Source organism: Equus quagga, chromosome 2, assembly GCF_021613505.1.
Source record: "Equus quagga isolate Etosha38 chromosome 2, UCLA_HA_Equagga_1.0, whole genome shotgun sequence".
Lineage (NCBI taxonomy): Eukaryota > Metazoa > Chordata > Mammalia > Perissodactyla > Equidae > Equus > Equus quagga.
Genome location: NC_060268.1, coordinates 43033554 through 43177732, shown reverse-complemented (window position 1 = coordinate 43177732; position 144179 = coordinate 43033554).

The following is a 144179-nucleotide window of genomic DNA, read 5'->3' as shown; positions in this document are numbered from 1 at the left end:
GACATAATTTTTTCTTTAAGATTTTGTAAGTATTATTCTGTTGTTTTCTGGCACCAAATGTTATTGTGAAACAATAAGGAATCAGCCTAATGTTCCCCCATGGAGATTATCTGCTGATTCTATCTCAATTTCCTGGGAACTCTTTCTTTAAACCTGAATTCAGTAAATTCATCACAATATCATTGCGTTAATGTATTCTGAATCATTTGCTTTCTGTTCCTTTTAAACTTACTATTCAGTTTTTCATTTATTTTAGTCATAATGTGGGAATTTATTTCTTCTTTTATCATTCTGTTTTGTTCAAGAATATTAATAATACATACTCTGGACATCCTTTGTCTTCCATCTTTAACTATCATATTCTTTGTAAGGATCATGTATCATTGCTCCGTTTTACTTTAGATTTTGATAATTTTCCTCAAGGATATCTTTCACGTCATAGACTTTGTTTTCAGCGGTACCTGTACTATGTTTTGCTGATTTGAATGTGTTTAGTGAACACTGTCATGTGCTGCCCTGATGTCCACCCACTGACTTCAAGAATAAAGCACTCATTTCTCCATCTTTTAGGAATTGTTGTCAGCTGAAGAGAGATGCCCAATCTCTTTGGAAGCATTCAGTAACTAGAAATGTCAGGTTATAAAAGGTTGGTCCTCTGTGCCAATTTGGGACAACTCTATAGGGCTATTCCAACTCCAGAACCACCGTGACATCAGTTCATACCTTTATTGTGACTGCATAAAAGCCCGACTTCTCACTCTACCCAATACTGCTTCCTTCACTTCCCAGTTGGTGTTGATCCCGAAAGCACTCCACAACAAAATCCAGTCTTCTATGTCTTATGTCCTGGGGACATATCTAGCCTTGAATTTTATTCTGTGGAAATGGATAGAAATCACCTGGCTGAAAGTTGAGGTGGCCGTCTCTGAAAGTCACAGGTCTTTTGTTTAAGTTTTTGTTCTCTGATATGTTAAATAACGTCAGCAGACAATACTGATTGTTATTTCTCTCACCATTTACTGTTTCATCCGTAGAAAATTTTATGACTTAGGAGATTGATTCTTTGGAAATAAATATGACTGAGATGTGTATTTCTTTCTTTATGATTGTCTCCTCTGTTGATTTCCCCCTAGAATTATGTACACTAGAGATTGTTAACTATTGGTTTTCCTATACCACCCTCCACCTAATTTTTCCAGGAAAAAGATTAAAAGTTAGGTGCCCAGAAGTCCCATGAATACCTTTTAGGGAAATGTACATGCTATTTGAACTATGTGTTGTGTTTTAGGATCTACCTTGATTTAAAACAAGTGGAATAATATTTGATAGGGATTTTTAAAAGATTTTGGTTTGAGATTTTAGCCATTTTTAGTCTCACTGTAGCCAGAATTTTCATCTCACTTTTTTCCTAATCATTTCTTTTACTTAGGGAGAGGAATTAAATAAACATGGCTTTACTTCATCATATATTATTGAAAGTTATTGTTTTTCTGTGTTTTTTGCTATTGTCTATCATACGACATTTCTCAGAAAACATAAAGACTTTTATCTCAGAAGATATTGGGAGACTTTTCTTTCTCTAATTAATCACATTTTAATACATCTTAAAATTAATTTTTATTGAAATATTTAAAATCTTCATATTTCTCCCACCATCAAATCATAAGCTACACTTAGGAGTGTGCTTTTTCTTTCAAAATTACTAATTTCCAATACTTGTAATAGATAAGAACATACCAAAATACTTTTATATTTTGGAGTCAATAATAGCAATATTTACTGAAAAATAACCTGAGGTCTCACAGATGCCAAGTTTTGAGGAACTGGATAAAAATGTAAGCATTTGTTGAAATTATTTTTGCTAAATATAATTTATATTCTGAGTTGTGTGCTTATGGATGTCTTGATGGTTCTTTAGTTACGAAATAGTCTAAGCTTCCATCAGATGCTTCATGGGAACTGGGCTTCTCATTCATTGCCTGCTTCACACCATTCTTTGATCCTGACACATTAGAGGAATTCTCTGGAAACAGCTGGTTCCTTACTGTGGCATAAGGTAGCCATTGGGAGTTTTATTTCACATCTAGTTCCCATGAGAAATGCTCCGTTGGTTTCAACTTTAGGAAATCTTTGTATATTTAATGGGCGCAGTCATGAACCCCTTCAAGTTCTCTTCAGGAAATAATTATATGCTCAAAGGAGTAGCTAAAGCCAGCTTTGCATCTCATTGCTTACATTTGGAAATCCGGAGAGACCCTAATCTACTGGAGTGAGGGGTGCTCTGCTGAGACCATGATTTCATCTTTTTTTCTTCGTCTCTGGTCGCTGGGGCTGATTGTCTATATTATCTCATGCAAACTAGTGTGAATACAGGCAACATCCTGCTATGCATTTAATTATTTATTCACCCATTCATTTGCTTCCTGAGCAAGCATTTATTGAGTGTCTGCTTTCTATAAAAGACTTGGCTGGTCCCTCAATAATATTAGGCTCCAAGGATCTAATATTGCAGGAATCAAATATCCAAACATTAGAATGCAAAGAGATACATGTTATAGGAAAATAATGGACACCATAGTTTTATTTTTGCTATCATCCACCTTCTGCAAATGCTTTGTCAATAAAAAAAAACCACAAATATATTTTCAAGGAAATAATTACTTCCTCAAGGCTGGTGTTAGATGGAGAACACATTCCAGTAATGAAAATCATCTCAGTTGTTAGAGGAATAAAGTCATTGACCAGCATCTTAGTGGCAATTCCCAGGTAAGTTTGCTAGCTCTGCAGGAAAATATTTGCCTTTAGCATTGATAGAACAAAGAAAAGTGCAGCTTTAGCAAATTACCTAACCATTGTCTCATAGCCTCCTGAATAGAAGTTACAAGGGCAAAATCATCAGTATATAGGTAGCCTTGAATGATTAACATCAGCACTTTTCTTTTTCCTATTAAAATGTCAAAGACTCAAATGTGAAACTAAGAGTTAATGCAGAAAAATTATCAAAAATAGCAATACTCATTTAGCACTTTATAAAGTTTCTTTTGTATTTTCATTCACTTAATCATTTATTCATTCAATGAGTACAGATGAGTTGGACATATTATTTATTTTATTAGATACACTAAACAGTAATAGAAACTGAGGCTCAGGGCTTAAAATCTAATCATCCTTAGTCATGCAGCTAATAGGTGACGAGGCTATTATTTAAATTGGGTCGGTCTAATCCAAAGCCTATGATCAAAATCTATACATTGTTCAACCTTGGAATGGAGCTCTAAATTACATAGCTACAGATAGGATTCTGAGATTCCTTGTTATTTTATAGGTCTTGGTTTGAAAACCTGGATCCAGATTCACAAGCTCACATGCATACAGGGCCAGTGGTGAAATAAGTGTGTCAGGAAGGACTGATAGAATACCAAGCCCCCTCGAAGTATCTTTGGGTTCAAGATACCTTTCACTTTCCCTTCACCTCTACTGTAGGAAAAACAACAAGGGAAGTATAACATTAAAGAGTTCCCCATCAGGGAGACAATAGAGAGGAGTGGACTGCCAAAATGGTTATGTGCGTGTGCTGGCACGGACCAACAGCCATCATCCCTCCAGCACACTGGGGTCATGACAAAATGAGGGGCTGGAGTTGCCAGATCATCTGATTTTTCCCAAGGAGCTAGACAGAAATAGGAGTTGCGATGTGAAATCTTCTGATTTCAGAGGCAGCACAGCACAGGGCAGACTTTAGAGGCCAAACCCTGCATTTGAATCCCGGCTCTGCCGCTTACTAGTCTGTGACTCTGCTGCTGTTACGCAACTGCTCTGTGCCTCAGTGTTCTCAGCTGAAAATGGAGTTCAAAATAGTGCTGTCTTGAAGGCTATGAAGACTACACCATGCTGTTATGTTGGGAAGTATCATTGTTGCAGTACTCCCTACCTCATAGAATTTTGTAAGGACTAAATGAGTTAACTTCATGTAAGGCCCTACATAATAAGCACTTAATAAATGTCAGCTATGGTGCTGGTCCCCAAGACCAAGTGCTTAAGTTGGTGCGCTCCACCTCGGGGACCCAGGGTTTCGCTGGTTCCGATTCTGGGCATGGACATGGCACTGCTCATCAAGCCATGCGGCATCCCACATGCCACAACTAGATGGACTCACAACTAAAAATATACAACTGTGTACTGGGTGGCTTTGGGGAGAAAAAGGAAAAATAAAATCTTAAAAAAAAAGTCAGCTAACATCAATTTACTATTTAATTATTATCAACAATTTATTATTATTTTTTTTAATGGAAGATTAGCCCTGAGCTAACGTCGTGCCCATCTTCCTCTATTTTATATATGGGACGCCTGCTACAGCATGGCTTGATAAGCAGTGAATAGGTCTGCACCCGGGATCCAAACCAGTGAACCCCGGGCCGCCAAAGCCGAATGTGTGAACTGAACCACTGAGCCACTGGGCTGACCCCTCAATTAATTATTTTTTAAGTTATAAACACTGTGTAGGCCAAAGAGAAATATTCACCAACTTTCAACCTTTGATTAACTTTTATAAAAATACTTTATTTCTGCCACTGCCTATGTAATTTATATAAGTATCCACTAGGCAGTTGGTAGTGTCTAGATTAAGCTCTTATGTTAAACAAAAAAAAAACTAGCCTCTCATAGGTATACCTATATTTAGTACATATAATATTCCCCCCCTTTGAATATATTTCACTATAAAAGTAGAGTTCTTAATTTAGACAACAAAACATAGCTATTACTTCAGTAGCAGTGGTCTTTATTGGACTATGAAGTTGGATAAAGATGGCAATGGATTAAGAGAATTTCATTAATGTGAGAAGTGAGAAACTCTTGGCACAATGTATATATAGTAGGTGTGTAGGTATTTGGGAAAGTGGTGGGTATGTGTGTAACTCATACTAGCTTCTTGGCTCAGCCACCTTTGGGTTTCTATCTAAGTTCCATGAAAATTAGAGTGCTTGTAAGCAAAAAGGGCTAAAAACTCTCTAAAACATCGATCTGAAGCTCAAGCATTCAGAGTTGCACTCTGATGTCATATGAACCAAAGGAGAGAGAAGCAGTCTTCTCCATTCTGCAAAAGAACACCATGGAGGTTTATCATCTCGGTGGTGTGAATGACTTGGCTGTGCATGGAGATTACAGCATCTGGTGGACGAGGAGGTACTTAGCGATGACTGACAAGAGATGATAGGAACTTGGCAAACATATCGGCACCCAGATGGTGCCAAGCAACTCAGCATCTGCATAACACAAGAAGATCTATTTCTGAGGGTACCTCTGGATTTCTCCCAGAAGCGGTAGAGTGGACTTAGTCATGGGAATGGAAGCCCTTTGCAGGGCAAGCAGGGGCAAGATTAAAACCATTGCTATCAATACAATTTTTGTCTCTACTTATAGGCTTTTTAGACCTGAGGAAACTTGGGATACCCTTGTAACATATTTTATATTTACATATAAATTTTATTTTAAAATAAATATATATTTTAAGTGATAGAAAATCAGGGCCTGTTTAAAAGACAAATTCCTACGTGCAACTAGATACCTCTTTTGCAATCAGTTACAATTTGATTGTTTCCTACATTTTTAACTCTTTCTTTAATTTATGGTACTTTATCTATCTTAAGCTCTAGACTGGTATTGCATGATTTAATGTTTGATTGACTGTTTCTAAGTAAGTTTCTTACATGGTATCTATGTGAAATTATTGCCTTTCATTCTCAAAGCCAACAGAATCAGTTCAGTAAAATTTTTTTCATTTTTTCTAAAATAGAGCTCCACATGTTCATTTCTCAAGTTGTGTACAACTGTTGTCCAGTGTAATTTCCCTTCACTGCACATTTTTAATCATGGGACTTTTATTGTTTACAGTTAACCACTTCTGTACTTGTACCACCTTTCTGTAGTGTGCACTGTATCAGTGCTACCTTTCTGTAGTGTGAAGCCAGAGCCGGTTAGTTTGAAATTACTGATAATTGTCTGTCATACGCATTGGCCACCACCTGCCTCTGCTCCCTTTAGCAATTGTGTGATCTCTCTGGCAGCATTTCTCGAAGTGTGGTGCTCAGACCACCTGCATCACAACCACTTGGGTTGCTTGTTAAAAATGCAACTTCCCGAACCTATCACAGACTTCATAAATCAAGTTCTCTTTGGCTTTGCCGGCTAAAGTTTGTGAACCACTGCTATTGGCTTCACTTTGAAGCTTCTGCTTATGCTTTTTGAAAAGAGATTTCTCCCATTTTGAAAATATACAATTTAAATCAGCCAATACATTTTCACTCCGAAGAATACAATGCTGAATTTAAAAATCTTACAGTCCAGCAGAAAAAGACAAGAGGCTCATGATGGTAATACAAAGGCAAAAGGTAGATTAAGAAAAATGCAAAAACAATAATATTCATAAAGCACAATAAGCGTTCAGCAGAGAGACAGAAAGATCAGCACACATTTGGGAAGAACAACCAAGGATGTGTGAAGGAGGCAGCCTTGACATGGGGCTTGAGATGACTTGTATATTTAGAGGTGGGCATGAGGAGAGTCCATCAAGAGAGCAGCAGAGCAAAGGCACAGAGGGGAAAGAGGAGAATGATAATGCCAATTCATAATTCAGCTCAACTGAGTCATAAAATACACCCATGGGATTTGTGGGTGACAAGGCTGAAGATGTAGGTTGGAATGGTACTGTGGAGAGTCTTGAAGACCATACCAAATACTTGGTATTTATTTGGTACCTTCTGAATGTTTGCAACATTTTAGGTGGGCTATAGTTTAAGGTAGGAAGGCACACATTCCTGCATTGTAAAATTACATTTCTGATTTAATTGGCCATATTTGCAAAGTCAAATCAGAAGTGAGGTGGCCACACAGAGGAGAAAGTTACAGCAAATCTCAGTGCAATTTCTTGGTCTCTGGAGAACTTAATGGGGAACACACAGCATGTGGGCGATACTCTCTTTACAATATAAGGTCTTGCAAGTTCTGACAAGTTCAATTCTTACTATGTCACAGTTGTTTTCTACTTTGGCATTGCAGCATGATTCATAAAGGACTTTCACAATCTATGGGTTTCTGTTCAATAGGATGTTTGAGAAATAGCAGATTTTCTTTTGGACTTAAGCTGGTGTCAGCAAGACCACATTTTTATTCTGGGTATATGAGAGGGTTGCTTCATCGGGAGAAAGCACAGCTGGAGGACAGGATATCTAATGAATATCTTTGCCTACCACCTTCCAACATGCTGGAAAACCAATTTCTTTATAGTGCACTGCTGCATAACACACTTAATGTCTTCTTATCTGGGATTTCTGATCCTAACTTTAGTGAAAAATCTATAATAGAGCCATTTCCCTATAAGGTGTTATCTTATGAGATATCTGGAACCTGTAGGACCTAGAGGGAGCAGGTTAGGAGAAACAGAGAAGCCAGCCAGGTCAGTTTTCCCTGGAAGACACTGCCACACTCCAGAGAGGCTGGGTGAAGACTTCCTAATGTATTTTAATAGCTGAAGAAACAAACATTGGCCAGCAGAGAGGGAAGTATCCAAGGAAACCTCAAAAAGCCGACCATCACTCAGGAGTGTAGTCAGCCTTTAGGGGATAGTCACAGAATCCTACAGGGGATGCTGGGACGTGAAAATCACAAAGAGCTCGAATAAAGGTGTCAACATAAGAGCCAGAGGTTGAGTTCAGAGCAAGGAAGAATTGTTTTTAAGCTTAGCTGGAATTTTCACATATTGAATTTCCAGTATAGGTTCTTGACTTGTGCTCTCATAATTCAGAGGTAATATGGGCCTGAGTTAGTGTGGAAAATAGAAAATATTTAATAAAAATGAGTCCATTGGACTCATCTTCTAACTGGGACAGGAGCAGGAGAAGTGGAACTCAATGCACAGATTGATTTGGAATTTTCTTTAGGGAAGTGGGAGACTGGGAGAGGGTTTTGGACTAGAGATATATACTTGTAACAAAAACCTCTAAACTGTAAAATACACTGAAACCTGTCATTTTCTGTTTTTAAAAAGTGAAAAGATATTATTTTTATAGCACTGCAAGTAAAAATACCATATTACCTCCCCCTAAAAATAAACACATCTGCAGCATGTTTATTCTATGGATAGTCCATAACATAGGACATTTATGCTTTTTTCTAAAACTAAAGTCACAGAGGATATTCCCTCTTACTGGAATACAGTACTTGAAGGCAGTGTGGAGTGTTCTGGAATGCACATCATATTAACGGTTGAAGATGCCGCTTTGGCCTGTACTCCTAGTCACAGTAAATGAATTTGATATGTTTCTCACAGCTACATCTCTTTTCATGATTTCCTCATAGAGTGAGGGAATGATGTGTAAACTTCCTTTGACAGCTTATCCCTCATAGGTCTCCTCACACGCTGATGTATTTGACAGAATCAACTATCTTACTTAAGTCCGCATACACAATCCACCCATCACCACACTCCGCCTGTCACTGCTCCCACTGCTGTCTGAGGGAGGTTACTACAGGCTGTTCCCTGGCTTCCTGCCTTGGCGTGGATAACTTAATACTTCCCTGCAAAGTGTGTGTGAATGTGCCAGGTGACAGGGGTTAGATGGAGACAGGCCTTTTCAATCTACATGGACAATTCCTCAAGACACTCTCGAAGCTGAGACAGGAAGCTATTTCCCTGTAGGAACTACCGAACATGAATTTCCCTCCTTCAGCTTCTCTGAGTCCTCAGCAAGAATGTGTGCAGATCTGTGGTGAAAGACAATGACTTCTGCACATCACATGTTTTGTCAAGATTGAAGGCAAGAAGAGACAGATGTGGGTTCCAGTTTGACCTTGTACATTCAGTTGTCCTCACGGGCTCCAGTTTTCCCCACTGTCCCTCCAGTTTTCTTCCTGACTGCCAATCCTGCTGACCTACAGTGACTTTAGCTCACCATATGGATGCATAAACGACAACCTTCCCCACACATCTTCACCAGTCTCTGTAAGAGTGTAGGGTCTAATCCCTGTAGTAAATTTATTATTATTTATCACTCTGATTCTGGTTCTCTGAACAAAGCCTGATACCAAGGCTATTTATCAAGGAAAGGATATGATAAGATTCACACATTAGTGCCATACCTGTAGTATGGAAAATGGATTAGACATAGAATAATTATTAGAATATTCTGAATAGCAAAAATCTTGACTTCTCAAATGAAATCTTATTAGAAACCTCAGATAGATGGGTACATACTTGCTTGAGATAGGGATGAGGAACTTAAGACTTGATTGTTCTGCCTCCCTTCTCCCTTCCCTCAGCAATCCAGGAAGTACCCAAAGTTCTAAGAACATAGTTTAACAATGCCCACATTAGGAATGCCCCCATAGTCATTTGGTGAGAAATGAAGTGGTCCATTATTACAGTGTTGGAGGTGAGCATGAAGTATATCGGAGAGTCAAGAGGTTTTTAGGAATTAAATTTAGCACTGCTTTGTATGAGTGGTATGGAAAAGGTAGAAATTTAGTATTCTTCCAGGCCAGTGTCACTTCTTGAGAAGGTACCACTAAAGGACGTGTTAATTTCAGACCATTGAAGAATTCTTGGCTTATTCAAGCCACAATGTGCAATAGGGCTGGAGTTCAAGAGAGATGTCTTCTATAGAGACATGGTTTTAAGTTATTGCAAAGGTGGGTCAGTTATAGATTAGGAAGAATAGATTGAGAAGAGCTAAGGCACAAATATAGACTCTGAGATATAGCAACATTAATGTCGTCATAAAGGCAAGAAGCCCTTGAGTTGCTATAAACATAGGAGAACCAGGAAAAAAGAATCCACGGGCTCTAAAGAAGGGGAACATTTCCAGGAAAGGCTGATCAACAGCATGAAATGCAAGCTTGCCAAGGTCGTAAAATATCCTTTAGATTTAACAGTTGTAGAGTCATTGAGTAATGTATGAGGAGTAAGAGGGTGGTAGGAGTTGCCTCAAGGAATGAATGAGAGAAAAGGTCATGGAGGCAATGAGTAGGTTGTGAAGGAAAAGAGTAAGAGACGAGCTATAGAAAGGGATGTGGAGTCAAGGATGCGATTTCTTTTTTTTGAAGGCAGCAACCTGAAGGGAAAGAGTAATTCAAGAGTAAATTATTGCATATTAATCTCTGAGTCATTCATTGTTTTCATTGAATTTCTACCTCATTGCCTTCATCTACAGCTATCTTTTCTCCAAGATCTCTCCTGTCCTCTTAAATAGCAGAGAACTCCCTGTTCTTTATAGCTACAAAGTATTGTATTCAAACTTCTAAAAGAAGCAAGTATTAAATATCTTTTCTTCCCCTTTAGCTCACATGTTGGCGTAGCCCTTAAGTTATATCACTTACTAGAAGTACACCCAGGCTCCCGAGTGTTCATAGCTGCTGAAGGTTCTGTACTTAACCATCTAAGTTCAGGATTGTGGTCCCCCTCTCTAACCCCTGCTTCTGGTTTTGACATTTTTCTTTATTGTATTGTATGAAGATACACAGTTTTAAAGCAAACAACCATAGAGAGAACATTACTATTTTTTTTCCTCCAGTTTTATAGAGGGTAAGTTCTTGATGCCACATTTAAAATGATCCTTAACATTTATGTACTCCACACCAGGCATTCTACTTTTGCATTTGTCTCATTTAATTCTCACAATAACTCCTTATGAGGGGTATTATGATGTCATTTTTATAGAAGGTGATTGAGGCTCAAAGAGAGGTTAAAAAAGTTCAAATATACAAAATTAATTAATATCAGAATAAGCGTTAAAATTCGCTGCATAAAATAATGTAAGCATAGTACCTGGCATATAGTAAGCACTGAGGATAATGTTTTGTTGTTAGTACCATTTCTAATAGTTTTTACAATCTATATCCTGTATTCTTCCATTATTGACACAATTTTATCCCATTCTCACACAATTGATTCAAAAAGATAACAAAGAATCACTTACATGATGTCAAGACGTAATAAATGTTGTTAGCTAATAATCTGAAATTAACACAATTGAGTGTCAGAAAGAACGCCTGGAATAGGATAACAAAAATGAAATTGAGACATAGTGATAGATGCCCTTCCCACCGCTAACTACTGAAATTGAGTTAGAAGTTACTTTCCAATAGATTCAATATGAAATCTATAACTTCTCACCTTTGGTTGATGCATGGTGATGAATTTTGAGATAAGTTATTTAAGAAAACACTGAGGAAGACATAGACTTTTGGAATTTCTCTGATAATCATTTCCTGAACGTGAGGGGTCTGAATTCAATTGCTTTTTAAATCCTTTGTCCACAAGATTTCTTTTAGGTATTTTGTTTGCATTTGAAGAAATAACTACAAGAACAGAATAAATGAAAAGAGGCAAAAGAAAAAAGGGAAAAAATATATTAAAATGTTATATTGTATATTGCAAATGGACGAAAAATGGGCTAGAAAGAGACTCTAGATTTTAAAGATATTTTGACTGTTACATGGAGGAAACAATGTTGATAAATTCTGATAGGATATCTAATGCTGTTAAAGGCCATTACTGAAAAAGAAGAAGAATAAAAAGGCTAATCGTTCTAAGATTTCACAATCAGGTAATAAAAAGCACAAAGCGCTATGATTGGAACCCAGGTTTGTTTGACTCTGAGGATGACTCTGCACCAATACACTGCCCTGAAATTTCAGTCCTTGAATAATCAATTCTCAGAGACTGCAATCACCTTCTGGCTCCCTATTAATTATCATCTTAGCAGCCGCAGACAGGAACAGTATACCGTTATGGTTTTCACAGCATGCATGATTACCTCAATGCTTTCTAACCCAAACTGTTCTTTAGTCTGCAGTAGATTCCTTCCTTCCAGCTGTAGCTGAGTGTTTTTAGAAATCCCCATGAGAATTGTTGGCCCCTGCCTTTGTGCCTGTCAGTAATTGAGCTATCTACTCCAGCCACAAGCTGTTGGATAGCATGGGTAATACAATGGCATAGTCCTGCTGCAAAGCCTGGTCGTAGTGAGAGCAGAAAGGTCAATGCCCTCTGGTTGGTTGCCATGCACTGAGGAGCATGGCTTACCCTGGGCTCACCCCATGATTTTCTCATCAGTCTTGTATCATTTTTATAAGAAGGTGGTACCTCGCCACAAGCCACCTGGCCCATAAGTTGCTTTTAGGCTTCCAGTGTCTATACACAAAGAACAACTGTTCTCTGTATCTGCAATCAGTGTTCCATGCCACAAAATTGCACTGGGCACGTGGCTGATTCTATTAAAGGTCTGCACTTTATTTTATAGCTTTTCCCTGACCTGGACTGGGATTGGTTTCATGTCACTCATAATTAATCATTCATTTCCGTGGTTTCTATCAAAATCATTTCTGTCTGTCCCCTTTGGAACAGAGAACATTTGTTACACATTTTTGAACTTTTACTTTGTTTAATCATTGAAGCATAGCTACAGGAGTGAGAACTTTCTGTGAAGTATCATCTGAGATTATTTCACAACGTATGAACCTCCGAGCATCCTGTTTGCCTGTTAGTTCTAGCTGTCTTTGATAACGCTCTTTTCAGTCACAGTTGACATGTACTGATCATTGGACTAGCAATCAGGGCTGCCTGTGTCTTATTATCATTGTAGCTCCAGCACCCAGCATGTATCTGTGTATTTACATATAGTAGGTGCTGAAGAATGAATCATTGAATGAATGAATGGACAAGTTCATTGATCAAGTATCCCTGCTTTTATGATGCCTTTCCAACTAGTGCCCAATTTCTGATCTTTTCATTTTAGTATGCAAGCTCCTTCCTTCATTTATTCAACACAAAATTTATTTTCTATTTACTATGCAACAGTCACTCCCCTCAAATGCATCTGTGAGATGTGTGTGTGTGTGAAAGACAGAGAGAGATTGACAATAAGTGTGAGCAAGGGGTGAGATGTAAACAGAGATGTAAGCAGGCAATCACAGGCCAGTGCGTAAATTAAGTGCAGGTGCAGTGCAGCACAGGCAGGATATCCAGCCCAAACCCAGACCTGCGGGTGACTTCCTGAAAGAGAGGATTCCTTTACTAGGCTTTTTTAAAAAGTGAGCTACCCAGGACAAGGCATGTGGAGAGAAGGAAGGATTTACTGGCAGAGCTAACAGCACCTGGGGTGTGAGCACAGCATGCAAGTAGCGAGGTCTGGCTGCTGGCGAGAGGTACTGAGTGAGGCCTGGAGCATTGCCAACTCATAACAGCTCTGATAGCACCATATTCCAAGCCCCGTATCATTTCCTTGCTTACAATAGTCTCCTGCATGGTCTCCCTGATTCTACTATCTAAATTTCTTTACACAATAGCTGCCTGGGAGAGCTTTTTAAAATGCAAATCATGTCAGCCCTTTGCTCAAGACTCTAAGTAGCTGACCAACTCATTGGGAATGAAATAGAAAGTCCTTAAAGTGGTCTACCCAACTGCAGATGCTCTGGGTCCTGGCTCGCCCTCTCTTCCTGCTTCCTGCCAGTCTTCCCATGCTCACTCCTTTCCAGCCACACATGGGATTCCTAGTCTCCCTTGAGGACACCAAACACTCTCCCAACTCAACATTTTTGTACTTGTTGTTCTCTCTTAGAACTTTCTTTTTCCCAAATATTCCCAAGACCATGTTTCATGCTCAGGTGTCACGCAGAGGTCTTATCTGTCTGATCACCCCCTCCTAAAATTGTGCCCTCCCTTTATTCTTTTACTTGCCTTTCCTTTTATCCTTTTTTTTTTTTTTTAAGTGAGGAAGATTGTCCCTGAGCTAACATCTGTGCCAATATTCCTCTATTTTGTATGTGGGATGCCACCACAGCATGGCTTGATGAGCGGTGTGTAGGTCCACACCCAGGATCTGAACTTGCAAAACCTCAGCCATGGAAGCACAGCACATGAACTTAACCACCATACCACAGGGCTGGACCCCTGCCTTTGCTTTTATTTGAAAACCTAACAGCATATCACGACCTGACACTGCACTTAGTACATATTTGTTTACTCTCTGCTCCTGTCCCACTAGAATGTATGCTGTGTGAGGATGGGAAAGTTGCCTGCTTTGCTCACCATCTTAACCCTGGTTCCTAGAACAGTGTTTGACATGTAGTAGACATTCAACACAAATTTGTTGGATTAATAAACACATGAATGAATGAGAGTTTATTTTTTTAAAGAACCTCTCCTCCTACATGATTATTATACACACTAAAGAAATGGAGTTTTATCTTGAAGGTAATGAGGAGTGATTGAAGAATTCTAAGCAGGGGAGTGACATGACCAGGCTAGTATTTTTAGAAAGATCATTCTATCATCCAAGAGGAGGATAGATAGAAGGCTTTTGCAGTAATCCAGGCAAGAAATTATGAAAATTGAAGAGAAAATGTGAAAGTAATGAAAGAGAGGAGGAGACAGTTTAAAAAAATAGTCAGTTGATGAAATCAAAAGATCACTCTTAAATCACATGGAGCATTGGTGAAAGAGTAGAAAATGTAGGGTGACAGGTTTGCCCAAGACCCTCCCAGTTTTAATACTGAAACTGCAGCCTGAGAAAACCCTGAGTCTTGAGCGAAACAGACTGACTGTTTACCCTAAAAAAGTCAAAGATGCTTATAGAACATAATCCTTTCCTACATCTGCATCTAAATGGTGGCGATGGATTCCCACATGAATTATTGTATTCTCTTAAAAGTCACATTCTTCACCTTCACCTCCGCTTCCACTCCTTTCCCCACCCTGCTAGTCTTATCTCATCTCCCTCTTCTGAAGAACCACAGTGTCTGTTCTTGATCGCTCCCAGAACAAGTGACCTAAGCTGCTTTGTATAATATACACATTGACCACGTTACACATTTACCTTTCAGATCAAAGCTTATGCAGGGTAACAACAATGCTATGTTCATCCTGTTATCCTTGCCAAGTCGTACAGTACAGTTATGAATCCATGTCTATTGAGGGAATTGATGCAGGCGCATGTGTACGTATGAGTTTAGGGAAAAAGATGGTGAAAACTGGCAGTGCTGATCTCTGCTTGGAAAAGGAAACTGGTTGGAGCACGTACTAGTGGCTACCTGGAAACATTAATTAAGAGCTTGGTTCTCAGCACAGCCAGGGCCTGCACATCTGTCCACACGAAGATTTGCTTTGTGTGCCATCTTGGGCCCATGTCCTCTAAGTTTCCAGAGTTCAGCGGAGGGGGAAGAATATTGTGATATGGGTGTCAGAGTTTTCAGATGGATAAGGATACATATTTTAAGCCTGTGCAAATACAGAGCAAAACGTACCACGTGGAACATAGAGTCTTGACCATCGTCATGTTGGCCAACAATATGAGCCAGAATTTGTAAAAATAAAGTCCCTAGAGAATTGCTTTTTACATGATATTACATTCTTTGCAAATGTCACATTAACGCTGAATATTTTCTCATGATTTTTGACATTCTAGTGAAGGGAAATGTGTGTACTTATCAATCTCATATTTCTTCAAACCCTAGTTGTTCTGTTTAGGATCTGGTATTATTCCTTTGTAGTTAGATACGAGCCTATATATTCATGCCTATATATAATGGATGGAAATCAATTGAAAACTTGTGTTTGGTTTAAAAACCAAAGGCCAGGGTGGCAGGAGACACTTGTTATGACTTCAATAGTCCTCTTGTTGTCCAAGCACCTTGCATAGAGTAGGAATCCCACAGGATTTAGATCCAATCCCTCAAAACTCACAGGTAAAGGGTAGAGACAGCATCTTCTTCTTGACTATTTTTTGCCATGAGGACTACTCATTTCCTCTTTTAGTTAAGGTACTTTGACCTCAGGTGACCAGATGTAGCTTCCTTAAGCACAGCCAAGAGAGCCCCCTGCTTCAAGCAAAGCCAATCTCCTCTTCTTCGATACCAGATTCTCCTACAACCAGCCCTAATCTTTCATGCTTTTCTCTTCTGAAATGAAAAACGAATTACTTATTTTTCTCAATATTCATCTTTCATTATAGTAAATCTCTGACCAGAGGATTTGAAATCCTGGTGTCCCTGGAGCTCTCTATTGAGGAAAAATCCCAAGAGTACAAATTCCCAAGAATAAAATTTCTCGGAAAAAATTCCCAGAGTTAGAATGAGTTGCCTTGGCATAGCAGTATGTTGGACTTGTGCATTAGTAAACTAAATTCCAGGCATTAGAATGTCACATGATCAGGACTCTAATATACATGGGATTATCCTTCAGGGCTATATTATTCCCAATTTATATTCTAAAAATCATCTAAATATTCAAAGAAGCATCTTTAAGATTAAACCGTGAAGACCAGTGACAACTCCTGATCCAAAAGTGTTCTCTTCTTGGACATAGAAAATATTATTTTCTTTTTATGTTTCTCAAAGTTTCTTATACTTTAAGATATTCAATTCACTAGAAGCATAATGACAAATGGATGCCATATGAATCCATATGTGATAATGTATTTTAATGATATATAGGTTAAAAAAGATAAATTGAAGAATGAGAAGTCCACTGCTGGACCAGAGTCCTATGATATTAAACACTCACTCTTCATACTCATGCCAAAGCTAGTGTCTATAATCCTGATTTATAATCATATTTACCTAACACATTTCTTTTCTAAGCTGTCTTGCTTAGAAGGAGATGAATGTACATACTGTTCTTTGAGGCCAAGGATTCGATGATTAAATCACATAATATTTTAGTGCAATACTTTCTAGAAAGATAATGTCATGGCCTCAGCAAGAGGCTCTACATGGCCAGGCAGTCTAACCTGAAGCATGCATTACACTGAGGAAGGTAATGGAAGGCCTATCACTTTTAACTAGAGCATGCACAGTCTCCACTTAAAAGCTGGGCATTGCTCTAGCTGTTTTGAGGGGCTCAAATATGAAGTAGTGGCACAGGTATTTCTGCTGTATTCCCGGAAGATCTTCCACAATGATGACAATTGCTTGCCTATGCAGGGAACTTTACAATCCACAAAGTTCTTTTAAAGTCATTATATCCTTTTCACTTTACTGTAGGGCTAGTTAAATATCTCTATTCTCATTTTGTAAATGAGAAGCTGTATCCATGAGTGATAATCTTGACTAAATACAGTAAATATTCAATTATTTAGCATGAGTATGGAATATGTTACACTATGTTCTGTTTAGTAATTATATAACAGGCCAGGCATTGCTTACCAGTTTTCAAAATATATTGACATGTATAGGAAAAGCGTAATGATCATAATTTAAACCTCACCGGTAAAAATGGGAGGCTAAATGTATAAAATTACAGGAAAAAATAGTGTGTTAGGTATGTACAGTCCACAGGACGCTGTGCTAGACACAATGTTGCCACAGAGGGTTCTAAAGAGGTCTAGGTTGTGAAAAAACAATTATAAATTCTTCACTTTTAATTGTAATTTGATGAAATTGACATTTCTCTACAAATCTCAACAAGAAATTTTCCTGAAATAGTAGAATAATGCTTAAGGAAACTGATGACTTCTTGAAATCATCTAAGTCGCAAACAGTTTGGAAGGTTCAACTGGAAATGCCTTTTTCCCATGGAAAGCCTTGGCTTTTCACACAGGGCAGTTGGGTTGAGCAAGAGTTTAAGAGGAAGTACCGACTTGCCAAGGCCATATAGAGAAAAGCTTGGCAAAATGGATGATCTTCAAAACAAAATGTCCATGATTCTATGCCGAGTTCTCAGATAATATTGTACCTTGAATGTCCCCAGTCTAATCTCCTACAAACACAGACAAATCTCTGTCATGGTAATGTCTCAAATTTCTAAGTCAGTCAACACACTTATTGAATGTCACCATGTGCAGCATTCAGTAACATAACTGTTGTCATGGTGTCTCAAAGGAAATTGACTGTCACTTTTATTTGCCACATGTTCAATTTTTTTTCTTGGAAGAGAAACATAGTTCTGTATAAAAAATCTACTTACATAGCTCTAAGCTATGTAATATACTCAATTCTAATTTTCAGTTTTCTCAGTGAAATGATCATGAGTCAATCTTAGGTATTAAAGGTAAATATTAATTACATAGTAGCAGCATTTTTGATTTTGGCCTACAGGATCTGGAAAAAAAATCAAGAGAAATCCATATACCATGTACTGAAAATGTCAATCCATTGTTTTGAAATATTTACAATCTTTCTCCAAGAAAATGATTAGAATGGAAATACCTGAGGCACTGTAAGACATTTTAGAATTGGAAGGAAAGACAGGAGACTAAAAACAATGCTGTCTTGAAGGTAATGTGAGGATGTAGAGTAACTTTTCTGCAATTACCTAATTACATTTTACAACTTTTTTTTCCAGATTAATCCAAGGCTCCTTTGTTGTTCCAAGCATGAAGGTCAGTTGTAGGATTTGCCAAGGGAAACTCCTATGTAAGATTGTTCCAGAAACACAAAAGGATTGCTTGAAGAACCTGGGTGTGGTAAAGTGAAACAAACCATTTAAAAATAGGCTTTCACATTGGTTTCCTCTTACTAAATGTTTCCCCCATCATAACTATCGAGATCACTGCTTCTCTTTACTTGAAGCGAGGGTGTTATTTTCAGAGGATGCAATAAAAGATTATAATTTTCTTTCTGTGTGTGTTTTTGCTGATTCACTAACAGCTTTTATGAAGACTGCATGTTCCAAAGACTCCCCTTCTCCCTTGTACACTTGGCAATATTTTTGTCATGCAAAAATAGACCTCAATATCATCTCCTCTATGAAGATCTTCTGGAAACTTCTCCAATGTTCCATCAAGTTACTGGTCCCACCAGGGTCCCATAACATTCCATATCCATCACTACCAATGCTAACTCACTATACTGTGCATACAAGACCCTCTCCTCTCATGGACTTGGAGGCCCCAGAGGGCAAGGACTACTAGAGCAGTTACCTGAGATGATATGTTGGCTAGACAAACAAAAGCAAAAACATCATCCAATTCATTAGTTCATTGCATATATGTTCTTATCTCTCCCTTCAGTTGGGCTTTCTCTCCAAATGTCCTGCTTCCTATGATGCATATGGTTTATCACATGCATCGAGAGATTAGGAACATCGAGCAGGTGACAAACATCAACAACGAGCTGGGGATTTATTGTAATCAACCAATATTCTCAGCCTTGTAATTGCTCAGAGCTTTTTGCTCCATAATTATATGGTTGCCTCAGTGTAGCCATTCAATGATGTTATAATTAGAGGGTAATTAACTAAAGCATTTGCTGAGATGCTGCAGCGCATGAAACGTGTCTGCAGGTTGATAACATGAGGTTTGATAAAGTACTTAGTCAACAATTTTCTAAAAACACTTGAGCAGATCCTTTTCAAACCTCAGCGACTGTAAACCCCTTTCCAGCTTACAGACTCTTCACCTTATTCCACAAGCTGTTTTGTGTGCCCTCCCAAGCCTGGAATGGAGCCACATGAGCCCTGCCTTACTATCTCCCCTCCCCTACCTCCATTTCCACACGTGTCCTTTCCCATCTCCACAACACCTCAATCTTCATAGCAATTGCGGGTTCACAAAGGGGCTCCACATTTCTGACTTTAGTTAATGTGTAACATGGATTCTGCAGAGCACTAGCTCCAAATTAGACATGGAGAAAACCTCAGAGGGCTTAAGCCACTTGCCTTAGTTTAAACGCATTAGTGTAGACAGCTGTTGATAAAACAGACCTGTCTCAAAACTGAGTGTCTTCAGACTCTTTATCAAGTGCTCTTTACAATGTACTTTGTGTGAAATGGGGCGTATCAGAAGCAGAAGAGGAGGCAAAGCAGAGTCGATTTGGGAGAGAAAGAAAGAAAAAAAGGAAGAATAAAAAATAAAAGCGAGAGTTAATGTTGAAGGAAAATGTTAGGGAGTGCTGTTGATACTTAACAAAATACCCCCAAACACTCAGCCATACGGAAACACATGCTGGACGCTGTGCCATCCTCCACGACAACAGCTTCCCCCTCTGTAAGAAGACAATACTAGCAGTACCTAAGTCACAAGGCTGCTTGGAAGATTAACTGAAATAATGCATGCTTAGCACTTAGGACAGTGCTAGATACGCAGTAACCACCACTGTTGGGAGCTTTTGGGATGTGACAGGGATGTAGAGAGCTAGAGACAGAGATGAGAGAGAGAGAGAGATGAAACAATCTAAGGGGTATGAGAGGAGAAATTGCCCTTCCAGTTGTGCTGCCCAGGGGAAGTATGAGTGGACTCCTTGGTTCAGTGACTCAGGGTTTGGGGCTGGGGCCCAAATTCTCCACTGTGGAGGTGGTTGCTCCTGCTTGCCTAGCCTGAAGCCATTGAATATTGGAATCCAAGGCCTAAGCCCTCTTATTCAGATTCAATCCTTATTAAACAGGCTCCTGTTTATAATTTGATTTCCCTCAGAGCCAGGGAGATGCTGCTCTCCAAATGCCAGCACCTGTGTCTCCGTCCAGAAGGCTTCTACTTCACCACTGTAAATTTAAAAACTTTCATTCTGGGTTGTGCATTATTTATAGCAGTAGCTGGCTCTGTAGCTCTCCCTTTGTTGGCTTCCTTTTCCTCCCTGTCTCACTTCCACATTCCCCTACTGGTGTTCCTTATACTCTCTAAGTAAACTAATTTCCCTGGCATCCTTGTCTTGGGGTCTGCCCCCAGGGGAATCCAAACTATGACAATCACCATGCTACTCCCTGCCTCTCCACCTGTCATCTTGGCCTTCGTCTCTTAGACTGCTCTGCCTGGTGGGAGGCATGGCCACCAGCGAGATTGATGTCATGTACGTATAGGTCATGATGCGCGGGAAGAAGAGAGCCATCCATTCAGCACTAATTCTGAGAAGTCCTGGGAGTAACTCTTGTCTGTTGTGAAGTAAGTATTAAGGGAGGTGGAGGGTTTTGCTTTTCCTGGCCTGAGTGACAAGCCCAGACAGGAGGGACAGGCCACTGTGACTAGTAGCCCTGTCAGAAACTTAGAATGAATGAGGAGCAATCCCCAAAAGGAAGGAAAAGAGAGAATCACTGTTACCGAGAGAAAAGATGAAGTGTGTTAAGCAGCCAAAATAATCTATGTCTAGTATAGATGGATAAAAAATAGCACCACTCACCAAGTATAAATCAGCAGTAATGATATTTTGTCACTTCTCCGGAGAACAAGAGGGCACTGTCAAGACAGTATGTCCAGTCCCACTGTACCTCTTGCTAGATGCGTCCCCAAACCCTGGCTCCCAGTCACACTTCTCCTGGGCTCTGTCCTAGGGCATCAGAGTGAAGCATAGCCAAGCAGTCAGTTTTCATCTCTGCCTAATCGCTAGGTGCTTCTGGTGAAAGATCACTGGACTGCGAGTCAGTAAAACTGGTTATCAGCCCCTGCGCATCCTGAAGCTTGACTTCACCTCTTTTGGCCTCGACTTCCTGTTTGTGAATGTGTTTGAACTGGACCTCTAAGACCTAGCCTTAATATGCTATAATTAGTGGGAACTTTGTAATGTCTGTATCCCAGCATCAAAATTACCCCAGTGAGGACCAGATAAGGGAAATTCTTCTTTGTGTTGTCATCTTATTAAGACTGAATAATGTTCAACAATATCAGTTAAGAAGGGTTGGCCATTCCTCATGCTTGAATACAGAATAAACCCTCAATAATAGCTTTATTTTATAATTGGTTTCTCTGTTGCCTGTCTTCCCAACTCTGTCTTCCCTACTACAGTCAGAGTGAGCTTTGTAAAAAATAAAATAAAATAAAAATATATATTTACACACAAGCATAAAAGCAAAGAAATCGTCATACCATTTTCCTACTGAAACCCACTCCCCCTATTCGGTTCCATGATAGAAAATAACCTTATTAGCTTGTCATTAAAAATAATAATAACAAACATATAAACCCTTCACAAACTGACCCCAAGCTTCCTCTCTAGACTCCCACACAACCTTCATCTAGCTTCCCCTAATGTTAACATCTTACGTAATCATGATACATTTATCACAGCTAGCAAATTAATATTTGTACAATACTATTATTAACTGAACTACAGGCTTTATTCAGATTTTGCCAGTTTTTCCACTCATGGCCTTTTGTGTCCCAGGATCCAATCCAAGGTACACATTGCCTTCAGTCGTGTCTCTTTAGTATCCTCCATTCTGACAGTTTCATGATCTTTCGTTGTCTTTCATGACCTTGAAACTTTGAAGAGTTCTAGAAAGGTATTTTATTTACTTTTTCTTTTCTCTTTTGTCTTACAGTAACTGGGCAAAACAGGGTTTTCCAAACTTTTTAAAATCACCTCCTTTCTTCCCATCTCCTTCAGGGAGCTTATGTCACACATTTGTACAATAGACACATTTAAACAGTCTGTAACCTATCCTGGGTTTTCCCAACATCTTAGGGGAATTTTTTTTAGTTTGCGTACAGTAAAAGTCACTCTTAGTGACGTGCAGTTCTATGCATTTTGAGAATTATATACAGTCATGTGTCCGCTCCCACAGTACCATATGAAACTGTTCCATCATCCTAAAAATTCCCTGTGAATCCTTTGGTACTCACACCTCCCCCGTCTGCAACCCTGGCAACAACTGATCTGTTTGCCATATAGTTTTGTCTTTTCCAGAATTTCATACAAATAGAATGATACAATATCTGGGCGTTTACATCTGCTTCTTTCACTAAGCAAAATGCACTTAAGATTCATTCATTTTGTTGCCTGAATCAGTAGTTGGTTCTTTCTTATTGTAAGTACTAATTCATTAGATGTACCACAGTTTGTTTGTCCAATTACCTGTCGAAGGACATTTGAGTTGTTTTCAGTGTTTGGCAATTATGAATAAAAGTGCTAGAAACATTGGTGTACAAGTTTTTGTACGAAATGAGTTTTCAATTCATGTGGGTAAATTCCCTGGACTAGGAATGCTCGATCATATGGGAAGTGTATGTTTAACTTTACAAGAAACTGGCAAAATATTTTCCAAAGTGGTTGTGATATTTTGCATTCCAAACAGCAGTGAATGGGAGTTCCTGTTGCTCTATATCCTCACTACCACTTAAAATGATCAGTTTATTTATTTTAATAATTTTAATAGGTATATAGAAGGATATAATTTTGTTTATAATTTGCAATTCTCTAATAAGGATCAGTGCATATTTTCATATGTTCAGTTTTCAATTGCATATCTTCTTTGGTGACGAGCCAATTCAGATTTACCGGTTGTTATTGGGTTGTTTTCCATGGTTGAGTTTTAAGTATTCTTTATTTTCTAGATATACATCCTTTAGCAGATGAGTGATTTACAAATATTTTTTCCATGTCTGTGTCTTGTCTTTTTGTTGTCTTAAAAATGTCTTTCATGGATCAAGACTTTGCTAAAGTCTAATTTATTACTATGTTCTTTTATGAATTATGCTGTTGAAGTCATATCTCAAAACCTCTAGTCAAACTCAAGGTTATATAGATTTTCTCTTGTTTTCTTCTAAAGATTTTTTGGTGTTTCATTTTACCCTTAGGGCTATTATCTATATTGACTTAACATTGGTATAAGATATGAGACATATGTCAAAGTTTGTTGTTTTGTAAATAGTGTCCAATTTTTTCCACATCATTAAATGGAAAGATTTTTATGTTTCCATTAAATTGTCTTTGTACTTTTGTAAAAATTCACTTCACTATATTTATTTAAATCTATTTTTGAGGTCTCTATTCTATTCAATTAATCTGTGTCTATATTTTCAGCATTACTCTGCTTAATTACTGTAGATATAGCAAGTCCTGAAATTGGATAGCATGTGACCTCTAACTTTGTCCTTCTTTTTTCATAATTATTTTGGATAGACTAGTTACTTTGCCATTCTCTAAAACTTTTTAAACTGTATTGCAAATATTTATAGTAAATATCTATATATAATAAATATAATAATATCTATAATTTTAGTCATGTTACTAATTAGCATCTTTTTATTTCAGTTTGACAAACTCTGTTTAGCATTTCTTGTAAGGCAGATCTAGAAGTGATGAACTCTCAGCTTTTGTTCATCTGGGAAAGTCCTCATCTCTCTTTCATTTTTAAAGGAAAGCTTTTCCAGGTACCATATTCTTGATTGGAAGGTTTTTCCAACAGTTTGTACACATCATCCCACTTTCTCCTAGCCTACAATGTTTCTTCTGAGAAATCTTCTGATAGCCTTATACAGGTTTCCTTTTATGACAGATGGTTTTTTTTTTCTCTTGCTGTGTTCAAAATTCTCTCTTTGTCTTTGATTTTTGAGAATTTGATTATAATGTATCTCAATGAACTCTTCTTTCGGTTGAACCTGTTTGGGGACTTTTGGGCTTCATGTACCTGGATATCTATCTCCCTCCTGTTGCTTGTGGTGTTCATCTTATTCCCTTGGTTAAGATCATGTCTGCTAGGTTTCTCCTCTATAAAGTCACTACTTTTCCTTTTCTGTGTTCTGTTTTTTGGTATTGAGCCACTATGTCCAAAACATACTCAAGGGGAGAGGAATTAAGCATTACTTCCTGTAGTGGGAAATATCCACATATATCATTTAGAATTCTTACGTAGTAGAGATCTTTACATTTCCCTATTTATTTATTTATTATTTATTCAATTATTTACTTGTGTATGGACTCAGAGATATGCATTTTATTCTTTCGGATATAACCCAAAAGTAGTGAGGTTTACTTTGTTGCTAACATTATTCCGTGTTTAGCCATTGAAACATCTTACAGGTTGATCCTCACATATTTGGTTTTGAAACTGTTTCTTTGTCTTTTTAAAAAACATTTTATTTTAGAATACTTTTATTTTGATAGAATCATTGTGAAGATAGTACAGATAGTTCTCATATACCCAACAACCAGTTATTGCTGTTGTTAAGGTTACATTATTACAATGCATTTTTCACAATTAATGAATTAATTATTAACTAAATGAAATAATTATTTCATTTCATTATTTCAGATTAAATGAATTGTAAACTGAGTGAAATAATTATTAACTAAAGTCCTAACTTTATTCAGATAAAATTTTTCCCTAACATATTTTTTCTGTCCTTGAATTTCATCCTGGAAGCCATTTAGTACTCATGTTTCTTTGAAGTCGTCTTCCTTGTGAAAGTTTTTCAGATGTTTCTTGTTCTTTATGACCTTGACAGTTTTAAGGTTACAGGTCAAAAATATTGCAGAATGTCCCTTAATTGGGATTTGTCTGATGTTTTTCTTATGATTGGACTGAGACTATAATTTTTGGTAGGAAGACAGCAGAGATAAAGTTCCATTTGCATCACATCATATCCAAAGTAAAATTATCAAAACTCCTTATCACTTTTGACATTAACCTTAATCACCTGGCTTGAGGTAGTGTTTGTCAGTTTTCTCCACTGTAAAGTTATTCTTTTCCATTTCCATATTGTATATACTTGGGGAAGAAAGTCTTCATGTACAACCCATACTGAAGGAATAGTTATACTCCACTTCCTTGAGGGCAGAATATCTGCATGAATTATCTGGAATTCTTCCATAAGGGAGATTTGTGTAATAATTTCCACTTATTTATTTAGTCAATCATTTATTTACATTAGTAAGGACTCATTGATATTTATTTTATCTTTTCACTTATAATCCAATACTACTTTATTTATTATGTTCCTCAAATTATTCCAGCTTTGGTCATTGTAAAGTATTTCAGTTGGCTCCTGAATCCATTGTCATGCCTTAAGCATTGCGGGGCTTTTTTTTTAATTTTGTACACTTTCTTACTTTCTGTCACTATAATTTGCTCCAAGCTCACCTTGTATTTCGTACCTAGTATACAAATGAAGTAGTTTCAGAATTGCTCACCCATAGCCCTGTGAGAAACACATTTACCAGAGGTGTACAGTGGTTATATCTTTAATCACGTAGATTCCAGTCAAAATACCATCTTCTAAACTTACTTAAATGAGCTCTGTTTTTCTTATCTCCTTCAGAGTGATCTATGTTTTACATTTGTAATACAGTTAGATTCATTTGTCAAAATCTTCTTGCAATATGTATTGGTATTGGTTTGAATTTTAATTGTAAAATTTTTAATTGTACTTTGTTAGCATAAGAAATACAGTTGATATTTGTATACTGATTTAAGATCTTTCAACCTTGAAAAATTCACTTATAAATTCTTGTGGTGTTTTTGTCAAGTCCGTCATATTTTCTGCGCACATCATGTCATGCACGTAAAGACTGTTTCACTTCTTCATTTACAATCGAAATGCTTTTATTCATTTTTCTACATTATTGCCTTGGCTAGAACCTCCAGTACGGTGTTGAGTAGAAATGGCTAGGTTGAATATTTGGCTCTTCTGCCTGATTTTAGGGGAAAAGCATTCAGTCTTTCATGATTAGGTATAATGTTAACTTTAGATTTTTCACAGATGCTTTTTATTGGGTTGAGAATTTCTTCTTGGCAGAGATTTTAAAATCAAGAATGGAATGGATTGAACCTGTCAAATGGTTTTCTACATCTATTGATATTATGTTTTTCTTTTTTAATCTTTTAAAATGGAAAATTATATTGACATTTTCAAATGTTAATCCACATTTGCGCTCCCCAAAAAGCACCATTTGATCATAATGTATTATTCTTTTTATAATTTATTGGACTCAATCTGTTAAATTTTATTTCAAATCTTTGCATGTAGGTTCATGAGGGATACAGACTTGTAGTTTTCTTTTCTTGTAATGTCTGTCTGGTTTTGATATAGGGTAATGGTAGAGTCAGGAATGAGTTACAAAGTAATCTGTCTTCCTCAATTTCCTCAAGTGTTTGCTTAGAGTTGGTATTATTTCTTTCTGAAGTGTTTGGTAGAATTCACCAGTGAAATTGTTTGTGTCTAGAGTTTTCTTTGTTGGAATATTTTTAACTAAAAATTCAATTATATATGCATGAAAGAAAACAAAAATATAAATAAATATATATTTGTTTACTTATACTAATGCATATTATTTATATATAATTTATAAGTTTAATATTAAATTTAAAATATTTATAAATTATATATAAATTCAAGTATATATACACACACATGTTTGATTTGTCTATTGTTTCATGAGTGAATTTTTTGGTACCTTGGCTCTTTCAAATACCATCTCATCTAAATTGTCAAATTTAATGGTATAAGCTTGGATGTATATTTTTTTATTTTTATTTTAATATCTGAAAAATCTTTAGTGATGTCACCTCTCCCTTTCTGTATATTGGTAACTGAAGTCTTCTTTCTTTCCTGAATGGTCTGTTTAGTGGTTTATCAATTTTACAGATCTCAAAGAATGAACTTTTGTTTTCACTGATTTTTTGAAATTGTTTTCTATTTTGTTTATTTGTGCCCTGGTGTTTATTATTTTCTTTATGACTCTGGTTTTAATAGATGTCCTGTTTTCATTTTCTTCATACAGAGTCTCTCATTATTAATTTGAGAACTTTCATCTTTTGTAATGTAGGCATTTAGTGCTATAAATTTACCCTTAAGTATGGCGTTAGTGACATTTCACAAATTCCAGTATGTCTTGTCTTCACTTTCATTCAGTTCAGAATACTTTGGAGTTTTCCTTTTGATTTTTTTTGACTTATGTTATTTAGAAGTTATTTCATTTCCAAATATTTTGGGATTTTCCACATATCTTTTGGTTACTGATTTCTAATTTTAATTTTATTGTGGTTAGAGAATCATGCTTTATATTAATTTAATCTTTCAAAAATATTTAATCTTGTCTTACCCTCCAGAATTAGTCTACTCAGGTAAATGTGCCATGCTATCCATAAAATAAATGTGTATTCTGCTGTGGTTGGGTATAATGTCCTGTACATGTTAAATAGGTCCAGTGGTTAATCAGACTACAGTCATGCATTGCTTAATGATGGGGATATGTTCTGAGAAACATATTGTCAGGTGATTCCATCCTTGTGTGGACATCACAGAGTGTAATTCACAACCCGAGATGATATAGACCTAGGCTATATGGTACTAACAGGAACACCATCATATACATGGTCCACTGTTGACTGAAACATTGTTATGCAGTGCATGACTGTATTTCAATCTTCTGTATCCCTATACAATTTCTAATTGTGTTATTAATTATTGATACAGGGTATGGAACTTTACGACTGTGATTCTGCATTTGTCTGTTTTTCTTTGCAGTTCTGTTACTTTTTGTTTCATGTATTTTGAAGCTTTGATAGTAGTTTTATGGAGGTTTAGGATTGCTATGCTCTTTGTGATGAATTGGCCCCTTTATTAATATGAAATGCCCTTCTTTATCCCTGGGAATATTTGTTTATTTGAAATCTATTTTGATATTAATAGGGTGACCTGAGCTTTACTTTTCTTTGTGTTCACATGGTATATTTTTCTATTCTTTTATTTTAAACCTATTAGTGTGTTTATAGTGGAAGTGTATTTTCTGAAAGCAACATATAATGAGGTCTTACTCTTTAATCCATCTAAGAATCTCTGCTTTTTATTGTGTTATTTAGAACATTTATGTTTAATGTGATTATTGTATGATTGCTTTTAAATCTATCATTTTCTTATTTTATCTTTATTTGTACCATACCCTCTTTGCTTCCCTTTTTCTATTTTTTTCTGCATTCTGTTCTGTCAGTTGAATATGTTTTATAATTACATTTTATCTGTTTTGTTGGTTTATTAACTCTAACTCTTTGATTTGTTATTTTAAGTTGATTTGGAGTTTATAGTATGCCTACTTAGCTTATTTTTTGGGGGGTGTACATCACTATATTTTGATTTCTGCATAGATTACATCATGTTCAGCACCCAAAGACTAATTACAATCCATCACCACACAAGTGTCCAATCACCCCTTTCACCCACCTTCCTCCCCCCTCCCACTCTATAACCACCAATCCAATCTCTGTCTCTATGTGTTTGTTTGTTATTGTTTTTATCTTCTATTTACGTGTGAGATCATACTGTATTTGACTTTCTTCCTCTGACTTCTTTCAATTAGCATAATACTCTCAAGGTCCATCTATGTTGCTGCAAATGGCAAGGTTTCATCTTCTTTATGGCTGAGTAGCATTCCATTGTATTTATATACCACATCATCTTTATCCATTCGTCCCTTGATATGGGCACCTAGACTGCTTCCAAGTCTTGGCTACTGTGAATAAGGCTGCAAGGAACATAAGGGTGCATATATACTTAAACATTTGTATTTTCATGTTCTTTGGATAAGTACCCAACAGTGGAATAGCTGGATCCTATGGTAGTTCTATTCTTAAATTTTAGAGAAATCTCCATAGCCTTTTTCATAGCGGCTACACAGTTTGCACTCCCACCAGCAGTGTATGAGAATTCCCTTTTCTCCATATCCACTCCAACACTTGTTATTTCTGGTTTTGTTAATTATAGCCATTCTGAAGGGCATGAGGGATATCTCATTGTAGTTTTGATTTGCATTTCCTTGATAATCAGTGATGTTGAACATCTTTTCATGTGCCTGTTGGCCATCTGTTTATCTTCTTTGGAGAAATGTCTGTTCAGATCTTTTGCCCGCCTTTTGAGTTGTGAGTTTTTTTGTCATTGAGATGTATGAGTTCTTTACATATTTTGGATATTTACCCTTTACCTGATACACGGTTTCCAAATGTCTTCTCCCAGTTGTTAAATTGTCTTTTTGTTTTGTTGATGATTTCCTTTGCTGTGCAGAATCTTTTTAGTTGGATCTACCCCATTTGTTCATTTTTTCTATTATTTCACTTGCCCGGTCAGACAAACTACTTGAAAATATGCTGCTAAGACTGATGTCAAGGAACACACTGTCTATGTTTTCTTTTAGAAGTTTAATATTTCAGGCTTACATTCAAATCTTTAATCCATTTTGAGTTAATTTTTGTGTACGGTGTAAGATAGTGCTCTACTTTCATTCTTTTGCCATGTGTCTGTCCAGTTTTCCCAACACCATTTATTGAAGAGACTTTCCTTTCTCCATTGTGTGTTCTTGGTTTCCTTGTCAAAAATCAGCTGTCTGTAGATGTGTGGGTTTATTTCTGGGCTCTCAATTCTGTTCCATTGATCTGTGTCTGTTTTTGTGCCAGTGCCATACTGTTTTGGTTACTATAGCTTTGTAGCACATTTCGAAATCAGGAAGCGTGATGCCTCCAGCTTTGTTTTTTTTCCCTCAGGATTCCTTTGGCTATTCAGGGTCTTTTGTTTTTTCCACATAAATTTTAGGATTCTTTGTTCTATTTCTGTGAAAAACGTCATTGGAACTTTGGTAGGGATTGCATTGAATCTTTAGATTGCTTTAGGAAGTATGGATATTTTTACTATGTCAATTCTTCCAGTGCAAGAGCATGGAATATCTTTCCATTTCTTTGTGTCTTCTGCAATTTCTTTCAACAGTGTTTTATAGTTTTCACTGTACAGGTCTTTCACCTCTTTGGTTAAGTTTATTTCTAGATATTTTATTCTTTTTGTTGCAATTGTAAATGGGATTCTATTCTTAATTTCTCTTTCTTCTACTTAATTGTTAGTATATAGAAATGTAACTCATTTTCGTATGTTGATTTTGTATCCTGCAAATTTTTACTGTATTCATTTATTATTTCTAAAAGTTTTTTTGTTGATGCTTTAGGGTTTTCTATGTATAAAATCATAATATCTGCAAGTAGTGACAATTTCGCTTCTTTCTTTACAATTTGGATTCCTTTTATTTCTTTTTCTCCCCTGATTGCTCTGGCTGGGACTTCCAATACTATGTCAAATAAGAATGGTGCCCATCTGTGTCTGGTTCCTGTTCTTAGAGGGATATCTTTCAGTTTTTCTCCATTGAGAACGATATTACCTGTGGATTTGTCATATATGGCCTTTATTATGTTGAGGTGCTTTCCTTATATACCCTATTCAGAGATTTTATCATAAATGGATGCTGTATCTTGTCAAATGCTTTCTCTGCAGCTTTGGGATGATCATGTGATTTTTTATTCTTCATTTTATTAATGTGTTGTATCACATTGATCGACTTGCAGATGTTGAACCATCCCTACATCTCTGGAATAAATCACACTAGATCATGGTGTATGATCTTTTTAATGTATTGTTGCATTTGATTTGCTATTATCTTGTTGAGGATTTTTGCATCGATGTTCATCAGTGATATTTGCTTGTAATTTTCTTTTTTTGTGTTGTCCTTGTCTGGTTTTGGTGTCAGGGTAACATTGGCTTTATGGAATGAGTTAGGACACTTCCCCTCCTCTTCAATTTTTGGAAGCGTTTAAGAATAGCTATTAAATCTTCTTTGAATATTTGGTAGAATTCACAAGGTCAGCTGTCTGGTCCTGGACTCTTATTTTTTGAGAGGGTTTTGATTTCTGTTTTGGTCTCCTTACAGTTAGCTGGTCTATTCAAATTCTCTATTTCTTCTTCATTCAGGTTTGGAAGGTGGTATGAGTCTAAGAATTTATCCATTTCTTCTAAGTTAGCCAGTTTGTTGGTGTATAGCCTTTTATAATACTCTCTTAAATTTTTTTGTAATTTGAAGGTATCCGTTGTTATTTCTCCTCTTTCATATTTGATTTTATTTATTTGAGCCTTCTCTCTTTTTTACTTGGTGAATCTAGCCGAGGATTGTCAATTTTGTTTATCTTTTCAAAGAACCAGCTCTTAGTTTCATTTACTTTTTCTATTGTTTTTGTAGTATCTATTTCTTTTATTTCTGCTCTGATTTTTTATTTTTTCCTTCCTTCTACTGATTTTAGGCCATGTTTGTTCTTCTCTTTCCAGTTTCTTTGGGTGCATTGTTAGATTGTTTATTTGAGATTTTTCTTGTTTATTGAGGTAGGCTTGTATTGCTATAAACTTCCCTCTTAGAACTGCTTTTGCTGTATCCCACAAATTTTGGCCTGTTGTATTTTCATTTTTACTTGTCTCCAGGTATTTTTTAATTTCTCCTTTGATTTCTTCATTGACCCAATTGTTGTTCAGTGGCATTTTGTTTAATCTCTACATATTTATGACTTTTCCAATTTTCTTTCTGTAGTTGATTTCTAGTTTTATACTGTTGTGGTCAGAAAAGATGCTTGGTATTATTTCAGTTTTCTTAAATTTATTGAAACTTGTTTTGTGGCCTAATAGGAGTGAGAATGTTCCATGTGCATTTGAAAAGAATGTGTATTCTGTGGTTTTTAGATAGAATGTTATGTATATATCTACTAAGTCTATCTATTCTACTGTGTCATTTAAGGCCAATAGTTCCTTATTGATCTTTTCGGATGACCTATCCATTGGTCTAAGTGGAGTGCTAAAGTCCCCTACTATTTTTGTGTTACTGTCTATTTCTCCTTTTATGTCTGTTAGTAATTGCTTTATATATTTAGGTGTCCCTACATCTGGTGCACAGATATTTACAAGTGTTATATCCCCTTGTTAGATTGTTCCCTTTATCATTATTTAGTTCCCTTCTTTGTCTCTTGTTACAGTTTTGTTTTAAAGTCCATTTTGTCTGATATAAGTATTGCTACTGCTGCTTTCTTTTCACTGCCATTTGCATGGAGTATCTTTTTCCATCTCTTCACTTTCAGTTTGTAAGTGTCTTTAGGTCTGAAGTGTGTCTCTTGTATGCAGCATATATATGGATCTTGTTTTATTATCCAGTCAGCCACCCTATGCTTTTTGATGGGAGCATTTAGTAGATTGACATAAAGTAGCTATTTTTTTTCTGCTTTATCTCCCCAAACCCCTCCCCATACATAGTTCTATATCTTAGTTGCAGGTCCTTCTAGTCGTGGGATTAAAGTAGCTATTGATAAGAATGTACTTATTGCCATTTTGTTACTTTTTTTCTGGATGTTTTAGTAGTTCTTCTCTGTTCCTTTCTTCTTCTCTTGCTCTCTGCCCTTGTGGTTTGATGGCTTTCTTTAGTATTATATTTGGGTTCCATTCTCTTAATTTTTTGAGTATTTGTTATAGGTCTCTTGTTTGTGATTACCATGATGTTCATATACAATAACCTACGTATATAGCAATCCATATTAAGTTGATGTTTTGCTTAGTTTGACATCCTGCTAAAAGCTCTATTCTCTAACTCCCCTTCTCCACATTTTATGTTTTTGATATCATATCTAAGCTCTTTTTGGTTATTTATTTATTTTTATTATTTATTTCTTCTTATCATGGAAATAAATAATTTTAGTACTTTTGTCATTTGACCTGCGTATTAGCTTCATAGGTGGTTGATCTGCTACCTTTACTGTATATTTGCCTTTATCAGTGATTTTATTGCTTTTTTAAAAAATAATTTTCTCACTCCTATTTGTGGTTTTCACTTTTCTACTTAAATAACTCCCTCTAACATTTCTTTTAAGGTTTGCTTCTTGATTATAAACTACTTTATTATTTATTTATCTGGGAAACTCTTTATCTCTTCTTCTATTCTGAATGATAACATTGCTGGGCAGTGTATTCTTGGCTGTAGATTTTTCCTCTCAGCACTTTAAATATATCATGCCACTCCCTTCTAGCCTGTCAAGTTTCTGCTGAGAAGTCAGCTCACAGCCTTGTGAGGTTTCCTTTGTATGTAACTTGTTGCCTTTCTCTTGTGGCTTCTAAGATTCTCTCTTTGTCTTTAATTCTTGACATTTTAATTATAATGTGTGTTGGAATGAGTGTCTTTGTGTTTATCTTGTTTGGTGCTCTCTGTGATTCCTATACCTGGATGTCTGTTTCCTTCTTTAAACTAGGAAAGTTTTCAGCTATTATTTCTTCCACAAGATTCTCTGCCCCTTTGTCTCTCTCTTCTGCTTCTGGGACACTAATAACATGGATGTTAGTGTGCTTGATGTTGTCCCAGATGTTCCTTAGACCGTCCTCATTCCTTTCAATTCTTTTTTCTTTTATCTGTTCAGCTTGGGTGATTTCCTCTAGTCTTTCATCTAGCTTGCTGATCCATTCTTCCATGTCCTCTACTCTGCTTTTGAGTCCCTCCAGTGAATTTTTCATTTCCTGTATTGTATTCCTCATTTCGGATTGCTTCTTTTTTATGTTTTCCACTTCTTTGTTGAAGTTCTCACTGAATTCATCCATTCTTCTCTGAGATCAGTGAGCATCCTTATGACTCTTAGTTTGTACTCTTTGTCAGGTAGATTGTTTAGTTCTGTTTCACTTAGTTCTTTCTTGGGATTTTTGCCATGTTCCCTTACTTGGAACATACTCCTTTGTCTCCCCATTTTGCCTCTTTCTCTGTGCTAATGTCTATGTATAAGGGAGCTCAGGTATATCTCTAAATCTTGGAGAGGTGGCCTTATGTAGGAGATCCTTTACGAGGCCCAGCAGTGCGTTTCCCTCTTGTCATCAGTTCTAAATGTTCCAGGAGTGACCTCTGTGTGGGCTACTTGTGTCCTTATGTTGTGGCAGGATTGCCCTTGCTGTAGATGCCTGGGGAGGCTAGGCTCTCCCCTTGGCCAGCTGGTTGTAATGCTCAGCTGTGTGTGGCTGCTATGGACCCTTCAGTCACTTTGTTGGTCGTGGGGAGCTCCAGCACAGTTGGCTGCAAGGTCTAATAGCACTAGTGTGGCTGCTTGCTAGGCTCAGGGGCTTGCAATTGCTGTAGGCCTCTGATCTGTGTAGGTCCTTCTCTGCTCATTAGCCACGCTGTGGAGGCATCCCGCATACAAAAAAACAGAGGAAGATTGGCACAGATGTTAGCTCAGGGCTAATCCTCCTCAAGCAAAAAAAAAGAGGAAGACTGGCAATGGATGTTAGCTCAGGGCGAATCTTCCTAACACATACACACCCACACACACACGAAATCATGATGCAATTTTAAATACTACAATAATATAATGACTATTAAAGTATTACTGCATAGGTACATGTTGCATATGGATTTATCTTATAAGGCATAAAGCAAATCCTTTTGGAGTAACAGTTCAAAAAATTTAATGACCTTTAAAGTATATCAAATCAGCTATTTAAGTTACAGTTCATATTTAGTTTAGTTTACTCAGACACTCTTCTTCTTTCATTCCCACAAAGCCTTGAAGAACTTGAGTGAATTTTATAGAGTCACCTATGTTTAATAACATGAGATATTGGACAGGTCTGTGTGTTCTGAATTAGTTTTCTTTTAAGTAAAGTAGTTTAGATTTTATGGTTGTAATGTCTGAAGTAGGTGTATTATAAATATTGTATGAAATATAGACTTTATTTTCACAGTGACTTTGTCAGGTTGAATTTGGCAGGACCAGACAGTTTAAGTTATGAGTTCCTCCAGCACTGGAAAAATACTACCTCTTAGGGAGGTTGTGAAAAATCTTGAAGAGGCGAGAATTGCATCTAGGCCTTCTAAATAAAGAGCTGTCCTTTTTTTATATTTTTTATAGGATGAAAATAGTGAATGTGGCAGCATCAATCTATTGTAGCATGGCAGATAAAGTTAATAAAACTCTTCTTTGTTTGAGGGGAGAAGCCAGAATGGACAGATGAGATCTTCTCTGGCCTCACGTCGGTACCACCCTCAGCTTGAGTTGAATCAGCATCTCTCTGTCTCTCTGCCTTTTCACCTTGGCATGCAGCTAAAAAATACACACCAAAAAAATCCTAGATTCTGAGTCAGCAAAGTAATTAACCAGCATTTAGTCTGTTGGTTCTGGAGTGGACAAAAAAGGAAACAACAATTAAGGGGGCTACAAGCTATTTTGATGAATCTTTGGAGAATAACACATCAAGTAATTCAATTCATTCTTCTATTAGGATCACATATAAATGTTATGGCTTTTCCTCAGTGGCTAGAAACAAAATATCCAGGAATAGGTCAAGAAACATGAAAACAAAAGAGAGATAAATGTTTAAATGGGGCCCACTAATGAGGTCAAAAAGGGTAATGTATTCAGGTTCTTGGTAGTGGCCTTGAAGGCATAACGTTTGCCAGTCTTTCAGACGTACTTCTCCACTTCTTAGTATCTTCCATATGTCTGGGTCCTAGTTGAGGAAATAAAACCAAAGATGCAGTTAAGATGTTATCTACCACACTGCTCTATAAGATTCTTGAATACAGAGGTTACAGAGATTGCTTGTTCATCTTTGGACTTCCCATATCCCAGGATTGTTCCAGACAGACAACAGGTACCAGCCCTATATTCGTCCTTTAATCAAATTGCTACAGCAGCCACATACCAATCATTGCCCTAAAAAATAATTTTTGTTGTTTAGATTTGCTTTTTCTTTTAAATCATGCTTCTCAGACAAACTGATGATGAGCACATGTCAAAGTGTTTTTGCAAATTTCTCATGAGAGAAGAGACTCCTTTTTAATAAAGACTATTCAAAGGTTTCTGTCCTGGAAGAGATATTCTATAGGAAAGAAAATTTGTTGGATAATTATTGTTAGGATAGATTAAAAAATATATACTTCTATTAGAATATTTTTATGTTTTTTTACTCAGCTGGCTGGGCAACTGTAGCTTCCCAGATTTCTTAATCTCATTCAGGTATATCAAAACATCACTCAAGTGTTTGTCAGAAATCAGCATTACTTCCTAGATGGAAATCATGAATTGTCTCAGCCAAGGTTTGGGAAACATCCCTTTCTCATTAATTTTATAATAAACTGGACCAAAACAAAGTAAGTTAAAACTGCTATAACATTCCTGAATTTAAATGATTTGGGATATAACTTGATTGGTGGTTGGCTCCTTTCCTCTGGCCAGGCCTTTTGATCAAAAAGAGTGGGCTGTTATTATCTTTGGTGGAGGAGGAGAGAGATGTGGAGAGAGGGCCATGGATATGCAGGCAACCACTTCTCTGGAAGCAAGGAGGCAGAGCATGGATCCCAGATCACCAATATTTACTCACTTTCTCTTTTGTTAATATTATATTATAAAAATTGCATATATCTTATGTATCACATTATATTATAATTAATATATAATATAATACTAAATAATATTGTATATTATTATATAATATAAAGTATATATGATATATATATTATATGACTAAATATAAAATTAATTTTAATTACAAATATACTTACATTATATATATATATATTAAATTTGGGGCTTACCTCTGTAGTTGGTAGTAGATAAAGATCAAGTTTTGCTTCTTCTAATGAGTCAGTGTTACCACCCTGTACTCTACAGTCTGCCTTTTCCCTATTGCTTAGTAATGCCGTCCATGTGCTATATTAAAACCCTGATATGTGAGTCTCTCTGTGAGCCTTCTAGTCTCTTTTTTACATAATCGATGTATCTTTTGCTGTGCTAATAAAGCAATGTTTCTATTAATGTACTTTGTATTACTATTTTTTTGGGGGGGAAGATTAGCCCTGAGCTAACATCTGCTGCCAATCCTCCTCTTTTTGCTGAGGAAGACTGGCCCTGAGCTAACATCCATGCCCGTCTTCCTCTACTTTATATGTGGGACGCCTGCCACAGCATGGCTTGCCAAGTGGTGCCATGTCCGCACCCGGGATCGGAACTGGCGAACCCTGGGCCACCAAAACAGAACGTGCAAACATAATCACTGTGCCACCAGGCCAGTCCCTGTATTTCTTCTTAATAACTTGTGGATCAAGTCCTTTTCTTTAATATTTTTCATGGTTATCTGTATATTTAGGCCTTCATTATTACATATAAATATTTAAGTAATTTTATTGATTTTCTAAAAATTATGAAATAGATACAATAAAAAGGTTGATTGAGGTGACATTGAACTTTTACATTAATTTGGAAAGAATTGACATATTTATTATATCAGGAAGCCCTAAGAATGAGGAATTTTCTTCCAATTATTTAAAGGACATAGGTCTTTTATTACAGCTTTAGTGTTTTTTTCACACTCGTATTATGCATTCCTGAGTAAATTAATTTCTAGAAAATTAATGTTTTATTTTTTTCTCTAATGTAAATTATACTTTCTATTACAATTTCCAGTTGGTTTATGTTAGTGTGAAAAATGCTATTGTTATTTTTTGTTGACTTTGTATTCAGCAAATTGCTAAACTTCTAAAAATTTTCTAACAGTTTGGTGAACTATAATGGTTTTTTTCCTAATGTAGAACCATCTTGGAATTCCTAAAACAAATTCCACTATTAAAATGATATTGCATTTAATAAGTTAATATTTTTTGAGAATTTGTTCATGTACATTCATAAATAAAATGGTCAATAACTTTATTTTTCTATAATTCTAATATAATATGGTGCAGAAGTAAGATTACATAGATTCTAAGGTGATCCAGGCAATAATCTTCTTTTTCTAATTTCTGGAAAAATTTGAATATGAAAGGAATGAAATATTTCTTTGAATAATTTGGAGAAACCACCTGCAAAATCAGCTGAACCTTTTTATTTTTCTTTTTGTAGGAAGCACCCGTTTCAATGTATATAACGTATAGGAGTCTATTCAAGTTCTCTATCCCTTATTTCACCAATTTGACATTTTATACATTTTAGGAATTTATTTTACTCATATTTTAATTTGTCATATATAGTGGTTTATAATTATTTTGTTATTTTGAACCCTTATGGGCTTGTAATTATTTTCCCTTTTTTCCTCTAATTTGTTCATTTCCATCTTACCTCTTTTTTTTCTTGGTTAGTCTTGTCAGAAATACATCTATATGCATCTTTTCTGTCTTGCATTTGGACTGTGGGTTTTTAATTATAAAACTAAGGATTTGACATCTTTGCTATTTGGTTCCCTCTTGAGACAATGGATACCTCAGACCAACAACCACATGGAGACAGATCATTTGGAGGGAGAAAAAGAAATACAAAGAAAGCGCAGCCATTAATGTTCAACCATTTCATCCACCACACTGAAAAGTTCATCCTAATTCAGGGAAAAAGTGAATGTTGTGTGAGTAGGAAGTCTAAAAACTCCTTGAAACCAGACTATTGCTTACTTTTCTTTTTAACCTTAGCATCCAGTTCACTGTCCAACAAATTATAGGAAATAATCAATATATGTATTGAATGAATTACCTAGTACTACAATAGCTTACCCTCACCAACAATGTAAAATGTCAGGTTAAAAAAATAAATTACATCAAATCTGGGGTAGCATTGTCACCAGGTTAATGAAATCATCAGACAAAGAAAAAGTAAGTGAATATCTTTCTGACTTTTAGGAGAAGGAGAATCTCTTAAAGCAATTTTAATATTGAAATTATAAGTTAATAATGATAATAATAATATATTTGATTTCATCAAAATTAAAGATTTCTCTTTAAGGAAGAAAAATATGGGCATTTAATTGATAGATTACAGAATGGGAAAAATGTTTGAAATCTTTATAACAGTGAGGGATTAATATCTAGCATAAAGGAGAACTCTTACAAATAAAAGAGTAAAGGCAGCAACCCTAGCAGAAAAATGGGCAAAGGTTATAATGAGAAATTCATAGAAGAAAAGGCCAAAAAACTATAAAGTATAGGAAGGCATGTTCAAAACTATCAATAATCAGAGAAATGAAACTTAAAATATCATTGAAATATTGCTTTACACATATTTGTCTTCTAAGAAATTAGCTGAATAACATCAAGTGTTATCTGTGCTACAGGAACCCTCTTGCACTTATGTTATAAATGCAGAATGGTGCAACCATTCTGAAAAAAATGTAATGTTCTTAAATAAAAATAAACCTTTTGCACATAAAGTGTATACACACACACACACACACACTATGATGCAGAAATTTCACTCTGAAATAAGTTTTCACACTATTGTGAAACAGTTCCTGTAAGGGGGCAGGCATAAGCACATTTATTGCAATTGCTTTTCTTCTTTTTGTTTTTGGTAATGGTGAGATACTAGAGACAATCTAACTATTGAGTTGAGCCAGATGTCGTGGAGGCACAGCATAGAGTTCAACTCAGCAATGAGAAGAAATGACAAATGTACACAGCACAAAGGAATTGATCCTAAAAGCAGAGTTGAGTGAATAAAGTGAGAAACAGCATGAGATAGATAACATAATCTTATTATTTTATGCAAATTTTACAATAACACTTATAAGCAAGTAACAGATTATTCACATGATATATATTGGAATATAGGGTAGGAGAATGAAAATGGAAATGGGAATAAAAACAGATAAATGATTTATAAAGATGAGTCTTGGAGGAACAAATGATAATAAAGTTTCATTACAACTGTAACGTAATCCTCCACATCTGAGGTGCGATAAAGAAAATTAAACAATTTGACATCAACCAAATTTTCTTCCCTTTGTAAGCGTTCTGCTTTTCCTTCATGGCTACGTTTAAGAACTCTCTGTCTTTGGTTTTGTGCAGTTTCACTATAATGTTTCTACAGTGACTTTTTTTTTTTAGCTTTTCAATCTAAGAATTGGTGTCTTTTCAATCCTCGGTCACATCTCCTCCAATATTGCTCGTTAACCATTTTCTGTGTAATAACAATGCAGACTTAATGTGTTGGAACATCTCAGGCTTTCCTCCGTGTTTCTTATCTCCATTTGATATTTCCTATCTTTCCATATCTCTGGGTTGCATTGTGAGCAATTTATTCAGTTCTATATTTTGGTTCATAATTTCTATTTAAATATGTCCAGTCTGGTGCTTAGCCCAATTGTTACATTACTATTTTCTATTTTTAACTCTTCAAATCTGTTTGGTCACCTTTGATAGTCACTTGTGCCTTCATCATTCCTGCAATTCCTTTTTTATCTTGTTAGAAATATTTTAAAAAATTCTTTATATTCTGAATCTGATGATTCTGACATCTTCAGTATCGGGAGGTCTAATTTCCCTGTTCTTTATACTCAATCACACTCACAGCTCTTGTGTCCTTCTACACCTAATGTTTTGGTTTTGAGTTCATACTTTTGAAACATTGTTGTAATTATTTGTGGCCTGATGGAGGATTTGTATTTACCTCTTCCAAGAACCTAGAGTAAACCACAACTTGGGATCATTTAAAGCTAAATCTCTAGTTTGGACTTTATTAGAATGTGTAGGTTATGTGCATTCATTTCCTAAGTACACATAGCTGTGAACTCGTGGTCCGCATTTTCAGGAGATACTCTTTTTTAGCCCTACCTAGAGCAAAGGCTAACACAGCACAGTTCTTAATTTTCTCCATTTATGGAGTGTGTTTTGGTTTATCTACTGAGGGAGCTGCCCTTCAGGAATCTTGGCTTTATACACAGGTCTCCAGTTGGACCTCTCATCTTTCTTGAAGCTTCTACTTTGTCTCTTGTCCATGACAGTATCCATTAAAATTGAGACTGTGGGCCACAAGGATGACAGATGCCCCAGAACTCTGGTCCCCATTTTGGGGTTTATGCATCCTTAACATTTCTAACTAACTTTTCTGATTGTCACCAACTCAACCAAATTATATATAATACACACATACACACACATGCTGTATTCATTTTGTACAAGATTACTACTTTGGGGTATTTTCTCTGAGCATTTGGTCAGCCTTATTACCAGAAATAGAAATTTTACAATGATAACTTTATTTTTACGTATTCTCAAGCATCATGTGATCCCTCTTGAAGAAATATGCCTTCTTTGACTTTTCAGCACCAGGATCATTTCTAGCACATAATGATTGATGATTTGATGAGCGCATTGACGAAAGAAAAGATGAATAAATAAAAGAAAAATATTGTCCTATACAGCCTATAAAATTTTTGATGTAGGATACCTGAGATCTTGAGATTCATAATATCATAATATACTTTATATTTTGCTTTGATGAAGAAATTGACTGATAATACTCTTTATATTCACATTTGCTCTGCTGAAGTTTTCAGGAATAGGGAACTATGTCCAGGCAACTCTAAAACACCAAGCAGAAAAAACTAAATACTCTTAGTATTTTATCTTCAGAAAAAGATAAAAGAGCTCACAATTTAGCAATGATTAGTGACTTGTTAAACTTAAATTTTATGTTGGATATAGAACAACAATATTCATATTAACAGCAAGTAAATGAATTAATTTCAAAATTTGATATCACATAAACTTCTGAGCATTTACGGGTTTTCCAATACGACATGAATATACTATCTTTTTGCTATTAAATATTTTTGACAGGAAAGCCTTTCTCGACAATTTAATTTGTTAGTTTATCACTGGAAATAGAAGTAGTACTTTATGTCTAAAGTTTTATTACAATATAACCATTGCTTTTTCCTTATTTTAGCTGTGTCTGCAACTTTGCAATTTTCTATAATAGACAGAGGTTAAAAATTCTTAAGATTAAACTTAGGTTAAGCCTGGTCAGGTAAATATTCAGGGACAACAGCAGGGTCTGCATATAAATGTGAGTTTTATTAAAATTCTGGGTTATATAACCATACTCCACAACCTACCTTGGGAACGTCTGAGAGAGCTGGAAGTACTTCGGGGATGTCATTCTGTTGACACATATAAATTGGCATTAGTGCAGGCCTTGCCTTGCATAATTCAGGGTATGAGGCACCATTTGTGACAGAGAATGATTTCTACGAATGGAAGAAATATCTTCTCTAGTTTTATGCAAACTGATTTTCAAAGGTTCTTGCTTTTCTAAAGAATGCAAAGTACACAATAGAGCACAGTGAGAATTCAGGGTTGTGAGTTCTTAGGTGAGTTACTTACACCTAAGGTTGGGGCAGGGGTTTTGGTGTGACACAAATCTGGGTTGATATCTCAGTCTCTTCAACTTATGTAGCTATATGAATTGGTCATGTTAGTATACCTTAATCCACTTTTTTTTTTTTTTTTTGAGGGAGATTAGCCCTGAGCTAACATCTGCCACCAATCCTCCTCTTTTTTGCTGAGGAATACTGGGCCTGAGCTAACATCTGTGCCCATCTTCCTCTACTTTATATGTGTGGCACCTGCCACAGCATGGCTTCGCAAGTGGTGTGTAGGTCTGCACCCAGGATCTGACCCAGTGAACCCTAGGCTGCTGAAACAGAACCCTGCTGCACCATCAGGCCGGCCCCTTGATCCGCTTTTTCATCTCTGAAATTAGCATGATCATACCTCCCTTACAGGGTTATCGGAGAGATGTGAAAATGGAGGCAGAATGCTTACCAACGCATCTGACACATTACAAGATATTCAACTTCATAACTTGCAGAGTTGTTATGAGGATCATGTGACACAAAGAAAGTGAAAATGTTTTGAAAACACTGAAGCCCTATACAATGTATCAGTGTTTTACTAATGGTTAAATTAAGATGATAACATTATCTTTCTTGAAAATTATACAAACTCAATTTTCCAGAGAAAATAAAACATTTTAGCTTTTCCCAAGGACTCATGATGAGCCAAGAAGGCCTTGTGCTATCTTCTTGTATATACCAAAGCAATAGTTTATTGTTATCTGTACATCAACTTCTGCCAAAAATTTTTAAAGAAAATTCTATGTACCTCATTCAATAGTAAGGATTTAGAAAGACACACCTAGGAAACACCATTTGCCTGAGGAAATTGGTATGGAAGCAAAAAAACATTCTAAAGGCAGGATAAAATACAAACTCTAACAGGAATAGAAGCAACATGATGGGGACCCATAAAGGGAGCTATAATATATTTTGATCCAGGTAATAGGGAAGGCTGAGGGAAACTGCTGAATTTGAGCCAGGTGTTGAAATAAAAATAGCACATCATCCTGCATGGGCAAGAGTGGGGACATGACAGGCTGTGCTCAGCCTAAACAATGTCATGGAGGTTTGTACGCAGACAATGGGCTTGGCGCAGGTCAGCAGTCTGATGGAGGTGAAGAGTACTGTATAGGAAAGGTATGGCTGTCAATGAGAAGGCCCGTCCACCACTGGCCTGGAATTTCCCAGTATGCCTTGGACTTAGTTGTTGTGAATGTGTGGCCTCTCCCCAAGGCACTTCTGGATCAACTCTTCTTATTTCCAGATTGTTCCATGATTGCATTACAGGGTCTATGTAAATCTTTGTGGAAACTAGTCATGAATCCCTTCATTTTACAAATGACGACAATGAGACTTAGAGAGTTTTGGGACCCAGGGCAGCCACTTTTTTTCCACTTCATTATATCTGCACCCACAGGGGGCTCTATAGTCTCTTGAATAGCCATGAAGTCTTCATTTGGTTTAGAAGGCGTGGATACGTCCGTGACTTCTCAAGTGAAGGGCAGAGCTAACACTTGGAGAATGAGGACCGTGGCTTTTAGCAGCATAATATATAGACTAGTGTGGAGAAGATAGCTCAAAATAAACTGAGTCCTGGTCTGGATCAGAATTGGGCCCTGCCATGATTTTTTTCTCTGCAAAGAATTGAATAATGAAATGAGCAGTAAACTTCCAAATTGAGTTATAAAGAGATAAAAACATAAGGACAGCTTTGGGTTAGGGCCTCAGAATTAGAAAATGTGGACTCAATAGAGATTGCAACACACATTAACTATACACAGGAAAGAAGAGACCACCGTTTGGTGCCATTCATCACTTACTTAAAGACACACTTTATAGCATTTCTATAAATACTGGAACACTGTTTTTGAAAAATATGTAGAACACACAGGTATGGAACATGTATTCGGTTACGCCTTATTTTAAAATTCTTTAAAAGCTGTCTGTGTAGATGCTTAGCATATCATTTTTTCTCAGTGCATCATTATTTCATATTTACATTAATAAATAATAGAAAATATCAAAGTTTAAAGAAAGATTAAATTATTAATTAATGATACATGTACTTTCTGAAATAGTATACCATCATTTCAGGACATTTGTAAAGGCAATGTAGCAAAACACAGATAAATGTTCCTAATAAAATGTGAAATGAAAACAAAGTAGAAATCGATATTTGCATTGAGATTACGAAGATAAAGGCACACAGAAAAATAATAAAAAGAAGCATACAATATAAAAGTTGATGCACTATTTGATAGGAGATGGCATACTTCTTTATTTCCAGCTTTATTTTATAATCCTAGTTTTGTAATCATCATTGAAAAACACAGTGAAAATTTCTGAGCTACATATAGGATGTCTGAAATACTATACAACATTTTTAATTAGACAAGAAGGTCTCCCCCTCACTTCAAATTCAGTTCACTTTGACCTGCAAACAAATCTGCCTAAGTATTCGCAATGAAGTGAAGATACTAGGACAGTAGGGAAAGCTGTGTCAGTGCATGCTGGGTAGGGGTGGGGGGACCTGTGCATTACAAAAAAGTTTCAGAGAAGTGTTTTAGGCAGAGGGCTTACACTGGGTTAAAATGTAAAATGTACTATTTTATGTATTTCAAACATTGCAGTGGAAATCTATGTAGTTATTGTCAAAATGTTGATGCATATCATAAAGCATGGGAAAAAAAGAGATGATATCTAGGCTGGAGGCAGAAAAAGGAATATTCTCCTCAATCAGGTTATCTTCGAGGTGGTGATAACCAGGCATTCAATTGTTAAAAAGTATGGAGTTGTTTTTTTTTTTCTTTCTAAGCAGAGAAAGGCCACTGTAGTGTGATAGGGAGGAATTAAAGTGCAGAGAAGGCAAGAGAGAAGAAGAGATTATCTCAAAAATGGAGGCCAGAAAGAAAATAGAAAGAAACCTGGAAAAGTCAATAGGGAAGAAAATAAGGAAGCATATTATAACAGAAAATAATAATAACTGAATAAAGATGAAGAACGGATTATCCATGATTCTTGGGTGAGAAATAGTGCCTACATCATACATTAAAAAGTGAGGATAAACAGGGACTCCTAGTGCACAAGAAGCCTCAGTCATTGGGTATGGAAAGTGACGACAATGGATGACCATACACTTTCAGTAGAGAAATTCCTAAGTATCTACTTTATGCCAATCACCATACTAGGTGTTTTCACAGATGTGAGCTCACAGATTCCTACATCTGCTCTCATCCAAAAAGGCAAAGAAGGGTATGTGTGTGTATATGTGCACGCACGGGCATGTGTGTGTGTGTGTGTGTGTGTGTGTGTGTGTATGTTGGGGGGATGTTGCCCAACAGCCCACATGTAATTAATTTAACCTTTGCTTTGGCAAAGATAACAGAGTAACGTGATTGTTCCTCTGAAACACTCTTCATTTACATAGTTGATATACACTGGAATAGGAAAAAAAAATCTCTCATCTTTGTATGAGACTTCACAGGTGAGAAAATACTCTCTGAAGTCACAGGTAAATTTACTATGACTGCTATGGGGTAAAAAGATGTAAAGCGGCTCTTTGAACACTACTGAAAATAGTCACCAAGTCCAGTGCTACAGGGAGGGTAGAGAAAGATGAACTAAACGCAGTTGTTTGAATCAGAAACTCACGGTCTTGTTTTCAGAATGATGTAATAAACTGTTGGAGCCGGCACCTGGTGCTTTTAATCTGCTGTTGCTGCTGCCTGTAGCTCGTGGATGGAACTTGAACTTGTACCTGGGGTATTACTGCACCAACTGTACTGACATTGATTCTCCTCGTGCTCTGCTCCAAAATGGTCCTCTCATGTGATTACAGGAAGGTTGGTTGTTTTATTTCTCGCAGTGCTATCTGTGAGACAGCACTTACAAGGCATAGCAGGTGACTCGGGTTCCCCTGCCAAATCCGTTTAGCTCACCTGACATCAGCACAGCTGCGGCGGGCAGCTTCATCATACTGCCAGGCTCCCTCAAGCGTGCTGTCTTCCACGTTTCTCTCAGGCCTTTCCCTGCTCTGCCATGACCTTTAGTGACACCAAATAGGCTATCAGCTATGTCAAACTCCAAACCGGCCCTCGGCCGCTAGTTGAGCTACGAAACAGGGTTTCAAAGCCACATCCAAAGAGACCTTGCCTCCAAAGATTTTACAAAAAAATCAATTGACGATATGAGCAAACAGGAAATAATCTCTGCCCATAATGTTTGTAAAGTATGAAAGAGGGGGAGAAAAACTTATACATGAGGACTTCATTTCTGGCATAAATAAAACCCAGGAAAAGCTCAAAGATTTACTCGTAAAATTAACACAGGTAAACAAAATGTTTCTATTCCCAAATCAAAAAAGGACTCAATATTCAGAAATAAAGAAGTCGATTGTCACGAAATTATTCTTATGATGATTGGAACCATGACATAATAGTTGAATTGATGCTGAGAAGTGATATTAGAGGAAGAGAAAGCAGACATGCAATACAAGGAAGAAATGGTCAGAAGGAGAAAAATGTCAAAAGATACAGAAAAATATCAAAATAGAGGGCAAATAAGAAATAAAAGACAAAGTAAGCAAATAGCACTAACAGCAAAAGAAAATATTTCTGACTGTTAAAACTAAGATTTTAGTTTCTAAAAAAATCTATAAATCTACCACATAGAAATATCAGCAAGCAGCCACCTGTAACTGGTGTGTGGCGCCTGGTAGCCCCTGAAAGTCTCATGCAAAAATCCACTCTTTTCGATCACTGTCTGTTAAACCAGCTCTGCTGACATTTCTTCTGCACACCTGGATGAAATCACAAACAAACCCCATCATTCAGTGGTCCTCAGACTCTAGATTAACCAAAATCACGTGGCATGGTCATGAGAGATTTCTAGGCTGTACCCTAGAGTCTCTCATTCAGTAGGTTTGGGGTGGCCCTGAGAATTTGTATTTCTAACACGTTTCCAGATGATTCTGATGCTGGTGGAGAGGGCCGGAGGGGCGCACTTGGAGAACCATCACTTTAGGGTTTCTAGTTACTCTCAAGGAACAAGTAGTTATATTTTTGAGGTATGAAAAAATAAAGAATTATCTATAATTACAGCTTTATCTTTTCATCTGATTCATATCTTTTCATCCATCCCCACTGCCGTCTCCCCCAGAAAGAAAAAAAGAAACTGCTTTAGCTGCAGTTTGCTGTGGAAGCTGACAGTGAAGAGAAGGGTGACGTGAGCTTCTCTTGTTCCTTCTGCATATACCCTTCTTCTACTTGTTACCTGCTGTTTTTGCCCCTTCAGGCTTGGTAAAGGAATGATAAGCACAGTCTTACATGCTGATGCATTGTTATTGGGGTCCTCTGTATGTTGGATGTCAAATGCTGATGCTTTTTCACCTGGAAAACACAGGGGACTCGCAGGAGTCCATTCAAAAGCAGCAATGTGGCTGGAGTCCAGCCATATCGGCGTCCCTTCAGTTCCTGGCTTCCTGCCAAAAGGCTCCCACTGACTCTCTTTGCTGTAGTCGCCTTTCCTTTCTAGGCAGTCCCATTTTATAGCTGAGAGGTGGGGTAGCAAATGAGCTAGGAGTCAAAAACCGAGCTCAAAAGTTTTTAGCCAAGTCCTGCACTGTCTTCTAATGTTTTCAGACTTTGAGGAGCTTCTGAAACTCCAAAACATCAGAAGAAGGTGAATTTAACATTTTTTTACTATAAAGTGTAAAATACTTAGGTCTATTCTGTATATTAAGGCCATAGACGCTACAAAGAATATACAATTCTGTGTTATGTCCCATGAATTAAGATTGAACACCACCTCCGTCTTGCAGATATCGGGGTTCCACTCCATCCTAGGATTGTACTGGTTTCTAGGAAGAGAATGAGAGTGAAACTTCTAAAATGAGGACAGGACTTCAAGTCTCTACTTCACAATGATTGCCACTGGCATCCTAAGTGTCAGAGCTCCCAGATACCCCTCTATTCTCATAGCTCTTTGATTCCAAATGCCTCATGTTGGACACTGAAAGGCTATTTGACGACATTGGAAACTTCGTGCAGCTGCTCCTTAGGAGTCATCACTTTCCTGAGGACACTGCCACACAGGGACCAGACTCACTTTGGGGATACGACGCATCACAGTTAGACAAATAATCATGTGCCTTGGTGGAGGATGATGTGCTGGTGGATAATAAGGCACGGGGCCATCGAAGGACATGGTCTTATGTTCATGCATTTCTGACAGTGATGAAGATAAGTATTTAGTTTAGGTAACTGTCTGTGACTACCATGGAGAGCTCAAAAAATGAAAACACTAAGCTTAAGGCCTTGTGTTCTCAACTCAGGTCATGGATGGAGAATGAGAATGCCTCTAGGTTGTTGTCAAAGGAATCCCTTATCACTTGTAGCTGCAAGGCAGACATGGCTGAGGATTACATCCAGAACTTAATTGTACAAGTTACAGTGATATAAAATCATTGAAATCTCAACCTTGCCAGGTATCTTATGAGAAAATAAGATAAACAAGAAATAGAGAAATAGTGATACTGGGGATAGCGATAAATTTGGGCATCCTCAAACATGGCTGAGAATTTAAAACAGAAAGTACTGCAAAATCTTCCTTACCTGTGAAAGCAGCCCTTCTCACATTTCAGTGAGGGAACTAGACTTCCTTTGTAGAGAAGTTTTTCAAGGACTTCAAATGGGGATCGGGCTTTATAAGGAGATTCAGTTTGTCCTCAGTACCCATGCTCACCATAAATTATTGCCTCTAGACCCATAACTAGACACATTGCAGCAGTGCCTCCGTGTGATACATGGTCTGTCCACGGAGGAGATAGCGTAGACTGAAATAGTGTCAAATCTTGCCATTTTGTGTCAAAAGAACTGAGGGATCATGTATGGAAATGGTTTCTAAGGGTGTTGGTCCAAAAGTGACAAAATGGAAAGTTGGCTTAAGCCTATTTTATTGGTGTGAGTGTACTCATTTGTGATTTATATTGTTGGCTCAAACACGTGACTGTGGACCTGGCCTTAAAGGTGACCTACAGGGAAGGGAGATGGTGGGACCTCCCAACGGTAATCCGTGCTATTTTCACAAGTGATTAAGCTGAGTGGAATGCAAAGTGTTTTGACTCTCAGCCTTCTGCGTTGGTGAGCAATCAGTTGATCAAGAGAAGGAACCCTAGGAATGAAATAGAAGGGCAGCCTCAATTTACAGAAACAGACAAATTCTAGGTCCAATGGGAAGAAACCTTACTCAAGTCACCACACTGGTGATTCACAACCCCTTACTCAGTTTGCAGACCCACAGTTACTTCCTTAATGAGGAGCCTGGTCCCTTTGCAGTGTGGCCACAAGTGTACAGTGTAAATCTTCCTTCAAGCCTTCATGATCTGTGGCCACTTACGAGTGTGTGTGCACTGGACAAAGGAAAACTTTCAGGTTTTCTGGAGGTTAGTAGGTGCTGACTTCAAATGAAAGCTAGTTCCTAACCATCCACTTTCCCTTTTACCACCACAGCCACTGATCAAGGTGTGGTTTCTTTGGTTTTTTTTTTTTAAAGATTGGTACCTGAGCTAACATCTGTTACCAATCTTCTTTTTTTTTCCCTTCTTATTCTTCTCTCCACAGGCCCCCCGTAGATAGTTGTATATTCTAGTTGTGAGTGCCTCTGGTTGTATAAGGTGTGGTTTCTAGATATTAGATGATAGAAAGTGTCTTGGCCAGAATCTATCTCAGTGTAGGTCCAATTGGCACCACAGAAACATCTGTGGTTATTTCCCCAGCTTGGGTACGTATAGTAGAAATCTATCTATCTATCTCTATCTACCTAGTAACTGGCAGAATCCTCACGTTGATTCCCTGATCCATGAAATAAGGGCTATTATGCAGGAAAGACAAAATTCACATTCCTGGTGCCCACCCTTTGCCATGAATAGTAAACTAAAAAGCAATGCCTCTTCTGGAGGAAGTGTGGAAATTAGTGCTAGTGTCAAAGACTCGAAAGTTGTAGAGGTGTTTATTCCTGTCACATCTTCATTGAAACTGCCTCTTTGACTAATCAAATACCATACAGATCTTGGGGAGTGACTAGATAATCTTAAATGTAATCAGATGACATCTTGGTTTGCGTTCTTGCAAAAGCTGACCCTGAGATAAGGAATTGGGTGCAGGAGTTTATAGAAGAGTGATCTCAGGAAGCACAAGTACAGGAATGGGGAAAGTGAAATATGGAACTTTACCATTTTAATGTGCTTTATTGGGGTGGGGTTACTGTTATGGGCAACTGGGACTCAATTCTCCTGGAAGTCTTTGGAGGGACTATATGACTTAGAATTGTCCACTAAGGGATTGGGAAGCTAGCATGTTTATCACTTATTCCTGCCCTTCATTGGCTGAGACCTGCCTTTAGTGACCTTGTCTCTGGCATTTTGGGGCTGACCTGTTCTTGCGCTGGGCAAGCTCTCATGTTCCCAAGAAAAGCAGTCAGGCCTAGAATGGGAGAGATACATGTGTTTGACTCAGAAGCAATTAGTGTGCACAGGAACGGAAGCTACATGGAAACTGAAAGGGGGGTTACGGGGATACAATATGGGGTATGAACAGCATCTGTTATACGTGAGGATGCCAATAAGAATTCTCCAACCTCTGGTGTGCAGCTATTAACATGGCAAATATGTTCTTTTCTATTTCAATCAAAAAGACTCTCAGAACCTAACACACTGGCTTCCAAGGATCCCTCCTCTTTCTCCCTCTCTGTTTGCCCTTAATGACATTCCTATCACTCCCCTATGCCAGTCGGATACCTATACTAATCTCTTCGATTTGTTTAGACTTTTACAAAACAAAGCAAAAACTAAATCTGCCTCTGGCTTTTAGCATCTTTTGCTTTTTGTCTTACAAAATAAATCAACAAACAATAAAACACCCACATCTTTGAAGCAAGGAATTACTTACTTGACTACCATATTGAAAAAACAAAAACGGAAACACAATTACAAGACTATACACAGGTTAATATTTGAAATGTCATTCTATTATACATTTTCCCCCAGTGTTCTCCTAACTATAGTTTTCACTGTTCCCTCAAGATTTTTCTGGGTATGGTTTTCACATGATCAATAGTAAATGAATACAGAAGCCTCTAGTAAGGACAGGAAAATCTCACCCAGCTGACTCTTGGGAACATGTTCAGAATTTTATACGTGCAAAATGAAGCAATAGTTCTCACTTCTTAAATGCTTGGTCTATTCCAGGCATTGTATTAAGTACTTTGCATGCAACTTGCTTTTTAATCCTCACAAAAATTTTATAAGGCAAGTACTACCGTTGTCCACAAAGTCTAGGAAACTGAGCATCAGAGGGGTCAAGTAGTTTGTCAAAGGTCATAAAATTTGAAAGTGGCAGAATGGGGCCTTGGACGAAGTTCTCTGTCTCCAGGATCATGTTTTCTCATATGGCTACACCTATGCAAATGCCCAGGAGTTGAAGAAAGTGGCTGTTGGCACCAAAAATTAAGAGATTCCTCACCAGAAGGTGGTAGAGGGATAGAAGTTTAGGAGAAATTTAAGGTAGTATGTGGCTGGTACTGGTTGTGTGTGTGTGTGTGTGTGTGTGTGTGTTTGTGAGAATCGCAGGGTATAGTCAAGCCAAACAAGTTATCTGGGGCATGGGCTAGGATTCAGGCATAGGGTGGTCTCCCTCTTGACCTACTCTTTCCCATCGCTGACATCAGGCATGTTGGCAGTGCAGACAGAACTGAGGCCAGCCAGATTTCCATTCTATTCACCTCTGCTTCCAGAAGTTTTGGGAGATTGTTTGCAGAGTGAATCAGAGAGATACTGACACAGAGCATTAGAAGCCAGGATTCCACAAGGAGTTGTTTAGCTTCTTCCAAATTCACCTCACCTCAGCACATCCCAGATGAAAAAAGAGAAATACATTAGGGATTTAGAAATATGCAGAAGAAATGTAAAATATAGGTATTTTGAAAAAATGTTCCTGGATGAAACATTAATATTATAAAGAGGTGAAGTCTTCCAAAATTAATTTACAAATATAGTTTACTATCAATCAAAATGTGTGATGGGGAGAAGGACTTCTGGTGATGGTGGTAAGAGGTTGGTAATACTGCCAAAAAATTAAGTAAATAAATTGGCCAAAATACTCAAAAATAGTCATTCCAAAGGCAAAGGATAGTGAGCACAAGCAGTCAACAAAGTGGAAAATGACTATTCTTGAAAACTCACAGGAGCTTCAAATCAGAATAGAGAGACTGTGACCTTGAACTGAGGCTGCTCCCATCTGACCCCAGCTCTCCCACCCCACCCAATGTCTCCCACTCCAAAGTTGGGTTGGTGAGAAAGGCAATTTTATGAGCATGTGGCTTGCCATAAAACCTTGAAACTTTACTGCCAATGGAGTGGGCTAAAATCTGGAGGTAGAGGGCAAAACCATATGGTTTTGCTAGCTAAAAGTGGTGGAATCCATTGGGAACAAAAAATTAAAACCTGTATCTTTGCTATCCTAATGCCACAGTCCCTACTGAAGAAAGCAGTCGATCAGCCAGATATTTTTTTTTATACTGTTATCTTTCTTTTTTTTTTTTTATTTTTTTCGGATGTACATCGTATTTCAAATTCTGGATACATTACATCATGTTCACCACCCGAACACTAATTATAGTGCATCCCCTCACATGTGACCCTAATCACCCCTGTTTCCCTCCCCCCTCCCCCCTTCCCCAATGGTAACCACCAGTCCAATCTCCAATGCTATGTGTTTTTTTTGTCGTTTTTGTCTTCTACTTATGAGTGAGATCATATGGTATTTGACTTTCTCCCTCTGACTTATTTCACTCAGCATAATACCCTCAAGGTCCATCCATGTTGTCACAAATGGCTGGATTTCATCATTTCTTATGGCTGAGTAGTAGTCCATCGTGTATAAATACCACATCTTCTTTATCCATTCGTCCCTTGATGGGTACCTAGGTTGCTTCCAAGTCTTGGCTATTGTGTATAATGCCACAATGAACATAGGGGTGCAAGTATCTTTATGCCTTTGTGTTTTCAAGTTCTTTGGATAAATACCCAGCAGTGGAATAGCTGGATCATATGGTAGATCTATCCTTAATTTTCTGAGGATACTCCAAACTGCTTTCCATAGTGGCTGCACCAGTTTGCACTGCCACCAGCAGTGAATGAGGGTTCCCTTCTCTCCACACCCTCTCCAACATTTGTTGTTTCCTGTCTTGTTAATTATAGTCATTCTGACCGGAGTGAGGTGATACTTCATTGTAGTTTTGATTTGCATTTCCCTCATAGCTAATGATGTTGAGCATCTTTTCATATGCCTGTTGGCCATCTGTATTTCTTCTTTGGAGAAATCCCTGTTCAGATCTTTTGCCCATTTTCTAATTGGATTGTTGGTTTTTTTGTTGTTGAGCTGTATGAGTTCTTTGTATATTTTGGATATTAACCCCTTATCTGATATGTGGTTTGCAAATATCTTCTCCCAATTGTTAGGTTGTCTTTTTGTTTTGTTGATGGTTTCCTTTGCTGTGCAGAAATTACTTAGTTTGATGTAGTCCCATTTGTTCATTTTTTCTTTTGTTTCCCTTGCCCAGTCAGACATGGGACTTGAAAATATACTGCTCAGACCAATGTCATAGAGCGTACTGCCTATGTTTTCTTCTAGAAGTGTCATGGTTTCAGGTCTTACATTCAAGTCTTTAATCCATTTTGAGTTGATGTTTGTGCATGGTGTAAGGGAATGGTCTACTTTCATTCTTTTGCATGTGGCTGTCCAGTTTTCCCAACACCATTTATTGAAGAGGCTCTCCTTTCTCCATCGTATGCTCTTGGCTCCCTTGTCGAATGTTAGCTGTCCATAAACATGTGGGTTTACTTCTGGGCTCTCAATTTTGTTCCATTGATCTGTGTGTCTGTTTTTGCACCAGTACCATGCTGTTTTGGCTACTGTGGCTTTGTAGTATAATTTGAAATCGGGGAGTGTGATACCTCCAGCTTTGTTCTTTTTTCTCAGGAATCCTTTGGCTATTCGGGGTCTTTTGTTGTTCCATATAAATTTTAGGATTCTTTGTTCTATTGCTGTAAAAAATGTTGTTGGTGTGCTCTGCTTCAGCAGCCCAGGTTCAGCTCCTGGGAGTGGAACACCACCACTCATCTATCAGTAGCCACGTTGTGATGGTAGCTCACATAGAAGAACTAGAAAGACTTGCAACTAGAATATACAACTATTTACTAGGGCTTTGGGGAGGGGAAAAATATAAAAGAGGAAGATTGGCAACAGATGTTAGCCCAGGGTGAATCTTTCCCAGGAAAAATAAATAAATAAATAAAATGGATGACAGTTATGGAAAAAAAAAAAAAACAACCAGGCCAAAGTGACTTCATTGGTGAATTCTGTCAAAATAAAAGGAAGCAATAATACCAATTCTATGTGAACTTCTTCAGAAATAGAAGAGAAGGGACAATTTCCTCACTCATTTGTGAGACCAGTATTAATCTAATAATATTAGCCACACATCATAAGAAAAGAAAATGACACCCTAATATGCCTCATCAACATTGATGCAAAAATATTAGCAAACTAAATCAATTAGCACATAAGAATTATTCATCACAACAAAGTGCAGTTTATCCCAATAACGTGGGTTTTTTCCCCAACATCTGAAAATAAACTAGCAAAATACACTATGTTAGTGAAATGAAGAATAGAAGTCTTTTGATTATAATAGATATTGAAAATGCATTTGACGATATCCAACATTCATTCATGGTAAAAACTCAACAAAATATGAATGGAAGGTAATGGTTAAGTGAAATTTTTCTGTAGGTCTCTTGCATTTTGCCATGTCTTGTAAGCAAGATATTGATAGTCCTTTTGTTCTGGATTACGTTTTTAAGGATGTTTGTAGAGCAACAAGCTTGGAAAATAGAGGAAGCATCTCCCTCCAGAATAAACAATGCACATCCTGGCCTGTTTAGTGAAGATAAGATCTAGCTCTGGAGCACAAGCAGGCTTCCTCACTGTCCATTGTAGACTATTGGGGTCCCCTAAGGTCAGAGTTCCTCTTCAGTAACACAACCCACCAAATGTGCAGCTATAACTCGGCCCTCTTTACATCACCTGGTGGGAATTAGGCATCAAGGAACTAATGCAAGAAAATGCTGATACTTGAGCAGTAGCTACCAGTGTGAGTTAAAATCTTTTTGTCTTTGACTCAGAAGTCTTATGCCCCTGCCAATATCCAATATGGTAAAATCTCAGACCTTTCACAATTCTTTAAAGGAAGTTCCTCAATCTGATAAAGGACATCTACCAATAACATACATCTAGCATCGTACTTAACATGGAAAGACTTAATTCTTTCCCACTAAGATCAGGAAAAAGCGAAGGGTGTCCATTATCACCACTTCTACTCCATATTGTCCCTGAGGCTGTAGTCAGTAGAGCAAGGAAGAAAAAAAAAAAATAGCATAAAGATTAGAAAGGAAGAAGTAAAATTGCCTTTATTTTGAGATAACTTGATTTCTTTGTAGATTGTCCTACAAGTTTTAGGCAAACAAGGGTGCAGGGAGAAGCTTCTAGAACTAATAAATGTATTTAGTAAAATTGGGAAATTCAAGACTAATACACAAAAATCAATTGTATTGTTATATACTAGTAACAAATAACTGAAAATTGCAAAGCAATATCATTTAGAATAGCACCAAAACCATAAAATAGTATGGGGTACTTTTGAGGAAAAAATACGGAAGAAATACAGAATACTAAAATTATGAAACTTTGCTGACTTAAACAGAATCTAAATAAGTGGAGTGTCATGCCATGTTAATTAATAGGAGATTTCAATATATTAAGATGTCAAATCTTCAAACTGACACACAGATTCAATGCAATCCCAATCAAAATATCAGCAAGCTGTTTTGTAAAAATTGACAACCTGATTCATAATTTTTGTGGAAATGAAAAAGACTTACAATGGCAAAACAACTTTGAAATAAAACAATAAAGTTCAAGGACTTAAATTATTTCAACACAAGTCTTTTTATAGAACTAAAACAATCAAGAGAGTATGGCATTGGTGTAGACAAATGAATCAATGAAACAAAAGAGAGAAATCAGAGCTGGGATTCAGAATTCTCAGTCCTTCCTTCCTTTTCATGACCTTGACAATGTTTTTACTTATTCTTGTACTCACAGCTAAGATTTATTACAGTGAATGGTTATAAAGCAAAATCAACGAAGGGAAAAGTGCATGGGGTGAAATCCAGAGGAATCCAGATGCGAGCTTCCAAGAGTCTACTCCCAGTGGAGTCATACACAACACGCTTGATTCCTCAGGCATTTCTGTATTCCACATCAATTGATGTCACGTCATGATTAGACTGTGGTTATGGCTTTTGGGGAATAATACCACAGAGGTAAGTACCTCCTCATCACATCATATCTGCGTGTACATGGCGATAACATGACTGTATGTTTTCTTCAGTGAAGTGTCTGAATTGACATTTTAAAGATATTTATTCTTATTATCAAAGAATGTGGGAAATCCTTAAATTATGCAAATATTATTTAATACCTCTCAGTAACATTTGGAATGTTTTCGACTTTGAATGTATGCTCATATAAATTTGACGAAGGTTTTAATATGTTTATTCCAATATAATTTATATTTTTATTGCTTTTTCATTCCATTTTGTCCATTAACAGATTTTTATATGTCTAAACAAAGAACACTAATTCATGCATATTTATTCTTTATTCAGCTGCTTCCCTGAACTATCTTATGGTTTACAATGGTTTTTAAATGATTATTTTATAATATTCCAGATATACCATATACAACAAAAACTTTAAATTATAGCATTGCTACATGATTGAATATTATAATGTCTTTAAAAGATTTTTAATTTATGTTAATACATGGAAAAACTTATTAAATAAACAAAGCAGAATAGAAAATGTTGGATTTCATACAGAGTTGAATTTACTTGGGATGCTTACTAAAAATGTGGGCTATTGTCCTCACCTTTCCAAAGCTACTGAATTAGAAATTCAGGGGACAAGGCCCAGAATTCAGCATTGTTAACAAAGACCTCTGGTGGCTCTGATATATATAGATAGTTCACAATAAAACCTGATTATCTAATGACATATATATAAGAAAAATTTAAAATTATGCACTTGTATAGTAGTGAGTTCAATAATAATTTTCAATAAACTCTTTTATTCTCTGATCATTACACTCTCTCTCAATTTAAAATAAGATTTGATGGATCTCATCGATGGTGTAAGGAATTCACTGAATTAGTTCTATGTCAGTATTAGCAGGAAATTCAAAAGCTCTTTTAAATCTTTAATTATTTTAGAAAGCCACAGAGGATTGTGGCTTTTGGGGATGTTTTTTGGATGATAGTGGTTCTGTTAACGTGAGAAAGACACAGAGAGACCCTGAGGAAGAGGGACATTATTGTCAGTTGAGGGGGATTGACAATAACTCACTTAAAAATTAAGGTCAGCTAAATAATTTTTGAGGCCCAGTGCGAAATGAAAATATGATGCCTTTTGTACAAAAGTTATGAAGAAATTGAAGAGGGAAACAGCAGCTCATTGAACCAAGTACAGGGTCCTTCTAAGCATAGGTCCTTTGTGACTGCCCAGATTGCACACCCATGAAGCTGGCTCTGCACTTATTACCCTAAGAGCATGTTACAATGTTAAAAATAATTGTAGTCTCAGCTTTTCACGTACTCACTGTCACTTTTTGGAACCATTATGCATAGAGTTCCGAATAAGATTGCAAATGGTAAGTCTTTACAAAAGACATTCATTTTTCACACTCTTTCCTCAGGTGACCTAATTAGTATATTTCTTTTTCAAATGTAAAACATTTCTTGCATAGGATTTAAATTCATCCCATGGAAATTTCTTTACTTCTCTAAATAATTTTTTAAAAATATTTTAACATATCTAAATGGTAAAATCTTTGTAAATAATAAATAAATGCATATGAGGGTAATGATAAACGTATATTTCAGAATGTTTGGCAAGATAAAAGCATTTTTAACCAGTTGGTATTGCTTTATAAAAAAAAAAATCTTCAATTATTCTGGGAAAAAGAATATTTTGATCTCTCAGGAATATTCATCCTAAGAAGGTAAAAGGATTGAGCCTTAGAACAATTTGAACTCTCTCAAGTTCCTTTCACTGCAGGATTCCTTCCAGTGGAAGGAGAAATTATTTCTTGTTGACTATGATATTATTAGTAAGGTTTTCTCATTTGAACTCTTTTACCACTGCCAGCAAATCCTGGTGTTTTTTGAATAATGGGGAAGGGGGATTTCTAAATGTTAAAGTTGAGAGCTTTTGTAGTTATTCTGAATTTTAGGTCTGCAAAAAATTAGATAATGAGGCTTGGTTCACAAAAAATGCACTCTGTCACCACTACCCTCCACCCCACCACCACATGCATCTTCAGTGTGAGACTAGTAGAGGCTGGTTTTCAACTGTAATGGACATTACTATATCTGTGAGTACTCAAAGAGAGCCTCATCCAATGGAAATGTACAATGGAGTCATTTAAATTAAGTTGTAAGTCACATCTCTAAATGATCACTGTTAAGAAAATCCCTATGGTCTTAGGGCAGTGTATTATAGCCCATCCTGGCTCTTTAAAGATTTAATTTAGCAATAGAAGTAACCTTTGCGGGTTTATTATTGCTTTTGTTTTTGATTGAATGTAGTAACATGAAAAATGAAGACATATATTAAGCAAAAATACATCGTAAAACTTAATTCTACAATCACACAATTGTATCTACACAGGCAGCAAGAACTAACATTTAGAAGGCATTCAATTTAGATAGCATGAAAACATCCTTAAAGTCACCCTAACGAATGAGTATCATTCCCACTACACTGAAGAGCAAACAGGCTCAGAGAGGACAACATGACCTTCGGGAAGGCAGGGATACTTTCCTTGAACTCGATTCTTCATCCTTCAAATCCCAGGATTATTCCCTGCACACCATAGAGGTCCAGGATATAAGTGGACAATGCCTCATGTTCACTATATTCATCACAGTTTCTCCACTGGTTCCATCACTGCTCCTCATCCACACATTCTCTGCCCAAAGAGGAACTGGATAGCTCGCCTTAGTCATTTTTGATCAAGTAGTCTTGCTGTTTATTTATGACCGTTAACTATTCTTACCACATTCAAAGCCCAAGTCATTTCACCTCTTGAATTATTCTCTAACTCCAAACCATGTGGAGGTCCATTAACACATAAGAAATGGTTTGTTTTAAGTGTCGGGGTGGCAGTCAGCTGTATTGGAAAGACAATGACTTTAGAGGCAGAGAACCCTGAGTTTATGACTTACAAATTGTGTGATATTTTACAAGAGATCTATCTTTCAGTTTTCTTAACCGTTAATGGAACTAATAGCTAGCACCTAATTTTGTGAAGATTAAATAAAAAATCATATCTAAAGTACAAAATTAGCACATCGTATATCATTAGAAACATTATTTCCTTAACTTTTCTATTGTAAATCAGTTAACTCTTGCTATCTGTAGTCAACACAATGGATACATTCAAATCACCAGTTATCTGAATCCAGCACTTTAACCATTGATGTTCACCCAATGAAGCAGCAACACCACTAGGTCCTGAAGGCTATTTCAAATGAAAGGAAAACTTATACGTGCATTTTACAATAATCTCTTTCTTCTAGAACGTCATGTAAAGCAATATCAGCCTTCTGGCCAAATCAGAACACCATGCATATTTTATTGAGCTTGACAGTGTTTTTAGAATTTTTAAATTAGTGGTCAACATTTGAAAATTAGAATATTTCCAATTTATCTTAAAACATCTGAAAAAATTATGACTGGTACTGCCAGGATTCCTAAGTAGCTGCTCCACCCGTTTGGGATATGCCTTCTCTATGTTCCCGCTTCAGCCTGTTTTCCTGCATCCAGACTTTTTCATTCAATTACTGCAAGGTAATTCTTTCTTCTGAGTCCACGCTAGCAGAATTGCTAACATCCATATATCTACTAAGTCTGGTTAAGGCAATCTAGGCTTTTTCTATCTTGCGGTTTTAATATTTTGAGTCTCTGTCCAGTGTCCAATACCAAAGTCACTTCCACGTTGTTAGGTATTTGTTACAGTGGCACCCCACTTCCAGGTACCAAAATCTTCCTTATTTTCTTGTTGCAGCGGTAACAAATTACCACACTTTAGTGGCTTAAAACAACACAAATTTATTGTCCTTAATTCTAGACATTGGGAATCTGAAATAAGTTTCCCTGGGCTAAAATCAAGGTGTCAGCTGAACTGCACCCCTTCTGAGGGTTCTCATGGAAAATCCATTTCCTTTCCTTTTCCAGCTTCCATAACTTTTTCACATTCCTTGGGTCATTGCCCACTTCCAGCAATCAAATTACTTTGACTTCTGTTTCCTTCATCACATCCTCTCTAAATCTGATCCTTTTGCTTCTTGAAAGGATCCTTGTAATTACATTGGGTCTACCTGGGTAATCCAGGATAATCTCCCCATCTCAAAACCCTTAAAGTGATCACATTCCTTTTGCTATATAAAGTAACATATTCACAGTTCTGGAATTAGTGTGTGGACATCTTTGGTGTCGATGGGAGTGTTGTTCTACCTAGCACACTTGTTGAATGCAGTTCAACCCTCAATGCCTGACCATTCACGGTAAGAGTCGTATTATATCTAGCTGGCGCTGCAAGAAGGTGAGCCCTGTTGGTCTGTCCCTAAGACAGTCTTGGTGACTCATTTGGTTCATGCAAATGAGATGGCTGTATCTGCCTAGGACCCATGGTTGGAAAGTCTCTTCCTTCTCTGGCACAACAATTTAGGGTCCAATTCTCTGAGTATCCCATCTCTGCCACCATCATAAGGCTAAATATCTTCCCGAAATGGTTAGAAATTATTATTTTTAACTTCCCTCTATGACTGGAAATCATCTACTTTTCTCAGAAAGAATGGAAGGCAGCATAATAAGTTGCTTGAGTTTTTGTCATGCTCTGTGAAAAAAATTCTTATGCAAAGATCTGCTTCTTTAGAGAAGGGAAAAATTACCCACCTCTAAGACCTACCTGTAAAAGTAAAATAATTAATCTTTAAAAATAAAACTGATGCATAGCTCTATTAAAAAAGGTACTTTCTTATAACATGTTGCAATGACAGTTATATCACTGTCACCATCAGGGATAAAATATACTGCAGGAGGCACGTGTCGTAGGGTGTGAGAATACATTCACTTCACACTTGCCTAAAACTCTAGAGAGAGGCTTTACCTGTGTCTCACTGACTTGGAGTGACCATTAGTCTCCCTGACTCCAAGGGCTCCATTCCATGAGCCATTCTTTCTCAACCACTCTCTGGTCTTGTCCTAACCTCAGGAGCATGCAATTAAGGTAATATGATTGTTTGAAGAAATCTTCAAAACCATTTATACTAACCCAGAGCTGAGGGAACGAAGACTACATATTGGTGCAAATCTGACCATCTTTAGTTTCTAACAATTTTTAATTTGTGTAAAATTTTCAGAATCATTTATCTTTTTCATTCATCCTAATGAGACGCTAATGAAGGATAAGTTTCTTTAAAGAAGTTTTGTATTTAGTGGCTAAAGACCGCATACATAAATAATTTACTTAAATTTAGCTTTCAATGGATAGAGTATACATTAGGAAAATTGTCACACTGAAAAACACACTGTCACTTTTTTTTCAGTGCTATTGTATTTTGTAATTACTCTGTTACCTGCCAGGTCCCTATCTCCCAAGTAATCATCAATGCCTTTATTTACTTTTAGATTATAAAGTCCATGAAATTAGGTACTTATTCTCCTAGAATTTGAATTTCAAATCTTCATTCTTCCTAATGTCGATCTTTTTATTGATCAGTTGAATGTCCAGCTAACCAACTATGATAAAACCAAATATTTGGCAAGGAAATATGACTTTGTCCAAACATATGTTTTCTTTCCAAAAATCTGTTTTATTTTGCCAGCGTTTTACACAGATGTAAAATTATTTTAATTATTACAACTACTTATAAAATATGAACACAAAGAATCTTTCCATTTTCTGTGCTTAAAACACACCTTGCACTGTGGCATCAGCTCATTAAGATGGAGGAGATAGGAAAAAGGAATTTTTTCTGCCGGCAGTTGTGGAGAACCTTCATTTGCCAGGACACACTATTATACATCAGAGAATATCACAATATAAGATACTGATTTTACTACTGAAGAGAATCTGGATGAGATTCGAAACATGAGAAAGATATATAAAGCTAAGACTGCCTTACCTTATGCCTGAAAATATTTGTGAAGGTACTTAGTAAAAATGAATCCTTTCTTCTAAGGGAAAATAATTAACACAATCAATCATGTTCTTTTTATAGCCTATGGATACAGATTGCTAGTCTAGCCTGTATTCATTTAAAAGTGTTTTAGATTTTTAATATAAGATAATCTACCTTTGTTAACTAGCAAGAGGAAAAAAATAAAAACCGTATTCAGGATTCTTTCAAGGGTGTGTCTTTACTAATATTTTAATATTATAAAATCATTACAAAAAATGATGAAATTGCTCTTGTTTTAGACATGGATGAATTGAAAAGCATTATATCTTTTGTAGTGTCATATGGACACAACTACCCGAAGTGCAAAATAAGGGAAAAAATAAAACCATATCTTAAGATAATACGAGATAACTTCCAGGATTATCATCATTTGCTCCATATTACGAGGGGATGATTACCCTTAAGTGCACCCACACACACAGCAGCAGCAGCAGTAGCTAAAGAAACTACATACTTGATACACATGAATATGTTAAGAGTGAATTAGTAAAGGAAACTTTACGAAAGTTGTTAGGGACGTGAAAGACTATTACTTCTATATATAGTAAAACAAAAATATGTCTCTCTACTAAAAAGAAGAATAGCAGTAATTTTGAGAGTAGATTTACAATATTGCTTTAAGCATAAAGAATGTGCAGTGTTCTGAGCGTCTTTCCTTTGTACTTTCAGATCTTTCTATTCATCTTCACCCAGCAGACTGCTGGGTCAGTGACTGCTGACCTTTATGGATAGCATTAACAGGTTCTTCTGCCCCCTGACTTCCAGACAGGTTTTGTCAAGGAAAATAAAGGTAGGATCATATGCAGGATAGGAGAGAGAGAATGGTGTCAGTGTATTTGTTCTCTTGGTTCCCTCGTACATGGTCATCTCATGCTGGTTGTGTGTCCCCACCCAAAAATCTCAGCTGCATAACCTCTCTGCCCAGCCCTTTCTTTCCTCATATTGTAGTTATCCACATTCCCTTTACCCTTCAGGTCTAAGAGGCATATTGGTCTGTACTATTACTAGCCTCCTAGCCCAAGTACAAAACTCTCTTCTTGCCTGTGACTTTGTAAATACACCTTCTATAATAATACTCCTCTCGTATTATCTTTTTTATTTTTTGAGGAAGATTAACCCTGAGCTAACATCTGCTGCCAATCCTCCTCTTTTTGCTGAGGAAGATTGGTTCTGAGCTAACATCTGTGCCCATCTTCCTCCACTTTATATGTGGGACGCCTACCACAGCATGGCTTGCCAAGCAGTGCCATGTCTGCACCTGGGATCCAAACCGGCGAACCCCGGGGCCCCCAAAGCAGAGTGCGCAAACTTAACCACTGCGCCACCGGCCAGCCTGCCTCATTATTATCTTAACTTGAGTAGTCCTTTTTTCTCTTGAGACTAGATCTGATACATCAAGTAGATGATCACATGGCCTTAGATTCTCACAGTTAAAAATAAGGATGACATGGTTCACCTTAATTGTCTCTGAGTCACCAGATCAGAAATTTCCAAGAATAAGAATGAATTGGTAAAAAGTTATTTAAATTTCTTTGTATAAATATTTCAAAGTGTTTATAGTTTAAACAAGAATATTTGCAATACATATAACATGATCTACCTACAAACATTCTAAAACTCCTGTCAACAATGCAGTCTTTAGTAGACGTGAAAATGAGCTGTTGTGGCCACTCTGAAGTATCAGGACAGACCCACACCCAAAATTTGGTTTGAGTGTTGAGACGGATGACACCACACACACCAAGGGGGGAGTAAAAATGTTTATTAATTACATAAGTGACGCTTCTCTGGGAAGAACAGGATAGACCTCCCAAGAAGGTCCAAAAATAGCTTGAGAAGTCGAGGAAAGGAAACCTGGCTAGAGGATTTTATTGAGGTTTTTATTGTGGTTACAGGGTGGGGCCATGGTGAGGGCCGCCCTGCCGTTTGACGGGGGGCTGAATGGTTTGAATCTCCCTCCAAGGCCAAAGGACTTATTATCAGCTTTCCTAGTTGTGGGACAGAGGGCAAGGAGGAGGGGAAAAGTTGAAAAGCTGTTAGCAGTTAAACATCAAAAACGGAGTCAGTATTATTGGAGTGATGTGTTACATTAGCCAGTCACTAATTTTAATCTAGGTATATTTTGCCTGTGTATCGTTTCTTCATCCCACTTCACAATACCAAACCTACAGGTCAGGATCCTTTGTTAAAAGTTTTCAGAGACTGTCTTAACTTTTAGACATGTATTATTTTAAAATTAATATAATTATATTTTAATAAGCATCTTCCCATAAAACCAGAGAAGCAAGGGCCAAGGCATCTTTGGCCCAATTTTTCATTAAAAAAATAGAGCTTCCATTTGGAATGTAGAGAACTAGCAAGAACATCACTCCCACACTAAAGCAAGAAAAACAACATCAATAGCAAAAGCAAAAGAAAATTCCAGACAACCTGCAAATTCACCAGTTTCTTCATCTCATCAGACAACTGAGGCTACAGGGCCATGAACTAACCTAAAATCTGAGGAAGTATAGGGACTTTCAAGGAGAGACAGCACAGGAGCACTGGCTTTCCTGGGTCAGATGCTTCTGGGCCCATCAGTAGACGCCAGATAAAATTTTTAACAAATTGGTCATGGCTGAGTATGGGCTAGTTAGATAATACAGAATATCTGAGGGACACAGACTTGATGGGAATTCAGTATTTGCAGACTCACTTGTAAGCCATTCTCCTCCCTGGGTGCTCATAGAAAAAGTTTGTCAAAAGTCCTGAGATAGCCTTTGTCATGGTTCAGGCCTGGGAGAGGACAAGCAACCATTATAGGGAAAGGCACAAATCCCCACCCGGGTTCCTCTCCCCTACCTCTCCTATAGAACAAGAGTTTGAACTGTTCAAGGAAGGGCAAAAAAGAGGCAAAAAACCTGTCACACTTGGGGAACTAATGAAAACAGATAGCTGCTGATAAAAGGGAACCAAATACAATCCTCTATCCTATGGGAACAGTAGGAATGCTTATTGGTCCCAAACCAATAGAGGTCTGCTACAGCAGAAGGTGGGACAACCACTGAGAATGAGCCACCCCTAGGAACCAGGAACCTAGTGCCCTCTTGTGACTTAGGCTAAATCAGAATAAGAGTGGACACCCCCTCCCTACACCCCACCACCAGGCTAAAAATTATCAAGTAACAAGATACAGCAATTTTCTGCTGGGCAAAGACAAAGAGCATGTAGAGAGACTCTTTCTGGCTGAGGCACAGTACAAAAGAAAGACCTAAAGATGAGGAGGGGCAGATTTTGAGATCAAACTATTGACAAACCAACCCCTACCCTATAAAGGTGGTAATACTAGGGGAATTTGAACTCTGTGCCACACTGAAGGAAACCACAGTAACAATAATCCCAAACACATATCAACTCCTGAAGATTGACTCAATTCCCACACTAGTAGCTTAGCAGAAGGAAAGTAAGCCCACATCCAATTCAATAAGAAAAAAACAAAACTATGTATCCCAGTCTACTTGAGTCTCTAGGGCCCTACAGAAGATGTCCAACTATCAAAAACAATTAAGAGGCATACAATAAAAGAAAGTTCAAAACAACACACTGTCAAATAAGAAAACAAGCAACAGAACTAAATTCAGATAGGATATGGATTTTTGGAAATATAAAACAGGGAATTTAAAATAACTAAAATTAATATACTAAATATTCCAGTTAAAAAGACGGATAGAGTGAAATATCAAATGGTTACTGTGATGGTTCTATGTGTCAAGTTGGCTAGATTACAGTACCCAGTTATTCAATCAAACACTAATCTAAAGGTTACTATGAAGGTATTTTGCAGATGTAGATGCAGAAGCTCAGAGAACATCAAGCAGGATAGGTATAACACAACACAACACCTAAGTGTATCATATCAACCTGGTGAAAACCAGAGACAAAGAGAAAATCTTGAAAGAAAAAAAACACATCACATACAGAGGAACACAGATAAGAATACAACAGACTTGTCATCAGAAACTACACAAGCCAGATGATACCAAAAGGACTTATTCAAAATGCTGAAGGACAAAGAAAAATTATCAACTGAGCATTCTATAGCCAACAAAAAATACGTTTCAAAATTGAAAAGAAAATATTTGCTTTCACAACAATTGTTTAAAGGATTTAGTGCCTGCTAACCTACAAAAAATGTTAAAGGGAGCTCTTCAGACAGAAGGAATATATTCAGAGCAAAAAAAATTACAAGGGATAAAGAGAGATGTTACATAATGATAAACAGGTTAATGTCTTTATGGTATATCTTTTACCATTTTTTAAATTTTTTTATTAAGATTATGATAGTTTACAACCTTGTGAAACTTCAGTTGTACATTATTGTTAGTCATGTTGTGGGTACACCACTTCACCCTTTGTGCCCTCCCCCCACGTCCCCCTTTTCCCTGGTAACCAGCCATCAGTTCTCCTTGTCTATATGTTAACTTCCACCTATGAGTGGAGTCATACAGAGTTCGTCTTTTTCTGTCTGGCTTATCTCACTTAACATAATACTCTCAAGGTCCATCGATGTTGATGTGAATGGGACGATTTTGTCCATTTCTATGGCTGAGTAGTATTCCATTGTGTACATATACCATATCTTCTTTATCCAATCATCAGTTGCTGGGCACTTAGGTTGGTTCCATGTCTTGGCTATTGTAAATAATGCTGCAATGAACATAGGGGTGCATGGGACTCTTGGAATTGCTGATTTCGGGTTCTTATGATAGATACCCAGAAGTGGGATGGCTGAGTCATAAGCTATTTCTATTTTTAACTTTTTGAGAAATCTCCATACTGTTTTCCATAGTGGCTGCACCAGTTTGGATTCCCACCAACAGTGTATGAGGGTTCCTTTTTCTCCACAACCTCTCCAACATTTGTCACTCTTGGTTTTGGATATTTTTGCCATTCTAACGGGTGTAAGGTGATATCTTAGTGTAGTTTTGATTTGCATTTCCCTGATAATTAGTGATGATGTGCATCTTTTCATGTGTCTATTGGCCATCCTTATATCTTCTTTGGAGAAATGTCTGTTCATGTCCCCTGCCCATTTTTTGATCGGGTTGTTTGATTTTTTGTTGTTGAGCTGTGTGAGTTCTTTATACATTATGGAGATTAACCCTTTGTCAGATAAGTAACTTGTAAATATTTTTTCCCAATTAGTGGGCTGTTCTTTTGTTTCAATCTTGTTTTTCCTTGCCTTGAAGAAGCTCTTTAGTCTGATGAAGTCCCATTTGTTTATTCTTTCTATTGTTTCCCTCCTCTGAGGAGTTATGGTGTCTGAAAAGATTCTTTTGAAACTGATGTCAAAGAGTGTACTGCCTATATTCTCTTCTAGAAGACATTGTTTCAGGCCTAATCTTTAGGTCTTTGATCCATTTTGAGTTTATTTTTGTGAATAGTGGAAAAGAATGGTCAATTTTCATTCTTTTACATGTGGCTGTCCAGTTTTCCCAGCACCATTTGTTGAAGAGACATTCTTTTCTCCATTGTAGGCCCTCAGCTCCTTTGTCGAAGATTAGCTGTCCATAGATGTGTGGTTTTATTTCTGGGCTTTTAATTCTGTTCCATTGATCTGTGCACCTGTTTTTGTACCAGTACCATGCTGTTTTGATTACTGTAGCTTTGTAGTATGTTTTGAAGTCAGGGATTGTGATGCCTCCGGCTTTGTTTTTGTTACTCAGGATTGCTTTAGAAATTCGGGGTCTTTTGTTGCCCCATATGAATTTTAGGATTCTTTCTTCAATTTCTGTAAAGAATGTCATTGGGATTCTGATTGGGATAACATTGAATCTGTAGATTGCTTTAGGTAGTATAGACATTTTAACTATGTTTATTCTTCCAATCCATGTGCATGGAATGTCTTTCCATCTCTTTATGTCGTCATCAATTTCTTTCAAGAAAGACTTGTAGTTTTCGTTGTATAGATCTTTCACTTCCTTGGTTAAATTTATCCCCAGGTATTTTATTCTTTTTGCTATGATTGTGAATGGGATTGAGTTCTTGAGTTCTTTTTCTGTTAGTTTATTGTTAGCATATAGAAATGCTACTGATTTACACACGTTGATTTTATACCCTGCAACTTTGCTGTAGCTGTTATTGTTTCTAATAGTTTTCCTATGGATTCTTTGGGGTTTTCTATATATAAGATCATGTCATCTGCAAACAGCGAGAGTTTTACTTCTTCATTGCCTATTTGGATTTCTTTTATTTCTTTTTCCTGCCTAATTGCTCTGGCCAAAACCTCCAGTACTATGTTGAATAGGAGTGGTGAAAGTGGGCACCCTTGTCTTGTTCCTGTTCTGAAAGGGATGGCTTTCAGTTTTTGTCCATTGAGTATGATGTTGGCTGTGGGTTTGTCATATATGGCCTTTATTATGTTGAGGTACTTTCCTTCTATACCCATTTTATTGAGGGTTTTTATCATAAATGGGTGTTGGATCTTGTCGAATGCTTTCTCTGCATCTATTGAGATGATCATGCGGTTTTTGTTTCTCATTTTGTTAATGTAGTGTATCACGTTGATTGACTTGTGGATGTTGAACCATCCCTGTGTCCCTGGTATAAATCCCACTTGGTCATGGTGTATAACCTTTTTGATGTCTTGCTGTATTCGGTTTGCCAGAATTTTGTTGAGGATTTTTGCATCTATGTTCATCAGTGATATTGGCCTGTAGTTTTCCTTCTTTGTGTTGTTCTTGTTAGCTTTGGGGATCAGAGTGATGTTGGCTTCATAGAATGTATTAAGGAGTACTCCATCTTCCTCAATTTTCTGGAATAGCTTGAGAAGGATGGGTATTAAATCTTCTTTGAATGTTTGGTAGAATTCTCCAGAGAAGCCATCTGGTCCTGGACTCTTATTTTTGGGAGGGTTTTTGATTGCTGTTTCTATTTCTTTACTTGTGATTCGTCTATTCAGATTCTCTGTTTCTTCCTGATTCAGTTTGCGGAGGTTGTATGAGTTTAGGAATTTATCCATTTCTTCTAGGTTGTTCAATCTGTTGGCATACAGTTTTTCATAGTATTCTCTTATGATCCCTTGTATTTCTTTGGTATCTGTTGTGATTTCTCCTCTCTCATTCCTAATTTTATTTATTTGAGACTTCCCCCTTTTTTTCTTAGTGAGTCTGGCTAAGAGTTTGTCGATTTTCTTAATTTTTTCGAAGAACCAACTCTTTGTTTCATTGATCCTTTCTACTGTCTTTTTTGTTTCAATATTGTTTGTTTGTGCTCTAATTTTTATTATTTCCCTCCTTCTACTGACTTTTGGCTTTGTTTGTTATTCTTTTTCTAATTCTGTTAGGTGTCATTTGAGGTTGCTTATGTGAGATTTTTCTTGTTTATTGAGGTGAGACTGTATTGCAATGAATTTCCCTCTTAGGACTACTTTTGCTGCATCCCAAATGAGTTGGTATGACGTGTTTTCATTTTCATTTGTCTCCAGATAATATTTGATTTCTTCTTTAATGTCTTCTGTAATCCATTGTTTGTTGAGTAGCATGTTGTTTAGTCTCCACATTTTTGCCCTTTCCTAGCTTTATTCTTGTAGTTGATTTCTAGTTTCATAGCATTATGATCAGAAAAGATGTTTGATATTATTTCAACCCTCTTGAATTTATTGATGCTTGCTTTGTTTCCCAAGATATGGTCTATCCTTGAGAATGTTCCATGCACACTTGAGAAGGATGAGTAACCTGCTGTTTTTGGATGAAGTGTTCTATATATATCTATTAAGTCCATCTGGTCTAATTTTTCATTTAATTCTATAATTTCCTTGTTGATTTTCTGTCTGGATGATCTACCCATTGGTGTTAATGAGGTTTTGAGGTCCCCTACTATTCAGTCTTGTTGATGTCTTCTTTTAGTTCTGTTAAGAGTTGCTTTACAAATTTTGGTGCTCCTGTGTTGGGTACGTATATATTTATAAGTGTTAGGTCATCTTGGTGGAGTGTCCCTTTTATCGTTATATACTGCCCCTCTTTGTCTTTCTTTATCTGTTTTGCTTTGAAGTCTACTTTGTCTGATATTAGTATAGTGACACCTGCTTTCTTTTGTTCATTATTAGCTTGGAGTATTTTCTTCTATCCCTTCACTCTGCGTCTGAGTTGGGGATGAGGTGTGTTTCCTGGAGGGAGCATATTGTTGGGTCTTGTTCTTTGATCCATCCTGCCACTCTGTGTCTTTTGATTGGAGAGTTCAATCCATTTACATTTTGAGTGATTATTGAAATGTGGGGGCCTACCACTGCCATTTTATCTCTTCTTTTCCAGTTCTCTTGAATTTCCTTTGTTTCTCTCTATTTTTGGATTACTAATTCAGGTATGTAAATTTCTGTATTGGGTGTCTTCTTATTTGTAATTTGTGCCTTTATTCTTGTTATTCGTTTAGTGGTTACCAGGTGGTTTGTGTAAAACATCTCAGAGATGAGATAGTCCATTTTCTGATAGCCTCTTATTTCCTTGAATTAAAACGTTCCATCCCTTTTCTCTTCCCCTTCTAGGTTGTTATTGTCAGATTGTTTTTTCCTCTTCTTTCTTGTGTTATGAGTTTGTGGTTAAAATGACAGGGTTATATTTATTCTTGGTGTTTCCCATCCTTTTATCTTTAATGTTTTATTTAACTTTTGCTAACCTTTTCTGATAGAGAGCCAGTACTTTCTGTTATTGTCCTTCTACTTATCTCCTTTGCTGTTGGTTTTGTAACCCCTTTCCTTTTTTTGATTTTTCAGGTATGAGGGTTTTCCTGAGCATTTCTTGAAGAGGAGGTTTTGTGGCAATGAACTCCCTTAACTGTTGTTTATCTGAGAAAGTTTTTATTTCTCCATCGCATTTGAAGGATATTTTCGCTGGGTAGAGTATTCTTGGCTGCAGGTTTTTGTCCTTCAGAGTTTTGAATGTATCATTCCACTCTCTTCTACCCTGTAAAGTTTCTGATGAGAAATCTGCTGATAGCCTTATGGAGGTTCCTTTGTAGGTTATTTTCTTCTGCCTGGCTGCCCTTAGTATTTTCTCTTTGTCGTTGACTTTTGCTAGCTTCACTACTATATGCCTTGGGGTTGGTCTTCTTGCATTGATAAAGTTTGGAGATCTATTGGCTTCTGTCACATGAAGTTCCATCTCTCTCCCCAGGTTTTGGAAGTTCTTAGCCATTATTTCTTTGAACAGACTGTCTGCCCCCTTCTCCTTCTCTTCTCCCTCTGGTATACCTATAATCCTTTTGTTGCATCTCCTAATTGACTCGGATAACTCTCGGAGAGTTTCTTCATTTCCTTTTAGTCTTAGTTCTCTCTCCTCCTCTGCCTGCAGCATTTCTATATTCGTATCCTCCAAATTGCTAATTCTGTCCTCCATATTATCAGCCCTACTGTTCAGAGAGTCCAGATTTTTCTTAATCTCCTCCATTGTGTTCTTCATTTCCAGTATTTCTGTTTGGTTCTTCTTTATAGTATCAAACTCTTTTGTGACATAGCTCCTGATCTCGTTGAGTTGTCTATCAGTATTCTCTTTTAACTCACTGAGTTTTTTAATGATGGCTGTTTTGAAGTCATCATCATTTATGCTATATATTTCATTGTCTTTGAGATTGTTTTCTGGGTATTTGTCATTTTCCTTCTGTTCTGGAGATTTAATATATTTTTTCATACTGCTTGATGGCATAGATTTGTGCCTCCGCATAGAGATAGAGTTTAGTTACTGCTTCCACTTGTTTCTGCTGGTGTGGCAGGGGAGCAGCTGTTTAGACTGCACCGACCAGGAACCCTATCAGCTGTTGCTAACTGGACCTGGGCCCCTCCTCATAGTCACAGTGGTCTTGTGGGGTCTCTCTTCAGCTGTGGGGGCAGTTGCAAGGGGGTTTCAGACTGCTGGTGTCGGACCCTGGAGTTCCCCCCCCGGGCTTAGGTGTAATAGCGGGGGGCTTAGGTGGGGCTGTAGTCATCTGTTTCCACCGTCACTCCTCTGGTGTGCACACACTCCTGCCCTTGGTGCTTGGCGATGTTATGGGGGAGTCCACTAGAAGAAAGCCGTTTGCAGGTACTAGGCTGTTCAGGGGTCAGGGGTTGGAGAGTTTTCCCCTATCTCCACCTCCTCCCAGGGGGAAGTCCTTCTGCCTTCTGATGTATAGCAGCATGGGTTTCTCAGACATCCTGAGATGCTATATGGATATCCTTTGTTAAGCAAAGAATGTCCAATTAGTTGTAGATTTGAAGGGGGAGACACAAAGAAGACTATTCATGCTGCCATCTTGGTGATGTCATCCTCCCATTCTTTAACTTTTAGCTACTTATATCATTGTACTTAAAATAAATTTCTTGTAGACAACATATAGTTTTTTTTTTAACTTATTCAGATAATCTCTATCTTTTGATGTGATAGATGATTTATATTTAATGTAATTATTGATTTTTAGTTGGGGATAACTTTATATTATTTTTCTGTTTATTTCTGTATATTTCTGTTTGTTTCCTTTCATTTGTGTTGCATTGTCCCCCTTTCCTTTCTTTTTCTATGTTAAATGAATATTTTTAGTATTCCATTTTATCCATTGTGATTTTAGCTGTCTTTTTAATTATCTTTTTACTGGTTGCTATAATAATTAAACATACTTAGATTTTCACAGTCTACTTAGAATCAGCGTTTTACCACTTCAAATACAATGTAGAAAGCTTAACACTATATAACTGGTAATAATCTTTACCCTGTCCCCTCTTTAGAATCTAATTATCATATATATTAAAAACCTCAAAAGACAATGCTATTATTTTTTTCCTTCTAACATTAACACATATTTTAACAAAATTAAGAAGAGAAAATAGTTTATTTTACTTATCCATATACTTACAATTTCTGTTGTATTTCCTACATACTCAAAGTTTCAAATTTCCTTCTGGATTTATTTTGCTTCCATCAGAAGAACTTCCTTTAGTATTCCTTAGGGCAACAATGCTGGAAAAAAATTGTCTTAATTTTCCTTCATATGAGAATGTCTTTATTTCACCTTTCCTGAAGAATATTTTCACAGGATACAGAATTATGCAATGACAATTTCTTTGTGTCAGTGTTTAAAAAGTAGTTTTCACAGTCTCCTGACCTCCATTGTTTCTGATAAGAAATCTACTATCCTTTGAATTGTTCCCCTATACATAATGTGGCATTTGTCTCTGGGTTCTCCAGATTTTTTATTTGTCTTTTGTTTTCAGGATTTAGATTATGATGTATTTAGGCATGATTTTCTTTGTTTATCTGGTTTGGAGTTCACTGAGTTTCTTTAATCTGTAATATTATTTATATATCTTTTATCAAAATTTAAGAAGGTTTTAGTTATTGTTTCTTCATATATTTATTTGGTAACACAGTTTTTCTCCTTACCTTATGGGACTCCAATAACACAAATGTTAGATGTCTCATCATTGTCTCATAGATCCTTGGGGTTCTATTCATTTTTTTCTACAATCCTTTCATCTCTGTTGTTCATTCTGGATAATTTCTACTACTCTATATTCAAGTTCAAGTTCACTGACTCTTCACTCTGTCATCTTCGCCTCGCTATTTAGCCCATTCAGTGAATTTTTATTTATTTCATTTTTCAGATAAAATTTATGTTTGGCATTATCATCTATTTCCCTACTGAGACTTTCCCACTTTCCATTCATTTCAAGTGTGTTCTCTGTAACATCTTGGACATGATTATACCAGCTGCTTGAAAATCTTTGTCTGATGATACAACAGCTGGGTCATGTCAAGGTGTTCCTCTATTGGTTATATTTTCCCTTGATAATTAGTAAGATTTTCCCAGTTCTTCATCACATAAATTTGGATTGCATCCTGAATATTTGAATATTATATTATAACATTATTAACATCACTTAATCACCAAGGAGGATGTTTTATTTCAGCTGGAAATCAGTCCAGTTAGCTTTGACCCACAATTTCTCACCCGTATTTTGGTAGTTTAGTTTTCTAAATGTTTGCCATATTATTTACATATGTACCACATGTACATCATTTGATGGCTAGTCTGGGATCTGAGTGATTATGTGCATATTAGCAACATTCAAAAACTTTTGATATGCTGTTTAAGTCAGAAAAATATATGTGAAGCTTATGTGTGATCCCAGGTGTTTATTTACAGCACTACAGTATCTTTTTCCTGAGATGACCTCTTCTCTGTGGTTTCCCTGACACTTTCCAATTCCAAGCGTCCCCCTTCTTGGTCTTCTGGCTATAAACTGACTTTTGGTTTCCCCACTCATTCGAGCAATTTTGACTACTGCATCTGCCTCTAGGGCCAAGAAACAATAGTATACATAGAGAAAAAAAGCAATGTGGATCCTTTCCATGCTCTTGGGACCACAGTTCCTGTGGTCATAGAAAACACATATCCTCTCTTAGAGTTGTAGGCTCTTGCCCAAGTGAACTGCCTTCATTTTGCTGCTGCTGCTGCTATCTTGACATTCCCTGGAGGCTTGGGAGAGAGAGAATAACAACAAAAATATCCAACAAATTTTCTCTATTCTTTTGGCCCTTAAGGTGTCCACTTTCATGTTATTCAGAGAAGAAAGATAGGTTTCTTTTGGAGCTCTTTCTGTCTGCATCCAATAAAGAGTTCTGGGTTGCATGTTGACTTTGAACACAGGATGAGAGATACAGGAGGGGAAAAGGAATGGTCACTGCCAGTTTTGTTTACCTTCAAGTTCTGGTTTCCTTCCCCAAAAACATTGTACCATATATTTTTCAGAGTCCAGAGATAGGTATTTCAGGCATCATATCCAGGGTTTTGAGAGACTTTAGATGGGAGAGACGGAGTAGAATGTGCTTACTTTATCTTAAGTGGAACTGGAGCCTTTGACTGTATACTTGAGAGACATTCATGCAAATCAAGTTTACTTAGCATATGTTTATGTGACAAAAATACTTGTACATGCTTAATAAATTATAGTGTCTGATAATCATCATCATTAGAATAATGATAATCAAAATTCCTGACATTTATCTACTAGTTTATCAAGAATTTGCATGTATACCATATCATTTTGATTTTTTTTAACAACTCTGGACAGCATTATTAAACTTCTTCCCCCCAAAAGAATCCAGTTTAGAGAATTTGTTTCTTCTCAAGTTTGCCCAGCTAGTAACTATCAAAGCCAGGTCACAATTCAGGTTTTTCTGACCAGATGTTTAATGTTTTCCCTTTGGTATCAAACACATGAATGTTTTCTGAAATGTCAAAGGAGCTAGAAAGCAGCCATACTGATGGCAGCGATCATACCAGCCATAGTGAATCAAAGTCTTAACTTAATCAGTCAATTTTACAAGGAGTCCTCTAATCTAATACTTTAAAATTCAGGCCTTTTTTAATGAGCTAGACAATCAAAAAAGCATCAAAACTCTTTAAAAGACTTAATACAGGCTTTTGAATAATAGGTAGTAATACTATTAATGTGGTAAGAAGCTACATGAATTATCTAAACTTCTTATTTAAATACCGAGTTCTGTCAATTACCTTGAAAAAGAAACTAGCTATGTCAGCAATTAGCCTGTCAAATCCCTTGGACCCAATGAGACATTCTCTAATAAAAAAAGAGAAGGCTTGTGTCATATTTAAATAAATAAATGTTCTTAATGAGCCTTCAAATACATTTAATTGCCTTCTATGAGATAATGAAAATTTTTATATATTATAATTTAAAATTATTTACATAATTATAGATATACATAATCTATACATTGGAATATATATGTGTGTATGTATTCCAAGTCATTAATGTCATTTATTTTGCAGTAAAATTCTTACCATAGTAGCTAAGCAAACTCAGAAAGGGTTTTTTTTTCAGTATCTACAGATACCTTTCTCTACCTAACACCTCCACTACCTGAAATAAAAGACTGAAACTCACAGGGAAAAAAAATGCATTAAACAGTAATAGGGAATTGTGGTCACAAACTGTCTTCTGGCAAGTGTACTACTAACATTATCGTGTTGTAGGGGTGGGTAGAGGAGGGGCTGTGCAAATAGTGCCTTCTGGAGTGAATAGTCATGTCTCTACTCCATCATTTTAGAGATCAAAAGGCAAGGAAAAGCTCTACTTCAATCAAGAGGAGCTGCACTATATGAATCCCTGCCAGGGGATGAAAACTGAGCTACGAACAAGTTATACGTATCAACTTGTCTCCAGGCAAAGATTTGGAAAATTCTGGCAACATTAAGCTATGGGGTTATCAGTTGTTAACATTTTAAACATGAATATCTATTATATAAGGTATTTGGACAATAAGAACTTGTTATGATATGACATATACATAAACTTTTCTGTTCATTTTATTACCTTATGCTCTATGGAATTGCACTGGTTTGCTGCATATGTGAAAGAACAAGAGGTTATAACCTTGTTTCTGCTGAAACCATATGGCAACTATTCCAAGTGACTGTCACCAAGTCCAAGGACATCTTACTTATCCTATCTCTTGGCAAAAACATAGATGGGTAAATACATCTTTAATTAGAAGTCGTTATGTTTTGAAGTGTGTCTTCCCAAAAGATATGTTGAAGTCTTAACTCTAGCAGAATGTGGTCATATTTCTAAATAGCATCATTGCAGGTGTTAAGATGAGATCCTACTGGAGTAGTGCAGGCCCTTGACCCAACATGACTCTGTCCTTATAATAAGATGATGTGAAGACACAAACAAAGACACATGAAGAGAAGGACATGTGACAATAGAGGCAGAGATTGGTGGTGATGAAGCCACAAGCTAAGGATTGCCAGCTCCCACTACAAGTTAGGAAGAGACAAAAAAGTATTCTACCCAGTTTCAGAGGGAGCATGGCCCTGCTGATAACTTGATTTTGGACTTCTAACTTCAATAACTGTGAGAAAAAATTTCTGTTGCTTTAAGCCACCCTGTTTGTGGTCCTTCATTACAGCAGCCCTAGGAGCTTAATATAGAAGTGGAGAAGCAAGAATACAAAGTGCAATGTGGTATGTGAAGATTATTCTATCTCCATTACAAGGAAACATTTTTAAAACTCACAGAGGAAACATACTTCAGGAATCATATTTAAATTAGGAATGAAGAGAATAAGCTTTGTTTTTCTTTGATCGTTTATATCTTCAATTGAGTTCAAGAAGATGCAGCTTCTAAAAAATAAGGCAGACATTTATAAAAGGAAAATCTAAGATGATGGCAAAGGCACAAAAGAAGAGATTTGATAAGAATGCAATGCTATAGGCATACCCAAATTTCAAAACAAACTTAAAATTCATTTTGGAGAAAATTAGAAACAGATTTGATACTGCTGAAAATCAGATCAGTGAAATGTTTGGTCATTTAAAAAATCTCAGTGGCTGGCCCTGTAGCATAATGGTTAAGTTCAGCATGTTCCACTTTGGCAGCTGGGGTTTGGTTCCCAGGCATGCATCTACATCACTCATTGGTGGCCATGCTGTGGCAGCAACTCACAAGCAAAATGGAGGAAGATTGCCACACATGTTAGCTTAGGGCCAATCTTCCTCAGGAAAAATTAAAAATCCCCAAGGTTCAATAAATAATGAGAGAAAATAATAGATAAGTAAGATACTAAAATAAAGTAACCCTAAAATTTGTGCTTCTTCACAAGAAAAAAAGGTTGAATAATTGAACAGAATCAACAATAATAGATACTTATGAAGAAAATGTTATGGAGCTGAATAAATATTGAAATAAATTATGCATACAGAGAAATAGTAACACAAATTTTTCAGTATTAATTTCAGTTAAAGTAGAATTTGAGGGGAGAATACTACCACATGAGACAAATAAAGACCTTTTATATGGATATTAGGTTAAAAAATCACAAAACAATTATAACTCCATAACGTACATATGCAAAATAATGCTGTATTAAAATGTGAAGAAAGGAAATTCTGATTTCAGCCATCATTGGTATTGGATTTACCCTCACACTATACAGAGGTACAAAACTGGACAGTGTATGATGCTACTTTTTTCAGGGATTGCATATCAGAAAGATCAGAACTGATGTTCATGGGAAAGGGGAAGCCTGAAGTTGTGGTCTGCATTCAACCTTGCTTTCTGCCTGGAGATAATTTCTAATGCAAGGAACACAGAGGTGGAGTCCAAAGAAACGCCATTGATTACATTCAGCAAAACAAACATAACCCAGGCAGAGGAAGAAGCTGGAATTAGGGCCAGAAAAGCAACTGGAATTTTCAGGGCAAAGTTATTGGAGAGGGAGGGGCTCCTAAAATCTGCACTAGGGTTTCCTTTAGGTCCCTGTCCAAACCCTAAACTATGCAATTGCAGGGCAAGACTCCCTGAGTTCTAGCAAATGACAGCTTCTGCTGGGTCTAAAATGGAAGACATTTGCAAGGTAGCACACTGCTGGAGACATGTTGGAGTTTAAATCCTGCTAAGAAGAAAGAATTTTCTGAACAACCCTGCCATTCAGTTTAGGCTCCAGAAAGACCATGCACCAGAGTAAGAACCACACTGTGGAGTCAGAGTTATGGTGAACAACCAAGGGCAAAACCAAAACAGTCTAAAGCCTCAACAAGATCAGGAAGGTCCTCTAGTAATATAGCTGGCTTCCAGAACAAAAGTCAGCATGGTTTACAGCAAGATAAGATAATCGAGAAGCTCTACAATGTATCTGTCATACTGTCCAACATACAATCAAAAGTTAAAAGATATGCAAATAAGACAAAATGTGACCTTTCATCAAGAAAAAAGGAAGACAATTAAAACAATCCCACAGATGACTCAGATGTTAGACTTATCAGGATTTTGAATCACTCATATCTAAATTAAATATATAGTAGAAAAAAGTGCACAGAATGTAAACAGATGAGGAATTTAGGGGAAAAAAATGGAAGTTTTAAAAAGAAACAAATATGGGCCCGCCTGGTGGTGCAGCGGCCTCAGCAAAAAGAGGGGGATTGGCAGATGTTAGCTCAGGGCTGATCTTCCTCAAATAACAAAAAAAAAGAGAAACAAATAGAAATTCTGGAACTGCAAAATTCAAAATCTGAAATAAAGAATTTATTAAAAGCAATCAGAAGAAGAATGGCACAGTAGAATCATATCAGCATAACAGTGAAATCAAATTACACAAACGGAAGCACATGAGGAAAAGAAATGAAAACAGAGAAAGCAACGGAGACCTGAGGAAAAACAATTAATAGTATAATTCATGTTTAATTAATATCCAAGAGAGTGACAAGAAAACGGAGAAAAATGTGAAAAAATAATACAAAGCTTTTTCACAATTGATGAAATACATCAACCCACAGATATAGGAAACACAGCAACCTCCAAGCAACATAAGTACCAAAAGGGCACCCAACACAAAACTAAGTCTGAGACAAAATTTAAAAAGGCTGTTCATTCATAAATGTGTGGCAAGATAACATATCTGCTATCATTTTCATTCCAACAGATTCAAAAGTTTTAGAAAGAATAAGTTATGTAGAATAAAAAGAAGAAATAATGAGAGAGTCATGAATTAGCAAGCATTCTATCAAGATGGGATTTTTAGAAATGAGGAGATTTTCTAACTGGATGGGATACATTTGTTGGTCCCTACTTGCTACAAGAGGGAAGATGAGAAGTTTGGGAGCATTTCAAAAGAGGAAGGAGTGTAAATATTAGGGATGGAGGATTTCCTGTGGCCAGCCATGTCCTAGAACAAGTAGGGGTTGATGACATGCTTTATTGTGCAGTCCAACTGTCATTATGGTCCTTATGTGGGGGTATCTGCCAATGGCAGACATTTCTTAATGGAAAACTGGTGAAATCTAAATAAAGTCTGGAGTTTAGTTAGTGGTTATGTACCAATGTCCATTTCTTAGTTTTGCCAAATGTACCATGCTAATATAAGATGTTAACCACGGGGCAAAATGGATGAGGCATATACGGGAACTCTGTACAATCTTTGCAAATCTATAAATATAAAATTTATTCCAAAATAAAAAGCTTATTTAAAAAAATGGTCTTATTCTTGCTTCAGCTGAGGCAAAGAGGGACATCTAGTTACTTATTATCCCTGTGTACTGTTTTCCTTATTTCCCAAAAGATATTTATAGGCGTTAGGAATGTGAGAGACAAAATACACCAGACAATTAAGAGCATGCGTTTATCCACGCTGTTGCAATCACAAGAATGTCCATCAACTCAGAGGAACCTCTCAAAGAAAATAAAAAGGGTGTGGGGCTTTATAGAGACAGATAGACAAGGGAGTCACAAAAGGGAGTGGACATTGAGTCCTATGTGAAGGGTGGAGGAAAGTCTTGTATCTGAATAAGTGAGAGCAGGGCAGCCCTTCAGGCTAGCTGTTTCTCAGGACTCTGGAGGGTGGGGAAATTTGCAACCATTTTCCAGAGCTTAGGGCAAGTTCAACAATGTCAGGGGTTTGAGTTCTAATGACGCTGTGTTTGCTTCCCAGGAAATCATCATTTTCTCAGACCCAAGGTGTTAGAGAGGGACTGGAACGGAGTCACCAGGTTTCATCTGAAAGCTCCCACAAGAGTCTCTAGAGGCCCCTGAGAGGGGGACGCTGGCTAGTCCTCTAAGTGGGAGGACTCCCTTCAGGAACAGAAATACACACCGTGACTCTTGAGGGGAAAGGCTCCCAGACTGACAAAAATGCACGAGGAAACACTGGCCATGGCAATAGGGGGTGTTAGCGTTGCCTCTCACTCCAAACCCCCAAACTAACCCTAGAATTGCCAGCCCAGTCCTCCCATTTTGCACCCTCCTCCCAAAAGGGAAAGGACTCCTTTTTGCTGGTTTTGTCCATCTAAATAATAAGATACTCGGCAGAAGGAAATGGTGAGGAATGAAAATGAAAGAGGCAGAAAGAAAAAGAAAACCAGAAGGGCTGTTGGGAGAAGGGATGATTTTGCTGAGTATTTGAAAACGCAGCTGAAAAAGTTTTGAGGTGTGAGGGAAGACATAGGAGAGAAAAGGTATGTTGTAACAATTTTCTTTTTAGAAACTATATATTTAAATTCTCCATGATAATCTGTAGATACAGACATAAACATTGAGATATCTTTTTAATTACTCCTGGCTATTGGTTTGTTTTTCTTGAACATAATATCATTCTGAGACTGAACTACATGGGCCCAGGTTTCTTAATGTTTCCATGAGAAAATATGTCCACATTGGTGCTGCTGACAGTTGGGGCTTGGCTCAGCGGGTGTCATCTTGGGTGCTCACTGGAGTCATCTGGGGAGCCCCAAAATACTGACTCCTGGACTCCATCCCCAGGAGTTCTGAATGAATTGATCTGATGCGGCCTAGGACTCAGTATTTTTTAAATATCCTGCAGTAATTCTCACGTGCAGCCAAGGTTAAGAATCATTGAGTACCAGGTGGATGCAAAGCTGACAGTGACGGATAACCAATTTCTGCTTACAAAATTATTGATTGTTGTTTTTACCTCAAGTTAGGAGCAGTCCTTTGGTATCTTCTTAATGAAGGAGCTGCCATCCTTGCAAACAAATGTGATAAGCAGGAGCTAACAGAGGACATCTTTCAGATGGCCTTTCCTCTATTTATTAGCCATTTCTGTCCACTCCTTCAATAATTCCGCTTTCCCACCATCAGAGTCTTGCTCAGTAATACAAATAAAGAGGGATGCAGCACTGGCAGACAGCATGGCATCCAGGAATATGAGAATTGCCTATATAAAGCTTTGTTTTTACCCAACTGCAAAAATAAACACTTTATAGCCAACTTTTCAAGGTGGTAGCTAATGCATAAAACAAGATTGAAGCATATATCATAATTCCATAGTATTTATTTTATTCCTTTAACATAGACTGGAAATACCCAATAGCATTTTATGTGATCTTTTTGACTCTGTTTAAAGAGAAGCTATGAAGCAGATGGATGTCCTGCTGACAACCACCCAGGAGGCCAGCTTCTGAGAGATATGTGGGAAGCTGAAAGCAGTTTCAAAGTGATGGGGGAGAGTAGCTCAAATCCTATTAGCAAATAATAGAATTTGTACATCCCCTGCACTTCCAAAGAGGAACTCGCCTGCATGCCTTTTCTTACTATTTGTTTTCACTTAAAAGGCTATTAAAGCCTTCTCTATCCTTGGAATGGAGCACATCTTCTCATTGTGCCCATTATCAGCCACAATAAATAGATTTGAGCTCAGAGACTCAGGCACTTTAATTGCCACTATGCACTTTTCTCAAGTAATAAAAAGAAAATATCAACTTTTATGTGTCCCCTTTGATATGGTCTATGTATAGTGCCAGCTCTTTATTCCCCCAAAGACTCACTCTCTGGAAAAGAAAAACTGGTCTGATGGTATTGTTTGCCTTTAAAGAAAATCAATAGTCAAATTCAAAAAGTGATCTCACTTGAAATAAACCATAGATGTTATTCAACATATTAAATAGACACTCATGGGTAGCAGTTTGTTTCCTTTGGTTATAAATGACCTAAAAAGAAGTTACTGGAACAAGATGGTGAATATAAGTGTTAAGTGACTTTATCAGCCTGCTCTAGATATAACCAGTCTCAGGGTTTGGCTATATTGAGTAGCATAAAGAGCATGCACCTTGATGTAAAGAAAAACTAGATTTGAGTCTTGACTGTATCATTTAAAAGTTGCATGACATTGGACAAATTATCTAACCTGTCTGTGCCCCATTTGCACAGGCATAAAATAGCAAGAAGTATCTATTGTGTATAGCTGTTGTGTTAATAAGAGACATTATATGTATAATGCCTAACCTAGTATATTGCAGGTGCTCAAGAAAAAACAGTAGGTAAATTTTCTTGCCCTGCATCATTTTCTTCTTCATATTAGACAAGCAATGACAAAGACATTGGGTTCTTTTTTGTGTCTTCAAAGAACAAGTTCTTAATTTTTTTTCTGAGTTGTGAACTTTGAAAATGGGCTGGGCGCTATGCATTCTTCCTCCTACTACCAACTTTATATGTACATTACACTTTATATACAAGTCAGTTAAAAGCCTCTGTCATACAGCAACGCTTCTGTCCCTCAAATCCCATAATACTCATTTTTCAGAAAACACCCTGGGTGCTGTTACTTGGGGAGATAATGAGGGTTGAGTAAGAGGTCACAAGGTCAATAGAAGTGATTTCATTCACAGTGAGGTGCTCAATAGTCTTCTCTCTGTTTCAAGAGGAAAGGGCAGTCTAATGATTTCCCGAGGACACAGTATTGGGAATATGATTTGTTACCCTGTATGGTAGAATTTGGAAGCTTGAAATTAAAAGAATGACAGAAATGTCACTTGAATTACCAGCCTTCAAAGTGTGATCATTATGCTGGGAATATGGCATTTTCAGTTAATCAATATCTTTCTGAAATTGCTGGCATTATTATTTTTTTTTGCTATGCAATGCTGTGGCTGTAGGCTTCCTTTTTTTGTAGTATTATTCATTTACCAGAATTTTACAATAATAAACTTAAAAGCAATGAGAATACGTGGTCTGTAAAAGACAGGCATGAACATATATTGAGCTAGGAGATGCACAATATAATCTCTTTGATTGCTGTTGTTTGAGAAAATGACATGTTCAATTTCACTTTTCTCTTAACCATAGAGATCAAGGCTGGACCATGCAATAGTATGATAAAGCTGGGACTAAGCTCTGCCATCTTATAGCTTACATTCAATTACACTATTCTATTGCCTTACTGTGTTTTAAATATGGTGTTGAAGTAAGTAAAGTATTGTGTGAGAAGTCTACTTGATACTAAATGAAAGGTATAATCCACTTTCATTCAATTATTTAAACCTTAAGTCTATCTACACTTGTTCAGTCTCATTCTAGCCAGTCTTGTATCATCAGTGTAATCACATTATGGGATGCTTCTTTTGAAAGGATAAGATATAAGGGATAGGCCAAAGGTATCGCCATTTCCTTTCATGTCTGATTATAAATATATTATCCTTCTTTGTTACATTAACATAGTTTTAAGAGTACATGTTTATTCATTTACTTACTTGGTCCTTACCAAACAGGAATTGAATTAGATAGAAAGGAGTTCCAATATTTGCTTTTACAAAGCCCTGAGGCTAGAAGATAATTATATACATATTCATATATGTTATATTAATATATGTAAAATATAATATACATGCAATATATCAATATATGTGATATTAATATATATTATATATATCATAGTATTTGTCCTTATAATAAGCACTATTTGTGGTTTGTCCAATGTGCTATAGTACTCCAACTTAATTATTTTTCCCTTCGCTTTTCATCCCTACTTCTGAATCCTTGCTCCTCTAAAATCAAAAGAATATTTCATAGCCAAAGAGCATATCACTTCAAAGTATGTTTCTAAAGGGGCCCTATTTGTTTTGTAGCATTCAAACCATAGGGATGGATTCCGGGAAGCTTTGATCAGGCACTCTTTAGTAAATACTTGGAATGACTTGGGCAGTATACCAAAGAAGATCAATTGCTTCCTCTTTATGACAAATTTCATTTTGGTTCTCTAAAATATAGTTTAACAAGTCTGCTATTATATACTTAGTTCAGTTCTGCTATTATCCTCAGTTAATAACTGACTCAGTATCTTAAACCAAACTTCAGCTTTCCTCTATAATACCCTAGAGAAACCACAGTTATCCTCAAAGTAACTGCATTTGTGGAGTCAATTCCTTTCTGGGTATCTAACCAGTCATTTGAAGTGCATATCCAGTCACTCTCCATCAAGTCTGCTACTGCATCTTTTACATTAATAAAAACTGGCATTTCAACTTTCAGCTGTTGTGAACCTAAATATGCATTATACAAACAAAAAAGCAACTGCAGAAATCTCCTGTATCCATTCTGCCATGTGCAGCCTTCTAAAAAGATTTTATTTAGATTTTATTTTAGTTGGCTTCCAAGACATGATTTTGAGGAAGTTTATTCACATGCTCTCAAGAATAGTAGTAGCAAGAGGCAGTATTCATCTAGAGATTTAAATTCTAGAGAAACATCAGCAGACGCTGTGATCAGTAATGTGTGATCAGTGCTTGACCTTTTGCCTTCCCTGTGGAATTTCATTAATTCTGATATCGATTGGGAAAAGATCTCTTTGCAACAATTCACACAACTCAATGGAATTGTATTCTTTAGGGATGTGACTTACTCTGCAGAGGTGATATTAGTGATGGTAGGTTCATTTCACGAATAACTATTTCAAGGTGTAATAAAATAACAAAATTGGCATGGATATTGCTAGGAAAGTTTAAAGAAAGAAGCTATAAAAGTCAAATGTGGAAGTAGAATTGATGTAATATTCATTCATGTATTCAGTCATTGCACAAATGTAGATTGCCTATAATACGCCAAGTAATAAGTGACATAGGTGGGGTATTCAATGACAAATTCGTATCCTGTATGTTATAGGGTGGGCTACCAGCAAGAACACAGAAATAAAGTGTTCTAAAGCTTATAAGAGGCAAAGAATAAAGATATGACAGAATATAGGGGGAGCATATAATTTATAATTTACCATGGGGATCCAGAGAAAGAGTCCAGGAAGGACACACAAACATTGGCTAAGTGGAGGAAGTAGTCCCAGAATGCAGTAATTGAGAGACAAGAGAGGACAGGGCGTGTCCAAAGAGTAGAAATTATTCAGGATGGTTAGAGCATATAGTGTGAAGAACAGGCATGGTGAAAGATGAAACTCAAGTGGTTTTGGGGCCTTGAATTCTGTATTAGAAAGAAAGAGAGAAAAATTCCAATTTTCTTAAGGCTGTTGGAAACCATTAAGAAGTTTTGAGCAAAGGAGGCTCACAATCAGATTAATACTTTAGAAAAATCTCTTTGTACACAGTATGGGGTGTTAACCATGGGGCAGGGGAGGAATAGTGATACCATTTAGGAGGCTGTTACAGAAATCTGGGAAAAGAAGAACCTGGAATACAATTATGTAATGGCATGATGAATGGAATGAATGGATCAAGTGATACAAGATATAGAAGGATATAAAACTTGGTGGCTTATGAAATGCACAGGATGAGGTAGAAGGAAATGTTAATGCTTATATTTTGGCTAGATAATGGGGTAGTTGGTGGAATGATTCAGTGAGATAGGAAAAAGTGAGTATAAGAATGAAGGGGAAAATGATAATCAAACCAAGTTTTTAGTATCAATGTGGTAATTGAGAAGTGATGTCCAGTGGCATTTAGATATTAGGGTCAGGGGCTCAGAAAGAGAGCTAGGCTGAAAATACAGTTTGGAGAATCAGGAACATGGACGTAGATGTGATACTCCCAAGGTAAAATATGCACCGAGAAGGACAAAACTGTGAAGAACCTCAAGGTTTAAGAGATGCCCTAAGAAGAGCGACCCATGAAGGAAACTTAGAAGTATATGGAATCATAAAAGTCAAGGAAATAGCCATAGAGAATAATCAACAATGCCCGATTTTAGTTAGAAGATCTGTATGTTAGGCCCAAAGTGGTCATTTTCTACAGTGATTATTGTAAGAGCAGTTTCAGTGCAGAGAATTAAACAGCAAATGGGGAAATAATAGCAGAAACCATGGGCAACACTTTCAAGAGTAGATAATCAAGATAAGCCTTGAGAAATGGCTAACATCTTTGTAGATGGAGATGCTTGAGGGTCTAAGACTGGTGAGCGGTCTAAGCAATGTAGAAAGGCGTGAGAGGGTATACTAAAAGAGTAGTAAGTATTCTTTGGCTGGGACAGCATCTGTGAAGAGAGAGATTCAAAGCCTTTTACACTCTCACGCAGGCAACTGCCTCTGTGCTTTCCTCACTTCGAATCCAAAACTCATAGAAGGGCCTCTGATTGGCAGTCTAGGTCACGTGGCCACACAGGAGGATGTCTGTGTGAGTTTTCTAGCTTCTTTCTCAGAAAGCAGGACTCACGATGTAGGCAATTTACCCAAATATAAGAAGGGTGTTCAAAGGTGATGACCAAAAATTTAAAAATATCCACTATATTCCCTATTATTTGAGACTAAATTTGGAGTGCTATGAGGCAAGTCAGAAGTAAAAACTTGTTTAGAAACTATGCTTAGAGAGATTCAGTTTGGTTTGGGATGTGCTGAATGTGACATTTGAAGTCAAGAAAAAGTAAAATCTCAAATATAAAGTTCAGGAACATGGTACAGGGTTAGGAGTTCTCTCATAAGAAATTATGGTTACAATTACGGACACGGGTGACATCAAGAAAGGAAAGAGTAGAGAATGACAAGATAATTATCTCAAGGAATTGGAAGATGCCTTTGCTCAAAGGGGAAGGGGAAGTGAAAATAAGTCTCAGGAAAAATATAGTGAGAAGTATAGAGAGAATAAATAGGTGCCAAACCAAAAGAAGACAGTGTTTTAGGATAGATAAATGCTTAAAAGTACAAATCCAAGGGGCTGGCCCCGTAGCCGAGTGGTTAAGTTCGCGCGCTCCGCTGCAGGTGGCCCAGTGTTTCGTTAGTTCGAATCCTGGGCGCGGACATGGCACTGCTCATCAGACCACGCTGAGGCAGCATCCCACATGCCACAACTAGAAGAACCCACAACGAAGAATACACAACTATGTACCGGGGGGGCTTTGGGGAGAAAAAGGAAAAAATAAAATCTTTAAAAAAAAAAAAAGTACAAATCCAATAGAGTAGTCAAGGAAGAAGAGCTGATTTGAGAAGTTATTGGTGAGCTTAGACAGATCATCTTCATTATAACACTAAAGAGTAAAGGTTAGGATTACCAGGTGTGTTAGTCCAGGTCCTCCAAGAAGTAGACACAAGACAGGATTAAAGACCCAAGGATTTTATTGGAGGAAATACATGTGAAAGATAATAGAGATGGAGCGGGAGAAAGCCGGGAGAGTAACAAGGCAGTGATAAAAGTCTGATTGCGAGTGAATGAGAGAGAGGGGGAAGGTGAGTACATGCTCTCAGACTCATGTGCAGTTTAATGAAGGTTCAGCAAGGTCATCAAGGATTCCAAGAGCCAAAATTGGCCATCAGAGGAATCCTGTGTCTCTCAGGAATGAGCCTGCCTTAGTATCCTTGTTGCACTCAGTCTTTGCCTGGAAGCAGCTCTTAGGAAACTTGGTCTTGGAGCCAATGTGGCAATGGATTTCTGAGCACAGCAACTGGGGTCCTTGATCAGTTTTGCTACAAGTAGGTGGAGGCCTGCAAGGCAAATTCTCATGGCAACACAGCAGAGGTGAATGAGGATATGGGGAAAAATTGTCAGTAAAGCATAGATAAAAGTAAAGCAAAGGGGAGAGATGAGAAAGTTGAACAGGCAAAGTACATTATGTAATATGTGTTATATGTTCTATGTTATCTATTAGGATACTGAGGATGTGAGACTGTTTACAGGTGTTTACATACTGTCTACAGAGTGTACTAACTGCAAACATAAGTGCCAGCAGATAATCAAATATAGTCCCATAATGGAGGGGAGGGCATGAAGCCAAAGCAGACGGAGGGCTTACTCTGGGCAAGGAAGAGAGAGAATTTGACCTCAAAAACCAAAGTGAGAAGAATATAGAAGAGGAAATACTGAGAGGTTTTTAAAGGAAGCAGGTGGGAAATGACTTCTGTAAATTAGAAAACAAGATCATCTGGTGGAAGAGAAGTGTGGACATGATAAAGTTGGGGCTGAGCCAAGAGAATGAAATGTGCTCCTCACAATGTTTGGGGCATCTCCTTGGACCAACACTGGGTGGATGAAGGAATTCTGTGAAGCCATGTGAATGCAGCCAGAAAACATCCTTCAAGTGGTATGTGATCCTCCAGTGGAGTTCAGCAGCTTGGATCTCAAGCATAAAGACTAAAGGTTGGGAAGAGCAAACAATTGGGAAGGTTATTCTGAAATGATGTTGAGAAGAGAAACAAAATGATTCTAAATGTGACAAAGCAAGTAAAAGCACACCCAGAGTGGAAGACTCTCATAGAACAAATTTTGGAGCTTGCACAATACACAATTGTTCCAAAACTTTTTTTTTCTTTAATTTTTTCTCTAGGGTATTCTTTAACATCTTATTTTATTGGATACAGTCAATTTAATATTTCAGATCATAATAAAATTGGTAATAAATCATAATAAAATTTGATCATAATAAAATTTGAGATTCTTAGTATCATTTACAGCAAAAACAGAGTTCTGCTTGTCTTAGGGGAAGAAGAATTAACCAACTTTATGATTCATGTATCTAAGTGAAACATATACGCCCCCATCCACCTTCTTCTATCCTTTCATTAGGTTACCTACAAATCACTCACACGTGATTAAGAAGAAAATCTGGTTACTTGGGCCTGGAAAGCAGTTTGCAATGTATCATGTGGCTGAAGATGTGCAGGCAGCAGCCATTATCTGATTAGCAGAATCAAAAGTTAGTTTCATATTCATCATAAACAAAGCAGAATAAATTTTACTCAAATAGCCATGATCAGGACATGGAACCCAAATTGTTCATAAATTAATATTGATCCTCAATTTCTTTTCAACCACCAGTCTTGTAAAGAGCATGAATCATGTCTTTATTTGTTCTTACATGGATATAGTATATATTTATTGAACATCTATTCTCTGCCAGCCACCCTATAAGGCAATGTTGCTGCAAGGGTGATCAGGATTGCCTCAGTTTCTACCTTTGTGAGTTTTGCCTTTCGTTGGGATCTTGTTGCTCCAAGGGTGGTCCCCAGACCTGTTGTATTGACAGTACCTGAGAGGAGCTTGTTGAAATGAAGAATCCACATCTGCATTTTAATGAAAGTCCCAAGTGATTCAAATTCAGAGTAATGTTTGATAAGCATTGTTTAGTGAATACCAGCTGGTGAAAAGAATATTACAGTGCTATAAATATGCTCACAGGAATACACAGGGCACCAGGGGCACACACAGAAAGACCACCTGACTCAGACTAGGGTGCCAGGGAAAACTACTCGTTAACTCTTTACTCTGTAAAACTTCTTTAAAATGAGAAGACTCTGATTCTTCAAAATATACAACAGCAAGAAGGTTCTGACTAGAAAATACACCACCCCGACTCTAGTGTGCCTCTCTCCTACTTCCTTGGCTAATTATTAGACATATACTAAAATGTTGCAACTTGCAAACATTTTCTAAGTTCCATATTAATCCCTCACTCTGTTTTTTATTTATACATTTATTTTACCTCATTGCTACATCATTCTATCATTTTTTCACTTCATGCATCCTACTGGAAGTTACTTTTAATGGATTGTCTTCCAACTGTCTTCAGAAAGTCTGTAGCTACTAATGTCCCTCAGAACATACAAATTAGTAAGTGTTTTCCAGAAGATCAACTTTCAAGCTTCCCCAATCCCCATTTTACTTAATCTCTGCCCATGTTAAGGTCTGGAATCCATTATAGGTCACCTCTGGTAATAATCAATTTTGTATTTGATTTTCTCCAGGTCCTTTGAAATCTCCAATAAAAGATCATCAAAAATGGTTTGATGCAGTAGTGCTCTGATAAAAATCACCACTACTAGTAATAATGATAATAATAATTATTATTGCTTACATTTATAGAGCATGTTTTATATGCTAAGTTCCCTACATGCATTTTCTGCTTCCATCTCATGACTCCATGAAGTATTTACAATTATTAGTCCAATTTTATCACTGGGAATCCAATGCTGAGAGGAAGATTAAATGCGTTGCTTAACACCTTCGAAACAGCAGAGCCAAAAATCACATCCAGCTGTGTTGAATTTCATCACCTGAGCTTGATGCCCCTACTACCCTGAGGAGACCATGAACAAATGAGCGGTGGTAAAGATGTTACCACACATCTAGTATTGGGAGGAAATCAGGCAAGAAATGACACCTTTCACATACCTATGCAAATCTCTCTGTTTTTTGAAATATTAGATCTTGGGGATTCTAATTAATTTTGAATTTTTGAAAGGTAAGAATATGTTTAGGAAAGAAATATTTTTTATCGTTCAAGTCAGTGACCCTAGGAAAGAGGGTTCCTAGCTTCTGGGTTTTAGTTCCTTGGTCCTCCAGCAAATGTGTGTGTTGTTCTACTGTGGTAATAGCCTATCTCAACTGTTCTTATGCAAACTGCCTTTATTTATTTGGAAAATGTACCACCTTAACTATGACACTTGTCTGAATTCCCAGCTGTGAAAACACTGTGTCTTTTCCTGCCTTTCCTCAAGCATTTCCAATAGAGAATCCTGCATTGATTGCAACTGGTCAACGTTATAATCTGCCTAAACTTGGCTGTTGATTTTTCAAATCTCTTTCAATCTCCTTATTCTATTTAAGAAATAAAATTTAATAATGGTGGTGAACAACAAAGGTTCATGGAAAAAAGAGAAGTCAGGGATGCTTTACCCTCCTAGGAGCACAATAATAACTTTGCTGCCCAGAATAGAGGACTTCATATTGTAATTATAGAACAGAATTTGTACTGACAAACCAAAGTGTCCAGCAAGAAAAGAGGATTTGGCTGGGATCCACTGATAGGACTCTGACATCCTGGTGGACCAAACTAAAGATCTATTTCTAATTTGAATGCTCAACTGAATATGCTACAATCTTTTAAAAATTCAAACAAATGAAGCTACTCTAAGTGATACATTTTCTGCAAATATTGAAAATGATTCCTGTTTTATTTTTCACATTCACTAATATTTTCATAACATTAATAACAGAATGAAAGAAGGGGAGGCCCAGCTGTGTTTTGTTTCTTTCTCAATCTTCTCCAATTCTACATGAAAATATCTTCTAAGTATCTAAGAACAAGTGCCTGATGTCTCACGTGTGGAAGAAAACAAGCAAAAGAATGGAAAAAGAGTTGTAAAAGAAAGACAATATTGACCTTGAACTGTTTTGAAAAAAAAACATGCGTTTTTCCCACAAGTTCTTTTTTTTGAACTATCTATTGTTGAAAACACTTGAAAAAACTTCTCCTTTAAACCCACTGTTAGAATTAATGTGTGTGCACTTCACAAATCTTCTGGAAATTTGTAGCGTGCATCTCACAGCAGGGCTGAAGCTCAGCAGATCAGTCAATATGGTCTTAGCTCCAACAGAGCTGTGGCAAATTAACTTAGAACTTCAAATATAGCTTTCAAAGTTAGCTTTGAAAATAGAGATGTAAATAAATGCACAACTCATGAATTAATTATCCTGTCCTAAGGATTCAGCTTTGAGTCCCTTAATGTCAATATCAAAATCAAGCATGAACTAAGAAAAAAATACAATTAAAAAAAATTTGCTAAGAAGAATGCATTTGCGATGTGGTATGATCATTTTTTAGAAAAATATTTAGTAAATATATTTTTTTTGCAAAATTTTGAAGGTCAAAGTAAGGGATGCCAAAGGTTTTCTTTCAAAAAGGGTAGCTTCAAAGTCATGTAAAGTTGTTTAATTGTAATGAGAGACCCGTAGGAAGGATGGGAGAGACCTAAGGTTGAGCCACTGTAAGTTAGTAAAATTGCGGCCCTGTTTGTTTTGACTTGCCCTATTTGGGGTCCTGAGCATCCAAATCACCCTAAGAGGCATTTCTTTGTCTTTTGGCAGACTCAATAGCTGAGTCTGCTTGGGGAAAGGAGGGAGGAAGAAAGGAATAAAAAAAAGTCCTTTTTCCATATTGAATCTCTCCAGAACCTACTTTGCTTTCAGAAACTCAGTAACTTGGAGCAGCATTATAACCAGCTTGGTTGGTATTCTTTGTTCTTGCTTGAAGTAGTCACGCATTCAGCACAAATAATATCTATTTTTACCAAAGTCCTCCTGTGGATTTGGTAGCAAATATGGAAACCAATGAGAAATAGAGACAAAGTTCTAGAACTATAGGAACTAAAAGAAGAATAAGGAAGTAAGAGCATGAACAAATACATAGTAATACATGGTAGCAGGTGGAAAATGCCATAAAAGCCTACCCAAATTTGCTTTGAGTGCTCACAGCTAAAGAGATTAAGATAAAGGGGTGAAGAATTTATAGGTTACACTTTGGGATTGAATACAATGAAGTCATTGAAAAGAAGGCTGGGTATGTATGTTTACAACAGAAATCTTTCCATGTTTTGCTACATCCGCCTATAATCTGAAATTAGCCCAGTAGAGGAGGGGAGAGAGATCAGAGAAAGTGGTGGTCCACTCCAGATTGGTAGGAGGCAGGTTTAACAAGCAAGGGAATTTACTTATGAGGCTTGTCTTGATGAGTAGGTTTCCACACCTGCTTGCCAAAATCTTTTTGACAGGTTTCTTTCTGATTATAGGCCCAGAACTCCTTTTCTTAAATCACTGATTTTACAAATTTGCAATTGTAAATTCTTTCTCTGCCCATGTAGGGATGTAAATCTCCTCCTAGCTTCTCACCAGTTTTACAATGCAGGAGGGCTTTCTCAAGGACCTGGTAACCATCCCTTTGAAATGTAATCATCGAGGAACACGGAGACCCTGTTTCTCAGCTTCTGTGGGAGAATAGGAGTCTAACTTCCATAATCGCCAGTTAGCAAACACAGATGGCCTAATCACATTAACCAACTTCCCCGTTAAGACATCCAGTCTTTTTCCAACAGCTCAGTCCACTGCTTAAAAATTCTCCTACCTTTTGTTTGAACAGAGTTGAGTTCAAACTTTCTCTGCTATTGCAATAGTATTGACGCCTATTGAAAGTCTCGAGTATAGTCTTCCTTGCCTATTCAACTCTATATGGTGCAGTTTTTCTTTAACAGGCTTCATATTTTTATATGTATAATTTTAAAAATGATAGCATTTTTAAGTATCATGTGATATCATTTGGAGCAATGAAAAAGCCTCAAAACTGAAAACAAAAAAAAACAAATCTACTTTCTCATTAACGGTGATATTGCCATTGGAATTCACCTGAAAACATTTGCCTTTAAAGTTTCACATAAGATGTTTCTGTTTAGATTCTTCCATGGGTGTAGCATTTCTGCACCTAGAAAATATATATATTTTTCTCTCATAGACTCCTCCTACACTTATTCTCCAAACTCTTCCTAGCGGGTGCTCCATTCAGCAGTCCCTTTTTCTTGTGTTATTGTCTTGTTTTGTAACTGTAATTATTACTTGGCACATACTATAAACCATAATGCCTTACCTACTTTACATTTAATTTGAAAAAAAAATCTAGCCCTGTGCTACATATCCTAAAGGTAGGATGAATGATAGAAAGTTTTATACATTATTTTACTAGAATTCTAACTTCTAAAGCTAACCCCCATATCTCAATTGTTTAATGCAGATTTATTTTCCTAAACGATGAAATCTTCATAGCTCCCATTGGTCATAAAAACATCTTCCGATTATTGCTTTTCTTCTCTGGTTCATGTTGCTCACTTTGTGGTTGGTAATACTGCAAATCAAGTAGCAATCAGAATAATGAGCTGCCACCAGTTGGAGTCATAGTTGGTGCTACGTATCGTCAAAGATTGTTCACACTAATCAACTGATAATGACATTGCTGCTTCCATCATGCTAAACAAAATTCCCTCAGTTGTGCAACACAATTACTACTAATAACCTCTGAAACCTTTGCGTGCTTAAGGAGACTGTCTCAGAGATCACCTAGAGACCTATCAGAGAATAAACCAGGGAAGACAAAATCTACCAGATGGAGATTACTCTTTAGTAATTAACTAGACATTGCTCCTTTGGGTCTAAAACATTTTCTAACATCATGAGGCATTTCCTTTTGCATAATGATGAGTCTATATTAATATATTAGATTGGGAGCAGCTAAGACATAGTGTTAAATATTAAACATTTCATACATGAATTATATTATTAATAGCCTTTCTTTAGTTTTCAAAAAAAGGTATGCTAAAGTGACAGTCAATAAACAAATTTAGAGGCATTAATATTAAAGGGAAGCCAATGAATTCAGACTCAAGACAAAATGCATATTTGTTCATTTCTCAGGAGAGACATCCCTTCATGATTATTAATATAGTAGTTAGAGATTTACTTTGAAATGGAAAAGCTGAAAATACCTTGAGTAGAGTTAAGACAATAAGTCACATGTTCGAAGCGTGTTAGAATTCTTAGAGATTATTCTCTTCCTGTGTGGGTACCAGGCTGCTCAGAGGTGTGAGGTTAGATGACAAATGAGCCGTGACATCCTTTATGACACAGACATTGTACATCTTGTTTCTGGAAACATTTAAGAGATTTGGGGGGAATCTCTCAAAGGTGGTGAGTTTCATTAGGTTAAAGAAGCCATCCCTCCATTTGTCACTGTTAAAATTTGTGGTGAAAAGCGTAAAAACACATTTAGGTTTCGAGCTGAATGATTTTTGACAGGCTGACAGACAGTTTCGTTTTTCTGGTTTGAAATGCAGATTTGGGGTGATACAATGTGGTGTCATTATTTCAGGCCTTATAAGGAATTTTGTCTAAGTGACAGCTGGTTGCCTCAAGGTCATTTTACTAATAGCCCAAGGTGAGGGCCTTAGTAATGTGTGAAGCTCTGCTATGTTAATTAACCCTTTAATACTGTCAGGGAATTTGCAATATCTTAATCACAATTACTTGGAATATTTTACAGGAATTTCTAATTTAATTGTCAAAACTGTCCCTCAAGGGGAAAATTGAGACTTAAGCAAATCTGTCACAAGGAATATTACATTAGAGATGGTGGAAAGATGTTCGAAAGAAAGATACTTGTTTCAACAAAGATATTTACTGAGGATCAGAGACTGGTGATTTAATTGAATTACCACATTCACTTCTTTTCAGCAACCATAGAGGAGGTTATGATATCTTCCCTAGAGACTGGAAACAGCCTTGGCAATCTTCCGTGGTTTGTCCTAGGACCTTACAACTAGCAGTGTGGTCCTTGGACCAGCAACAGGAGCATCGCCTGATGGCTTGTTGGAAATGCAGAATCTCGGGAACCCCCACAAACCTACTGAGTCAGAACTCATTTTAACAAGATTCCCAAGTGACTGATGTGCACCCAAGTTTGACAGTCATTTTCCTGGGCTGCATAGCAAGGGACAGCCTGCTTTCAGATCCTGAGTGGTTTAGCAACATATGAATCCCATTCTCTTTTCAGTAAGTCGTGCTATTTGTCACCACATATTTTGCTGTTTCTGTTGCTTTTTATTTGTCTGTTTTGCTTGGTTTTATGAATCTGTTCTTCGATGAGGCATGAACTGGAATTACAGCACTTTATGCAGTGGCAAGGCTAGTTCTAGTTTAGATCTTTTCAGGCCCTTTTTCCTTTTCCACCACCAAATTTTCATGTGACAGGTCTCTCAAGTCAGTGAAAAACAGAGTCGGACTTAGGCACTAGAGGTTTAAAATATTAGCTCTACCAAGTTATCTGCGTGTTAAGAAGATTGTACGTGGAGGTTTGAGTCTGTGTGAGGCAGGGGCACAATTTAAGCAATGAGATGCTGATGTTAATATTTTGGCGCATCAATGAATAGGGTGTAAGAGACAACTGGGAGTTGAAACCATTGAAAAATTCCTGACAATTTAACAGATCTTACTGTGTGCCTCATGGCTTTTTGCTAGTCACAATATCTTCTTGTCTTTTTCTCCTTCTTTCATTTTTCCCCTTTCTCCCCAATTCTGATTTATTTGTTTATAAATTTGAGAAACATTTCCCATTCCTATTTACAAACAGCTCCTCAGAGCTTAACTGTGTGTACCAGGGGCTGTTAAGAGTCAGGCTTGTGGAGGTCGCGTACTTTCAAATTGTGGTTTTCACTTAAAGAAAAAACTGTGCATAAAGCAACGAGACACGTTTCGCAACAATATCGTGTTTAGAAAATCTTATTCATTATAAGTAAACGTGAGTTTAGAAATATCTGAACAGCATTCTAATTATTTGACTCAATCTATTTTCAACTTAAAAATTTATTTTTCTTGGCGGGAGTGAAGACACTGCACTTGTCATTTTGTGTTACAGCTAAAACATGACCGGGTGCTGTATCTGTATTATTTTCTTAAAACACAATTCGGCTATTCTTTAAAGAAAAGTTTATCTACATCTTTATGATGTTGTGGACTGAATTTTTGCGCCCCCTCCCCAATTTCATATGTTGAAGTCCTAACTCCCAAGGTGATGGTATAAGGAGTTTAGTGATTAGGCACATGTACATGGTGATGGATTATAATTAGTCTTTGGGTGACGAACATGATGTAATCTACACAGAAATCGAAATATAATGATGCACGCTCAAAAAAAAGACTAGAGAGAAAAAAACCCTAGAAACAGCAAAAACAGCAAAAAATCCAGATATTGTAGATGTTATAGATGGATTGATACCTTCAAAAAATTAACAAACTGAAGAGGTAGAACTAGAAAATACAAAAAGGAATCAAATTAACATCCTAGAACTGAAAACTATAATAAGTGAAATTTAAAATTCAGTAACAACCAACTCAAAGCAATCCAAACATCCATCAACAGATGCACAGATAAATAAAATGAGTTACATTTATACAATGTATTATTCAGAAATAGAAAGAAACAAAGTACTGATACATGGTACAACATGGATGAACCTTAGACACGTTGTGCTAAGTGAAATACGTCAGCCACAAAAGACCAAGTATTGTATGATTCTATTTACATGAAATGTCTAGAACAGGCAAATATACAGCAAAGAAAGCAAAGCAGTAGTTGCCTAGATGAGGGGAGATGGGAAGTGGAGAGGTGATGGCCAAGGAGTGCAGGGTTTCTTTGGGGGTAATAAAAATGTTCTAAAAACAATTGTGATGATGGATGCACAACTATATGAGTATACTAAGTCATTAAATTGTACACTTTAAATTGGTGAATTGCATAGTATGTGAATTATGTCTCAATGAAGTTGTTAAAAAAAAAAAACCCTCAAAAGAAAAAAAAAGAGAAAGAGGTTAGGCCTTGGGGAGGTGATTAGGTCACAAGGGTGAAGCCCTGCTGAACAGATTAGTGTCCTTATAAAAGACACCCCAGAGAGCTTCTCATCCTTTCCTCCACGTGAGGATACAGCAAGAAGACAGTCATCTGTGAACCAGGGACAGTGAATCTGCCGACACCTTGATCTTGGACTTCCCAGGCTGCAGACTGTGAGAAATATATTTCTGTCATTTATAAGTCACCCAGTCTAGGGTATTTTTCTTATAGCAGCCTGAACCGACTAAGACAGGTCAAGTGTCTTATCCTATTATCTCCATAACTCCAAGGAATGATTCTTTTTGCAATTATATTCCCAGCTTAAATAGATTCAAAAAGACATAACACAGAGCCATCACAATTTAAACCCAAAGTATATCTGGTGTCTTTCCCATCCCTCTCATCTGTACAAGCCTCCTGCTTTAATCTGTCTCTCTCAGCCTGCCGGTTCCCTCAGGCTCACCTCCAGTCCACCTTTTTCTACTGGTCTTTCTTCCTAAAACTCTGCTTCAGACAAGTGCTTCTCTGACCTTTCTTTTCTTACCACTTGCTGCTTCTAACACTAACTTTTACATTTGATTATACTTTATTTATATGTCTTCCTAAGAAGGGACTAGATCATTTAAGAGCAGAAAACTCAAACTTTTTTTGTTATGGGGCTGAGAACTTAGAACCTACAGATATTTACTGAAAAACAACATTTCTCCAGCCAGAACGGGTGCTTTAAGGTGAAAGTAAGCTCTTTCATCCTGTGATTATGCAGAAAAGAGTTGCATCTTACTTTTTGTCCTTTGTTATCAAGCATTTGGACAGAACATCCATTAAAAATGATTATTAATAGCTTCAGATATTGGAAAAATGTCCTGGTCATGTAGTATGGAGAAAAGGACTAGAATTATGGCTGTGTTCTTCTCAGCTCTGTGACTTGAACAACTTTCTTAACCTTCCCAAGCCTCAAATGCATTAGCTACAATGATGCTAGTGGTGATATCTTCGTTTGGGCTTTTTTGATGTTAAATAAAAACATGTGAAAAATTACTTAGTGCGATGCCTTGTGAAAAGTGGGCACTCAATGACTATTTTTTGTCAAACGGTGTGAATGCATTATCTGTATTCCAGGCCAGCGAATATTGGAAAATATACCTTAATCATAAGTGAAATTTCCAAGCAAGCTAAGAAAAGTCTATTAGGTGCTATTTATTTAGGTGTTATTGTGAGTCAGACACAGTGTTAGATAATTTACATAATATTGCTTCCTGTAACTTTTAAAAAAATGTTTGACTCTTCATAGCAATATTATGTAGTACTAACAGTTAATTTTACAGACGAGCAATTGAGAATTTAAGTAACTTGCTCAAGGCCATAAACCTAATGGAGTTAATCAAGCGAGACTCATGGGGTTTATACATAAAAGCAATTTTATTTCCGTTTCCTGCTGTCCTTTTAAACTGTCCCAGTGGACATAATCCTTTAGCCCAGGAGAAAAACTTGGACAGAAATGAGATTTTTTGGTCACTAGTAGATAGTAGACAGTCCAGGTCAATTTGTTTCACAACAATTTAATTTCTTAATTAAAAATGCCCACTCCCATATAATCCTCAAAGCCTCCAACTGGATCAAAGGTAAAAAGCTTCTTTCTGCCTTCTCCAGCTAGAGCCAGTTACCTCAAGAAAGAGGCTGGGATCAGCCTCATCTCTCTTGCTCACTTCTGCTCCCACCCTATAACTACCACTTCGAACTCGTTCAAGATAATAAGGATCAAGCCAAGGTAGGAGAGTTAAAGTGCGTAGGAGAATTATTTATCTTTTGACTGGTACTGTTGTAAATTGGCTTTTTGCTCTCTGGCCTTTGTGTTCTCTGCCCAAAGCTCCTTTTTAGGGCTGGTACTTCCAGGGAGCCTTTGGAAATCGCCTCTGCCACTCCCACACCTCACTGTTGATGTTTTCTCACCTGCGATTTGCTACATCTGGGCAAGTACGCTCAGTTCTGGAGATCATTTACTCCTTCCTCAGCCTCTAGGAATCCAGTCATTCAACTCATGATTAGCTGTGCCAACTCTAGGTTGTGCAGTCTATCCTAGCACAGCAGAAACTCTCCATCACACTGCCATCGAACCTACTAGCTAGCCCATCCTTACGCTGCAGATTTCCTAGGCAGGAGCAAGAGGCTAAATTAGCATGTCTTTTAAGTACCTGGGATACATATCAAACTCTCTGAATGGTCCTGAAGAAGACTTTCTTACTAGACTTAAAAATGAAGACAGGTACCTACTCCCATCTCTTCTTCGTACATTTGTGTGTGTGTGTGTGTGTATGCGTGTATTTAAGGGGTGGGTTGGGGTGAGGGGGAGGTATTAACAGCAGATCAGCAGCTTTATCCAAAATTATCTTCATAAAAATCCCCTATACAAACCCCCTCCACCATATCGAATCTACAACTTCATGACACCTTTATAACCTTACTGTGGGTGTACTGTTCAAAAGCTGCCAAGATATTTTAGGCTGTCTTTGCAAAATTTAAATATGGCTAACTTCCTTTGAAATGGAAAATTCAAGGCATAGAGTTTAAATTGAACTGAGGTCTGTTTATGATCATGTTCCTTCCACTTTATGTAGGAAATTAAGTCAAAGGATAGTTTGAGATAATTACTCAGTTTAGGTTCCGAATGATTTCTGAAATATTTGTATCATTTAACCAGTTAGAGAAGGCAGCAATGACTCCTTTTGGTATCTCTTTTCGTCAAATCCAATTATACTTTCTTATTTCCAGTCCCATTATATAACTCAGAACACTAGGTTCTTGAAAGAGAGCAATGGCAGGAATTGCAGAAATGGAATCTCCCAATACAAGAGATTTCAGAAGTCTAACATCAAAACAAAACCACAAGATTTGTAAATTAGACAATAATGCAGGAAAATTGACTGCATTCCTGAGAAGGTGCTGTGGAGATGAATCTACAGCTGTGGCAGAAAAAAATTAAAAGAAAATGTACAGTGATACATGTATGATAGATTTCTAACCTGTTGAGGGAAATGTTTCTTCCATTCTTATGGGCTCTAATATGGCAGATGCCACAAGGCATTAAGAATAAGAACAAGTAATAATATAAGAATCTCTCTAGAACTCCCGAAAGCTACCGATTTACAAAGAGAGCAAGTGAAAGAATCCTAGAAGGAAAGAAAGAGTGTTGGAAGAAGAGGACGAAAAAGAGTGGCATTTTTGTACACTCGATTACAATTAAGAAGGAAAAATGGCATCACTTAAACTACAAAACTTTCAAGAGTTGGATCATATTTAGTCCATGACATTCCTCTGTACATTTTCCTTTGGCATGCTGAAATCGTGTCTGCAGCTAAGCAAATGGAAAAAGCTCCATTTATGTTTCTACCGTAATTTTGGAATCACTGCATTGAACATTGTTTCAAGAGCTATTTTTCTTGTTCCCTTTTTCTCATCTATCTTTCTTGTAACTGTTCAGAGAGATTTATACATAAGACTTATTCACAGGTTTTGTATTCAGGATCACATTTGAAAAATATTTATGTGGAGTAAGTTCATATTTTTATAGTTCAGGTCTTTATTTTTATTGACATATAATTGACATATAACATTATATTAGTTTCAGGTGTACCATATAATGATTCAATATTTGTATATATTGTGAAATGATTACCACAATAAGTCTAGTGAACAGCTGTAAAAGACATAGTTACAAAATTTTTTTCTTTCGATAAGAACTTTTAAGAGCTACTCTCTTAGCAACTTTCAACTATACAACACAGTATTATTAACTATAGTCACCATGTTGTACATTACATCCCATGACTTATTTATTTTATAAATAGAAGTTTGTACTTTTTGACCCTATTCACCCATCTCCCACCCCCTGCCTCTGGCACTCAGGCCAGCACCAATCTATTCTGTGTATCTATGAGCTTTTTTTCCCCCCTTTTTTTAGATTCCACATGCAAGTGAGATCATCTGGTATTTGTCTTTCTCTGTCTGGCTTATTTCACTTAGTATAATGCCATGAAGGTCCACCCATGTTGTCACAAATGGCAAAATTTCCTTCTTCTTTAAGGCTGAATAATATTACATTGTATGTATATTTATATTATTATATATATACTATATATGTTTATTATATATTATTATATATTGTAATTTATATATACATAATTTCCTTCATTCATCCATCGATGGACACTTAGATTGCTTCCATGTCTTGACTATTATACATAATGCTGCAATCATCACAGAGGTACACACATCTTTTCGAGCCAGTGTTTTTGTTTTCTTCAGATAAAAATAGTCATAAGTAGAATTGCTGGATCATATGGAAATTCCATTTTAAGTTTTTGAAGAACCTCCATACTGTTCTCCATAGTGGCTGAACCAGTTTACATTTCCACCGACAGAGCACAAGTGTTCCCTTTGCTTCACATTCTCGCCAGCACTTGTTACCTTTTGCATTCTTGATAGTAGTCATTCTAACAGGTATAAGGTGATATCTCACTGTGATTTTGATTCACAGTTTCCCTATGATTAGTGATGGTAGACACCTTTTCATTCTTGGTTATCTGTATGTCTTCTTTGGAAAAATGTCTATTCAGAGCTTCTGCCCCCCTTTTTTGTTTTTTTAAGGAAGATTAGCCCTGAGCTAACATCAGCCAACAATCCTCTTCTTTTTTTGCTGAGGAAGACTAGCCCTGAGCTAATATTCATTCTTATCCTCCTCTACCGTATGTGTGGGACACCCTCCACAGCATGGCCTAACAAGCAGTGTGCAGGTCCGACCTGGGATCCAAACTGGCAAACCATGGAACCCCAGGCCGCCGAAGTGGAATGTAGGAAGTTAGTCGCTGTGTCACCGGGCTGGCCCCTTCTGCTGGTTTTATATTCAGATTGTTTGTTTTTTTTTCTATTGAGTAATATGAGTCCTTTCTATATTTTGGATATTAACCTCTTATCAAATCCATGATTTCAAATATTTTCTCCCATTTCATATGTTGCCTTTTCATTTTGTTGACAGTATCCTTTGTTACACAGAAGCTTTTTAGTTTGATGTATCCTGTTTGTTTATTTTTGCGTTTGTTGCCTTGGCTTTTGATGTCAAATGCCAAAAATCTTCTCCAACCAATATCAAGGAGCCTACCACATATTTTTTCTTCTAGGAGTTTTATGACTTCAGGTCTTACATTTAAGTCTTTAATCCATTTTGAGTTAGCTTTTGTGTATGGTGTAAGATAGTGGTCTAGTTTCATTCTTTGCATGTGGCTGTCCAGTTTTCCCAACACCATTTATTGAAGAGACCGTCCTTTCTCCATTGTATATTCTTGGCTCTTTTGTCATAAAATAATTGACCATATATGCATTGGTTTATTTCTGGGCTCTCTCTTCTCTTCCATTGATTTATATATCTGTTTTTATGCCAATACTACACTGTTTTGGTTACTATAGCTTTGTAATATAGTTTGAAATCTGGAGGTGTGATGTCTCCAGCATTGTTCTTCCTTCTCAAGATTGCTTTGGTCTTTTGTGGTTCCACATAAATTTTAGGATTGTTTGTTCTATTTCTGTGAAGAGTGCCATTGGGATTTTGATAGGGATTGCATTGAATCTGTAAGTTGCTTTGGGTAGTACGGGCATTTTAACAATAATTCTCCCTATCCATGAGCATAGAATATCTTTCCATTTATTTGTGTGGTCTTCAATTTCTTTCATTAATATCTTATAGTTTTCAGTGTACAGGTCTTTCGCCTTCTTGGTTAAATTTCTTCCTGGATATTTTATTATTTTTGATGCAATTGTAACTGAGATTGTTTTCTTAATTTCTCTCATAGTTTATTATTAGTGCATAGAAATGCAACAGATTTTTGTATATTAATTTTGTATCCTGCAACTTTACTGAATTCATTGATTAGACACTTTCTTGGTGGTCTTTAGTGTTTTCTATATATAATAGCATATCATCTGAAAATAGTAACAGTTTTACTTCTTCTGTTTCCAATTTGGATGACTTTTATTACTTTTTATTTCCTAATTGCTCTAAGACTTCCAATACTGTGTTAAATAAAGGTGGTAAGAGTGGGCATCTTTGTCTTGTTCCTGATCTTAGAGGAAAAGCTTTCAGCTTTTCACCATTGAGTATGATGTTAGCTGTGGGCTTGTCACATATGGTCTTTTGTATGTTTAGGTATGTTTTCTCTATACCTGCTTTGTTGAGAATTTTTATCATAAGTGGTTGTTGAATTTTGTCAACTGCTTTTTCTGTGTCTATTGAAATGATCATATGATTTTTATCCTTAATTTTGTTAATGTCATGTATCACATTGATTGATTTGTGGATGTTGAAATATCCTTGCATCCCTGGAATAAATCCCACTTAATCATGGCATATGATTCTTTTAATGTATTGTTGAATTTGTTTTGCTAATATTTTATTGAGGATTTTTAAATCTATTTTCAGCAGGGATATTGGCTTGTAAGTTTTTTTCCTTGTGACATCCTTGTCTGGTTTTGGTATCAGGGTAATGCTGGCCTCATAAAATAAGTTTGGAAGAGTTCCCTTCTCTTCTATTTTTTGGACAAGTTTGAGAAGCATTGATGTTAATTCATCTTTAAATGTTTGATAGAATTCACCAGTGAAGCCATCTGGTCCTGGACTGTTGTGTACATCTGTTCATATATCAATCACACCTCAAAAACTGGTTTAACAAGATTGGAAGAGTTCTGAACATATCCCTCACCAAAGAAGCTAAATAAATGGCAAATGAGCATAAGAAAAGATGATTAATATCATATGTCATTAGGAAATTGCAAATTGAAACAATGTTATGCTACTACATACCTATTAAAATGGCTAAAATCCAAAACACTGACAACATCATATGCTGGAGAGGATATGTAGCAAGAGGAGCTCTCATCCATTGCTGACGGACATGCAAAATGATACAGCCACTTTGGAAGATAGTTTGGCACTTTCTAACAAAGCTCAATAGGCTTACCACGCCATCCAATAATTGTGTTCCTAGGTATTTATCCAAATAAGTCAAAAACATATGTCCACAAAAATATCTACATGCAACTGTTTATAGCAGATATATTCATAATTGCCCAATGCTGTAAACAACCAAGATGTTCCTTAAAAGGTGAATGGATAAACAAACTGTAGTGAATCTATAGAATGAAATATTATTTAGTACTAAAAGGAAATGACCTATCAAGCCACCAAAAGACTTGGAAGAATTCTATCGAATTTTTCTAAGTGAAAGAAGCCAATGAGAAAAGGCTACATGCTGTATGAATCCAACTATATGGCATTCTGGAAAAGGCAAAACTGTAGCAATAGTCAAATGATCAGTGGTTGCCAGGGGTCTGGAGGAGGAGGAGAGCGATGAATAGCTGGAGTAAAGGGTATTTTTAGGGCAGTGGAATTATTCTGTATGACACTGCAATAGTGAATGCATGATATTAAGCATTTGTCAAAACCCATTGAATTGTACCCAAGGAATAAACCCTACTGTAAACTATGGACTTTAGCTAATAATAACATATCAATATTGGTTCATCAATTGTAACAAATATAGCACAGTAATTCAGGGTATTGATAACAGGGGGAACTGCGAGCAGGGGAGAGAGGAGCATACGGGAAATCTCTTTATTATCTGCTCATTTTTTTGTAAACCTAAACTTTCTCTAAAAATTAAAGTCTTATTAATTTTCAAAAAAGAAGAAAAAAACCCCAAGAGATACTTTACAAGGGAAATATTAAAAAGCTGAAATAAATGCTATGAAGTATCAACATACTGGTTTATCTGCTTTCCCTGACCACATTTGATTGGAAGCCATTGATATATACATATATATATATATATATATATATAAAATCTAACAGATGATAGTCTAAAACAACTTAGTGTCCTACCCCTATACGTTTTTGATAGCTTTTAAGAGAATATGTCATTTAGGGTACTTTTTATCTGTCACTAAAATAACATTCAGACTTCAATTTTCTTAAAGTTCGTGAAGACCTATTGTCTCACATAACAAGAAATATTGATGGAGTATACCTGTACGTTTGGCTTAGTCAGTGGAATATCAGCTGGTAATGCTTTTCTCTGTAATGATAGAAACACCAAAAAATAATGCCTTCAACAAAATGAAGGTTTTACTTTCTTCCCATTATGGAAAGTCTAGGGTCTAGAGTTTGGTGCTTGCAGACATTGATTCAGGGGCTCAATGGTATTAGAGGCAAAGTCTCTATTAATCTCTTGTCCTGTTTCACATGGTTGCCTTGTTGCAAAATTCTCTATCTCGAGTATCGCATGACTTTCCCAGTCAGGAAAACAAATAGGTCAGAATAAAAGGGTATATTTCTTGTGAATCTATTTCCCTTTTAAAAAGTTTTCTTGGCTGCTTCATCCATCCAGCCTTTCTACTTACATCTCTCTTGCCACAACGATGTAGCACGGTCTCCCATCTGGAAGGAGTGCTGGAAAGTGTACTTTTTAGTTTGCCACATTGATGACCCCAGCAAAATTAAAGTTCTGTGAGTAAGGAAGAAGGGAAGAATGGATATTGTGCATGCAACTAGAAGTTTCAGCACAAGATGCTCATCTCTCTGCTCTGCCACCCTCAGTGTCTCAGCTTTGCCCTTGACCTGACTCCCTTCATATTTGCAAATTCACTGTAACAGTTTTAAAAATTAATCACATCCAGACTTGAGAACGTTCAGAGGCTGAAAGACCCGTTTGCTTTGGTCAGAGCCTAGCTAGGAGCGAGGAACAATTTCCCAGATGCCCCTACCCTCGCCAGACTTTCATTCATTGACTAGAATAGGCCATAAACACACTCTTAAACTAATCTCCTCCCAGGAATATACGACCGTCATAATTACTCTAAAGTGATCAAGATTCACAAAAAGTAAATTCTGGCGTCAAAGAGGAATTGAGGTATGTTTGTTGGATCACTATCTAAAAGTGTTTGCTGCAGTGTTACTGAACAGTGCAATAAATGATATTCTAAACAGCAGCCCTGGGTGAACAAACAAATTGACTTTTATTGATAATTTGCTTCTTTGTTTAGAAAATTTACCTCCATGGAACTCCTTGCTCCCCGGTGAAAAATAAATCAGTCACTCCCATATGCTAGTCATAAAAAACTCTTTCATATTTTCTCACAAGGTTGCTATTTGGGGATATGGCAAATGGGACATTTGGTATTGTCTCCTCGTGAGGGTCTCTTCAGAATGAAACACTATCACTCATGCTGAATGGCTGCCTTTGCTGTTAGAGACAGGGCTGCTCCTTCTATGCTGCTGGGTTAGTGAAATATGAAAAATGATTGGTTTGGGCCATAATGTAATAAAAGCACCATAATATTGTATATCACTGATTGAACATTTAGTCATGTTACACACATTATTACATTTAATTTGCATTATAAGCATATGAATAAGTATTATACCCTTTTTGCTGCCTCAGAAAATGTAAATAATTTGTCCAAAGTCATACAGCTAGGAAGTGGCAAGTTGAAAATTTGAATCCAGTCTCAACTCCTTATATTTTGGTATTTTTTACAAGATTGATGTGCTCCTTCCCTTTTTTTTTATGAAAAATGTTTTTTGGTGCTCAGCAAGATTTACCCAAGCATCAGAGTCTCCATTCAGAGACAATACTTAGTACCAAACAGCAGACAAACATTAGGTTTTGATTGATAGAAATTATGTAATCTTCTTATGTTTCTTCTTATCTGTTTTTCCCTCTATTTTGCTGATGGTGTGCTTAAAGAAAACTCTTTGAAGATAAACCGAGGCGCAGACAACCTTCGCCCACTAATGCAATGACGACACTTTGACAGATTGCCTCCAATGGTGTAGACTTGGAATGCATATCAAGGCAAATAACTCTCCACGTACAGAATCGGGTTCGGATGGAATAAGGATATCAAAGCTCAGCTATTCTAGGCAGTGGCTAGAAAAGTTATAGCCACCAAGAGTCCCCGTGTGGGGCTGGTTTCAGTTAAAGGCCATGAAAGTCACTTTCCTCGAGAACTGGAAATTAATGCCAAGAGGTAGGGAACAGAGCCTAGTTAGAGGCTAGATGTTGGAGTTCCCGACATAAACAAACCAAACCAAAATAATCAGAAGGACAAACCAAATAACTACAAATTTAGAAGAACCTCTAAATAACAAACATAGAGTGAGAGCAACAAACCAGCAGTGTTAAGTCCTGCGTTCACAGAAAGACTATTCATAGAAAGACACATTTCCTTCTGTTCTCCATTATGCTTGTCCAGAACAGTCTTGGGGTGTGAATGGGTGAAGTCTGCCAGCACATCTAACCAGAGATGGGATATAGGACAACATAAGGTGGACCTCAGTACAGGTTTCCAAGTTCCTGACCTTTGTTCACTTAATAAGCTCCTTTAAATATCCTTTAAATTAAGATGAAATATCTAACTTAATCGTTTTCTATTGTAGCTTTGTTAATACATGGATTTTAACATTTTTAAAAATTTTAATACTACAAGTTAAAGGCAATTTGCAGAATATGAAAAATCACTGATGACATTAGACTATTAAGGCGATAATGACACTCAACTGAAGAATGTATCATTCAAATGGGAGCCTCAAGCACTATAATAAAAGTGATTTTTAAAAGCTTCTTTGCTGTTTTTTATTTGGTTGTTTTTGCATTAGCTTTGTCTGGATTCTGAGTTAATACAATAACTTGAAGTTTCTGGCCTAAGTAGGAAGAAATATGGCAGATATGTTTCTATAATTTAAGGACATTATTACTTTATTCGGATAGCTGCATTAGTGCCCAGACATCTGGAGAATTTATAAAATTAGAATATTATTTAGTAAAATGTATGTATTTATGCCAAAATATTTCAAATATATTAAAAAAACTGTTATAATGCATTTGAAATATTCTGAGTCCATTTGGCGGAATTAAACTCAACATACATTCTACCTTATTTCCTGAGAGAGTGAAATATACATTATTTCATTCATTCATTAAATAAAAATGAACGTGAATCTAAAGTTGCATCCAAGAAACAACAAAGAATAAAAAGTTACTCTACTCCATATATACTCAATTAAATGAAATACAGTGGTGGAAAAGACAATGAGGCAGAAAAAAAAGAAAGAACCCACGACGTTAAAGAGACTTAAAAATATAATGAGCTAAGAGGAGTTTGTGTAACAATACTGTTACTTACATTTTTCAAAGTATAACTTCCAAAAAGTTGAAGACACGATTCTTGTAAAAATATATTAACATATCAAATAAGTTATTAAATTCATTAATTCATGAGGGAACTAGTAAGATAATTATGCTGGTTCCAATAGCATTTGAGGTATATAGGTTTATATAATACATTATAAATGATTAAAAAAAAAGAATGTTGGCCACTGCATGAGTTTCCTGTGGGTCAGATGGATATCATGGAAAAAAGAGCCAAGTTGAGCCATCTTGTAGACAGCAAAGGAGGGATACGCTGGCAGCAAGAGGCTGCGGGGATACTGCTTGGTCAGAGAGTGAGACAGAGTGGGAAGAGAAAGATCTAGAATTAACCTTCCACAAGAACCCCAGCCTCCACAGGGAATCGCAGAAACTCACAGCTGCCTCTTTGCAAAGCTATCACTTGGAGGCCTAAAACACAGAAGACAGTGACAGTGAGTTGGTAAAAAAAAAAAAAAAAAAAAAAGAAGAAAAAGAATGTTAGAATGAGATTGCAATTAGATAAAACTGATTAAAGTCATAAAGTTCACCAAGACCATAGCATTTGGGATTATCTTTTATACTCAATAGAAATCTACAAGTTAAGTATAACTTCATAATTTTTCAGCTCTAATGAATTAGTGTATAGCAAATTTAAATACAGATGCATTCTCCTCGAAAATTAAATAATCCTTAGGTGGACTTGGTAAACCATGTTCAAGGATGATCAAAAGATCATGCTGCCCATTTTTTAAAAGCTTATTTCCTAGTTTTAAATAATTATTAACACATTTAAATGGAGGTACAATAGATTTTTTAAAGTATTTTAAATCTTTGTTAACATTGGATATATTCTTAGAAATCTTTTCCAGTTGTGGAAAGCATGGTTTCATTTGACAAAAGGTTATGTTTTTGGAGGAACGCCTTTATTTTTACAACTTTCAGAATCTCATCTCTAATAATTTTCAAATCTGTAATTGTGATGATCTCTAATGCTCAGTCCTGAGGCTGAAAAAATCCAAGTTAAAACAAAGTCTGCCCTTGTACTACACCAACTGTGAATAGAACAGATCTGGATTCTTAGACATAAAAGAAAGTCTTAGAGAACTAAAGGACAGTTTCAAAGAAAGTAAAGACATAGCTTTCCCAAACTATGGAATTATTGAAATTAAATTACCTAACTTTTTCAGTCTTTTGAGATTTCTTAGAATCTGTGTGTTAAGAAACTACTAAAGGCATGAGGATGGAAGATGCAAATGCAATAATTGGAGTCTTTTTGAAGGGAGAGTCTGTCATATTCGTTAGTTCCTTAAATTTTTTATTTGAAAAGAATAGAATAGAATTAGAGTGAAAAAAAGACTTTGAACTGTTGAACAAATAGTAAGCTAATATGAATATTGCTAGACAAATAGATTTATATATGTTCTTTAGATTAGTATTGAAAATTATTTGCAGACCTCACCAAGCAGCAGTAAATCCCATGCTTATCCACGGGAAGTTAAGGGAGGCAGCATGTGATAAGGAAGAAGGACAAGAAAATTACTCAGATCCAGTACGCTTCAATGGCTATAGGACTTTGTAGAAGATGCTTCCTCTTATTTAGCCCTAAGTCCTATCGTTATCTTAAAAAGAGGAGGCAGCCCTAGAAGAGATTTCACCATTTAAAAGCTGAAAAGTATTATGATCTGTGTAGAATACAAAATCAGACAGGAACTTCCAGTTTTAGCTCCAACAGGTAGAGTTTACAAGCTGTCATCCCTCTTCACACAATTAGAACGAACTGAACAAACTGGAAAATCAATCACTTTTTTAGTTCATCAGGGAACATAGGATGTGGGGCAAAACATCACACTGAAATCTGAAGAGGCAAGCAAATCCAGAGTCACAGCCAACACCTGCTTCTCCGGAGCAGAAACCACCGGAGCCGCAAACTAAGAACACTTAAATGGCTGTTATGACAAATTGCTGAAGACCGAGTGTGAATTGCATGAGAGTGAGAAATTTCTAGAGGCTGCACTTAAGGGGAACCCCTATGTTTGTGGCCTTGAACTTTAGGAACGCTATCAAATTCTCATGGTGAAGATCTTAGAAAGATTTCCTTCCGGTTCTGACAGGGTGGGGGGAAGAGTAACTGTTGTGAAATGTGCCCATGGTATTCTCCATAACAGAGGCCTACTCTCCAGGGAAAAGTACTTTACCAGAGATTTATCCTACCTGGAAGAAGGACATTTCTCCAACTTCAGCCCCTTCCAGGTTTGCTGGCACATTTAAGGGAGAAAAGCTATAAGAATGGAGAAACACTTGTGAAAGTGGAAACAACAACAAGGACACAAGAGAAATTTGAAGCCTCCAGCACCCACAACTGTAAGCAATAAACACAACCCATATCCTAGCCAGATTAACATAAATCCTCATATGAAAGGCCTATTTAACTCAGTTCCTATTATCCTATGGCAACTCTAGCTTCCAACAAAAAATTACAAGGTATATCAAAAGACAGGATAAAAATACAGCCTGAAGGAACAAAGCAAGCAGTAGAACCAGACTTATATAGGACAAAGATATTGGAATTATATGACATGAATATTTTCTTTCAACTGTAACATATTTGTTATTGGCACTAATTTACCAGCAGATAGTATGCAAGAACAAATTGGCAACGTGAGCAGAGAATTGGCAGTTCTATGAAAAACATCAAAAAGAAATGCTAGAAACAAAAATGTGTGTAATGGGGTGACAAGTAGAAGAACAGCAAGCCTCAGACCCTATTTAAGAAGGAGTCTCTGGTGAAACCCAAAGACAACAGGGGAGACCGAAACCAGATATTGGAGGAAATTTTAACATCTGACACCATAACTACAGTGAATAATAAACAAACCTAACTCCTAGCCTGATAAACATAAACTTCACACTAAAGACCTGTCTTCCTCAGTTCCTTTTATCCAATATATCATGTTTGATTTCAGTGAAAAATTACAAGCTGTGCTAAAAGGCAAAAACAAAGAACACAGTCTGAAAAGACACAACAAATATCACAATACATAATAATACAAATAAAGACCAGACTCAGATTGGCAGAGATTTTGAAATGATCAAATCATAAAATTAAAATAACTGTGATTAATATGCTGAAGTCTCCAATGGAAAAAGTGGGCAACATGCAAGCATAAATGGGTAATGTAATCAGATGAATGGAAACTCTAACCAAGAATCAAAAGTAAATGCTAGAAATCAAAAACATTGCAATAGAAATAAAGAATGTCTTTGATGGGGTCATCGCTAGACCAGACACAGCTGAGGAAAGAATCATGGGCTTAAAGATATGTCAATAGACACTTCCCAAACTGAAAAGCAAAGAGAGAAAAAGTGAAAAAAGTTGAATATTGAACAGAAATCCAAAAACTGTGGGACAGTTACAAGAGGTGCAATATACACAAACTGGGAATGCCAGAGGAGAAAAAAGAGAAAGGAATAGAAGAAATATTTGAAGTAATAATAGCTTCTGATTTTCCAAAATTAATTTCGGACACCAAATCACAGATCAAGGAAGCTCAGAGAACTTCTAGTGGGAAAAATACTGAAAACTACACCTAGGAATATCATATTCAAGCTATAGGAAATCAAAGACAAGAGAAAACTTTGAAAGAATTCAGAAGGAAAGAAAACGCTTACCTGCAGAAGAACAAGAAAAATAATTACATTGGACTTCTTTTCAGAAACCATGCAGTCAAGAAGGGAGTAGAGTGAAATATGTTCTGTTGAAAGAAAAAAATGCCAACCTATAATTCTGTATCCAGTGAAATTATCCTTCAAAAGTTGCAGAGGAATACTTTCTCAGACAAACAAAAATTGAGCAAATTTGTCACAAGTGGATCTGTGTTGCAAGAAATGTTAAAAAGAAGCTCTTGAAAGAAAAGGAAAAGGATGTAGGTCAGAAACTGAGATCTCCGTAAAGAAAGGAAGAGAACTAGAGAAGCAATAAATAAAGGTAAAATCAAATCCTTTATTTTTCTTTTTTGTCATTGATCTAACATTTGAACAGTTCATTTAAAATAATTGCAACAATGTATCAGGTGATTACAGCATATGGATAAGTGAAATGAATAACAGCAGTGTCATAAGGGAAGGAGGGAAGAATTGGAAACATTCTGTTATAAGGTACCTACACTCCCCATGAGTGGCATAATGTCATTTGAAAGTGGACTTAGATTTGTTGTAAACATATATTTCAAACTCTAGAGCAACCATGAAAATTATTTAAAAGAGAAGCACAATTGATATGCTGAAAGAGGATAGAAAATGGAATAAAAAATTCTCAAAATCAGAGAAGGCAGAAAAGAATGGGAGACAAAAACAATCACAAATGCTATAGAAAGTCAAGAGAATTGAGATACTATATAAGTTTGTGTAACATCAGGGTCAAAAAAATTCTTTTAGGTATGGCACAGAGGCAGAAGCTAAGGAGAAAAAGAAAAATAGATTTTTAATACTAACTTTTGTTGTTTCTTTAAATGCCATAAATAAAATTTTAAAAAAGGAAATAATGATAACAAACATGATAAAGGATTGTCTTACAGAATAAATACTTACAGATCTATATAAAGCAATGCACACTTCAATAGATTGTGGACAAAGGGAATAAACAGATCTTTTGGAAAAAGAATAAACACTAATAGTCAATATATAATGAATTAGGTTGATTTACGAACAATGAAATAAATGTAAATTTAAATGACATATTCTTTGCTCAGAAATTTCATACAGATAGAAAACAATGATAATATCTAGTGTTGGCAAGGACTGAGAGAAATAATCATCACCATTCTTTGTTCTAATAGATAGTTTGGGAATATATTTCAAAAGCCTCCAAAATTTGCCAGTGTATTGACCTGGGAATTCTATTACTAGGAGTTTAAATTAAAAAGTAATCACACAAATACTTAAACATGTATGTTAAAAGTTCATAGCACTATTTCTTATAATATTAACACTTTGGAAACACCTATTTAAAAGAATCATACATATTCAGAAACAAGAATACTATGCAACCAATAAAAAACAGATGTAGATTCTCTCTGGGTGACGTGGAAAGATTTTTATAATGTATTGTTAAGGGGCAATTAAGATATTTCTTTAGACTATAGCCATTACTTCCCTATTATAACGGGTGATAACAAATATAAGCTTTTCTGTCTCAAATGTCTTGTTGACCAATTTTAGTCTATATTATTGCCTTTCTTAGTATTCACTTTGGTACTATAAACCATACGTAAACTTCTCTTATATGATTTGTCACATTTAATTGATACCCTCTTGACTCTGAAGCACTACAAAAGTGGCAATCAGCAATTTATTCTAAGTCCCTCCTTCTTGACCCCTCCCCAGCTATTAGTTGGCTTTATCTTTTCTTTGGTTCTGGGCATATAACACTTCCATTCCACTCTCGTCAATCTAATCATCACATTTATTTTACTCTTTGTTCTAAAGGTAAATGTAATTTACGCATAGCAGCAATCCTTTTCTGATAGTTTTCAAACTTGTTAATTGTTCGCCGAAATTCATTCTTCAATAATTTCCTCAACGAAGAACTCATAAGAAAAATATCTGTTGACTGTTGTTAAATCAAACAGGTTTTAGCCTTTCTTCCTGAACATTGGCTTGGCTGAATAGAAAATCTGTGGTTCACATTTTCTTCTTAAGTATCTTGCACTTATCTCCCTGATATTTTCTGGCATGGAGTGTTGTTGTGGGGAAATCCGAAGCCCATCTGAGATCTTTTTCCCTAAAACATGACTTGAGCTCCCTGCTTATTGAACTGAAAGATTCCTTTTTACTCCTTTAAATTCCTCCAGTTTACCAGGGTACGTCCTGCTGTTAAACGTTCTGTGTTGATTTTCCCTGAGACATCCTCTCACGGTCTGCACTTTCAATTTGAATAATCAGTCTTTTTTGCTTTGTTTTTCAGGAAAGATTGACAAAAATATTACCTTTACATATTTGTATTGGTGCGTCGTTTTGATTTTCTTTTTTAGTGCTTTTATTTACATTTATCTTTTCCTGTCTAGTCTTTTAAAAATATTTATTCTCATTTTATTTTGATGACTTTGCATGTTTTATCCTCCAAGTATCCCACAGGATATAGTGTCCTTTTTGTTCGCTTCAATCTTGTCTCCCTTCCTAGGATTATTTTTTCCTGCACCCCGTCAGCTTCTATTTCTCCATGTCTTATTGCCCTGCCATTTTATTCCTAAGCTGATGTTCTTTATTATTTGCAGTCCTTCTTCACAGAGGCAGTTACGTTATAAAGAGACCAGAAAATTCATGGTGAGATATTTGCTCACAATTTTTATCTTCTTCATAGAAATGTTTTTCTGCAACGCTCTTTGCTTTTAAGTTCTGCTGTTCTTTTCCACCCTTATTTTTACAATATCTTGATCTTAATGCTATACCAGTTTATTTTTTATTAGTCATCATTGAGTAAATTATGTATATCTGAACCATAGTATATAGGAAGATTCTGTGATTAGGGAGATAGCTCTGTAGTCTTTCAGACTTAACCTCCAAGGGGATTGTTCCTTCCTTGTGGCCACAAGAACAAACAGCTTCCTTCAAATGTGGCTTCTTTTTGTAATCCACTATCTAAACTCTCTGCCTCAACCTTTCTCAATGAAGTGGAATTCCTGATACCTCTTGCTGTTAGTCCTTCTCAGTCTGGCTCCTGTCTGTTGTTACAGTGAAGGAATAAACTCGCAATCCGGAGGGAGTCCCTCACTTTCAAGAAAAGTAACTTATTTTCCTGGGATTTTCTGAGGTCTTCCACCACTGGACTAACCTCTTCCTCATCTCTTCATTTCTTCCTCATGGCTTTTGTCCAATCTTAACACCACCATGTATTAACAGTCCATAGATCAACTGTGTCTCAGAGTTTCTCCGAAAGTGGAATTTTTGGATTCTTTATCCCTCAGTGAATGTTTATTATTTCTAGAAGGAGAAGAGAAAAGATGCTGACTTCTACAGGAATATTTATACCATAATTCCCTGATACCTTTCTTTTTTTTTCTTTTTTTTTTTTTGGAAGATTAGCCCTGAGCTAAAATCCACTGCCAATCCTCCTCTTTTGTGCTGAGGAAGATAGGCCCTGAGCTAACATTTATGCCCGTCTTTCTCTACTTTATATGTGGGATGCCTGCCACAGTATGGCTTGATAAGCAGTGCGTAGGTCTGTGCCTGGGATTAGAACAAGTGAACCCCGGGCTGCCAAAACAGAGCACACAAACTGAACTGCTGCCCCACCAGGCTGGCTCCTTTTTTTTTTTTTTTTTAATACAACCTTTTTGTGTGTGTGTGAAGAAGATTGGCCCTGAGCTAACATCTGTTGCCAATCTTCCTTTTTTTTCCTCCACAAAGCCTCAATACTTAGCTGTATATCCTAGTTGTAAGTCATTCTAGTTCTTCTATGTGGATGCCACCACAGCACAGCCTGACAAGTAGTGTGTAGGTCCGCACCCAGGATCTGAATCGATGAACCCCAGGCCATCCAAGCAGAGCACAGGAACTTAACCACTTGGCCACCGGGCCACCCTCCTCCACACCTGATATAGTTCTACTTAACAGAGATTTACCAGCTACTTATTTCGATTTACATTTGCTAGATTTAATGCAGTTGATCCACAAAAAACAATTAGATACAGATTAATATTACATTCCATGAGAGGCAAAATTGAAAATTTGAAGTTCAGACATTGTAGTGAGACTGCTAGCAACTTAACCTACTGAAAACATTTATGGCTACGAGATACAGATATTACAATATGCAGAAGAGGCAAAAGCTAGTGTGAGGGTTCTTCAGGTGACATAGTTTATGATTATTTCCTTGTTACCTCCAAGGCAATCTCTTCCAAAAACTCCCCCCTTTCATTCTTCTCTACTAGTCTTCTGGATGATCGAGCAGCTCTAAATCGTGTCTTCTCATAGCTCTCACGTACTTTTAAAAGATTCCACGAACACCTGGTAATTAGAGGTTTACAGTCCGGACCCAGTCATGATTTGACTAATAGGGAGAATATATAGTTTTTAGATATGAAGACCTTAAGCAAAAAATATAGGGTTTAAAATTTTACATTTAAGAATTATGAGGGGGGCCGGCCTGGTGTTGCAGTGGTTAAAGTGCCCACTTTCCGCTTTGGCAGCCTGGGGTTCCCCTGTTTGGATCCCAGGTGCAGACATGGCACTGCTCATCAAGCCATACTGTGGTAGGCGTCCCACATAGAAAGTAGAGGAGGACGGGCATGGACGTTAGCTCAGGCCAGTCTTTCCCAGCAAAAAGAGGAGGATTGGCAGCAGATGTTAGCTCAGGCCTAATCTTCCTCAAAAAAAAAAAAAAAAAACACAAAAAACAAAAACATTAAAAAAAAAATCTTTAAAGAAAAGAATTATGTTATTTTTTCCACCTTAGTATTGAATCCAGTAAGGAATGTGAAGGCTTACTCTAAGTCTGACACAAAGAACAGCATCACAGTTGTTCTTGTTTTTATTACATATCATCATCATTATTGTTATTCAGTAGGGAACAAATATAAAAACTTTTTGCTCCAAATAAATTTTCAGACTGAAAACACAAAGATGGAGAAACAAAACAAAACAAAAAACACCCTCATGCCAAATATTCAGTTTTATTTAAAAAAGATAGCTATACATGATTGGGGCATTTTTTCTTTTACTTCCAAGATTTATAAAATGTTAGAATTTGATAAAGAGAGAATATTGGCTGAACCAAACCAGGATCTGAGTCACTGTAGTATCTTTGGCTCTTATTTCTTCATTTTGAGCATATATAGAATAACGTAAAGAAGTACCATTAGCAAACATAAGTAAATTTGGAATACAAATATTTTCTCAGAGCAGCCAAAGCATATAGTGAAAAGAGATTTGTGTGACCAAATAGGGGAGTATAAATTTTGATAATTTTTCTCTAAAGTAAGTTAGTAAATTATGTCAAGAACCTTTAAAATGGCCATATCATTTCAACTAGTAATGCTGCTTAAAATAAATAAGTAAAGACAAAAAATTTATGAAGAAAATGCTTAATAAAATATATTTATAATAAGAGAGTTACAGGGCCAGCCCTGGTGGTCTAGTGCTTAAGTTTGGCGTGATCCGCTTCAGTCGCCCAGATTATTTGGTTCTCAGGTGCAAACCGACATGACTTATCAGTGGCCATGCTGTGGTGGCAGCTCACGTACAAAATAGAGAAAGATTGGCCAGAGATGTTAGCTCAGGGAAACCTTCCTCAGTAAATAATAATAATAATAATAATAATTTAGAAAAAAATAAATGCAAAATAATAGAAAAATTCTTAAAAATTTATAGCATATCCATGTAAAGGAATGTTATGATAGTCATTGATAAAAATAACTTAAGTTTTTCCAGTATCATGGATAATGTTTCACACTAAAATTTTAAGTAAAAATTCAAGATATATATTTATAGTATGTTATCAATTATGTAAGATTTATATATAAAAAGAGAAAACATATTAAAGGAAATTCAGTATAGTATAAATGGTAGTTATTTTCAAATTGTGGGAATAATGGTAGTAATTTGTTTTCTTATTGTTTAATTTTTTCTAAACTTTCTACAATCAGTATATGTTTACAATTATAATTTTAATTGTTATAACATAATAAGTGTAATCTAAAGTATTTCAGAGTTCAAGAAAGAAAATTTGTCCCTGTATTAAGCCTTCTTTCTTAGTAAATGTCAAGATATTTTAATGCTATCAAACGTTTCTTATATGCAATTTGTATTTTTCAAATGTCTCACTTAACTCTGAGAAGCAAATACCTCCCGTTCTCTGAACTATCAAGCTACAACTACTGTGATCAGATTCTGAGCATTAGAAAGCTGTGGTTTGGCTTCCTCTCCTGTGACATTTAAACAGATCCCTCTCATTGTCTTTGAGGCATAATCCACCTTGTCTGGAGAACTAATAGATTCTTATGTCAAATGCTTTCCTAGATTAGTGTATTTAAAGTCGTATTTAATACAAAGAGACTTTGACTTGCTTCATAGCCCACTATGCATCTTTAACCTATTTATCAGTGTGTATAAAGTCTTTGCTCATGTTATGTTCTCTCTTTAATCTTTTCAAAAGCTATGTGATTTTTAAAGAATTGACTATTTTTTTATGAATCTACATATATTCAGCAAGTTATAATGGGCCTTATTTCCGTAAGTAGCTGGAATCTCCTGACTCATGACCCCCAAAGTTCCAAGTGATTTAGTTCCTTTTTATAAAGGGACATTGATATTAGTTTGTCACTTATTGTTATTTTTTAAAAAATTGATTACCTACGATGTACAAGCACTGGTAGGCTCTGTGGAAGGTACAAAGATGAATAAGACATAGAAACAGATTTTCAAAAGCACGTAATCAAGGGGAAACATACAATTAACTCAAATATGAGGCAAACTGGGATGAGAGCTGTGATAGAAGAACCAATGAGTTATTTTGCAAATATAGGGATGGGAGAGATTATTTCTAAGTGGATTCATGCAGACTTCCTTAGTAGCCAAGATGCCTCATTAAAAGGGAGAGATTTCTCATACTTTGATAAAAAATGAAGGTGATTAAAACATGGTGGGAACGGGATTTATATTAGAGAATAGCCTGTGTACAGACCAGTCTGTTTTGCTCTGTGTAGAGCCTACATTCCAATCCTAGCTTTCTCTCTGGCAAAAGATGGATCCAATTGCAGTGAAGGAGCACAAAGCCATCTCCACTGCCACAACACAGCACAAAGATCACCCGCTAATTTGGGGATAGTGGCTTCAGCTTTAGGAACGAAGGATGTAAGTTGCATCACTGGGTTGATGGCTTCATCTGTCATGCTGTATTGGCAATATTGCATTGACCTAATGACAGTCGTCTACAATTATATGACTCACAATGTCACCATGATTTCATTGAAGTTTTCTAAAGTTAAAGGAGACAATATCCAGTAATCAATATTATATTTAAGAACAGTATCTAATTAAATTACTCTTGCTGAATAGAGGATGCCTTTCTATTGATTAGATCATTCCTCAAGTCAATTTCCTCAGTTAGCCGTTACATTAACACTGAGCATGGAGACTGAGGTTGACGAATCCTTTTGCCTAGTTTCTGGAATTCACTGGCTAATGAAGTAATCTCAGGTCTACATTCTAATTTTTCTTTTATTCTGCCTCATACTTAGCTCCAGTAAGGGATATGGGCATGAGAGTCCTGCTCACGTCTCCAAACATCGCCATAATCAGTTAATGTAATCTGGCCAGAGCCAGCTAAATGAAAGTTCACGAAAAGTGGAAAAATGGGTTTCAGAAAATAGCTGACTCCAGGAAAGCTAAGGTTAAAGGAAATGCATTTATTCTGAAAAGCATCTATTAATCAGGACTCTGTCTGTTTGATTAAAAGCTCTTTTGGTAAAAAGCAACAGAAATCCATTTAAACTAACTTATGAATAAAAGAGAATTTATTACAAGAGCAAGGAAGTATGCCCTAGCACCCAAGAGGAAAGTCACACCAGGGCTGATACCACGAAGTGGGAAAATCAGCCGCCAAGTCAGCTATTCTCTTTGTGTGTCTCTGTATCTCTTCCTAATTTTCTCTTGCTTTTGCCTCTTGTCTCCAGATTCAGTCTGCTCTCTGTCTGCGTGTGTGAGCTGATGTGCCCATGATGAAAGTTGGCCATACCACATTCACAGTGTTGGTTGTAAATTTGTTTTTCTTCCAAGTGTAAGTGTTTTAACCACTGACATGTGTAAGCTAATCTTAAATTTGTGGAAGAAAGATCCTAATTGACACAGTGTGAATCAGGGATCAGCCCCACATGCTTGCTGATGTGGCCCGTTGTGCAGACTCATATAATATAATACAAACACAGCTGCACAGGTGGGGAGTTTCTACAAAATTCTCCCCTCCTTGAGAGACTATACTTGAAAGTGTCTGCCAGACTGCTCTAGTAAGGACTTTTCTTGAGGAGGAGAAAGGTTTACATGAGTTGTTTAACAGCGTATAGCATGTAAGTGACAAAATTGGAATCAGCCTGAGGTCCATCTCACTCCAAAGCCCCTTTTCATTGCCGAATTCACAGATGAAAGACATGCACTAAAATTTGTTCTTCTCTGTTAACTTTAAGAAAGAGACAGCTCACAAGAGTACAGGTAATAGAGACATTTCAAGAGAAATTTCAGTGTGAGGAAAAATTTTCTGAACGTCTTTGAAAGCAATATGAAGGCTAGTCTCGTAGTAAAACTGTGGAGGCCTTGGAAATGGGCCACCCAGAATCCTGCCGCAGGCAGTACAGATGACCAGCGCCCTTCCCTGAATCCACCTCTGAGTTTGCACAGGGGCCGGCCTTTTCCCTCATTGTTCCCAGTGAATGGCTGAGCATGGGAGGCAGGGAACCCGTGGTGTCCATTCTTGCAGGCAGGAGCCCTTCTCTAATGGGCAACATTGACTTGATGGCCTCCATCAGCTGGAACATCCTGAGAACTGAGCTGCAGCCTGACATTTTTCCTACCTGGTACTCCTTCCCGTCCTCTCCTTTCACAGGTATCAAACCTGCATCTCCGTCTGGAGGCTCTCCATGCCTCCCCCTGCCCTCTCTTCTTCACCCTTCGTAGAGGTTTCCCTCAGTTAATCTCTTGCATGTCTAATTTTATCTTGGCATATGCTTATTAGGGGAGATGATGACACAAAAAGTTTAGAGAAATAAAAAAAAGGAAAGAAGGGAAAGCTGCATTAAAATTAAAGAAAAAAGCAATTGGAAAAGGAATTAAAATAGATTTCTTTCCATATTATTAATGGAAAGTTATAGGACTTCCCACTGATTTGAATTTTTAGAGTAACATTTATTGTTTTTCCCTGTTGAAGGAAACACGTATATAGCACACAGAACACATGTTAAAAGAATAAAAACACACAACTTAAAAGTTACAAAATAAAATTAACTCATAAATTGCTATCATTAAATTTTAAGATAGTTTCCAGTCTTTTGGTTATGATTTTTAATTTTTTCCAAATTAGGATTAAATTAAATAAACTATCTGGATCTTTTTCTTTTCACTAATCTTATGTTGTCAACACTTTCCAATGTCATTAAATCCATCTTTTCTAATTGACAACACAGATTTATATTTAGGATCTTCTAACAATTTTTCATTCTATCTCTCTTTTCATTCTTACTGACCCTTTTAGACAAAAGGTGCAAGTAGAGGATGATTGTAGAACAGGGGAAGACACAGCTACTGGAAGGGGAAATACCAACTTTTGGTGTTAGAGGGAAAGAAGTGACCCAGCACCACGAGGTATGGCAAGGGTGGTCTACGGAACATGGAAATATGGAGGAAGAAAGGGCATTAACAATCTTTGTCTTTCAGAACTGCCTAAAGCCTTCCTCCCCAAGGAAAATGCCGTGGTGAGGCGCTCCCAAATTGTAGCGAGTGCTTTAAATATAACTGACTGCTGGGTCTGCTGTCCCCACCAGATGGCTCTGACCATGATTTTGATCACCATTTCCCTTAACCATACTAAGAAGTCTATTGAAAATAGTAGGGATGGCCCCACTTTCTTTACTGCCGACACAAACACCTCCAGATGATTTTCCCACCTTCAGACGCAGTCTTTCTGTGAGGCAAACAAATGTCACCCCCTTGGTGGGATGAACCAACAGGATAGATTAGATTGATTACCCTCAGGTGGTTCCTCCAAAAACAAGGACTAGACTCAATCATTAGAACCAGTTTTGGAATGCTAAGGCCTGTTAGTCAGTCAGGAGGCCACTTTGGAGGCACTGTCAACCTGTACATTCCTCCACTGCTGTAGGAACCACTTGGGTCGGGGTAATTATAAACCACACTTTCATTCCAGGGGCACCATGTGTGCCCATGGGATTTCGCTTCCTCTGAGGAAACCAGGCAGGATCTTGCCTCCCCCAGAGAACAGAGTGATTTGTACCTTCCTTGACCCTGGAAGACATTCAGGTCAGCCTCACTCATTGGGCTTGTAGTAGGTAACAGAATTGCCCTAGACTTCCTCCCCATGGGCCAACATGGATTCTGTGGCATTCTTAATACGTCCTAGTGTATCTATATTAATGCCCAGGTCAAGCGGAAATGTCAATACAGAAATTTAAGGAGAAAACTCCTTGATTTTTTATGGTAGATACTAATGGTTTATGAGATTTGCTCAGCTGGGACCCTGGAAGGTATGACTGAGGTCAGTACAGGTCTACTTCGTATTATAAGAAGTTATTCTTAAGTGTTAAAGTTATTTGTTTGATACAAATATATATATATGCGAAGCTTAGGGTGCAACAGCTTAAGGATCTTGAGAGGTAGCTTGGACATCATCTTTTGTGTTGTTTGGGTTGTGAGGTTTTACGTTTCTACCTTAGAAGACACCACTATGCCAGAGCCAGCTGTTGATCGACATCCATCTGTGTGGTGTAGATTCTGAACTGGTTCATTCTGTGGTTGTGTCTGTATTTCTTTCTGGCACTAGTGCCCTTGTATCAAAGAAATCTCCATTACTTCAGGAAGATGACAGCTTTTTTCTTGGGGTAGTAAGTCTTCAAAGTCAGGACCCTCCCAGATGAATGGGTACTCTCAGATGGTACAAATCTCCAGCTGTTAGAGTGATTCCAAGCTTTTCAGGCCTTGGAAATGAGGCCTTGTCAAGATGGTTCTGCCAATATTTCACTGAGCTGCTTTTTCAGGGGTAAATTTGGGGGGTCTTCAAAAATTTTTTCATTTTTTTCAAATACTTGATCGTTTATATAGCGTTCAGGAGGTGAGAAAGGGATTATCGAGTTGACTGCTATCAAGTTTCTGTCTTAACCAGAACTGTGGTATTCCCCTATGCCTCACTTCATGTTGCTGAATATTACAGTGGATATGAAAGAAGCAGGCGGATATAATGTCCTGTGAAGTGGTATCATATGTGTGTAAAGACCCCTGCCAACATAATCACTCCCCACATGGTCTGTTAATGACATGCCATTCTGGATCTCCAGAGAACTCCTGAAGCAAGACTCATCACAGCCTTGACCAGATTCAGTGAACCAAAAATCATAACACATGTTCTGTTGAAGGGGGTGTTCTCCCAGGTGCTGAAAATTCTCATGATAACTGCTATTTATTGAGTACCTCATCCTTGCCTGTTTCTGTAATAATCAAATTACATATCATCATTTCTCACTCTCCATAGCGCTTATTATGATCCCTGTTTTTCACCCAAGGAGGCAGTTTTAGGAAGAAATTACTTCTTCAAATCATACAGCTTGGAAGTATCAGAACTAAGATTTGAATGAGAAATGTTCTGGCTCTCAAATCTATGCTATTTCTACAGGGTAATGTGGTGAAATACATAAACTATTAATGCCCTAGCCAAAGATCTCACTTTAAATGTTTGTGCCCATGTGGTAAGCGTTTTTAATATGACTAAGAAAACTACAAATATACACATACTCATGCCCTGAAAAAAGACAAAGACAGCACAGTAAATGAAGAAAGCGGAGAAAGGAAAAAAATTTCAAATTATTGGATATATACTCATCACTCTAGATATTTGGAAACTGCATATCCTAGAGGGCACGAGGCCAGTTAGATTCTTCATAAATGCTAAGTGATGGTGACACTAGGCATTTTTATAGTCTGGAAAAGTTTTGAAATCACAGTATACAGTATGTGACTTTTATTTCAAATATTTAGAAAGACTAAATAAACTAAATTAGGTTTCTGTAAAGGTTAAAGGGGTCGAACTAGTAGAATTAGTAGGCAGTAACAAGAACAGCAAAAAAGCTAGAAGAGTGTTTTGCAGTCTTGGATAACCAGCTAAATACTATAATTGTTAGTCCTGTTTTATTTTTTAACTTTTTGGGTTTAGATTCTCAGAGACTGAGCCCTCAGTCTTATTTGTAGTGCTCATGGCAATGTCTACTGCTTACGGTTTATGAATATTGACATTCTGAAGTGAAGACAAAACTCTTTCATTAATTTTGTACGACAGATTTTCAAGGCTAGCCTTCAGCGAGTTTTATTTGATTTAAAGATAGTGAAAGCTGGATATATAAAATAATTAATAAAAATATTTTATAGAACAAAGAAAATTTAAGGTACATGAAACTAAAGATTTAATGACTAAGCAACAGAGAATCCAAAGGATTCCTCCAGAGTTATAAATAAGAAATCTGTAACCGTATCTTCGAAAACTTTTAATACTGCCAAGAATTGGTCAAACAGAAACCAAAATAAGTAGCACTATTACTTGAATACTATATAAATTGTGCCCCATAACAACTGGTCAGTTCTGATTTGGAGTTCTAGGCTTTTTTGGGGGGAGATGTGGTTAAGTGTATTTTTACATTTGGTGCCACTGTAATTACCTAATACAATAATATCTGGGTACACTTTCAATGTAATTAAAATAGGAAAATGTAACTTATGCTTTCAAACCAATTTTTAAAAAATCATTTATTTAATCTTCACAATAATCTTGTGTAATGTTTATTTTCCTTTTTATAGATGAGGAAACTGTAGTTCAGAAAAAACATGCTATGTTTCAAAAAGTAGAAATCAAATTTACTGCTTTTAATTCTTAGCACGATATTCCTTCCATTTCACCACGATATTTCCCAATTGTGGTTTTCATATTTTTTATGAGTAATTTTCTATGGTCTGGTCATTATCTGGCCTTGAGAAAGGAGAGCAGGAGACCGAGTGCCAAGACGTTTCTGAACTGCAAGTACATTGAGTCCACAACAGTAACCTTAGACTGGTAAGCCTGACCAGCCAGACTGCGTTTTAATTTATGCTATGAGTTAAAGCATTCTCCCTTTATGAAATAGAAAGCCATAGAGATTCTCTTGACTGTGTCGTGAAAGTAAATAAGCTAATGAGAATTAAGGTCTTGCTTTTGATGTATCAGTCAGGAGTAGCTGGTAGGTTTCAAACAGAAGTGGAGGAGAAACAATCTACAAGGACTTTTCATTTCCTTCCTATTGGATAATTACTCTCTCTATTATATGTAATACAGTCTAACATTACATATAATAGAGAAACTAATGATATATATATAACAGTAATGATATATATATTATAATGATATGTATATCAGAAAAACTGCTGCTATGAACCATTTTTCAGTTACAGCTCTGCCAGAGTTCCTTTAAAACGAAGCCGGCATATCAAATATACATGTTGGAATCAGCTTTTTAAAGACATTGGCCAAAGAAAATGTGACCTTTCAAAAAAGATATGAAGGATGTTTTGTTCAGAACATATACTGAGTCACCTACGCTATGCCTCAACTATATCATTTATTGTTCTATAAAATCATAATATAAGAATTTTCTTTAATTTTTCACTGGTAATTGAGACTAATCTGAAGACAATAGTCTATTTAAATAAAATTTCAATACTTTCATGATGAACTACGAGGGCCATCTAAATTACTTTGCAGGAAGTCATGATATATTGTTCAAATGAAGAAATTGCTAGAAATGGCTTGCTTTGTCTGAACATATATATAAACAGAACTGAGTCCAGCATTCTTTCTGAAAAGTTTGCCTTGTTGAAAGAAAATATTTTGAATCCAGTAGGGAAAGAGTTTTGTTTCTTGATGATTATTCTGTGTCACTCTAGTTTATTAAAAGCCTAGCGTTGGTTGGTATGTTATAATTCATGCCTGGTTGTGAAGAGAACTTCCCAGCATAATTCATGGTTCTCCTTTAAATTATTAATTTTTATTTTAAAAATGATCATAAAGTAAAATTGACCTCTCTCTTCTTTTGGTGTACTATTCTATGAATTTTAACACCTATATAAATTTATGTTACCACCAACACAATCAGGATACAAATAGGTTCATCTCTCCAAAAAACTCCCTTGTGCTTTATAGTTATGCTCTACTCTCACCCATACACTCCCATGTTATGCAGGACATAGGGCTTGTGGCTGCTTATTAAATACCTAACTAATATGCTAGTTATACCACAGAGCAATGGTTCTATGATCAAATGTGTGTAACTCAGGGGCAGGGGTGACTATGCTTTACTACCTGGGGAAGGGGCATTTCATAACTGTATGAAGAAGTTTTTTAAAATGAATTCCCTCCCATTTATTCTGAGAAAAACTTCCTTCTCTTTGGGAAGAGAAAATTATTTTCTCTCTCCTATTTGAAAATCATTGCAATTATTGACCATCACGTTTATGAAAATATATGATATCTCATAGGTGTATTTGGGAAGATGGAAAAGTAAAGATTTAAGAACAATAGTTTGAGAAAAGTGTTTGGGTTTTTTTTTTTTTTTTTGATGTTAAAGATCCCTCCTTAAGGTCCAGTTGGGTTATCTACCATAAGAAAGTATTTTAAGGTCTTTAGAGTTTTCTATGTTGGAACTCTTTGAGGGTATGAACTGAGTCTTGAATACTGTTGAAGTCTCAGGCTCTGGAATATTTCTTAGAACTTTGTAGGTAATCAATAAGGAAATGATAAATGAGGAATACATTAACTGAGCTTCCATATACGCCTTAAATTGATAAAACTCAGACTTTCCTACTTCTTACCACAATGTGAACAAGAACTAGATTTACTCTTCCACCTTGAAAAATTAGAAAGCAAGTGAAAGAATATATAGAACAACAGTTTTCAGAGTTTTGGCAGCAGACCACAGAGAACTATGATTTCTAAGAGAAAAAGTACAAATGAACAAGGTGAACCCTGTATTTGCCCCAACTAATAGTCTGGATATAGATCCCTGAAGGAAGTACAAAGCAGAGGAACTCAAACAAAGCTTAGTATCCTTGGTGAGTAGAGAATAAGAAGATCATAAGTCAGGCAAAGTTGTCCAAGATCATGGGGACAATGTACTGGAGGGAAGGGAAAACAGAACTAGAGATCTACAGAGGGGTCCCCTCGTGTCTTTGGCTGAGTATAGATTTCTCCATGCTTGGGAAGGAATTACCCAAAGTTCTTGAAATGAACCACTGAAAGGCAACTGTTCGAATAATTTTTGGAGCTCGTATAGGTGAAGAATAGTTCATGTTCCCAACAGACAGAATGGAAAGACCTTATAAAATATGTGACATTGGATGGAGTCCTCAGAAAAGTATTGCATGACTCAGCATTTCCACTTCTAGGTATATGCCCAAGAAATTTGATAATATAAGTTTACTCAAAAATATGTACACAAATATTCAGAATAGCATTATTCATTAATACTCCAAAAGTAGAAATAACCCAAATGACCATCAACTGATGAATGGATAAATAAAATGTGATATATACATATGATGGAATGTTATTCAGCCTTAACAAAGAATGAAATTCTGATATATGCTACAACATGGGTGAACTTTGAAAGTATGCTACGTGTAAGAGGGAAGACACAAAAGGTCATGTATTGTATGATTGCATTTATAAAAATGTCCAGGAGAGTTAAATCCATTTAGACAAAAATAAATGGTTGCCAGAGTTTGGGAGGAGGGACAAATGTGGAGGAAATATATCATTCATACATTGCTAGTGAGAATCTAAAATGGTATATTTACTCTGAAAAACAGTTTGGCAGTTTCTTGAACAGTTAAATTTGCAACTACCATACGACCCAACAATTGCACTTTTGGGCATTTATCATAAAGTAATGAAAACTTAAGTTCGCTTGGAAACCTATAGTAAAGATGTATAGCAGCTTTATTTCTAAGAACCAAAATACGGAATAAAGCCAAATGCCCTTTAACAAATGATTGGTTAAGCAAACTGCGGTAGATCCATACTATGGAAGACTACTCAGCAATAACAGGAGCAAACTACTGATACATGCAGCAACTTGAATGATTCTCTAGGGAATTATATTGAGTGAAAAAAGCCAACCTCAAAAGGTTACACACTGTATGATTCCAGTTTTATAACATTTTTGAGATGATAAAATTTTAGAAAAGGTGGATAGATTAGTGGTTTTGTCACTAAGGAGGGGATGGAGGGGGTAAAGAAATAGATGTGGCATAACGGGGCAACATGAGAAGTTCTTGTGGTGATAAGAATGTTCTGTATCTTGACTGTATCATCAATGCCAATATCCTGTTTATGATACAGTTTTGGAAGATGTTATCATCAGAGGAAAATGGGTAAAGGGTACATGGAATCTCTGAATGCACATTGTGAGGGAAACAGACTTCATTGAACTAGTCCTGCTAAGTGACTAAATAAATAAACAAGTATACAGTAACAGCAATAAGCCTCAGAATGGTGTGGATGATATTAATATAAAAGTAGCAAAAGAGTTTAGTTTTCAGAAATAATTTTGGGTCATGAAAAGGAAATACCAAGAACATATGACCCATAACACCAGAAAAAATAAGGCAACAGAAACTTATTTTGAGAAGGTCCACTTAGCAGACAATGACACCAGTGCAGCTATTATAGATTCAAAGAACTAAAGAATAGCATACATAAGAAATTAAAGGAAAGTATCAGAACAATGTCTCACTGAATAAACAATATCCATAGAGATAAAAATTACACAAACGAACTAAATAGAAATTCTTGAGTTGAAAATTGCAATAATGGAAATAAAACATTCATTAGAGAAGCTCAACAGCAGATTTGAAATTCCAAGAAAAAAAATCAGTGAGTTTCAAGACAGGTTGATCAAGATTACCTAGTCTGAAGAACAAAAAGAAAAAGAAAAATGAATAGATTTTCAGACACCTTTGAGAAAGCATCAAATACAACTAGATATACGTAAAGGAAGTTCCAAAAGAAGACAAGGAGAAAGGGACAGAAAAAGTATTTGAAGAAATAATGGCTGAAAACTACTAATTTGTTGAAAAACATTAATATGCATATTTAAGGAGCTCAAGAAACTCCAAGTACGATAAACTCAAAGAGATGAACATCTGGGTGCTTCATTGTCAAACTGTCAAAAGCCGAAGCCAAAAATAGAATTTTGAAAGCAACAAGAGAAAATTGACTCATCATGTACCAGTACTTCTCAGGAAAATTAACAGCTGACTTCTTATCAGAAATCATGGAAGATAGAAGTCAGTAGGAAGATATATTTAAAATGATGAAATAAAAAGACTATCAATTAAGAATTGTATATCTAGAAAAACTAATCATCAAAAACAAGGTTGCAATTAAGACATCCCCAGATAAACAAAAGTAAAAGCAGAAGATAATTTGTCACTAGCAGACCTGCCTACAATAAAGAATAAAGAGAGTCCTTCTGGCTGAAATGAAGGTCAAACAACAGAAACTCAAAACCACAGGCAGAAATAAAGAGGACTGGTAAAGGTAAAAACAGGTAAATAGAAAAGAGAGTATACTTACGTGATTTTTGTCTCTTCTCCTATCTTATTTAAAAGACAGCTGTGTGTAAGCAATGGCTATAAAACAGTGACATGGGCTTATAAAGTATAAATAGGTAATTGTAATGTGATAAAATAATGTAAAGGAGTGGTGACGGAACAGAGCTTTGTGGAGCAAAGTTTTTGTGTACCATTGAAATTAAGCTGATATTGTTTTAAGGAAAGATGTTAGTTGTAATATACAAGGCAATCAATAAGAAAATAGCCCAAAAACATATAATAAAAGAAATAAAAGAATTAAAATGGTATATTAGAAGATAACTTTTTGACACAAAAGATGGCAGTAATGGAGAAAGAGAGGATCAGAAAAGACATAAGGCACATAGAAAACAAATAACAAAATGATAGATGTAAATTTTATGTTACTAGTAATTACATTAATGTAAATAGACTAAACTTTTTGGTCAAAAAAAAGAGATTGGCCACATGGATTAAATAAAACCTTATGATTAAACTATATGTTGTCAAAAGAGAAACATTTTAGATTCAAATACATAAACAGGTTGAAAGTAAAAAGAAAAAAATATATATATACCGTGCAAACCGTACCGATAGAGAGTTGGAGTGGCTATACTAATATCAGACAGAATAGACTGTAAGACAACAATTTTTACTAAAGAGAAAGAAGAATTTATAGTAATAAAATGGTCAAACTTTCAGACAAGTATAACAATTATAAACATATATGCACCTGACAACAGAGCCCCAAATATATGAAGCAAAAATAATATTGAGATAAATTCCATTTACAATATTATGAAAAGTAATAAATATTTAGGAATAAATTTAACAAATTATTGCAAGACTTTACACTGAAATTATAAAACATTGCTGAAAGAAATTAAAGAACAAAATAATTGGAAACATAAGTCATGTTCATGGTTGGGAGATTGAATATTTTGGGGTGGCAATACTCCCCAAATTGATCTAGAGAGTCATCACAATCCCTATCAAAATGCCAACTGCCTTTTTTTTTTTTTTGCAGAAATGGACAAATGGATGCTAAATTCATATGGAAATTCAGGAGACTCAGAATAGTCAAAACAATCTTGGAAAAGAAGAACAAAGTTAGAGGACTCACATATCCCAATTTTAAAACTTATTACAAAGCTACAATGATCAATAGTGTTGGATTGGTTTACAGATATAAATACAGATCACTGGAATGGAATTGAAAGCCCAGAAATAAACCCTTACATTTTGGTCAGTTGATTATGACAAAGGTACCAAGACAATTCAGTGTTTTCCATGAATGGTGCCAAGAAAAATACATATTCAAAAAGGAATGAATTTGAACCCCTACTGCAAATCACATACAAAATTTAACTCGAAGCACATTAGAGAACTAAATTTGAGAGCTTAAACTATAAAGCTCATCAAAGAAAATATAAGAGTAAATCTTTGTGGCCTTAGATTATGAAATGGTTTCTTAGAAATGACATCAAAAGCTCACTCAACACATGAAAAAATAAATAAATTGGAATTAATTGAAATAAAATACTTTGATAAAGGACACCATCAAAAAGTGAAAAGACAGCCCACAGAATGAGAGAATATTTACAAATCCTATATATGATCAAGGACTTATATCCAGATTTAAAGAACCCTTACTACTCAACAATAAGAAGACATATAACCCACTTAGTAATCAGGCAAAGAATTTGAATAGATGTTTCTCCAAAGAAGATAAACAAATGGCCAATTAGCACATGAAAAGATGCTCAACATCAATAGCCTTTATGGAATGCAAACAAAACCATAATGAGATACTGCTTCATAACCCCTAAGATGGTTACAATAAAAAAATGAGTAATAATAAATGTTGGTGAGGCTGTGGAGAAATCTAAACATTCATACACTGCTGCTGGGAATGTGAAATGGTGTATCCACTTTTGAAAACAATTTGGCACTTTGTCAAATTGTTAAACGTGGAGTTACCGAATGATCCAGCAATTCCACACCTAGGTATATACCCAATAGAAATGAATAACCATTTTCACACACAAAAACTTGTACATGAATGTTCATAGTATCCTTAGGTATTATAGCCAATAAATGTCCATAAACTGATAAATAGATAAACAAGATGAGGTTCATCCATACAATGGAATATTATTGGACATAAAAAGGAATGAAGTACTTACATATGATACAGGATGGATGAACCTTGAAAAAATATGCTAAGTGAAAGAATCCAGATACAAAAGGTCACATATTGTATGATTCCATTTATATGAACTGTTCAGAACAAGAAAAAATTCATGTACACAGAAGATAGATTAATGGTTGCCATGGGCTGGGGGTAAGGGTATGGGGTTTCCCTCTGGGGTGATGAAAATGTTCTGGAATTAGATACTGTTGATTGTTGTACAACCTTGTAATGATTCTAAAAATCAATGAATTGTATACTTTAAAAGGGTGAACAATATGTATATGAATTACACCTCTATAAGGCTATTTTAAGAAATGTGAATGGTTTAAACAATCTAATCAAAAGTCAGAGTTTGTCAGACTGGATTAAAAAACGGGATCCAACTATACGCTATCTACAGGAGACACATGTTAGATCACAAAAGATACAAATAGTTTGAAAATAAAGATTTAGAAAAAGATATACCATGTAAATACTAACCTACTTGATAGATCTAAATGTGAGAACTACTTTATAGTCCTAAAAGTGAGGACTAAAGGAGAACAGAGGGGAAATTACATGGTTAACTGATACTCTGTAGTCATAGAAGTAATGCTGATACATTGCTTAGTGAGAAAACACAATGCTTCTTAACCAATTTGAAAGGCAGTTGAAAATTATGAGCATAGTGACAGGCAAAATATACACAGTTATGTGCCACATAATGACATTTTGATCAACAATGGACTGCATATGCGACACAGTCCCAGAAGATTAATAGCATATAGCCCAGGTGTGTAGTAGGCTGTACCATCTAGGTTTGTATAAGTACAGGCTATGATGTTCACACAATGACCAAATCACCTAAGGATGCATTTCTCAGAACGTATCCCCATTGTTAAGCAACAAATGACTGTATTTGTAATCCCCAAAATGGCACCCATGAGAAGTCTGCTTATAAACGTTTCGTAAGGGGAAGTCTTGTATTCTGGCCACAGTATTATTCCTAATTGGATTGTCTTTGGGTCAATCCTTCAGCTGACTTTTCCCAAATAAAATTTTTAACAAATTCATTTGGAAAGCATTTCATGAAAGTGTCATATGGATTGTTACACTCCCTGAGACTGTATCAGCAGGAGAAATGCATTTGAAAAGAGCTGAAATATTGACTGCCATCTTTTCTCTAATCCATATTGAGTGTCCTATTTGTGCTTATGAAGTTCTTGATAGGAAGCTTTAAGATAAATTAAATAACCTGGCAAAGAAAGCTTGTGAACCTGAGGAGAATGAGTCAGTTGTACTCATTTAAGTCCTATTTGCCTGAAAATGTCTAGGCAATGCCAAAGGAACATAATATACTGCCCTTCACTTACTAACATGATGTTCTTGACTCATCATGGGTAAACTGTGGACAGGCAGAACCAAAAGGAAAGGCTGAGTGTGAAAGGAGGCTCATTAGGTTTCAGCATGTGATCCTACTTCACGGCCTGGGCCCTGGATCAAATTTTGATGGTCTCAATCTTGTACGACTTTGAGCAAGTGCCTCTCTTCAAACCTCCTCAGTGTAATAGAGGTGATAATAAAAGGACCTGGCAGGGTTGCGGGAGAGTTGAAATGATCTAATCATATGTAATACAACACAGGGCCTGCCTCATAGTAAATACTCTTACATATCAGATATTGTTGTTGCTGTTATATTATTATTATTATTAGCCCAGTTCCATAATCCCCAATTCAAAATTCTGATATCCAAAATGCTCTGGAAACCAAAATCTTTTTCATAAGTTTGACGTAAACTCATTTGGTAGCAAAGCCTGACCTGACATGATAGGAGACTATAATAGACTTTTTATTCCCATTTGATGTGTATGTCCTTTTGTTTAGCTATAGAAATATTAAAGTGTTTGATTATGGGATGCTGCCCTAGGCCTTGCTGGGAGTGTCCAGTAACATCTACCACAGCAACTTCCTAAAATGTGAAAAATTCTGAATTTGGGAGCCCATTTATTTTCAAGAGTTTGAGATCAGGAATGATTGACCTGTATCTTCATTACTGTTATCATCACCAAAGGTCATAGAGCTAATAATCTTTTCTGCATCCACAGCAGGGAGAGATTAGAGAGGGCACAGTTCTATTGGGAAATGGTGCCACCAATGAGTGAGAGGTGAACAGCTAACACTGCATTTAATTACAGTCCTGCCTAATGTGAGCACATTTCGATCCAAATGTCTAGAACAAGATTAAAGATAAAACAGAGTTAAATCTAAAAAGAGACAACTAAAAATGGCTATCACAATTTACTGCATCCTTTGCAAGATGGATTTTATTTTGCAAAGATATAGTCAAATTACTATTTCTTTCCTAACCAGCTAATTATGGAACAGATTGAGGAGCAGAGCTGAACAGAGAATCGGTGGTTTGAGATGGCAATAGAAGTACACCACAAAATGGTCCCAGATTGAGAATCACTCCTCGAGACATAAATAAAATAGCTCAGTCAAAAGGAACGCAAGGCTGCAAGCCCAGGGCTGCACTGAAAGAAGACCCAGGAATCTCTTTCGCTGTTTCTGGTTCTGGATAAATTTTGACAGTCTTGATTTCCGTGAAACAATTCTACTTGCTCCTCAGGAGACACATGACAATGTCTGGAGACATTTGTTACTGTCATTACTCAGGAGGGTGGGGTATGCTTCTGGCTAAGAGCTTCTAAGTATCCTACAATGCACAAGACAGCGCCTCACTCAAGGTGTCAATGCCGCCAGCCAATTTGAAAAACCTCACTCTAGAAAGAGAGGTTAATTTAAACATTTTCATCCAACAAAGGTAAAAATACTTTCCTGCTGATGGAAAATGTAGCTCCAACGTTACAGTTTAGTGCCCTGTTGAACATTAACTTGTATCTAACACTGCAGTTTTATCCTTACAGTTCTTTGTTAAGTTGCTTATGAATCTCTAGCTCCTCAAATGTATTTGGAACTGGCTTCTTGCTGTGGTTTTCATTACTTAAAATCTTTGACAAGTGTTCTTTTTATACTTACATGTTGGGTATGTCTTTTAACCTTTTACAAATTGTATTTTAATAACTGATAGGAGACTAGCTAGAAGAAAGGATAATTTTGGAAAACTATAATTTGAAGTTAATTGATTCCTTGTCTTTCACGGAAAGGGTGAAATATCAGACATTGCCATAGTCAATGTAGGTACTCCATCGAGCTTACATAGCTTGACCTTCACCAGTCATTTCTGGGGCCTCAGAGATGTCGTTGCTAATTAGATCCTGCAATTCTTTGACCCTGATTGAGCTCACCTTCTTACTCAGGTAACCACCCATATTTTATACAGTAAAGATGTCTGCTTTTCATAGTACAATTCTTCCTAATTCTAAACTGACGCTCAACTAAAATTGGATCTATTTCCTATATTATGTTCTCCCTTCATCCTGGGCTCCTGAGAAAAATAATTTTTTGCCAAGATGTGAAATTCCTTTTGCTATAAAAAAGACCCAGTTGCTCCATATATGGAAAGGTTTGGAAACAGTCTGAGGCCTTTATCTGGGTCTCCAGAGGAAGCGTGTAACACACCATAGGCCTTAATTAGGACCCAATCTGCTGAGCCATGAGCTTCGGTCACGGAAGCTGCAGCAATTTTACATGACAAAATCAACAAGAGGAAACCACATAAATACATTTAGGTATTTGGAGTGGTGGAAAGAACTTGACTGTTGTGCCAAAATTGTTTCAAATCCCGGCTGCACCCTGCATTAGTGTTGCACATTAGGTAAACTACAGATGGTCTCTGAATCTGTTTCCTGCCTGAAATACTTTCCTAGCAGGGTTGCTGTTATGATAAATGATAAGGTCAAATGTGAATTATACATCATGAAGTTTAATTAAAATATGTCGATATTGGTTAGACATGGATAATTATATTTTTTGTTCACTATATCTTTGGTAATTATGAAGAATAATAGACTTTCCAAAATTCTGCACTTATGGCCACACTGCAGAATATAATTTTTGCCATATAACATTATACTAAGTGTTTGAAAGAGCCACGTTAAATGTAGACATTGAATGTAGAGTGGACTAAGTTCACTCTCTCACTAATAATTTTATTTCCAAGGCTTTGATTGAAATTCGTGCCTAGCAAAATTATAATGCAAAATGCAATGGACTTTCCAGTTTTTTAACAAAGAGTTGAAACTATGAAAGTCACATATGCAATTTACAATGGACTGTTGCGTAGCCTCCTCCATGACAGGTTAATATTTTAGTGAAAGTCTTATGACGGAAAGAAGGAAAAGGAGTAGAAGTGAGACTTTTGAGAGTGGAGACATGTATGAATATTCTGTGCTAAAAGGTAGATTAGGAGAAAGTGAAGGTAGGGTATGTAGAATAACATCCCCTTACCCCTCAGAAAAAGACGCCCATGTCCTACTCCCTGGATCCTGGGAGTGTTACCTTACCTGGGATGTCAACGCAGAAGTCGAGGTCCCAATGATTCGGTGTGAGAAGGGCTCAACCTGCCTTTGCTGCCTTCAAAGATGGAGGAAGAGGGCCATGAACCAAGAAAGGCAGGCAACTTCTAGAAGCTAGAAAAGGGCAAGGAAATGTATTCTCCTCAGGAGTCTCCAGAAGGAACACGGCCCTGCTGACAGCTTGATTTTAGCCCATTGAGATCCATTTTGGAAATCTGACCTCCAGAACTATAAAATAACAATCTTGTGTTGTTTAAGCTACCAATTTTGTGACAATTTGTTACAGCAGCAGTAGGCTGCTGATAAAGCAGGGAATCTTACTGCTCCTGGAATATGTAAGGATAACACAGAAGAGGTGTATTTCCTTTTTTAATCCCTGGGGGTTGAAAGAGGAAGAGAAACCCAATATATATAAATTACAGGGAGGTATAGACCTGGAGAAGGGACATCAAAGGAAGTGAGATCCTGGAGCACCCATGTGAGAAGAGATAAGACACATGGGGACACCTCTCACTCAGTAGTGGGGGCAGTGGGGGCATTTTGTTTCAAATGTTGACATGGGAAAGGAATTACAGTGAGTGAGTGAGTGATTCATTTATTCATTCATTCACTTGACATCTATTTAAGATGGCTTGCTGTTTCAGGCCCTGGGCCGCAGAGCCAGTATTGAACAGACCGGGCACCATCTCTGTCCTTCGGGAGTTCGTCTTCTGAAGAAAAAGATATTTAACAAACAAAACACAGATATCAATTACAGACTTCAATGATGGTGTAAAGAAAAAGAATAAAGTGTTGTAGAGAGGAATATTTGCTGAGAACCTAGTTTAGACTGGGAGAGTCAGGGAAAGTCTCTCTGAGAAAGTGACATTTGTGTTAAAACCCAGAGGACGGCCAGGTTAAGGACTGTATAAGAGTCTTACAGAACGAGGAAATAGGATGTGGGGGAAACTGGGGACTATGGAGAGCGTGTTAAGCAAGAAGGAGAGTGTCTTGAAATGAGCTGACTGGGCAGGCAGAGACAAGGTGACACACAATTGTTGGGCTTTCATTCTAATACCTGTATACTCTCATTCTTGATTACTTTGATTTCCCACATTTACAATTTAGCTTGAAATGGCAGAATAATGAAGTGGCAGAGATGGAAGAGTCTCTAGCTCTCCTCTAGCCTAACTGCTTTAATGTTGAGTTGAGGACAGTGAGGTACAGGGAAGTCCCCGTAGCTGAGTCAAAGCCGAACAAGGCAGCTCTGGGTCAAGAACGAAGTCCCCAGACTCACAACCACTGCCCTCCTTCACACAGGGCTCTGCCAACTGCCGAGACCCCAGCAGCTCCAGAAGGGACTGCGTCTGAAAGAACAGGCAGACAAAAGGTCCAGAGCCGTCCTGTTACAAACCTCCAGCCCAGCCTCCCTTGGATGCCGTAATACCAGGCCTCTGGAGAGCTGAGCAGCTCTACCCTCTCGGAGTAAAGATCCCTCTTCTGGAGAGAAACTTCAAATTGATGCTTAAGGAGCAAGAGCGTGTACCCTGGAGTCCTCACAGTGCTAGTCTCCACAGGGAGAGAACCTGATTAATTAGGTTTCACTTTTACTTTTTCTCCATTCTAAGCTCTCCAACCTTCTCAAGGTCTTCTAAAGGTGGAAATTTTACTGCTAAGGGAAATACTAAGAACAATCAAGAAGTAATTTAATTCTCTCTAGTTGATGAATAAAAATACTTTCATTTCAAAATAAGCTAATTGCTTACTTTTGTAATTAAATAGATATCTCTTAAGCATTTGTATTCAGCTCAGATTTGTTGCCATTTTGTAAGCTGAGAAGTTTTTCTGTGAGTTGAGCAGCTCTTTTTCCCCCAGCTGAACACAGGTATCTGTAATCTTAAAAATATATGTTAAGGGAGTCTTATCGTGTCATTTAGTTGCATTATGTTGTTACCTTGTATTATATAACACTCTGATGCTCTATCTCTAAATGATAATATGCAGGCTCTCAGAGCTGAAAGACACTGAGGGGGAGAGAAAATTTTTCTGCTAAATATCTGTTCTGATAACACGGTTTTGTTGCCTCAAAAGAGAGCCTGAGCTAACAAACACCAAAAAAGCATCCTGGCCCACCCACTCCACCCCCAACATCACTGTACTCCAGACCTGGACAGCCTTTGTCTAGATAACGACAGCCACCTAATTTGCCTACTATCTTTTAGAACAGCATTTTTCAAAGTATTGTTTCAAGACCACCTACTTTACACCTAAGGTCATCCCCACTGTACCAGAGGTTCTGTGTATGAGAACCTGCATACCGAAACTGGAGGGGCAATGCTCTATACCTCCTCACTTTCGCGCTTTATGAAAACAGCTGCTACATTGCAGGTTCCATGGGTTTCTGCCTTAGAATATGATGACCCAGCTGAATTCTTCATAACATTCCTCTGTAGACCCATCCCACTGAGCATTTGAAGTTAGACACTTCTACAAAAGAAAAGACTGGATGCAGCAGGTGAACAAGGATGCAGTGGGACAGTTGTAACTCTGCCCAGTATACAACCCTTGTCCCCAAGGCAGGATGCATTCACAGTCCAGCTTTCCTTCCTTGAAATCCTATGGCGCTTAATGGATGTGAAGGTTGCGTATCCTGGAGGATAATAGCAGTGTCACTAATTGGATGAAACAAACAAGTGCTTCAGGATCAAGCATGTCTTTAAAACTAGTAAGATGCCCACTTAGGTTGCCCTGGCCTGTAACTATGGTTTAGCCACCCTTCTCCGTGGACATTGGACGTGGGGGATGTATTCCTCACTGTCCCGTCCCTCCACGGTTTTGTGTAAGAAGAGGAGGACTCAGTGTCTTTCCATTGGCTGAGTTCCTCTGAGGACCTGCTCTTAAGACGCAGGGGTCTAATTCTTATAAGCTCAATTGCTTCCTTTAACTGAACAAATCAGAATCTGTTCGTGCCTAATACACTGAAATATTTTGTGGTCTTCAGTACAGAATAAGATATTTTCACTCTAACCACAATATTTGATATTAATAAACAAGCTGGTACTTGATCTTCTTTACTTAGTTCCCAAGGAAAAGGAATCTCAACCAGAAACTAAGAAATTTCCTCTACAAATATATATACTAAATGGTCACATTTGCATTACTTTAAAATCATAATTTGCTTAGCATTATCTGCAGAAGATAAAATCAAAATTCTTTGAGTGAATGCTTTATTGTTGCCATCAGAGAGGTTAAGTGAGTCACCTTAGGTCACACAGCTGTGAAGAAATGGAGCCAGGATTTGAACCTAAGTGGCCCAGTTCTGGAATCTTACTCTTAAACACTGCAAGCCTCCTCCACACAGGGAAAATGGGCCTATGTGAGATAAAGACAGATACCTGTGAAGGGGTTCCTTTATTGACAACTCTGTCTGACCTCAAGCAAGACTCTAATGTGGCCTCCCAGATTCCTGCCTCCTGGTGTCCATGCCCTGTATAATTCCCTCCATTCTCCATTCGAGTGTGGTTGGAGCCAGTAAATCGGAGGGAAGATCACTCCTGTGATTATATTACTAATCACTTGACTGTAAGTTAATCAACAGGGAGATTATCCTGAATGGGCCCAGCCTAATGAGATGAGCGCTTTAGAAGAAGGTGAAATGTCAGGATGTCTTGCTAGCCGGAAGACACAGCATTCATGACTGTATAGCTCCTAGGTAGAGAACAGCAAGTGGCTTGGAAGAGGCCACCGAGCCACCAGGTGGGGATCAGTCAGCTGACACCTCGATTGCAGCGTTGTGACCCTGAGCAGTGGACCCAGCTAACCCATCCTCCAGTCTGTGGTAATTTGTTCTGTGCAATAGAAAATCAGTACAGGTTGTTGCCGTCTTATTTCTTTGATATGTCACCCTGGCTGCGACCCCTCCATCTGCTCCCAGTGTCCTTATCTGCAACCTCTCATGACTCCGATCATCCAGTGAGGATCCCTTTAGGTCCTGCATCTGAATCTATAGCAAATCTGTGTCAACAAATCATTTCCCATTTTCTATGTAGTCTTTTGTTTTACGGAGTCTGGTTGCCACTGCTCCATATATATCTTACTAAATAATTATGCTTTCTACGTGCTTCAGTATCTCTGAACATCTTACTGGTTCTGTGAACAAAGGAACTTCTCAAAATGGTTGTTGATCAACTATTGGTTGTTGATCAATACTAAGCTTTGAGATCACAGGTCTTGTCTGTGTTGTTTCCCACTGAATCTGTACTGTGTAACACTGTCCGTAGTGTATAGTAGATGCTTAAAAGGTATTTGTCAAATACATGAATGTACATGGCGTCATGCAGAGAAAAATGTGTAGTGGCTAGGCTAATTTACTTTTTTTTCCAACAGCAGATGTATTGAGCAGTTGAATCATGGCCACTCCAGTGCTTTTTGGGCCCCCCATCCTCACAGTGTCAGGTACAGCTGTGCCCACAGTAGATGCTTAGACCGTGTTGCTGAAAGGCATAGCAATGAAACCATCTAGGCAAGAACAGATTCATTTACATCCAACCTTGACTGGCGCTTCAAAACGAGCTGACTTAGCATGTGGGTTTTGTTTTCAGACATTTGTTTCTCTTTATCTCTTCTAAGTACAAATCAGATGGAATGAGTGCCGTGCTCTGAATCTGTTCAAAATCAGGTGAAGTGAGCTGGCTGTTTGGCACTGAGCAGCACAGTTCTCATCATGCCTGTGTCAGCAATCCAGGCCACGCTGGGCCTCCAGGGAGTCTCAGGGGTCAGCGGAACACACTGTGTGGCACGAGATTTACTGTTGATGCTCAGCCCAGGCTGGGCCAACAGTCTCCCCCACACAGTCCGCTACAGAGTTACTGCACACGGTATTTCACTTCCATCCTCCCATCTCCTGAGCCTGGCACCATGAGCAGCATGCAACATACCGTCAATGTATAAAGAAGAGAACATCACAAGTGTTCACTGAGGGAACAGAAAGGGAAACTAACAATGCCAGGGCACTGACAATTTGCCAACTGCTGTGTCAGGCACTTTATAAACATTAGTTCATTTGATGCACACGTTAACCCACTTGAAAAACGACGTGCTACTCGTAGTGTACAGATAATGAAATGAAGGCCCATAAAGGGAAAGACGATAAATCCTGCAGGCAGCAGAGAGTTGAACCTGGGACTGTTCGAATTCCAGGCCAGGGTTTGTTTCATGATTTCCAGTGTGTCAAAACACATCCAGGAGCCAGGGCCTGTGTCTGAGTTGGGTGGCTACGACGGGGTCTGAGACTCTTGGTCAGGCCCAAAGAAATAGCTTAGTGTCTGAAATTTTCTGAAAAAGAGTTTTTCTAAGTGATGCTTGGGATCCACCAGGTGTACTTTTCCCAAAGAAGTGTTCCTGTTTGTGACTGACGAAAGATCAGTGCCTCATCCTCAGCCCACCTCATTCTACGCGTTCTTGAAGACTCACCTTAAATGCCCCTTTTTGTGTGAGGACATATCCCTTCCTTTTTTGATGCTACTAGAAAATATTATTTCACTTCAATTTGTCATTTATTTTTCTTTGTATTTCTTTACTGTTCTTTCATTCAAATAGAACAAGTATATGGCATACTTTTCTAAACATAGGGGTTATAAGGAAAGGTAGACAAAACTCTCGATCTATGGAGCAGAGAGACATGACTAGAAATAATTGTACATTAGGTTAAAAGTGCTACATAGAGAGCCAACCTCGTGGTCTAGTGTTGAAGTTTGGTGCGCTCCACTTTGGTGGCCCGGGTTCGGTTCCCGGGCGTGGATCTACACCCCTCTTTGGTGGCCAGGCTGTGGCAGCAACCCACTTACAAAATAGAGGAAGATTGGGGGTCAGCCCAGTGGTGCAGCAGTTAAGTGCATATGTTCCGCTTCAGCAGCATGGGGTTCGCCGGTTCAGATCCCAGGTGCGGACATGGCACCGCTTGGCAAGCCATGCTGTGGTAGGCACCCCACATATAAAGTAGAAGAAGATGGGCACAGATATTA